The following is a 138,156-nucleotide window of genomic DNA, read 5'->3' as shown; positions in this document are numbered from 1 at the left end:
ATGGTTTATAAAAATTTAGGTAAGTCCATATAAGTTGATTTTACTATTCCAAGAACATGATCAAATTCAACACAAATGTTTTGGAGTGTGTGTGTCCCCATGCTGGAGGTTATGATAATCCTATTTTATTTTATTATTTGTTAATTGAAGTATAGTTGATTTACAATGATAATCCTATTTCTGTTTTATTTCAGAATGTCTTTTTTTTCTTAAATCTTCAGGAGTGCCTTAAGGTTAGATAAAGATTAGGCTGCAATCTGTCCTCATTAGTTGGGGTTTTGTTTTTTCTTGAAGGAGGGGCAGGGCAAGGGAGGGCTGTACAGCCAATTAAAACAACTATAACATTGTCCTTCTCTAGAGATAACCCTGATGATACTGTTTTACATACGTGTGGCACCCATTATTCTTATGATATGTGTTAAGTATGGGTGGATTATTAGGCAAGGACTCCAGTCTTCAGGACAGCAGTACAAACAGTGGGGAAAAACATTGTTTGACTATTCGTCTGGTCTTGGAACCCCTGGTTCTGTCCCTGTCTCTGTGACTTTGGGAGATCTTAGGCTCTTTCTGGGCCTGTTTCTTAGTAAAGTGGTGGGGTCGACCTAAGTGACTCAGTCTTTTTCAAGTCTAAAATTCTCTTATCCTGACTTTTACACCTAACGTCGATTAGTCTTAAATTTACATTCGCGTATAGGTGCCCTGTCTAGAAGTTACCTTCAGTTCAAATCATAAAGTCTATGACACTGTGAAAACTTGATTCAGGAGAATGTGGGGAGGTAGTGGCTCCCTGTTTTGGGGCCCTGATCAAGTTCTTTATAATGGCTTATTTTAACATTAGAAACAGATAGCTCTTTGTCACCTGGTAGAAAATACTCATACAAGCACTGCTCCCCAACCTCAAACTTCCCTTGAAGTAAAAATGATGGTCAAATGCTTATATTCATTGACTTTGCTGCTAGAATTCAGGCTAGATAAACAGTGAGAGGCCAAAAATCACTTGAGATTTTCATTTAAGTCTAATTTGTCTATTTCTGATGCTATGAAAACACCAGAGATGACCCTTTGCCAGGTAGATGTAAGCCCCCTCTGCCCTCAGATAATTGAGGCCAGACTGTTTAGGGATCTGAATATTGTTGCTACATTGTTTTTTTAACTTCCGAAGAATTCTCAGACATTCCTGACTGAGTTCTACTTCTAAAATAAACAAGCTGAATGGTGTACCCTTTACATGGAAAAATGAAATGTTAGCGACATTCATCTCTATTGGAAGAAAAATAACTTGGTCGGTGGAGTTGTAAAACTCCTGTCTTATATAGAGATAAAAAAGTGACTTTTAACACATTTCTCAATTGGTAGCATTTTCAGTAGTCTTCTGCATGTCTCTCTGTGGGTCTGTGTCTGTGTGTGCATCTGTGTGCTTGTGTTTGCGTGCCTTGTGTCTGCAGGTGTCTCTGTGCGCTCATGCTTCAAGTAGACAGTCACTGACAATTAGTAACTCCCGCATGATAACTTGTTTTAGATCTTGAAAGTTTCTTCACACTTCGTAGTTTCACCATCTGTGGTGGTGAAATCAAAATGAAGGAGATCCCAAAGGAAACTTCCATCTCTTGGCAATTTCTTCATGACTCATAACATCTGAACTGAGCTTTGGGAGCAGAGGCAGAGTAGCGGAGGGAAGGACACCGAGGCTGAACCAGAGAGGAGGGAAGGCAGGAGTTGGGATGGGTCTCACACCTGGGAACTGGGGCAGGTGGGCAAGTAGACCACCCCAGAAGGCTGCAGAGGTCAGTGTCAGGAAGATGCCGCCCATCCGTTCATGAACCCTGTACTGAGTACTTAGTTTGTTGCCAGGTGTGTGGTTGGTGAAATGAATGTGGAAGTGTCTTCCTTCAAGCATTTTAAGGACCAGTTGGTGAAACAAACATAGAAATAAACCCTGATAAAATCACAAATGCTAAGAGGAGAGCCATGTGAGCTCCAGGGGTTCAGGCTATGGGGAGATGACCTCACTAATATGCTAATGCCCCGTGTCTTTCAAGGAAAGACATGGGTTCCAGGTGGACAGCAGGCTTTCCAAGGTGTGACTGGAGGGACCATGAACCCCAGTCCCTTGTGCAGTGTGGTCCAGGGGAGGATGTGAGTTGGGGGATGGCAGAAGTGCCTTCAAGAGGTGGAGCTCTCAGTTCTTTCAACACATCATAAAGTCTTTGATGGGCATGCTGGCTTGAGTTCAAGATGGTGCTTTCTAAACCCATTTTTTCTATTCCTTAGAGAACCTTCATTTGCTTAAGGAGTGCAACCATTTCCTCAGGCATTTATCCAAAAACTCATTTTATTACTTGTCCTTAAAAATTTCTTAAAAATAACACTGGGGCAAGAGACAAATCAAATGGATAACAATATTTCTACTGTCATTTTTATCAAGATCGTTTTTGAGCTTATCAGTCAAGACTCTCTTAGTTGCAAGTGACTGAAACTCCACTCAAACTAGCAGATGCAAAAGGAATTTGTGGGCTCACATAATTGGGAAGTCTGAGGGGGTAGGGGAGGAATTACTGGATCAGAGATTCAAATATGGCCATGGAACTCTCCACCTCCCTCAGCTCTATTCACCTCTGCTTACAGTTTTGTATCCTACAGTTTAAAAAAAAAAATCTTTCTTGAGAATTCTAGTGAGGTGGAGAACGTTGGTTGGATTAGCATGTGCCAGATGGCTGGCTGGTATTTTGACCACTATAGTACAAGTGATGAAAAAACTGTAGAGAAAATTATAAAATGTAAAGTCATCTTCTTGCACCCCACTCCTCTACGTTTGTAGGACAAAAGTGTCAAACACTGGGAATAAAAAATGTCCCATGTTGGCAACGAGCAAGGGAAATTGAGGGTGATAAACTGATTCAGATAAAACGAGAACAGCAACTTACTCTGAATGCTAATATGTGCTAGGTATTTTTCCTAAACCTTTTGTGTGTAGCACATTCAAATTTTATCACAACCCCATGAGATGGGCATGACTGTTATCCCCACTTTATGGATGAGGAAACTGAGGTGCACTGGGAGTTGGGGGGGACTGCCCAGGGTCACACACTAGTGCCTGGAAGTTTGTCTTCAGACATGTGCTCTAAACTATTAAGTTAAACACAGTTGCATGGCATAATAATTAGTGATTAAAGTCTAATGAATGAAGACACGAAGATATGAAACACATGGTAAAGAAAGGAAGAGGGAAAATACCACTTCATATTTTTTTTTTCCCCCGTATTTTATTCAGTGAATCTCACCCCAGCTCCCAAGGGTCTAGTGGAGTCCATCAGGGTTGGGAAAGGATTTGCCTGCATCACGTCAAGGCTTGCCTGAAAATAGTGGATTCAGATTCAAGGCTACCCACTAAATCAACCCTTGGGAGTTTGGCTCAGGGATGGAATAAAGGGAGCATGGGAGCAAGAATGGGGTCCACTTCTGGAAAGAACAGGCAAAATTCGAGGAGACGCTGCTTGAACTCCCTTGGCAGCTCTGACCTGACTCAGGAGAAAGTCGAGTCCCTCTGTGACCCTCCACGGGCTGCCCCAGGAGCCAGGCCTCGTTGGGTGGACAGATGTGTCCACCCCTCGTGGAACCAGAGCAGATGGACAGACACTGAGCTTCAGAACTAAAACTGGCTTCAGTGAGCAGTGGGTGAGGTGGGAGTGGGGGAGGTATGTGTGAGGTTGTCTCCCTTTGCAAAATTTTTTCTGTTTTATAATTTAAAAAGTGTGGTTAAATATGCATAACATAAAATCGACTGTTTTTACATGTACAATTCAGTGGCATTAAGTACATTCCCCACGGTGTGTAACCATCACCGCTCCCTATTTCTAAAACTTTTTCATTTTCCCAAATAGAAACTCCCCATTCCCCTCTCCCCGCTGCCAGCCCCTGGTCACCTCTATTCTACTTTCAGTCTCTGTGAATTTGCCTATTTCAGGTTCCTCATATCAGTGGAATTATACGATATTTGTGCCTTTGTGTCTGGCTTCTTTCATTTAGCATAATGTGCTGAAGGCTCATCCATGTAGCCTGTGTCAGAACTTTATTTCTGTGTTAAAATTGGAAGACGGGAGAGGAGATGGCATGAGGGGGTCTGGGCTTGTCCTCTTCTGGTGGCCGGAGGAGAAAGCAGAACAGGGGTGCCGTCCTCCTGCCCTTGAAGAAGTTCCAAGTTGTCGCTTGGCTGTTCCTTGCCACGTCCCACGGCCAGTGAGTGGTGTGATTCATCACCCCTCACCCCAACCTATCCCCCAATTCCTTCTCTCTAAAATACAGGAACTAGGAGATTGGCTTGATTTCACAGTGAGAGAGTCGGGGGGGCGGTGGTGTTGAGGTAGGGAAAAGACCTTTTACTTATTCACTCTTGAATGTGAATTTGTGTCACCAGATCATTCTCCAGCACCCTCAGCAGAAGTAAGCAAATAAGAATGATGGAGTTGGAGTGGAGGGTAGGGTAAGGCTTTTGTTTTGGAGCACAGGTACGGCAGCCTTATTCAGACACCACCAAAGCCCCAGGTGTGTGGGGAGATGGAAGGAGAGAAGAGGAAGCTGGGATTGTGAGGAGGGGGCCGGAGGAGCCAGCCCTGCCCTGGTGTGTCTTCACCAACACCAGACGGGACACTGCCCTTGCCCACCCAGCAGCTGTCACTTAAAGCATCTAAGGTGGCTAGCCCCCCTGGAGTCTTGCAAGGGTGTGGGGAGAGCTGGATTTTGCAGCCTCCTTCCTCCCTCCTTTGCAGATTCTCTGGTGATAGAGACATGGAAGAAGTTTCCAAGGCTGACTCTGGGTCAAGCAGTGCAAAAGAGAAGCTCTTTGTGGAGACAGTTTCTGTTCTGCTAATCTGTCCTCACATGTTCACTTCCAGCTCTGAGCTCCCCTGGCCGTGACTCTGAAGAGCCTTCCACGTAGGTTTCCACGCTCGCTGCCACTCTCGAAGCAGGAGGGACGTCCTTCCACCTCACTGCTGTTCTCTCTTGACTTTTTCCCATTGGATGGGTTGGTGGAAAGGCAGCCAGACTTGGCTGTAGTATGCATGGGGTGGGGAGACAGGAAGGAGGTTTCTGGGTCTGTGTTGCTGACCTAATTCTACATTCTGTTTTCATTGAATGAGTTGATTATTTTTATATCACTTACTGGTAAAGTGAATGACCTGCACTCCTTTCAGTTTTTTCATGTCCAGTCTTCCAGTTCCTGACCACATTTTACATGTGCTTGAAAATTCCCTTCTTACGCTCTTTCTTGTCCTTTTAAGTCCATGGGAACAATATTGCCTGCTTATTATTGGAACAGCAGCTTTGCTGCTGGCGTTATAAAACCCTGGTCTTACACGTAAATTGTATGAGGAATAAGTTAATATTTATTGTCAAGACTTTAAAGGAGCTGTGTTCATCATGTCGCATTTTAATATTTAAGATACCAATGGAATCTTTTCACTTGAATCACCTTCCTTGAAGTGATTAAATCTGCATCACTTGATCTGGCTTCCCTTCACCAACTCTGAAAACTGGTTCCTTGTTAAACAAGTTAGTTATTTGTTCCCTAAAGTTATACTCACTGTACTTTTTGTGTTTGACTTTGCTTTTTATGTTTCAATTTCAATGAAAAACATTAAAAAAAAACACTTGAAGAATATATGTTCACTTTGTATTTTGAAACTGTGATACTCCTGTTATTTTGATTTTAGGTTGAGCATTGGAGAGACTTTCTAAGTTTAAGTTCAAACTCACCAGCATCATGGCTTTCTTATTTCTAAAACTTGCTCAGTTACGCCTCATTTCTGCTGGTATGACATAATAAAAAAGACTCTTTTGTCTTGTGTAACTTTGATTTTTGTATGTCCTCCCTGCTTTTCAGTAAACTTTGAGATTCTTTTCAGTCCTAAAAATTAAGTGGGAATAGTAATTCTATTAAGTATGGTTTTTTAAAATGTTTAATAAGCAAGATGTCATTGCTTAAAAATTAATTTAAAAAATCGGGACATTAAAAAAATTATTATGGCAGCATTAATTCCCTCCAGTTACATATATTGTGAGTGTGATCAGTTTATTTATGTGTGTGAGACCTATGTTAAAGGTAAATAAATACATTTAGTACCCCTTTAAAGAACAAGTCCCCCTCCTGCATAAAAAGGATACATTTATTTTACAAGAAGTGATAAAACATATATTTTGTAAGAAATAGAATTTCAAAATTATTTAATATCAGGTATTTTTTGCATATTAAATATGCAGTGTAGTATTTGTGTTTCCTTTTCCTGTTACAAAAGAAAATAATGACTTTAGTGGGGAAAGCAGAAAAAAAGCTTTTGGGTCTCTGTCCTTCACTCTGACTGTATTCCTTTATTGTAGATATATTAACTGAGTAGACTGCTCTAATTACATAGCTCATTTTTGTAGCAGGCTCAACTAATTCAGTTTAAAATCGGATTAAAACAAAACTTTCTTCTTCTTGTGTGTCCAAACCCATAGTTTAGACTGTTCTGAACTTTTAAAAGAATGTTTGGCCAGTTTTTTCCTCCAACCACAATTTGTTATAATTTCCTTAAAAAGCAAGAAAATTGTGCCACATTCAAAGATCCTAGCAGTTGTTTAGGGGCTGTTTCTGTTGATGGGGAGAAATTAAGTGGACCACCATGTACTATAAATAATAGCGAGAATGAGGGCTGGGAAACCAGGGATGAGTCTTAATCAACTCAGAGGAAGAGCTGGCAAAGTTGAATTCTCCATCTTTGACCTTAGCATTTCAGTGGGTCTTTGGTTTTATATGGACTTTCTCAAGTTCCTTCTTGAGTCATTTCAGCTGTAGAGTTTCTCTTCCTTTTACTACTTCGAGAATTGGGGCTTTGGAAGCAGGGACTCCCCTAGCCACAAAAACTCCACGATAGCTCAATGTCCTGCAAAGCAAACATCTTCCCACTTCCCCGTGTAACTTCTACATTTGCTTTGTGATTTGTTCAATTCTGAAAGGAGGGGCTCTGGCTTAAGCAACTGTGAGAAGGAAACTGTTAGCTCTAGTTCATAGCATAGCAGGAGGAGAACATAGCTATGTCAACTTGGAGATCTTTACTAAATAGAGAAACAAGGGATTGGTTTAAATATGTAGAGAAGTTATAAAGAGGAAATTTGGAATGATGATTAAGACCAGAACCATTGGCCTTAGATAAACCTGGTTCAAAATTTGCGTTAGCCATTGACTAGCCAGGTGACCTTGGTCTTTCTAAAGGATTTTCATCTGTAAAGACAAGAATATATAACGTTTAGAGGATATTGTAGGGCTAACATATCTATTGTGACACCTAGCACAAAGTAAGTTCTGTAAATGGGTCATTTGTTCATAAATATTGTCATGTGTGTACAGAGAAAAACAGACATTACAAATTTTTTTGCGGCTGTCTAGTTGAAATAAGAAGGATAGATATTGTTTTCAGTGTTAAAGGTACTCATGGATAAGATAATTTGACATGACATTCACTGGTACTGATACACCGGAGGGAATTTCCCTGTCTCCTGCCTGTAAACTACTGCTGTCCTTTAAGTTCAGCTCTATCACCTTCCGATCCTCCAGATGGAGATCCCTCTTTCCTCTGTTTCCTTTGTACCAGGGCCACTATTTATTGTTACCTTTATCTCAGGGTTTCTGTACTCTCCCCTTTTGGACTGTGAACGTTTTGAAACAGGGATTCTTTTATTTATATTTAATCCCACCCCCCTCCTGAAACACTGTGTAGCACAGGACCTGGTGCAGAGGTAACTATTAATTGCGTTGAAATGGATTGAATTTAATTAAATCAAATGCCTGTATAGAAAATAGGGCCACTCAAAATATTTGGGGTTCACAAGACTGCTGGCTAAGTCTGCTAAGTGTCTCATTTTTACAGCCTTGTTTTGGGTTCCAGGCCCCCGGTCTTGGTTTAGCACCAAGACTGCACACCAAACTTGATGCCACTTAGGACTGCAGTTGTCACTGCGGACAGACAACGTGATGTGATGCAGCTGTCAGCAGATGTCAGGTTTCTAGAGGCTTGACAAGTGGATTGGCTCTTCTTTGGGATAGGAATAGCCATGTAGTTCAGTCTATTGGAATTAAGAAAAGATTGCCCATGTGACAACTGGGAATAAGGGCTCAGGTACAAGCTGAGGAATTGTGCTCAGAGGTCATGGTTTTCCTGGTGAGACTGCTGGAAGGGGTTTAATACTTGTTTTTAACCTGCACATAGGGGTGTCTCTTTATTTGTAGCCTCTGTGGAGGCCCAGGTTTACTCTTGTCCTTCAGTATCCTTGTCAAGAAAATGGGAATAAGTTATTCCACTTATGGTGGCAGTCAAAAATAACACTGACAGTTATATCTTTAAATTTGAAAAACACCTATGTTTGAGCCATTTGGATGTATAACCTTTTTTATTTAATTGCCGCATCTGTTATTTAGATTGTAGTTTAAGTATAGATTCCTTTGTGATATTGTCCTTTGGTATTCTTGAGAGGCATCAATACAATTTAAATAGATGTTCTTCTACCTGCTATAATTCTTCACTCTCTATTCAGTGAGTCTACATTTCTTATCTTATTCAGGAATTGACTTAAAATGCCTTTTTTTCCCTGACCATGACCCAGCAAGTATGGGAAAGTAGGAGTGGCCTGCCATGAGGGGACACAATGAGGGGTGTGCTTTCTGTGTATAATTGTAAAACAGTAATGAAACTAATAGTTGGTCTGCTTTTTAATATCACCGTGTGAGACCAATCCTAAACAAATGTCAGTGATAAAATACTCTTCCCTGAAAAAACTCTTTCATTGGCCTAAGTTCTAAACAATTTCTATGTTTATTGTTGTTTTAATAACACATTCGTAAGCTTCGAACTTAGCACATTTGTGTTACTTACTCTTTAATACACATTGTTTCTACGTGGAAGTTAATTTTGAGAAGACCTACTTAAACACTGAACTACATACTTTAAAAAAAATAATATTATCTTGCATGGTTTCTGAGGGTCAGTATCCAGGAGTGTCTTAGGTTCATGGTTCTGGCTCAGCACCTTTCATGAGGTTGCAGTGAAGATTTTCGCTGCGCCTGCATCATTTGAATGCTTACTTGGGAGTAAGATCTGCTTCCAGCTCGGTCTTCAGTTCCTCACTGGCTGTTGGTCAGAGGTCTCAGTTCCTCACCGGTTGGGCCTCTCCAACAGGGCTGTTCATTGTGGCATCTGGCTTCTCCCTATGTGAGCCATCCATACACATTCACTTTGACAGTAAGTTCCTAAAAGTTGGTCAGAGGTCTCAGTTCCTCACCAGTTGGGCCTCTCCAACAGGGCTGTTCATTGTGGCATCTGGCTTCTCCCTATGTGAGCCATCCATACACATTCACTTTGACAGTAAGTTCCTAAAAGTTCAGAACTGTTTGAGCTCACCTCAGGTGTAGTTCAAGTCTCTGGTCCCTCTGGTGCCACATATGTCTGTGCTGAAATCATAGATTTGAAGTCAACAGTGATAACCACAATGGTGGCACAGAGGAAGAAATCTACTTCAATTCTGTCACTCTTTGTGACCATTTGGAGATTCTATTTGTGTTTAAAATTTGAAACAGTGCAAATCACAAGGGGTACAATTTTTATTTGTAAGTGTGACTTTTAACTTGCACATGACATATTTTATTGAATTTGAATAGCAATTTTAAAATTAAAATCTATTTTAAAAAATTCTTGTTTTAAAACTAAAGAAGGAACAAAAAGATACAGTATCTCATCAATATGATTTAGTAGTTTACCAAAATTGTACCTTTTTCAGACATTTCATTTTTATTGAAATTTGCTTATTCTGTTATTGTAATATTATTCATTATATATAAGGTAAATTCATGTTCATTAATCATATATAAAGATAGACTAATATGCAGTAAGTTTTTCCCTGTTTATTCTAAAAAAATATATTAAAGTCATTAAAGGGTATTTGATTCATCTTTTCCCCCCCCTTTTTTTTTTTTTTTTTTATTATTTATTTATTTTTTTTTTGGCTCTGTTGGGTCTTCGGTTCGTGCGAGGGCTTTCTCTGGTTACGGCAAGTGGGGGCCACTCTTCATCGCGGTGCGGGGACCGCTCTTCATCGCGGTGCGCGGGCCTTTCACTATCGCGGCCCCTCCCGTTGCGGGGCACAGGCTCCAGACGCGCAGGCTCAGTAGTTGTGGCTCACGGGCCCAGCTGCTCTGTGGCATGTGGGATCTTCCCAGACCAGGGCTCGAACCCGTGTCCCCTGCATTAGCAGGCAGATTCTCAACCACTGCGCCACCAGGGAAGCCCTCCCCCCCCTTTTTTTTCCCCCTTTTTTGAATGGCAATTTCTTTTCTTTTTTATTCTTTATTTTTTATTGGCATGATTACATATACATATTGAGTTCAATAAAATAAGTGTCCCTGCCTATGCCCCTCTTCTGGCCACTGTTTCCTTTTATAATTCTAACTAATAAGATAATTTTATTGTGTAGAGAAGGGTGGTATTAGATTTACTCCAGGTCGAATTTGCTAGGTATGATGTTGCTTCTGGGATAATTTTCCACATAGTTTTTCACCATCTCTGATAACTTTCCTTGTACGCCATTCTTAGTCAAAAATAGCATATCCTGCTTTTCTATCATGATATAGCCCTGAAAAAACTGTATGTAATCAGAATCTTTAGAAAACAGACATTTAAAACATATTCTTTGGAATATACAAGTCATCCATTTTCTTTTCATCAGGCTTACACCCCACTTGCCTTTTTACTCTTAAAAGAGAAGTTAGGAAACACCCATAAAGGAATATTCTGTGTTCTGAGCAGAGAAGATTAGATGCTTTTCCCACCCACCCTTCTCCTTGCCCTACTTAAGGGAGGCATAGCTTCTTGTAGCCCCGAAGCAACTTTGTTCCATCCTCGCAGGTCCTCCTTGGTCCTAAAAACTCTATTTCTACAACTCTGAAGTCACAGGCCAACTTCTTACCCACCTAGAACCAGAACAGCAAAAAGCTCCGTGCCAAAGACAGTCCATGAACTATTCAGGCCAAAGATGACATTTCTGGTTTCTGTGATATAGCCTGGGGACGTGGTAGCTGGAAACCATATCTGGGAACAGGCGTGTAATATGTGCTTGATAATATTGGCTCAATGAATGAGCTCTACAGACTCAATGTTAATCAACCAGGAATTCCTGAACATTCCTTAACTCTGCCTAAGGAATAGCATCATCAAGTTCTTTGAGTCTCTTCCTATCCACAGGCTTCTATATATTCATTTGTGAGTTTTCCCAAATGTGTTTTTAGAAGAGCTCTTTTAATAGAATGGTTTGGGTAGAACTTCTTTGTAACTTATTCTATTAGTTCAAAATATGAAAAATACATATGATGGGGTGGGGGTGGCTTGCTATCTGGATATCACTGTCATACTGTCAGAGCCCAGCCAGCCCCCCAATCCTTTCATTTTCCCTTTGTTGGGCACAGGTGAACCCTCCCTATTCTTTGACTTCTTCCCACAGAGTCTACTTTCTATTAGATGACAGTAATTGTTAATCAGAGATGCTCATCTGAGTGAATATATTAGCTACAGAGTGTGTCATTGTCTCAGATAAAACAGCCATTTCCTGAAAATGTTTAAGGAGAACGAACAATGGTCCCAGTTTCAGGCTAGAAGGGGAAAAGTCACACGGTGTCTCTGGAGAAGGAATTCTGGCTTCAGCGTTAGAAAGATCAGGGTATAAATCTTGGCTCCTTGACCTCTTAGCTTGGTGATCTTGGGCAAATGACTGACCTCTCTGATTCTCATCTCAAAAATGAGGGTGATATTTCCAATTGGCAGGGTTGTTGTTTGAATTAGGTGGGCTAACAGATGGTAGAATGCTTAGCACATGGTAAGCTGTTAATTAGCAGGTGCAATTGTGATATTTAGGGCCGTCTTAGGCTTCTCTGACGCCTCATCCTATATGTGAGCGTCTGCCTGGGTAGCTGATATAAAGCTCTGGTTTTTCTTAGCATTATTAGGAAAACTCTTTTAATAGTAAATGGTATCCAAACACTTGAATTATGAGTCTGGATGTTAGTTTTATTATTTGCTTCGTGTAGGTTGTTTTATTATTCTTAAATCATCTCCCTTTGAATTTATTGGTGTCTTTTCCAGCATATGTGATGCTGATCACTGAATAATTTGAAAGTTAAAAGGATGGTGGGGCTTCCCTGGTGGCGCAGTGGTTGAGAGTCTGCCTGCCAATGCAGGAGACACGGGTTCGAGCCCTGGTCTGGGAGGATCCCACATGCCGCGGAGCAACTAGGCCCGTGAGCCACAATTACTGAGCCTGCGCGTCTGGAGCCTGTGCTCTGCAACAAGAGAGGCCGCGATAATGAGAGGCCCGCACGCCGCGATGAAGAGTGGCCCCCACTTGCCACAACTAGAGAAAGCCCTCGCACAGAAATTAAGACCCAACACAGCCATAAATAAATAAATAAATAAATAATAAATAAAAATAAAACCCAAAAAAAGTTTAAAAAAAAAAAGATGGTGAATTCAGGTGGAGGCAAGAGCTTCTCTCCAGAAGAAGGTCGAAGTTTGCCACTTAAAGATGAGGGTTGTTTTACGTATAGTCACAATAAAGGTAAGAAAATATTTTTCGGGGTGGGTCTCTTATATATATTTACAGATACAGGGTCTTTGGACTGTCCCAAGAGAGGCACATAATTATAACTTGTATCTGTGCTAAAATGATGAGCCTCAGAATTTTCAGCTTGAAAGGGAGAAAAAGGCTGTTACTCTCCCTTACATGAAAACCCCTACTGAAATATGAAGGAGCTTTAGAAGCCTCTGATAAAAGATACTGAGAAGGCGATCTGGTCTGTTTATTTAGCTCATTAATCCAGTGGATTTAATTCCTTTGGGCTAGGGAGGAAAATGATTTTTTCCTTAAAAAAGTAATTTCCATATTACATGAAACACACTCTGGTGTCTGTTTTTATGAATGAATATGAGAGCTGGGAAAGCCATTTAATTTGCCGATGTGTCAGTTTCTTTCTCTATAAAATGAGGGAGTTGGACTGGGTGCTCAGGCCTCTTCTGTTCTCACAGGCTCTGATTTGTAATGCATATTATAAGGATTGAATGACTGTTGAACATCTGTCAGTCATTCCCTACCCTTTAAATGAAGGTTGACTGGCCCCTAGAAGATTGTATACTTTTAATAGTCCAAGGAAAGAAGTCATTTAAACTTACATAAATGAGAAAAAAAGGCAGCAAGAGAATTTTGACTCTGCACTGTTTTGTTTTTCTTTTCTTATCAACCAGCAAGTCATTGCTGCTTCTTTGAAGTTAAATAAATGCTTGTTTCCACTGAATTTTCTGGGCGGCTTGTCAGGATTGTTGGGCTTTGCTCTTTTAGAACATGTGATGTTAAAAACTTTTTCCCTCCTCTGGAAATTCTTAATATGTGCCCACTGGCAGTCATACCACATTATTTTCTGTAGATTTTGTTACAAATTTGCTTCATAACGCTTAAAAATGAAAAGCTCAAGGAAACTGGCATTAATTTAAGTGACATTTTAAGTCCATACTTTCTATTAAATTTGATTTTCTCTTCTGTTCTTTAAATTTCACTTAACTTTTACTATTTTGGTGATAACTTTGAAAGAAACATCTGTTATGTTACTCCTTCTTAGACTTCACATTTAGTTAGAATATGTATTACGTCTTACCAAGTGCTTCACTCATAAACTCATTTGCTCCTCACTTAAACCAATGTAAGTCGCATAACAAGTTTATACAGTTAAGCAACTGTTATAATTATCAACCTTTTATAGATTAGGGAACTTAGGTTAAATATCTTGCTGGTCACATTGGCATGGATATCTATAGTCTGATGTCAACCTCCATGCTTTTTCCACTTCACCAGCTCAGCTCAAATCAGCAAGACTGCTGTAACACACGTTTAAAACGTTTTCAGAAGAACCCCAGAGAATGAATTTGTAAAGGTAGACTTTACTTACTGTGACACTTCGGACTAATGGATTTTCTTTCTTTCTTAAAATATACTATGTTGGTCACTCCTCATTCTTTCCTAAAGCTGGCCCTGTAAAATAGATACATTTTTCAATTTAAAAGTTTCAAAATGTTCACCTTAGGAGGATTCCATAGGCCACACTCAATTCATTTCATTCAACAATTAAATGAGGTTCCACTCTTCCAGGGGCTGAGGAAGCAGCAGTGACTTGAAGAGGTAAAAATTCCAGCCCTCATGGAGCTGACATTCTAAGGGCCTGGGGTAGGGAGAAAGACAACAACAAGGGCTTCCCTGGTGGCGCAGTGGTTGAGAGTCTGCCTGCCAATGCAGGGGACACGGGTTCGAGCCCTGGTCTGGGAAGATCCCACATGCCGCGGAGCAACTAGGCCCGTGAGCCACAACTGCTGAGCCTGCGCGTCTGGAGCCTGTGCTCTGCAACAAGAGAGGCCGTGATAGTGAGAGGCCCGCGCACCGCGATGAAGAGTGGCCCCCACTTGCTGCAACCAGAGAAAGCCCTCGCACAGAAACGAAGACCCAACGCAGCTAAAAATAAATAAATTAATTAATCAATTAAAAAAAAAAGAGTTAACACTCAAATCAGTTGTCTATTTAAAAAAAAAAAAAGACAACAACAAATAAGTAAAAACATAGGTGTCATCGGATGGGGATATGTGATATGGAGAAAAATAAAGGGATTGCAGTTTTTAAAAAAGTGTGATTGAGGCCTTGTAGAATGATTTTGGGAGTGTTCCTCTCTCTGCTATATTTTGGAAGAGTTTGAGAAGGATAGGTGTTAGCTCTTCTCTAAATGTTTGATAGAATTTGCCTGTGAAGCCATATGGTCCTGGGCTTTTGTTTGTTGGAAGGTTTTTAATCACAGTCTCAATTTCAGTGCTTGTGATTGGTCTGTTTATATTTTCTATTTCTTCCTGGTTCAGTCTTGGAAGGTTGTGCTTTCCTAAGAATTTGTCCATTTCTTCCCGGTTGTCCATTTTATTGACATATAGTTGCTTGTAGTAATCTCTCATGATCCTTTGTATTTCTTCAGTGTCAGTTGTTACTTCTCCTTTTTCATTTCTAATTCTATTGATTTGAGTCTTCTCCCTTTTTTTCTTGATGAGTCTGGCTACTGGTTTATCAATTTTGTTTATCTTCTCAAAGAACCAGCTTTTAGTTTTATTGATCTTTGCTACTGTTTCCTTCATTTGTTTTTTTTTTTAAATGTTGAGTTTCTTTAGGCGTTTTTGTTTAAATTCCTCTACTTTTTTTTCTTTAATTAATTTATTTATTATTTATGGGTGTGTTGGGTCTTTGTTTCTGTGTGAGGGCTTTCTCTAGTTGCGGCAAGTGGGGGCCACTCTTCATCGCGGTGCGCGGGCCTCTCATTATTGCGGCCTCTCTTGTTGGGGAGCACAGGCTCCAGACACGCAGGCTCAGTAATTGTGGCTCACGGGCCTAGTTGCTCCATGGCATATGGGATCTTCCCAGACCGGGGCTGGAACCCGTGTCCCCTGCATTGGCAGGCAGATTCTCAACCACTGTGCCACCAGGGAAGCCCTTTCATTTGTTTTTCATTTATTTCTGATCTGATCTTTATGATTTCTTTCCTTCTGCTAACTTTGGGGTTTTTTTTTTCTTCTTTCTATAATTGCTTTAGGTATAAGGTTAGGTTGTTTACTTGAGATGTTTCTTGTTTCTTAAGGTAGGATTGTATTGCTATAAACTTCCCTCTTAGAAATGCTTTTGCTGCATCCCATAGGTCTTGGGTCATCGTGTTTTCATTGTCATTTGTTTCTAGGTATTTTTTGATTTCCTCTTTGATTTCTTCAGTGATCTCTTGGTTATTAAGTAGTGTATTGTTTAGCCTCCAAATGAGAAAAGAAGAAGTAAAGCTGTCACTGTTTGCAGATGACATGATACTATACATAGAGAATCCTAAAGACGCTACCAGAAAACTGCTAGAGGTAATCAATGAATTTGGTAAAGTAGCAGGATACAAAATTAATGCACAGAAATCTCTTGCATTCCTATACACTAATGATGAGAAATCTGAAAGAGAAATTAAGGAAACACTCCCATTTACCATTGCAACAAAAAGAATAAAATACCTAGGAATAAACCTACCTATGGAGACAAAAGACCTGTATGCAGAAAACTATAAGACACTGATGAAAGAAATTAAAGATGATACAAACAGATGGAGAGATATACCATGTTCTTGGATTGGAAGAATCAACATTGTGAAAATGACTATACTACCAAAAGCAATCTACAGATTCAATGCAATCCCTATCAAACTACCATTGGCATTTTTCACAGAACTAGAACAAAAAATTTCACAGTTTGTGTGGAAACAGAAGACCCCAATTAGCCAAAGCAACCTTGAGAAAGAAAAACGGAGCTGGAGGAATCAGGCTCCCTGACTTCAGACTATACTACAAAGCTACAGTAATCAAGACAGTCTGGTAGTGGCACAAAAACAGAAATATAGATCAATGGAACAGGATCGAAAGCCCAGATATAAACCCACGCACATACGGTCACCTTATCTTTAATAAAGGAGGCAAGAATATACAGTGGAGAAAAGACAGCCTCTTCAATAAGTGGTGCTGGGAAAACTGGACAGCTACACGTAAAAGAATGAAATTAGAACACTCCCTAACACCATACACATAAATAAACTCAAAATGGATTAAAGACCTAAATGATGGCCAGACACTATAAAACTCTTAGAGGAAAACATAGGCAGAACACTCTATGACATCAATCACAGCAAGATCCTTTTTGACCCACCTCCTAGAGAAATCGAAATAAAAACAAAAATCAACAAATGAGACCTAATGAAACTTAAAAGCTTTTGCACAGCAAAGGAATCCATAAACAAGACCAAAAGACAACCCTCAGAATGGGAGAAAATATTTGCAAATGAATCAACAGACAAAGGATTAATCTCCAAAATACATAAACAGCTCATGCGGCTCAATATTAAAGAAACAAACAACCCAATCCAAAAATGGGCAGAAGACCTAAATAGACATTTCTCCAAAGAAGACATACAGATTGCCAACAGACACATGAAAAGATGCTCAGTATCACTGATCATTAAAGAAATGCAAATCAAAACTACAATGAGGTATCACCTCACACTGGTCAGAATGGCCATCAGCAAAAATTCTACAAACAGTAAATGCTGGTGAGGGTATGGAAAAGAGGGAACCCTCTTGCACTGTTGGTGGGAATGTAAATTGATACAGCCACTATGGAGAACAGTATGGAGCTTTCTTAAAAAACTAAAACTAGAACTACCATACGACCCAGCAATCCCACTACTGGGCCTATACCCTGAGAAAACCATAATTCAAAAAGAGTCATGGGGGGCTTCCCTGTTGGCGCAGTGGTTGAGAATCTGCCTGCTAATGCAGGGGACATGGGTTTGCGCCCTGGTCTGGGAAGATCCCACATGTTGCGGAGCAACTAGGCTCGTGAGCCACAACTACTGAGCCTGCACGTCTGGAGCCTGTGCTCCGCAACAAGAGAGGCCATGATAGTGAGAGGCCCGCGCACCGCAATGAAGAGTGGCCCCCGCTTGCCGCAACTAGAGAAAGCCCTAGCACAGAAACGAAGACCCAACATAGCAACCAATCAATCAATAAAAAAAAAAAATCTAAAAAAAAAAAAAAACAAAAAGAGTCATGTACCACAATGTTCATTGCAGCCCTATTTACAATAGACAGGACATGGAAGCAACCTAAGTGTCCGTTGACAGATGAATGGATAAGAAATATGTGGCACATATATACAATGGAATATTACTCAGCCATAAAAAGAAATGAGGGCTTCCCTGGTGGCGCAGTGGTTGAGAATCTGCCTGCTAATGCAGGGGACACGGGTTCGAGCCCTGGTCTGGGAAGATCCCACATGCCACGGAGCAGCTGGGCCCGTGAGCCACAATTGCTGAGCCTGCGCGTCTGGAGCCTGTGCCCCGCGATGGGAGGGGCCGCGATAGAGAAAGGCCTGCGCACCGCGATGAAGAGCGGTCCCCGCACCGCGATGAAGAGTGGCCCCCGCTTGCCGCAACTGGAGAAAGCCCTCGCACGAACCGAAGACCCAACACAGCCAAAAATAAATAAATAAATAAATAAATAAATAAGAAAATCCTTAAAAAAAAAAAAAAAAAAAAAGAAATGAAATTGAGTTATTTGTAGTGAGGTGGATGGACCTAGAGTCTGTCATACAGAGTGAAGTAAGTCAGAAAGAGAAAAACAAATACTGTATGCTAACACATATATATGGAATCTAAAAAAAAAAATGGTTATGAAGAACTTAGGGGCAGGATGGGAATAAAGATGCAGACCTACTAGAGAATGGACTTGAGGACACGGGGAGGGGGAAGGGTAAGCTGGGATGAAGTGAGAGAGTGGCATGGACTTACATATACTACCAAGTGTAAAACAGAGAGCTAGTGGGAAGCAGCCACATAGCACAGGGAGATCAGTTCGGTGCTTTGTGAACACCTAGAGGGGTAGGATAAGGAGGGTGGGAGGGAGGGAGTTGCAAGAGGGAAGAGATATGGGGATATATGTATATGTATAGCTGATTCACTTTGTTATAAAGCTGAAACTAACACACCATTGTAAAGCAATTATACTCCAATAAAGATTTTTTTTAAAAAAAGTGTGATTGAGAAGATGACATTTAAGCATGGACCTGAAGGAGGCAGGTGAGGGTGGAGCCTCTGGATAAATGGGAGAGGAAGGCTCCTGGTGGGGGAAACAGCAAGTGCAAAAGCCCTGAGGTGGACACGCTCCTTCACAGTCAGCGAAACCCTTACAATTGGAGCAAAAGAACTAATACAGTGATTATGTTAGGAACTTCAGAATGTAGTAAACAGGCACCTGGTTGGGCCTTTGCATGAGTATAAGATTTTATGATGCTTTTAGTGTTAAATGGTGAAAATGTTACCTGCCCCCCAACTCTTTACATAAAGGGAAGCATCATTACTGAGTTTGTGAACTCATATAGCAATTTCAGCCTTCAAAAAATCTTTTTGGAGTATAATATTTTTCTGAATAGGGAATACATTCCTAAAGCATAAAATTCCAAGGATACATAAGGGTGTGTAAGTTAAAACTATCCCTTCTGTATCCCAGACACCCAGCTCTTCTCCTGGGAGGCAGGATTATTACCACTTTTTTCTGTGCCTAGAGACAATCTAAGCCCATAAATAACAACCACAGCAGAGATTGCGGGTACCAGCTTTGGAGCCAGACTACATGCATTTTAGTCCTGCTGTTGGTAACTCGCTACCTGTTTTTTTTGTTTGTTTGTTTGTTTTTGTTTGTTTGTTTGTTTTTTATGGCTGTGTTGGGCCTTCGTTTCTGCGCGAGGGCTTTCTCTAGTTGTGGCAAGCGGGGGCCACTCTTCATCGCGGTGCGCGGGCCTCTCACTGTCGTGGCCTCTCTTGTTGCGGAGCACAGGTTCCAGACACGCAGGCTCAGTAATTGTGGCTCACGGGCCCAGCCGCTCCGCGGCATGTGGGATCCTCCCAGACCAGGGCTCGAACCCGTGTTCCCTGCATTGGCAGGCAGATTCTCAACCACTGCGCCACCAGGGAAGCCCCTCGCTACCTGTTTTGACATGAGCCCACAGCTAGAAGTCCAGATGCCTCCGTTCCCTCATCTGTAGAATGGAGAGAACAGTCATAGGGTTGTTGTGAGAATTAAATGAGATTATATGTTTACATAACATATAAATATAGGAAATATTATATACATATAAAGAATTTAGCACAGTTTCTACCAAAGAGGAAATACTCAGTAAATGTTAGTTATCATCAGATATTCTTATAGGAAGCTTTTAAAGTAATCCCATTTTACAGATGTGGAAAATGAGTCTTAGGAAGGTCAAGAAATATCCTAGGAAACTGGGCTAGTAGGTGAAGGCACAGTGATGCTCAGTCAATTCTAATACCACGCTCCAGGGTTTCCCAGATGAGGGTCAATGAGATGGCTCTCTTATGGGTCTTCCTTTCAACCAGATAAGGTGTTAAATGCCAGATGAACGTCGATGTAGAAAGACACGTAGGTGTTTGCCTGAGAGCCTAATCAAATCCATTTCTTTAATTTTTTTGTGGTTTTAGCCAAGGATATTTCACAAATGCATAATGTTTTGGTTTTTTACTTTGAGCAACTTCCATTTTTCCAACCAATGTTTATTCAGCATGTGTTATGTTCCGTGCAGTGTATTAGGTACAGTGGGTGAAAAAACTAGACAAAGTCCCTGCCCTGTGATGGTTACAGCTAAGTGGGCGACATAGACAAGGGGATATGTAAAATACAAGGTCATTTGCTCTTGTAGCGATTTGTCCAGTTTGGGCAAAGGTTGATTTCCTTAAGCCAATAGGTGTTTCCCAAAAAACTTTTTTTTTTTTTTGGAGAATTCATCCAGTTTGCTGTTCACGGATGTACATCAAATAATTCCTATAAGCAATAGGCTTGTTTTTTATTTGTTATGCCTAGAACGTACTAAATATTCGGTGAGGTTGCTTGCTTTGAAGGTTCAGTGAGTTGCAAGCAGGTATTGCATTGTTTGCCAATGGGGAAGGCACTACCAGTGTAGCACATAAGGGAGATGATGACTTTATAATGTACAAAAGGAAAACAATAAGTATGGATTTGAAACAGAACGTATTAAACATGGGACATGGAAGTGCTGTCTGCCTTGAAACAATGTTCAATTCTAAACACTGTCAGCTATTTTTTCTTGGATGGAGGAAGTAAAAAAGTCTTGAATCATGAATTCTGGTTTGCCTGATTTATATGATCTACTCAGCCCTACATGCCCAGGAGGAATAAAACACATAGTGGAAGGTTTGAAAAACAATAAACTCTTCAACTAACCTTTTTTTCTTTTTTCTTTCTCCCTCCTCCCCCTCCTCCCCCTTCCCCCTTTTTTGGGGTAATGCTTGTTTTGCAAATTTGTTAATAAATCATGGTAGGAGCTCAATAAAAAAGGAATGAAGTATAGAATGATTTTAAATATTTACTTATTATTATTTATTGCCTTCAGTGAAAAATGATTGCATATGTTTCCTTTTGATCGCTGGCCCTTCTTTTAGGCTTGTTACACTTTGCTTCCTTTTCTATTCTCCTCACTCCTGTGGTTCTGTTGGTTTCACATACCTAACTCACCTGCTTTTCGTCTTGAATGGGAACACAACTCTCATGGAAATCTTAACATTTACTTCCCTGCTTCAGTTAAGAGTGAGGTTGACCTGTGGAACTTTGCCTACCTTTCAGTTCCAGTTAATGCCTTTGGGCCCAGAGTGGTCCACAGCCCACATGAAAAGACCAAACAGCTCATATTCTAGGATCAGAGCTATTACTCTTGAATGATTATCCTGAAATCAAGTTTTTTTTTCTTTAGCCAGCCAGCCTAGACCTCCCCTTTCCAACTGCTCTGGAACTCATCCGTGTATCTAATCCCTGCTTTCTTTTAGACCCTTTCTGGTCAGCTGTTCAGTGGAAAGTTCCAGTTCTGCTAGGGCTTCCACGTGTGCTCTGTGACCTAGCAAATAGCATCGACCTCCAGAACCCTGGAGGCCCTGTGGATTTCCTTGTGGCTCTTCTTTTTTTTTTTTTAGATTTTTTTTTTTTTGATGTGGACCATTTTTAAAGTCTTTATTGAATTTGTTACACTATTGCTTCTGTTTTATGTTTTGGTTTTTTGGCCAGGAGGCATGTGGGATCTTATATCTCCCACCAGGGATTGAACCTGCACCCCCTGCATTGGAAGGCGAAGTCCCAACCACTGGGCCACCAGGGAAGCCCCTTGTGGCTCTTCTTAGACAGCTGTGTTACTCGGGATTGGCAGGGTGTGGCGTCCCTAAACAGAGGTAGGAGAAAGGTGGCCACTCATCGCTGTTTTCCATAAAGACACAGTCTCTCTTGGCCTCTTGCCAAAGGCTTTTGAAATGCCTTGGAGTTCAGGGCATTGGGTTTGCAGCCCCTTTCTCCCTCCTGTACCACTGCTCAGGAAGAAACCGGAAGCAGGACAAAAGGTATTGCTCTTGTGTTGCCCTGCAGGAATTGGAAACATCAGTTTATCTTTCAAGGCAGCTTGTGTAATGTCATCCGCCAAAGTGGGTGGACCTCCGCCATTTGTCCCAACTTGTTAAGATTCACTGTGAGAAGCAGTACATCTGAGTGAAGGGCCGTCTCTTCCCGAGACCTCAGGAAGCCCTATCCTATCTTGGAATCAGAGATCTCCACAGCTCTATCTTGTTGAAGAATGCTTCCAGAGCCAGTCCCAGTGCCTCCCTACTCAGCCCCCTCTTGCCTCAACTTGCTAAACCCACAACTGGCTAATTCTCCAGTATCTTGCCTGCCAAGTCTACTTGGAAGTTCTCTTTGGCTGCTTTCTTTGTTTTTTTGCATAATGCTCTACAACTGTTAACTCTTCCCATCGCTGAGTAAGGCAGGAGATTGTGTCCATGACAATAGGCATTATATCTGACGTTTGGATTAGATGAAATAATAAGGCTTCTAGCCCAGTACTTGGAACATGGGGTAGGGATTCCAGAATCCCTTCTGTGTTCTTTTTCTGGCAGCAAGCGATGCATAGGCAGGCTCTTCAGCTTTTGTTTGGTGAGCCCTGTTACAGTGTGGATGTTGGGTCCCCCACGTTTGGGTTCAAATTTATCCTGTACCTGTGACTTTGGCTAACAGGCAGTTTGTTTAACCTCTCTGCCTCAGTTTCCTTATCAGTAGAGTTAGCACTAAGAAGAGTTCCTATTCCTAATGGTGTTGTGAAAATTAAATTAGTTAATATATTAGGTGCTGATAAGACCATGTACATAGTGCTAAGTGAGTGGGAGAAATAATTTGTTATATTAGTAATAGAAGTGAGGCTGTGGCAGTCACTGCCACATAAAGCAGTGGCTTTCATCACCATGTAGCATAAAGTAAGGTGAGTTCCCTTTCTCTACTTGGGAAAACCCAGGTTAGATTGGAGTTGAGTGCATGGAATAGGGGTTCCAAAACTGAGGTCAAAATGTCCGTTGGAGCAGTCTTGCTGGGGATGGGAGTTTCTGACTCAGCTGAGCAAGATAGGCACATTTCTCAAACCCTATTGTAAGAATCACCCGGGGCACTTGTGTGACATGTAGAATCTAGAGCTGTGCCCTAGACAGACCTAGTGGATTAGAATCTTCAGGGAGCATCTTGGAATCTGATGTGTAACAACCCAGGCAAATAGTACCACCTGGAAACACCAATCACCTGGGAGGCTTGAAAGAACACTGATGCCTGGGTCTCATGCACTGGACATTCTGATTTGGTTGTTTTGGGGTCTTGGTGGACAGTGTACAGGCAATGAGGACTTTTTTTTTTTTTTTAAGCTTATCACAGAAATCTAATGTGAGCCAGAGTTGAAAGCCACTGTAATAGAGAGTGAAAATCAGACTTAAGTCAGTATTTCTCAGAATCAGTTGGGGTGTGTGTTAAAAATATAGATTTAAAAGCTCCAGCCTGCTGAATCTGACTCTCTGGTACTAGGGAGTGAGCTGGGCTGAGGGTGGGGTAGGGAGAGTGAGACCCTGGAAACAGTCTTTCCCGATGATTCTTCTGCATGCTAGACTTTGAGAACTACCCACCACATGGCATTTTCCCTTAGTAGGCATGAATGGAAACAGCTGAATGAACGAAATGGAATCACAATTTCGTTTTTTGCTAAACCAATCTGTTAGAAACATGCTTCTTCATGTACTGTTTGTAAATTCATTACTTACTCTCCATTGATTGGTATAGGGTTTCTAGAGAGTTGTCTCATTTTTAATATGCTTTGACTTGACCTGGCAGAACTTTATGGGAGTTATTTTTGGGTTTTTGCACGGTCACAGGAACGTAACAGGTCAGATGATGAAACCAGGGAAAAGTGCTGTAGAGCAGTCACCTGGCTGAGCAGGTTGTAGTTCAGCGTGGGTGCCTGTGTTCCCAAGGCTATTAAACCAAAGGTCTGAAAGAGCTGGAGCAGACAAAAAGGAGAAAGTGGAAGTTTGCAAGATTAGAAGTTTTATGTAGCTGTTCTAAAGACAGAAACCCTGTCACTTCTCTCAGATGGCAACCTTGCATGTAGGCTGGAGTCCTGTGTACTTTTGCTCAGCACTGCATCCCCAGGACTTAACATGTGTGGTACTCAACCATAAATAGTTTAGAAATGAGAATCCTTCCTACTGTGGCAACAGTGTTAAGTGCAGTGTTTCGCCTTTTCCATTAAGACTGAGGGAAACAACAGTTTCTTTAGAGAGCTAATCTAGGAAATTTATATGCACTAGGTCAGTACAGAGATTGATCGGGTCCCCTTGGAGGGAATGACTCCTCAGTCTGCAAAACCAGCTCATAAACTAATTGAAAGTGTTTTATTTGCATATATAAAGAATCTGTTCCTCCCACTGGAGGTGGGAGGAGATTAAGTGTGGAAGCGTAGGTAAGAAGAATCTCTGGAACTGCATATTGGCAGTACCTACGTGAGTCCCGTCCAGAGGAAAGAGTGAACTGCCAAGGGTAATGCAACCACTGAGTGATAGTAGTGGGTTTCTCTCTATTCTGGAGATGGATACGTCAGGCATCCAAAGCCTGATGGCATTAACAGTTAAGTGGTTGACCTCTCTCGTCATCTAACTGATACTCAGCTCATCAATAAACTTGACACTTGGGTTTCTCACGTAGCTTGTTCAGACCCTTGCTATTCAAAGTGTGGTCCATAGACCAGCAGCATTGGCATCACCTGGGAGCTTGTTAGAAATGCAGACTCTCATGCCCCACCCCACCAAGCCCAGTGTGCTGGGTTTGCCTGACAGTGTGGCATTCTCTTTCTCTGTATCATGCCCGCGGATGTTTAGTTAGTATGAGTCAGCATCCATGGGATTGATTAACTTCAAGATACCAGCAAGTAGTTGCTGAGCCTGTCAGGCTGAGGGCCGACCCTGGGCAGAGATGAATTCACCAAGGCAGTGTCACTGAATGGGTGGCCAGTTGGCCCTCTTCAGGTGTCCCCCCTTTGTGTTGTGCGCTGCCTTTTAATTTCAGTACTGACGCCTGCTACATGTTGCCTTCGGTAACTGTATGGGGCTCATTTCCTTTCTGGCACGTACACTCCAGTGAACTTGCCTCCTTTTCAGCTGCGGGAACAGACTTCCTGCAGCTGCTCTGCAGCCACCTACGACTTCAGCAGTTTCTGAGGGTCTTTGCAGTGGTGAAGAAGGGAGCCTTACTTGTTGAAATTCTATAGGGCACGTTTGTCTATAGATTATTATTATCATGTTTTAAATTAACCAACATTCATACTTTATCCAGACTTCCTTAATGTCTACCTGATGCCCTTTTTCCGTCCCAGGATCTCATCTAAGTTACCATATTACATTTAATCATCATCTCTTCTTAGGCTCCTCTTGGCTAACTTTCTCAGACTTTCCTTGTTTTTGGTCACCTTGACAGTTTTGAGGAGTACCGTGAGGTATTTTTAGACTCTCCCTCAATTGGGATTTAGGATTTGTCTGATGCTTTTCTTAGTGATTAGACTGGGATTATGGGTTTTCAGGAGGAACGACCACAGAAATAAAGTGTCATTCTTAACATATCAAAGGTACCTACTATCAACATGACTTGTCGCTGTTGATGTTGGCCTTGATCACCTGACTGAGGTGGTGTTGGCAGGTTTATGCACTTTAAAGTTATTCTTTCTCCCTCTTTCCCTACAGTACACTTCAGAAGGAAGTCTCTGTGTCATTCACACTTAAGAATCGGGGAGTTACGTGCCACTTCCTTGAGGGTGGAGTATCTACATCAATTATTTGGAGTTCTGTATGAGAGATTGGTCAATTCTCCATTATTTATTTATATCAGTATGGACTCATGAATGCCTATTTTATGCTTTGTATTTATAATCCAATAGTACTTTCCTTTGTTGCTCAAATTATAGATTTTTTTCATGTCCATTAGAAATGTAGGACTGTTGCCATTGATTGGGTCTAGGCCTACCTGCAGGCAAAGGAGATAACTGCTTACCTAGAATGATTTCAGTGGGGCTTACCACCGGTCCTAAAGTTGGTGCTGTTTGAAATACTTTGTTACTCCTTGTATTAGTTTGCTAGAGCTGCCGTGACAAAGTACCACAGTCTGGGTGGCTTAAACAATAAAAATTTATTATCTCACAGTCCTGGAGGCTAGGAGTCCAGCATCAAGGTGTTGGCAAGGTTGATTTCTTTTGAGGCCTCTCTCCTTGGCTTGTCAATGGCCATGTTCTCCCTGTGCTGTTACCTGGTTTTCCCTCTGTCTGTGTCCTAATCACCTCTTCTTTTTTTTTTTTTTTTTTTTAAATTTTATTTATTTATTTATTTATTTATGGCTTGTGTTGGGTCTTCGTTTCTGTGCGAGGGCTTTCTCTAGTTGCGGCAAGTGGGGGCCACTCTTCATCGCGGTGCGCGGGCCTCTCACTATCGCGGCCTCTCTTGTTGCGGAGCACAGGCTCCAGACGTGCAGGCTCAGTAATTGTGGCTCACGGGCCCAGTCGCTCCGCGGCATGTGGGATCTTCCCAGACCGGGGCTCGAACCCGTGTCCCCTGCATTGGCAGGCAGATTCTCAACCACTGCGCCACCAGGGAAGCCCTAAGCACCTCTTCTTATAAGGACACCGGTATCATTGGAGTAGGACCTACCCTAATGACCTCATTTTAACTTAATTACCTCTTTAAAGACTCTATCTTCAAATCACATTCTGAGGTACCAGAGGTTAGGGCTTCAACATGTGAATTTTGGGAGGACACACTTAAGCTCATAACACTTCCTGAGCGAGTCTTGGATACACATTTTCACCAGGCATTAACTAGAAGGGACACTCATTAGTTACGTTTTTAGTTTATTTTATTAACACTACCATTGTTGCCATGAGACAATAGTGTATACCTCCTCTAAGACGGTCTGAGACATCAACAGTTGGGGGCAGGGGAATCGGAATTGGCTGCTTTGCAGAGGGAATGCTATGATTAGAACCCTAAACTGTGGGTACCTAAATGGGTATGAAAGGAGAGAGAGGATTTGCATGGCAAGCTGCGTAAAGGGGGTGGTGGGACACTAAAATAGGAAGTTGGTAGTAATGTACTTTCAGTGCAAGATGGCCCTGACCATTATTGGTTTAGCTGTTTGATCGCGCACAGAGTCTATAAGAATGGCCTCAGGGTCAAATATATGCAAGCAAGTTGGGTGACATATTGCAGTGGTGACTGCCTCTTCGTATGCATGCCACTCAGTGTGATGTCGAAGAATCTCTGCCTCTATTCGTAGGTTAGGGTCATGCTGAAAAAGACCTGGCTTCGTGCACACTTTGCCCAGAAGGGGTATGAATATTGTGTATTGAGTGCATATCCCTAAATTCTAAGTCTAGTCTTTGAAGCTGAGTCCACCGTGACGTTATAGACAACTGATCCTGCTACTGCATGTGGTTTGGTGTCTTTGGCATGTTCAACTGTAGCAGAAGATAATGGTGTCAAACTTTAGAACTTCATGTTTCTAAGGCCAGTAACAATTCAGCACACCATACAACAATGACGTGTTTTTTTTTTTTTTTAATAAATTTATTTATTTATTTTTGGCTGCGTTGGGTCTTTGTTGCTGCGCACGGGCTTTCTCTAGTTGCGGCGAGCGGGGACTACTCTTCGTTGTGTTGCGTGGGCTTCTCATTGCGGTGGCTTCTCTTGTTGCGGAGCACGGGCTCTAGGTGCGTGGGCTTCAGTAGTCGTGGCGTGTGGGCTCAGTAGTTGTGGCACATGGGCTCTACAGCCCAGGCTCAGTAGTTGTGGTGCACGGGCTCCAGAGTGCAGGCTCAGTGGTTGTGGTGCATGGGCTTAGTTGCTCCACGGCATGTGGGATCTTCCTGGACCAGGGCTTGAACCCATGTCTCCTGCATTGGCAGGTGAATTCTTAACAACTGTGCCACCAGGGAAGTCCCAACAATGAGATTGATTCAAGCAAAAAAGAGCAAGATGGAATTGAGAGAGCCTGAGTTATGTTGCTGATTTCTTTATCTGTGGCAGAGACTACTATAATAGTTGCCTTCCCGAATTCCATTTTCAGCTTCTCCTTTAGGCATAGAACTTTATCTCAGTTAAGGAGTGGACTTCCCAGCCTCCACTGCAGCCAAGTGTGTCCACATAATTATGGTTCAGCCAATCAGATGTAAGTGTTTGGGAAATTTCAGAAAGGCTATTGAAAAGGAGGGGCACACATTCTTTTCCTTTCTTCTTTCCTCCTTCTTATAGACCTGAATATGATGGCTGGAGTTCCAGCAGCCATTTTGGACCATGAAGGGATGTTAAAATCAGAAACCCAACACAAGATTGTAGAACAGAAAGTTAGAATGAACTCAGGCCCTGGATGACTCAAAGAGCTGCAATACATGCACTATTATGTGCAGACTTTCAAAAAATAATTTTTAATATGAAAGAGAAAAAGAAAACTTCTATCTTAAGATATTTCTTTCTTTTTTTTTTTTTTTTTTCTGTTATATGCAGCCAAACCTAATTCTTACTTAATGAACCTTGGGTACACATTGAGCTCATCTGGGGAATCTATTTAAAAATACTGTGCCTGGGCCCCACCCCAGAGGTTCTGATTTCATTGGTTTGGCAAAGGAGCCAGGCAAGTGTTCGTAAAAAGCACGCTTAGGTGATTCTAGTGTGTGACCTGAGTTGAGAACCATGGTCTAATCTTATGCACTGTCTCCTCCAAATAACTATTCTGTTTAAGAATTGTGGTTTCTGATATCACTGGGGTACTTATTCTATTTCTGTAGCTGTATTAGAGAAGGGAACAGTACTAGGGATATCCTAAATGAGAACTAATTTGAAATAATTTGTGATTTAGCTATTGAAAACAATTTTGGGGATTTGAATGATAATGTGGATATCAACATATCCTAAGAACTCAGAAAGCATCAAAATAATGACAATATTCATGAAGGCTGCACAAGATGGCTTTATTTCTGAGGAAACAGCAAAACTCTAGCCTTCCATGCTTCTTTTCCCTCCACCAAATTCAACCATACTTCTGAGGATTACAAAGAGTTTGGCAACAGGGTACTGGGAGGTAAATACGTCTTTAAAGCTAAGCTGTTAAAAAAAAAAAAAAAAAAAAAAAAGCTAAGCTGTAACTGAGCTACGCTGAGGGAGAACACGGAGAGCTTTACGTTTTTATTTTCCATTAACATAGTAATGTTGGGTATCTGAGGAGGATTGATGGCGCATAAAAACCCAATGTAATTTCTGAGGCTATCAATCATACCTATTTAACAATGCTTTCCCCCTTCTGTATGATGTTCTTTTAGTTCTGGTCCTTTTTTTCCCCCAAAGTGTTAGACTGCTAACCCCTAATTTTATTTTAGAATGCATACTGTAAAGATGGTGTTTTATCGATCAATGTCTAATATTTATGACTTTGTGTTTGTCAATAGCAGGATCAGTTTTTGTCATATGTGGGTAAGAGAAATTTCAGATATGATGTCAAAACTCCCCTTTCTCCAGTTTCTTCTGAGTTATTTGCTATAAAATTTTCAGTGGGAATTCAAGAGTGAGAAGTAAATAACCAAGGAGTATATAGTCAATTCGCGAATGATCAAGAAAGTTAACGTACTGTGTTTCATTCTTTTAAAAGCAGTTTCCATCTAAGCATCTTAGCATTTTAGAAATAATGAGTATTCATGGACACAGATGTATTATTACATTAGAAATAATCAGTATGTTAGAAATACACTAACGGACAGAAGTGCCTTCGTGGGAGCAGTGGGACTCAGGATGAGTCTTGCCCACCTGTGTGTCAGGTAACAGACATACACACCTTGGTTGCAGCTGTGGACCCTGTGGACCCTGCAGTGGTCCAAGAACCAGGTCCAGTCCTCCTCAGCCATGGTCTAGGAGCCATGGGAAACACTGGAAGACACTGTCTTAGACAATCACGCAAGGATGAGAGCCTTTGTGGAAGTCCAGGTTCCTAGAGGAGAACTTCTAGCACACTGTTGAAACAGAAACATATGCATTTGGACACAGTGGAGAGGGTAAGAGGAACGATGTGACTTTACCCGCACAAACCCTCCCGCAGGGTGGCACAACTTAGGGCCAGGAGAGAACTTCTCAGCCCACAATTTTTTTCTCTCTCTCTCTCTCTCTCTCTTTTTTTTTTGGGCTGTGCCATGCGGCTTGTGGGATCTTAGTTCCCCAGAGCAGAGATAGAACCCAGGCCCTGGCAGTGGGAGCACCGAGTCCTAACCACTGGACCGCCAGGGAAGTCCTCCACAATTTCTCTTGTAAGGGGAAAAATGAGGGCAGGTGAGTGAGCATCTGGTTTCCTCCACTGTGTTGGTGCTGCCAAAGAGGCTCGCTCTTCCATCTCCCCATCTAGAGTTCTGCACCATGAGCTGCATGACTTGGACATGGAAAGAGGCTGGCCATTTCTTTATCCTTTGCTATTGCTTTCTCTGTTATTTCTTTCTCCTCTCTTCATTAGTGTTCCTAAGGGGTTAGTTTCTAAGCTCTCTTTACCTCCAACTTGAGTTACTCAGTGGTTGTATCATTCACATTCATGGCTTCAATAATTGTAAATAAGCAGGCTGCTCCTAAATCAGTATTTTACTTCTCTCCAACCCCCTGCTACCACCAGCATCATTTCTCACCTGGACTACTGAAACATATTCTTACCTAGAAGCACCTGCATTAAATTTTGCTTCCGTTCAGTCTATTTCTACACTGCAGCCAGGGTGATATATTTTTTTTTTAATAGATTTATTTATTTATTTATTTATTTTTGGCTGTGTTGGGTCTTCGTTTCTGGGCGAGGGCTTTCTCCAGTTGTGGCGAGCGAGGGCCACCCCTCATCGCGGTGCGCGGGCCTCTCACTATCGCGGCCTCTCCCATTGCGGAGCAGAGGCTCCAGACGCGCAGGCTCAGTAGTTGTGGCTCACGGGCCCAGCCGCTCCGCGGCATGTGGGATCTTCCTGGACCGGGGCACGAACCCGTGTCCCCTGCATTGGCAGGCAGATTCTTAACCACTGCGCCACCAGGGAAGCCCCAGGGTGATATTTAAAACATAAAGATCTGCTAATGTCAAGCTGCTTAAAAAGTCTTCCCATGGTCTTCTAGTTTAGCTCTTAAGCTTGCAAATTGCTTCCCCATCGTTTGGTCTACCTCTTCATCCTAAGTTCAAAGTACTCTTCTTCAACCTCTCTGTAATCCAGCCCTATTGAATTCTGTAAATCCCTCAAATGCACCATGCTTTTCTGCCGCCTGCTCTTTGAACATGCAGTTTTCTCTACCTTGAAATTCCTCTTTTCCTATTTATTTCCTGACTCCTGTTCTTCCAGGTCTCAGCTTAAATGTCACCTCCATAGGGAGTGGGCCAGTAGTCCTCAACCCTTGGCTCCACATTAGAATCAGCTGGGGATGTTTTAAAATAGCAGTGATTCAATTTATTGATAACGGCGCTGGGATGGGCTATGAATCAGAATCACCTGGAGGGCTTTTGTTACAATCACCAGGTGACACTGCTGCTGCTGCTATGGGGACCATACTTGGAAACGATTGTTCTAGATTAAGCTAAGTTTGGGCTCCAGCTGAGTGCTTCCATAGCACCTGTGCATCTCCTAGCATAAGACTCCTCGCACTTTATTATTATCACTGAAAAATAACTAAAAAATTATTATCCTTTCTTTGTGAGGTCAGACACTCTGGCTTTCTTGTTTACCTTTGTATCCCTAGGGTCTAGCACTGTGCCTAGCACATAATAAGGATTTATTTAAAACTCGCTGAATGAATGAATGAATGAATAAAAGGCTAAGTTTGAGTAAGAAGGCTGTATCTAGATTATTTATGAGTCAGTTAAGGCAATAATAATATGGAGATAAGACTAGGGTTTGCCCTATGTATCGAACTTTACCTTGTTTCAAGTTTGTTTGGTTTTGGTTAACTACACATTCAAAATGTAATTGAGGGCAGTATACGTGCCTTGAAATGTCACTATAATTCTTGTCATCTCTACCACTACCTTCAACATCTGTAAGAAGCAACAAGTGAATATATTTTGGCTGATTGTGGTACATGACAATTCCATGAAAATCTGACGCTTACTTGTGGGATGTACATGTGTGAGCTCACATGTTTCTGTGTATGGGGGTGTATATTTTAGAAATGTCTTTGAGTAGAAGAGAATCGAAGAAGACCAGAAGTTGTGCAATGTATAGAGCTCCATTGCCAAAAAATGTAATTCTTTAGAATTGACCAAGCAGAGACTTCCTTCAGCCCTGATAAGGTTGTTGTAGATTGAATTTTGGGGGATGTTCTGAAGTGGATCAAAATTCTTTTATTGCCTGCACACTATCTTGAGTTTTTTATTTCTTGAGTGAAAAATGAGCACAAATCGTAATTTATATTTACAAAATAGTGTAATTTTATTTATCATTTATTGACTATTTACTATATGAATCATAATCCTAGAAATGAAAGACACGCTTTCTGTGCTCATTCACAGTTTAGTATGACAGACATGCAAGTAAATGCTTAAAATATAGTAGGGTAAGTGCTGTAGAAGAGTATGTATGTACAGACTACCTGGGGAATATCCAAGTACCCCTCCCAGACAAGTGAGGATCTGTTGCATTGCATAGTAAGGATATTAACCTGGGTGTGTGGGGTGCTTAATGCAGGTTATCTCTTATATGTGAGATGATAGAATATGGCTACTGTACAGCTTCAGCCAAATGCAGAGATTATTTGTCCCTAAATCCAAATTCCAAATTCCTGATAGAGAAAATCTGATTGGCTCTACTTTAGACAGACATCCATTCTGGGTCCAATCAGCTTTAGCTGAAGGAGACGGAATTACATCGTCCAAACATGGCTGCCATGGGATTTGGAGGCACCATCCTTTACTGGTAGGAGTGTCTGACTCTTGTCTTTTCTCACTCATCTAGTTTGACTACAGCTGATTCTGGCTACTCTAATTGTTACATGGAGATGTCTAAGAGTTCCCCTCCAGGTTCGACCCATGATTATAGCTCTTTGAAGAGAAAACAGGACTAGGATAGGCTTGGCTAGTATGTTGTTATGTCAGTGATCATCCCGTCTTGAGGTACACCATTGTTGTTCCCTCAATCTTATTCTTCATAGCTCAGTTGGTTCTACACAGACACACACGGACACACTCACAGACACACACTTAGACATAAGAGTATGTTTACAGTTTCTGCTCAGAAGAAACCACTTGCCTCCTTGGAACTCAGCTTTTGCTTTAAGTTGCAATGGTAACAATTCTACTGACTCTTTGCCAATATAAAGCGAATAAAACCCTCCCCCAACCTGTTGTCGTTACTGTCTTTTTTTTTCTTAACATTTTTATTGGAGTATAATTGCTTTACAACGGTGTGTTAGCTTCTGCTTTATAACAAAGTGAATCAGCTATACATATACATATATCCCCATATCTCCTCCCTCTTGCTTTACTGTCTCTTTATGATAATGTTGAGAGTCCTTTCCCCAGTGGTCACTGCTTATCAAGAAGTGAGTCCAGTTTCTCTCATTGAGCTCAGTGAGAAGAACAAATTCACCTGGGGCTCTTAGGAACCAGTGGTGGTCACCAACTCCTTTCTCATTTGAAGCAGCTTCTAAGGAAGGAGGTCAAGTCTTAGCACCCAGTTATACACGTGTATACTTTCTATATATTCTTCTGCAGCTGTAAAGAGAAACTCAAGGGGAAATATTTATTGTTACATTTTTTGTAGGTGGCCCAAACTTATGAATATTAAGTGTTCCAAAAGTTTATTTGTGGGTCAGTGGTTTAAAACTTGGAACTCATTTCACTATGGAAACAATATTACACTTGATAGTTTAGGTTCCTAGCCAAACTGTAAATGATCATTTGGTGTACAACACAGCTGAAATGGTTTCCTGGCCCTTAAAATGAGCGTCTGGACTCTTCTTTGTCAAGAGCCCTGAATTCACTAGCTTTCTTAATACTAATTCCCCTGTATTTCTCTACAGTTTGATAATCTCTGGACCTCCCTTTTTTTTTCTCACTCTAAAGAAGGTAGGGAGAAACCATGGAGGTGTGCAGATGGACAATAGGTGTGGGCTCCAAGTGCTGAAGGATGCAGGGGTACTAGATGGCACAAAAGGAAGGGCAGGGTGGAGAGTAGTGAGTTTGATGTCCTTAGTGACTCTCATAGGAAAGATAGGGAAGTCTTGTGGGGGGAAGAGTAGAAGGGGGAGAATAACTGGCTGCAACATTTGATAAATAGGTACTGTCATTAGTTAGTCAATGCCTGAGTGTAAATATTTTTTCTTGTATGCAGTTGAATCGTTCTTTGCCTTCGATCAGCCTGTAGTAAATTAATGATGAATTTTACAGTGTTCCCCATTGGTTTAGCTGAATTCCTGAACTCCCCTCCCTGGGCTGAGGCAACATGACTGGATAGAAGTCCAGCCAGATAACGGAAGGTGTGCCCTGGCCTCTAATTGCACGGCCGTGTTAGGTAATCACTGTGCGCCTTCGTGGGGCTCCTGCATATGTGGCTTTAGCAGATGATTTCATCCCCTTTTTTGACTTGGACCCAGACAACTTTACATTCTCAGCAAAACAGATGGACAAGGGTGAAACAGGATCTTGTACTAAAATAGTCTTTGAGTCATACTCTGACTGTTCACTCTTCCAGGAAACTTGCCCCTTCCTTCTTGCAGAAGGCTACTGCTGAGACGTAATGCACTCGGAGTTGCAGAACTCTCAATGTATGTTTTCTGTTTTTCTTCTTGGTCGAGATTGGGCTTTTGCTAAGATAGGAGTATTGTCTAATTTGTTTTGGTACAACACCTGGCTTTTTGCCCAAAGTAGAGGTTTAAAAATAGGAATAAACGTTTTACATCAACCTTCTATTTTTGTCCTCCTTCCAGAAAAGATCCTGATATGAGAACAAGGGGAGCTTGATTTCACCTATAAGTTTATTTTGGGAAGCAAGTGATGCTGTAGCAGAAGATCACGTGACTTGGTTATTAGGTTCTAGTCCCTGTTGTGCCAGTAACTGCCTCTTTGACCCCAGGAGGGTCAGTTCATTTTTCAGTGCTCAGTTTCCTCATCTGTAAAAGGGCAATGATACAACTTCAACTGAGAGGCGGCTGTGTGTATTCAGTGAGAGGATGTTTGTGAAAGCACTCAGATGAAGTCACATTGCTATAGAAACCTAGGTTTTGATTAGTTTTTAGAGATTAGAACTATCCTTCCTCTATAACAAAATAGTTTATATTATATTGTAACAATTAATTTGCTTGAAGGTTTATTTGTTTTAAACCTAGGGTATTTTGCTCAATGCCTTTTATTCAGTCCTTGCAGAAAAGAGGTAATAATGTTCACTCCTTTGTCATTTCATCTTCCATTTGATTTTCTTTTTATTTATTTATTTATTTATTTATTTATTTATTTATACTGTAGTATAATTGACATAGAGCATTATATTGGTTTCAGGTGTACAACATAATGAGTTTTAAAAAAATTTTTATTGGAGTATAGTTGACCATTTGATTTTCTTGAATGCAGTATAAAATAAACATAGCATAATTCAGGGCATGATGCGGATCAGTGCCTCTGCTTATTTGGGGCATTGATTGTTACCATGCTTTCTGATAAGAGACATAAGCTGACGTGATGGCAAAGGAACATCTGGAGCAATCTGTACTGTTCAACTGAAACAATCAGCATGAACGGGGCAGGCGGCCACCCAAGTTTACCACATTCTTTTGGGGATGATGTTATCTGATTTCTGCTTCCTCATTTCTAATTTTGGTAGCTGTAGGTAAGTACTGCAACATCTATGTTGTCCAAGGTAGGTCCTTGACAAGCCCCCCCTCCCCACGACCCCAATCCCAACAGAATGGTCTAGGAGCCTTGCACCCAAGTTTCTACCATTTGTCTTGATTTGTTCTCATCCTTATATAGAAAGGTGAGTGACTCTCTCCTGTTTAGCCCGTTTCTCAGTTTGCTATGTTAATATCTCACATGACTGAACGATTTATCTTTATTCACTAATGCCTATAAGAGCAGTCATAAAATACCCTTTTTTTGACATATATACACTACTGTGTATAAAATAGATAACTAGAGACTTCCCTGGTGGAACAGTGGTTAAGAATCCACCTGCCAATGCAGGGGACATGGGTTCGATTGCTGTTCTGGGAAGGTCCCACATGCTGTAGAGCAGCTAAGCCCGTGTGCCACAACTACTGAGCCTGCGCTCTAGAGCCCATGAACCACAACTACTGAGCCCGCATACCACAACTAGTGAAGCCTGCACGCCTAGAACCTCTGCTCCACAACAAGAGAAGCCACTGCAGTGAGAAGAGAAGCCTGCGCACTGCAACGAAGAGTAGCCCCCGCTCACTGAAACTGGAGAAAGCCCGTGCACAGCAACGAAGACCTAATGCAGCCAAAAATAAAATAAATTAATTAATTTAAAAAAACAGATAACTAATGACAACCTACTGTATAGCACAGGGAACTCAGTGCTCTGTAGTGACCTAAATGGGAAGGAAATCTAAAAAAGAGGGGATATATGTATACACATAGCTGACTCACTTTGCTGTACAGCAGAAACTAACACAACATTGTAAATCAACTATACTCCAATAAAAAAAAATAACCTTAGGAGGAGCTTCAAGATGGCGGAAGAGTAGGACGTGGAGATCACCTTCCTCCCCACAAATACATCAGAAATACATCTACATGTGGAACAACTCCTACAGAACACCTACTGAACGCTGGCAGAAGACCTCAGACCTCCCAAAAGGCAAGAAACTCCACACGTACCTGGGTAGGGCAAAAAAAAAAAGAAACAGAGACAAAAGAATAGGGACGGGACCTGCACCAGGGGAAGGGAGCTGTGAAGGAGGAAAGGTTTCCACACACTAGAAGCCCCTTCGCGGGCGGAGAGTGCAGGTGGCGGAGGGGGAAGCTTCGGAGCCACGGAGGAGAGTGCAGCCACAGGGGTGCGGAGGGCAAAGCGGAGAGATTTCCGCACAGAGGCTCGGCGCCGAGCAGCGCTCACCAGCCCAAGAGGCTTGTCTGCTCCCCCGCCGGGGCGGGCGGGGCTGGGAGCTGAGGCTCGGGCTTCGGTGCTAGCCGGGAGGGAGTCCGGGAAAAAGTCTGGAGCTGCCGAAGAGGCAAGAGACTTTTTCTTGCCTCTTTGTTTCCTGGTGCGCGGGGAGAGGGGATTCAGAGCGCCGCCTAAACGAGCTCCAGAGACGGGCGCGAGCCGCGGCCATCAGCGCGGACCCCAGAGACGGGCATGAGACGCTAAGGCTGCTGCTGCCGCCTCCAAAAAGCCTGTGTGCGAGCCCAGGTCACTCTCCACACCGCCCCTCCCGGGAGCCTGTGCAGCCCGCCACTGCCAGGGTCCCGTGATCCAGGGACAACTTCCCTGGGAGAACACATGGCGCCTCAGGCTGCTGCAACGTCACGCCGGCCTCTGCCGCCGCAGGCTCGCCCTGCATCCTACCCCTCCCTCCCCCCGGCCTGAGTGAGCCAGAGCCCCCGAATCAGCTGCTCCTTTAACCCCGGTCTGTCTGAGCAAAGAACAGGTGCCCTCAGGCGACCTACACGCAGAGGCGGGGCCAAATCCAAAGCTGAACCCCGGGAGCTGTGCAAACAAAGAAGAGAAAGGGAAATCTCCCCCAGCAGCCTCAGGAGCAGCGGATTAAATCTCCACAATCAACCTGATGTACCTGCATCTGTGGAATACCTGAATAGACAAGGAACCATCCCAAATTGAGGTGGACTTTGGGAACAATGATAAATATGTTTTTTTCCCTCTTTCTCTTTTTGTGAGTGTGTATGCATATGCTTCTGTGTGATTTTGTCTGTATAGCTTTGCTTTTACCATTTGTCCTAGGATTCTGTCTGTCCGTTTGTTTTTTTTTTTTTAAATATAGTTTTTAGCACTTGTTATCATTGGTGGATTTGTTTTTTGGTTTGGTGGCTCTCTTCTTTCTCTCTTTCTTTTTTTTTATTGAAAAAACTTTTTTTAATAATTATTTTTTATTTTAATAACTTTTATTTTACTTTACTTTTATTTTATTTTATCTTCTTTCTTTCTTTCTGTTTTTTCTCCCTTTTATTCTGAGGCGTGTGGATGACAGGCTCTTGGTGCTCCACCCAGGCATCAGGGCAGTGCCTCTGAGGTGGGAGAGCCAAGTTCAGGACACTGGTCCACAAGAGACCTTCCAGCTCCACATAATATCAAACGGCGAAAATCTCCCAGAGATCTCCATCTCAATGCCAAGACCCAGCTCCACTCAACGACCAGCAAGCTACAGTGCTGGACACCCTATGCCAAACAACTAGCAAGACAGAAGCACAACCCCATCCATTAGCAGGGAAGCTGCCTAAAATCATAATAAGGCCACAGACACCCCAAAACACACCACCAGATGTGGACCTGCCCACCAGAAAGACAAGATCCAACCTCATCCACCAGAATACAGTCACAAGTCCCCTCCACCAGGAAGCCTACACAACCCACTGAACCAACCTTAGCCACTGGGGACAGATACCAAAAACAATGGGAACTACGAACATGCAGCCTGTGAAAAAGAGACCCCAAACACAGTAAGTTAAGCAAAACGAGAAGACAGAGAAACACACAGCAGATGAAGGAGCAAGGCAAAAACCCACCAGACCTAACAAATGAAGAGGAAATAGGCAGTTTACCTGAAAAAGAATTCAGAATAATGATAGTAAAGATTATCCAAAATCTTGGAAATAGAATGGAGAAAATATAAGAAACGTTTAACAAGGACCTAGAAGAACTAAAGAGCAAACAAACAGTGATGAACAACACAACAAATGAAATTAAAATTCTTTAGAAGAGATCAATAGCAGAATAACTGAGGCAGAAGAATGGATAAGTGACCTGGAAGATAAAATAGTGGAAATAACTACTGCAGAGCAGAATAAAGAAAAAAGAATGAAAAGAATTGAGGACAGTCTCAGAGACTTCTGAGACATTAAATGCACCAACATTCGAATTACAGGCGTCCCAGGAGATGAAGAGAAAAAGAAAGGGACTGAGAAAATATTTGAAGAGATTATAGTTGAAAACTTCCCTAATATGGGAAAGGAAATAGCTAATCAAGTCCTGGAAGCACAGAGTCCCATAGAGGTTAAATCCAAGGAGAAACACGCCAAGACACATATTAAACTATCAAAAATTAAATACACAGAACAAATATTAAAAGCAGCAAGGGAAAAACAACAAATAACACACAAGGGAATCCCCATAAGGTTAACAGCTGATCTTTCAGCAGAAACTCTGCAAGTCAGAAGGAAGTGGCAGGACATATTTAAAGTGATGAAGGAGAAAAACCTACAACCAAGGTTATTCTATGCAGGAAGGATCTCATTCAGATTTGACAGAAAAATTAAAAACTTTACAGACAAGCAAAAGCTGAGAGAGTTCAGCACCACCAAACCAGCTTTACAACAAATGCTAAAGGAACTTCTCTAGGCAAGAAACACAAGAGAAGGAAAAGACCTACAATAACCCAAAACAATTAAGAAAGTGATAACAGGGATATACATATTGATAATTACCTTAAATGTAAATGGATGAAATGCTGCAACCAAAAGACGTAGACTGGCTGAATGGATACAAAAACAAGACCCATATATATGCTGTCTACAAGAGACCCACTTCAGACCTAGGGACACATACAGACTGAAAGTGAGGGGATGGAAAAAGATATTCCATGCAAATGGAAATGAAAAGAAAGCTGGAGTAGCAATTCTCATATCAGACAAAATAGACTTTAAAATAAAGACTATTACAAGAGACAAAGAAAGACTCTACATGATGATCAAGGGATCAATCCAAGAAGAAGATATAACAATTGTAAATATTTATGCACCCAATATAGGAGCACCTCAATACATAAGGCAAATACTAACAGCCATAAAAGGGGAAATTGACAGCAACACAATCATAGTAGGGGACTTTAACACCCCACTTTCACCAATGGACAGATCATCCAAAATGAAAATAAATAAGGAAACACAAGCTTTAAATGATACATTAAACAAGATGGACTTAATTGATATTTATAGGACATTCCATCCAAAAACAGCAGAGTACACATTCTTCCCAAGTGCTCATGGAACTTTCCCCAGGATAGATCATATCTTAGGTCACAAATCAAGCCTTGGTAAATTTAAGAAAATTGAAATCGTATCAAGTATCTTTTCCGACCACACGCTATGAGACTAGATATCAATTACCGGAAAATAATCTGTAAAAATTATAACCACATGGAGGCTAAACAATACGTTACTAAATAGCCAAGAGATCACTGAAGAAATCAAAGAGGAAATAAAAAAATACCTAGAAACAAATGACAATGAAAACACAACGACCCAAAACCTATGGGATGCAGGAAAAGCAGTTCTAAGAGGGAAGTTTATAACAATACAATCCTACCTTAAGAAACAAGAAACATCTGAAATAAACAACATAACCTTACACCTAAAGCAATTATGGAAAGAAGAACAAAAAAACCCCAGAGTTAGCAGAAGGAAAGAAATCATAAAGATCAGATCAGAAATAAATGAAAGAGAAATGAAGGAAACGATAGCAAAGATCAGTAAAACTAAAATCTGGTTCTTTGAGAAGATAAACAAAATTGATAAACCATTAACCAGACTCATCAAGAAAAAAAGGGAGAAGACTCAAATCAATAGAATTAGAAATGAAAAAGGAGAAGTAACAACTGACACTGAAGAAATACAAAGGATCATGAGAGATTACTACAAGCAACTATATGCCAATAAAATGGACAACTGGGAAGAAATGGACAAATTCTTAGAAATGCACAACCTTCCAAGACTGAACCAGGAAGAAATAGAAAATATGAGCAGACCAATCACAAGCACTGAAATTGAAACTGTGATTAAAAATCTTCCAACAAACAAAAGCCCAGGACCAGATGGCTTCACAGGCGAATTCTATCAAACATTTAGAGAAGAGCTAACACCTATCCTTCTCAAACTCTTCCCAAATATAGCAGAGGGAGAAACACTCCCAAACTCATTCTATGAGGCCACCATCACCCTGATACCAAAACCAGACAAAGATGTCACAAAGAAAGAAAACTACAGGCCAATATCACTGATGAACATAGATGCAAAAATCCTCAACAAAATACTAGCAAACAGAATCCAGGAGCACATTAAAAGGATCATACACCATGATCAAGTGGGGTTTATCCCAGGAATGCAAGGATTCTTCAATATAGGCAAATCAATCAACGTGATACACCATATTAACAAATTGAAGGAGAAAAACCATATGATCATCTCAATAGATGCAGAGAAAGCTTTTGACAAAATTCAACACCCATTTATGATAAAAACCCTCCAGAAAGTAGGCATAGAGGGAACGTACCTCAACATAATAAAGGCCATATATGGCAAACCCACAGCCAACATCATCCTCAGTGGTGAAAACCTGAAACCATTTCTACTAAGATCAGGAACAAGACAAGGTTGCCCACTCTCACCAGTATTATTCAACATAATTTTGGAAGTTTTAGTCACAGCAATCAACGAAGAAAAAGAAATAAAAGGAATCCAAATCAGAAAAGAAGAAGTAAAGCTGTCACTGTTTGCAGATGACATGATACTATACATAGAGAATCCTAAAGATGCTACCAGAAAACTACTAGAGCTAATCAATGAATTTGGTAAAGTAGCAGGGTACAAAATTAATGCACAGAAATCTCTTGCATTCCTATACACTAATGATGAAAAATCTGAAAGTGAAATTAAGAAAACACTCTCATTTACCATTGCAACAAAAAGAATAAAATATCTAGGGTTAAACCAACCTAAGGAGACAAAGACCTGTATGCAGAAAATTATAAGACACTGATGAAAGAAATTAAAGATGATACAAGCAGATGGAGAGATATACCATATTCTTGGATTGGAAGAATCAACATTGTGAAAATGACTATACTACCCAAAGCAATCTACAGATTCAATGCAATCCCTATGAAACTACCACTGCTATTTTTCACAGAACTAGAACAAAAAATTTCACAATTTGTATGGAGACACAAAAGACCCCAAATAGCCAAAGCAATCTTGAGAAAGAAAAACGGAGCTGGAGGAATCAGGCTCCCTGACTTCAGACTATACTACAAAGCTACAGTAATCAAGACAGTCTGGTAGTGGCACAAAAACAGAAATATAGATCAATGGAACAGGATCGAAAGCCCAGATATAAACCCACGCACATACGGTCACCTTATCTTTAATAAAGGAGGCAAGAATATACAGTGGAGAAAAGACAGCCTCTTCAATAAGTGGTGCTGGGAAAACTGGACAGCTACACGTAAAAGAATGAAATTAGAACACTCCCTAACACCATACACATAAATAAACTCAAAATGGATTAAAGACCTAAATGATGGCCAGACACTATAAAACTCTTAGAGGAAAACATAGGCAGAACACTCTATGACATCAATCACAGCAAGATCCTTTTTGACCCACCTCCTAGAGAAATGGAAATAAAAACAAAAATCAACAAATGAGACCTAATGAAACTTAAAAGCTTTTGCACAGCAAAGGAATCCATAAACAAGACCAAAAGACAACCCTCAGAATGGGAGAAAATATTTACAAATGAAGCAACTGACAAAGGATTAATCTCCAAAATTTACAAGCAGCTCATGCAGCTCAATATCAAAAAAAAAACCCAATCCAAAAATGGGCAGAAGACCTAAATAGACATTTCTCCAAAGAAGATATACAGATTGCCAACAAACACATGAAAGAATGCTCAACATGATTAATCATTAGAGAAGTGCAAATCAAAACTACAATGCGATATCATCTCACATCGTTCAGAAAGGCCATCATCAAAAAGTCTACAAACAATCTGCTGGAGAGGGTGTGGAGAAAAGGGAACCCTCTTGCACTGTTGGTGGAATGTAAAGTGATACAGCCACTATGGAGAACAGTATGGAGGTTCATTAAAAACTAAAAATAGACCTATCATATGACCCAGCAATCCCAGTACTGGGCTTATACCCTGAGAAAACCATAATTCAAAAAGAGTCATGTACCAAAATGTTCATTGCAGCTCTATTTACAATAGCCAGGACATGGAAGCAACCTAAGTGTCCATCGAGAGATGAATGGATAAAGAAGATGTGGCACACATATACAATGGAATATTACTCAGCCATAAAAAGAAACGAAATTGAGTTATTTGTAGTTAGGTGGATTGACCTAGAGTCTGTCATACAGAGTGAAGTAAGTCAGAAAGATCAAGACAAATACCGTATACTAACACATATATATGGAATCTAAAAAATAAATAAATAAATAACCTTTTTGTCTTTAGATAAAAGTTGAAAGTTTTAACATATCACTGATAAGCCTCTTTGGATTTAAGAAAGCCCTGGATATTAACAACATTTAGGAATAAAGTTAGGATTGACTTTCTCTGATTTTCTTTTGCTTTTATAACAGGTTGAACAAAGTTTTATAAGTGAGTCATTTTAGTTTTTTTTTTTATAATCAAATGCCTTGTCTAGCTATTTTTTTCTGCCATTAACAAAGCTTATCTGTTATCCATCTCTATACCATTACTCATGCAATTTCTTTTTCCCGGTCTCTCACACTTCTACCCATTCAACTCTTCCTGTCCTACAGGGTGGGGCTCACAAAACTGCCTTCCTGGATCCCGTGGCACTGCTCTGACTCGTATAGGTGTTGTCTTTTCCTACACCACTTGAAGTCTGATGTTTTATTTATTTTTATACTCCCAGTACTTAATAAAGAACCTGGTCGATAATAGGAGCTTAATGAATGTTTACTGAAGAAAGGAATGTGTGCTCTAATAGGGTGAGAGCATTGTACTAATGGAGGAAGACCAGAGGAGGCCATCTAACTGGATGGGGGAGGAGTTAGGTAGAGGGAGGTGGTCCCAGAAAAGATACACCATGAGTGACATTTTGGGAAATGAGGAGCTCTTCATTCGGTGAAAAAGTGGGGAAGAATGGCCTGGGCTAATGAAGGACCAGAGGAACTTCTGAGTGGGAAATTCAGAGTGCCTGAAAATAGCTTAGTATGGCTGGAATTTAGATGCAAAATGAAAAGGGCAGAAGATGAATCTAAAAGGGTAGGCAGGTTATATGTTACTTTGAATTTTGTGCCAATTAAAATTATTTAGGGTATTAGCCAGAGTTACCTCTGTAATGTGCTGGGTCAATTGGATAATACCAGATGGGATTAGGTCTCCTGAGGTCATTTGATTAGATGACTTATTATTCAATTAATTTTTTTGTAACAGTTATTTCAAAGGAAATGGATGGGCATATCGGTCCGTGTTTGAAACAAAAGCTTGCTGAAATCACAAACTGAAATCTTAGAAGTTTTAAGGGGTTCTTCTCAACTTAGAGGTAAAAATATTGGAGTCTTAATTTAATTCTAAATGGACTATATCATGAGAGAAATTTATAGCCGAATTTATGTTTTATTTATTTATTTTTATATTTATTTTTGGCTGTGTTGGGTCTTAGTGCGAGGGCTTTCTCTAGTTGCGGCAAGCGGGGGCCACTCTTCATTGCGGTGCGCGGGCCTCTCACTATCGCGGCCTCTCTTGTTGCGGAGCACAGGCTCCAGACGCGCAGGCTCAGTAGTTGTGGCTCACGGGCCTAGTTGCTCCGTGGCATGTGGGATCTTCCCAGACCAGGGCTCGAACCCGTGTCCCCTGCGTTGGCAGGCAGATTCTCAACGACTGCGCCACCAGGGAAGCCCCGAATTTATGTTTTAATGAGCCTTTCCTATATATCCATTACTAACCATTTAAAAATGCATGCACATAAATGTAGATTATTTTCTGTAATCATGACTTTTGTGTAGATTAAAAGAGATAATGTATGCAAAATGCTTAGTACCAAGTACCTTGCCTGGCACACAGTAGATGCTCAAGAATATATTTATTCCTCAAACACACCAGGCCTGGGGGAGTTTCGACTTTACCTTTATGAACTTTCAGGAAAAACTTTAAAAAAACAACTCCTTGCCTCCAAGTATATCTATGCTAAAATATCTGCTAATTCTTTTGTAAGAGTTTGGAATTTCCTTGGTGTTTTTAAACAAGATTTCCTCTCTTAAATGTGCTCATTGTCTGCATCTTAGATCACCAAGGCTGATCTGATTTGAGTACAGAGTCTTCAAAGCTTTGGTGGGACTAAATATTTTAGCAGTTACTTGCATTTAAAATAGTACTAGCCCCTTTCAACTCCAGGTTTCAGTGAATCATGCTGAAGCACTCTTGACATGCAAGACAAATGTGTTTCTCTTGGATTTGTAGATGGACAGCAGGTTTGCCTGATGCTTATTCAATGTCTACTAATGCTGTGGAAGAATTGAGATGCCAGGTTGGAAAATGAAAACTTGAACCAGGTGCTTGCTGGGCATCATTCAGGAGTATTGCATGTCTTTGGTTTGTTTTGATTAAATTCCCAGGTGAAACAATCATCTGCTGTTAAAAATAATTAATTGCCTTGTTTTCTACTTAGAGATGTAATTGTTCCAGATTTGCAAGTGAGAATTCTTTTTGCAACATGAGCCGTTGTTACTTCTGGGAGTTAGCCTTTAGGTGAGCAGGGCAGGTTACCTGGTCACATCACCTTTCAAGGAGTATTTCTTTGGAGATGTGCAATTTTCCAAACACCAATGACTAGAAATAGAATTATTAACCTACTTGGCAAAAACAAAGCAAAACTATAACAAATATAAAAAGTAGAGTATTTTTTTGGATCATATTCCCTCAACATAATCCAATTAAATTAGAAATTAATAGTAAAAATATGACCCCCTCAAAACCACTTGGAAACTAAGAAACTCTCCCAGATAAACCTTTGATAAAAGAATGAAAAAGAAAGCAATAGAAAATTGGAAATACCCAAATCTTTAGGGCATAGCATATACCCTAAACTTTACTCAAAGGAGAACTTATAAAGGAAAACTTATAAAGGAACCAATAAAGTTTTAAAAGTTGGAATTAATGGAATGGAGAAAAAAATAGATAAAACGGCTAAAGACAAAAAACTGGAAAAAGCAAAATCATACAACATTAGGAACGAGGAAACAGACACGACCATGGAAGCAGGAGAGTTGGAAAAATTATAAGAATTATACATGAAGACTATGTGCAAAACTCTGTAGAAACAAGTTTGAAAATATTGAAGAAATGGACTATTTTATAAGTAAAACATAAATGACCAATGTTGACTCATGTAGAAAATTCAAACAGATCAATTACTATAGAAGTCCCAGTTTGTGCCAGTTGTTGTGTCCCATTTGGCATTGGTTCTGGACTTTATTTTTAAGGAAGTATTATTATCTTAAAATGAACTAAAATAAGATGAGATAGTAAGCCTCCACCTTATAACATCAGGTTTTACTGTATGGTCTCCTCTAATAGCATGTGAGATGTATCTGTTGAAAAGAGTGCTTTTACTTTAGCACATGCTTAAATGTGAAAGATGGTAGTATAACCCTATTTTTACCCCCAATTCTGTCCAAGTGCAAGTTAACTTATACCTCCCTTTGAAGAACAGCATGCAAAGCACTTACTGAGAAAATGAAATGCATTCTAACACTGGTGGCTGAGAACAACTAACTCATTCCAGTCTTCATGGTGGTGGGAGAAGTTCTTGATGTTGCTAACCCTGTCAGCTACTTGGTAGACCAGTTATGCCGCGCTCCCCACTGTGACCTGTGAAAAGCAGGAAGCTGCCACGCTGACCACTGGTGAGGTCAGTGGGAAGTGTAGAAAGTCTGACTGCTCCTGGTACAGCAGTTTTGTCATTTTTGTAGGGTACAAATCGATAGCTATTTATTTTATTGTTTAAAACTTTAAAATTTATTTTGGGATAATCCCCTTTGGCAGAAAATGAGCTAAAGAAGTACAAAGTTTAATGAAAAATTAAGTACTGAATTTCTGTTTCTTAACAACGATGGTGATGAATGTATAATTCACACATCTACTGGAGCAGCATCCATATCTACTTCAAAAATTTGTAATTATTTGAAGAATACTTTGCCCAACCATTGTAAAGCAATTATACTCTAATAAAGATGTTAAAAAAAAAAAAAAAGAATACTTTGCCCAGAGACCATGATTTAACACATGCAGTCACAAAAGGTGTCATTATATTTCATTCTGTGAAGCATGACTTTTCATTTAGGTCAAATGACTCTTCTAAAACTATTCCACCCATTTTCAATGTTAAGTTTTCTTATGCATGTAGAAAAGTGAAGTAATAGCTGTTAATCTGTTGGCCCCATTAGCAAAAGAGGAATTTTCACAGATTATGCTAGATTTATATAAATATGATCAGATTCTTCAAATAGAAATTCAGTTAAACTTTTTACCTGAATGGTTTAATTATTTTCATATAATTCATGGAATCAAAGTAAAGCTTTAGAATAGTTATTCTACTGAAATTTAAATATTTAATATTATTGTGAATTCTATTGTAAATTTGTTTTAAAACTATCATCAAAAATAAAATTACTGGGCTTCCCTGGTGGCGCAGTGGTTGAGAATCTGCCTGCTAATGCAGGGGACACGGGTTCGAGCCCTGGTCTGGGAAGATCCCACATGCCACGGAGCAGCTGGGCCCGTGAGCCACAATTGCTGAGCCTGCGCGTCTGGAGCCTGTGCCCCGCAACGGGAGGGGCCGCGGTAGTGAAAGGCCCGCGCACCGCGATGAAGAGCGGTCCCCGCGCCGCGATGAAGAGTGGCCCCCACTTGCCGCAACTAGAGAAAGCCCTCGCACGAACCGAAGACCCAACACAGCCAAAAATAAATAATAAATAAATAAATAAAGTAGCTATAAAAAAAAAAATAAAATAAAATAAAATAAAATTACTTTTAAAACAGCTTTATTGAGGTAGACTTTATATACCAAAATTTCACCCATTTTAAGTTTGCAATTGGAAGACTTTTAGCAAATTTATACAGTTGTACAACCATCACTACCATCCAGCTTTAGAACACTTCTGTCACCCCAAAACTGCAAAGGGTGCTCCCTTTGCAGCCAATCCACACTTTAACATTCAGCCCCAGGCAGCCACTGAAAATGATTTATTTTTTAAAATACAAATAAGGATTTTGGTGGCACACAATGTCAGAATACATACAGTGGAATTACTAAAATAAGAAATCCACAGAGAGAAATTTGCACAAATAACTGCACATATAACTCAATATTTCTTTCAAGCAAACTGCAATAGAAATAGAAATCATTGCCAAATTTTACAAATATTTTTCTACATTCACTAAGTAGTTGAACTACAACATTTTTGTGGTGAAGCTGATGTTGAATATAAAAAAATCCTTCAGTGTACAGTATGTGTTTTCTCTTTTTTGCCGTCCACTGTCAATCAGATTCTAGAAATGTTTTGTGTCTTTGAAGAACTACTTCAAAATAGCTTTGGCCTTGGAATCAACAAATCGATTATTGGAAGAGAATAGGTTCAGGAACAGATCATTCAAAATATGGAAAACTGAATATTTTATACATGTTGCAGCCCAATTCAGTGGGAAAATCCTGTTTACCTAATAAATTGTTCTGCTTATAGGTAATTCTCTATCTGGTTAAAATATAACAGTAATCATCATATACTATTTAAAGATAATTCCTTGATGGATTAAAGACATTAAAAAACCCCAAAATCTCACAAGAATCTGGGGAGGCCCACATGTACAATCTAAACCTTGGGAGACCTCTTTAATCAAGACTGGAAACGCCAGAAGCTCTATGAGAAAAGAAAGGTATATCAGAATATATACCATCCAAAACCATTTCCTGGAAATAGTAACAAAATAAATCAATAGAAATCGGCTATGTCTGGAAAAAAGTATTTTAAAACTATATTGCAGGCAAAGTGTTAATGTCTATAATTTACAAAGAGCTCTTGTAAATAGGAAAAATATGAGCTACCCTAAAGCAAAATGAAGACTATGAATAGACAATTCACAGAGCTAAGATAAATTGTGTGTGTGTGTGTGTGTGTGTGTGTGTTTAGCAAACATCAGTGTGATGAAATGAGCACAGAGGAAACATTTAGAAGACACCATAGGCTGTTAACTTTGGTACATGATGTGAGTAGAAAGTGGGAAAAATATTATGACACTGCTCTCACAGACTACTCAGGGAGATAGACACATCAATAATTTGAGTGCTGGGTAAGTTCCATGGTTGGGGAATAAAGGGACCTGAGTTAGAGGAGGAAGGAAAGACCCATGATCTGAATAGAGACACTCTGGGCAGAAGATTATTTTCTTTATTACTGGCCTTATGAGATCATTAACTATTTGCAACTAGTAACAGTGACTTTCATGAGATAAGTATAGTTTTGGGGGTCAGGAATATATTAAAATGATTGTGGGACTCGTGGAAAGAAGGCACTTTGTAACACCGTGGAGCATGATTGCAATTATTGCTTATTTAAACTGATCTTTGTATATTTAATCTGAGTATGATTCCTCTCCAGAGGCCAATGGGAATGAGAAGGATCCACTAAAGGAACACTGATTTGTAAGAAGGCTCTCTGAGATTTCATTTTGTTCGGGATGCAGGCATTGTGGCACAGAGTCTGGGTTTTGCTGCAATTGTTAATATCTACAAAAGTCCCTGAGGTGCTCTGTGAGGGCTGGACTGTGGCATGTGCTGTGAGGGCACTATACTGAAACAACAGCCAACCCTCCGATGACCCTCTGAGGACGTTATGGAGGACTTTAGGTGGAGCGTGGTAGATATGGAAGGGAAATCGACTTTCCCAGGAGGGGATTTTGTTTTTTTTTTCTCTCGTGGGATTCAGAATAGGATGCCTGCCTTTCAAGGTATGTGCATTTCTTCAACCAGCATTCACAGAGCCCTCGCTTCCATGCCCTTAACTTTGGTTTCTTTTATCTGTTGCAGATGATAGAATTTGTTAGCTCTCTCTGGCTCCTGGTTTCACTGGGGACTTTATGATTCACTGTTTTTCAGGAAGAGGGAGGAGATGAAGGAAAGGGAGAAGGCAGGAAAAGAAGGGAATCAGCCAACTACATCATAGAGAAGACTTAACATTTTAAGGTGCCTTTCAAAATAAAGTCCCACTGGAAAACTCAACATTTATAATATTCCCATGTATGGGTAATTTGATCCTTGTAGATTGGAATCTTAATTCCAAGAATGAAGTTCCTCATGATTTAAGGCAAGAAATAGTTGGACTTTTATTTCAGCTGAGTCCTTTTATCTATAGGATATGGGTACACAGCACTGAGTCCTTCATTTTCTACAAACCAATTGGTACATTGGCTGGGCTGATGATTTATGGGAACATTGGGGAATTTTTTCATTGATTGTCTGATATGCAAGAATTTGGAGGAGATGGTAATTTTAATAGAAGGATTAATGTAAACTTTGCAAACATAAGGATTCTCAGGATGGTTTCATCTGACTTTCTAGTGGAGAATTTAAATTCAGGGCTAACACAGTCATTTTTTTCTAGAGTTAGGTGATGAACAAGAGTGCTGAATTCCATTTTCTCATCGGTCCATAACCCCAGCTTGCTAGTGGTGTTATATGTAGGATGTTAGGAGTCTTGTTGTTCAGCCCTCCACCTCGGCTCATGATGGGCTCTTGTGTGGAATGATGGCAATGGCAGTTTGAGATTATTCTGGTCAGGTTTTTCTTTTAAAAAAATTTTTTTTAATTTAATTTTTATTTTATATTGGGGTATAGTTGATTTACAATGTTGTGTTAGTTTCAGGTGTACGGCAAAGTGTTTCAGTTATACATATATCCATTCATTTTCAGATTCTTTTCCCATATAGGTTATTACAGAATATTGAGTAGAGTTCCCTGTGCTATTTCAATAGGTCCTTGTTGATTATCTGTCTTATATACAGTAGTGTGTATATGTTAATCCCAACCTCCTAATTTATCCCCTCTCCCCCACCTTTCCCTTTTGGTAACCGTAAGTTTGTTTTTGAAGTCTGTGAGTCTGTTTCTGTTTTGTAAGTAAGTTCACTTACATCATGTTTTTTAGATTCCACCACATATAAATAATATTTGTATTTCTCTGTCTGACTTACTTAGTATGATAATCTCTAGGTCCATCCATGTTGCTGCAAATGGCATTATTTCATTCTTTTTTATATTCTATTCTATATATGTACCACATCTTCTTTATCCATTCACCTAGCGATGGACATTTAGGTTGCTTCCATGTCCTGGCTATTGTAAATAGTGCTGCAGTGAACACTGGGGTGCATGTATCTTTTAGAATTATAGTTTTCTCTGGATATATGCCCAGGAGTGGGATTGCTGGATCATATGGTAGTTCTACTTTTAGTTTTTTAAGGAACCTCCATACTGTTCTCCGTAGTGGTTGTACCAATTTACATTCCCACCAACAGTGTAGAAGGGTTCCTTTTTCTCCACACCCTCTCCAGCATTTATTGTTTGTAGACTTTTTGATGATGACCATTCAGGTTTTTCTTATTGGGTGCCAGCTGGTTTTGACTTGCTCTGTGAGACGTTGAGATGCTCTTGTATGCATGAAATAAACCAAAATGATATGTTTCCAGCTTTTTGAAAACTTCTGTTATCAAGTCAGATGTAGCTGGGTGATCATTTCTGGGTCATATTTTGACTTTCCATGTAGTTTGACTGTCATGCCACCCTGAACGAATCTCTGGCATAGTTTCTTTTATATTATTTTGTGATGTTCTTAGTCTTATTTTTGTATTGTGTCTTAGTCTTAGTTCTATACTGAATACCCTCAATAAATGTTGAATGTATGTATAAGATGAGTCCCATTAGATCCAACAGAAAAATGTGAATGAAATGGTAGCTCTTTGGAAATGAGAAATGACCAAATTGTCACTGGCAGAATACCATGACCTTTGCCTTAAATCTTTTCCCATGGAGAGAGAATTGCACCTACTGCAGAAGCTGGTTTCCCAATACTTGTGTTCTTTCACCTGATTTCTTGAAACTCAACAAATCATTAAAAAAATTTTTTTAAATGTTTTATCGCAGGATATAATTAAGATGTCAAGTCTAAGATGTGTGTTACTAACATATACTAAGGTAGATGAGAAGAGTAATTTCAGTGGCATCAGAATGAATCTTGATATTTCTTTATATTAATTAATGAGAGTAATTTTCCAAAAAGAAATTCCATTGTTGATTTCCTTCTTATGTAGGACTACAGTGTATGTTATATATATATATAATCTATTACATGTTACATATTATATAATATGGCATATATTACATAAGTATCTTACATATACATATCTAGTAATCTAGTAATTATATTTCTATATTTGCTTTTTGGCTATATAAGTATGCATTAGATTCATCTTGATCTTGCTTTTACATGACTTTAGGTATGTTACAAGTTAATACAATTCCTATGGTTTGGATTATTTACCATTAATGCCAAGATTTTGTTTGCCTTTTCTTTAGGAAGGTCTGTGATTCAGATTAGGAAATTCTCTATTGTGATGAAGTCAACATGACTGCAATCTCTGGTGAACAATTTGTTATATTATGTCTATCATTGCTCAGAAAGATAAAAAAATATTTTTGTAGATTGAGGTGACTGGATTTTACTTCTCAGTCTGCGATATCAAATGTTACATCTACTTTTGTAGTCTGAGAGAAGCAGTTCCTTCTCAGGCTTATATGAGGGCTCCTCTTTTACCTACATTTTAAATAAATACTGGTGTTCCTTTGGGTTCTCTTTTCTGATCCCTTTCTTTTCTTTTTTTCTCTCCTTTTCCCTTCCTTCTAAGGTGAACAACGCTGATTGAGTTTCTTTTGTGTATCAGGCCAGGGCCATGCTGTACAGCTGAGCAGGTTGTGTACTGCTCAATTCTAGGAGGTGACATTCACTTCCCTACCTTCACAACTCATATAGTGCCATCAGACACTGTGCTAGCTACTTTACAAACGTCTCATTGAGCCTCACAACAACCTATGAGATGAATATCATCATTCCTATTTTATGCATGAACAAACTGAGTTTTGGGTATGTTAAATAACTTGTTTAAGGTTACGTAATAATTGGTGGGTGATAGAGTGTGTATGGGTCGAAAGCCCCTTTGTCCCTCTACAGCTTGCTACCTTTTGTGGGTGACCTCAGCTCTTGGTAATCTCATCCGTGGTCACCACCTAAATGGCGGTAATTCCTAAAAGACCCTCCACTCCAGATCTCTCTCTGTTGATAGCCTACTAGACAAGTCTTCTATATGTCCCAGAGACACCTCAGATTCTGCAGGATTTAATGGAATCATTTTGCTTATGCTGCTCCTCCTTTATTCTCACTCTCAATTAGTGGTACCAGCAGCCTGGGCTCTTCTTTCTCCCTCATTCCCTACATCCAATCAGGTATCAGGTCCCATTAATTCTGTTTCTGAGATCTCTCTCCATTTGTTCATTTCCTTTTCATGCCAGTTGCCACTATGTTAGTTCAAGCCCTCATTCTTTAATTCTGAATGCATCTGCTCTGTCTGAATTATGAAAAGTGTCACCTAAAGTCTGACATCTCTAGGCATTTGCAGTGGCTCTTGCCTCTGACTGATTCACCTTTTTCCACCTTGCCCACTTGGCTCCTTGAAGTATCAGCTTTAAGTCACTTTCTCAGGGAAGCCTTCCTTGATTCTTTTTACCAACCCCTTTCCTTTAGTTAAATTCTTCTCTGTGCTCCCAAAGCACATCATGTTTCAGTCTATTGTATCACATACATACGCACCATAGTATCCTGATAATTGATTTGCTTGTCTGACTCCTTCCCTGGACTGAGAGCTCTTTGAGGACAGGGGCCGTGTCCAACTTATGTCTGTCTTCCTAACATCAAGTAGCTTGTCTGGGAGGAGATCAATACATGCTTGAGAGGATGATGCACGCTGTGGGTTCGTTAGGCAGATCTGAAAGAGTTTTGATTACCATAGCTTTGTAATATAGTTTGAAACCAGGAAGTGTGATTCCTCCAGCTTTGTTCTTTGCAAGATTGCTTTGGCTATCTGGGGTCTTTTGTGGTTCCATACAAATTTTGGGATTGTTTGTCCTATTTCTGTGAAAAATGCCATTGAAATTTTGATAGGATTGCATTGAATTTGTAGATTGCTTTGGGTAGGGTGGACATCTTTACAATATTAATTCTTCCAGTCCATGTGCACGGAATGTCTTTCTACTTATTTCTGTCTTCAGTTTCTTTCATCAGTGTCTTATGGTTTCAGTATACAGATCTTTCACCTCCTTGGTTAAATTTTCTCTTACATATTTTATTCCAGATCTGGAAGAGTTGTTCACGTAATACTATAGTGTTCTACATGTTTATTTAGTCCTATTAAAATTTGCACGCACATTTTATAAACTTGAAAATAATCAGTGCTGATATTATTTAATTATACAATATATTTTTCTTCCTATCTGCCATTTGCAGCAACAGGCAGCATGATTATTGCTTAACCCATGTTTTCATTCATATTAGCAGTAGCTTCTTCCCTTATCCTGTTGACAAGAGATTATAACTTCATTGCATGGTAATTGAAAAAGTGGACTCTGTTGAACTTTGGTTTGAGGCACCAAAGTTTTGTATTGACACTAATGAATAAAGTAACCTCTTAGAACGTGCTTTGTTTATCTTTCCTGATTCCTGTCCATCCACAATGGTCACTACACCAAGAAAATATCTTGAGATTGTTTATCCCAGAACCTAAGCTACTGTTAAATTTGAAGTTAGACATCCGTGGGGTGGTTTTCATTAACAAATACCTTTTTCATCTAACACAGCTTTAGGTGTCGTTCCAGCTCTGCCCCTGTCTGGTTCAAGCCGACCACTTAAATCTCCCTGGACATAAGTTTCCTCATCTTTAAAGTTAGGTGTCTGGACTAAACTAGCTAGAAGGACTTGTCGAGCTCAAATATCCTTCAGTTCTATTATTTTGGGTCCCCACTGTATGTTCTCTTACCATCTTATCTCCCTTGTCCTCCTTCCCTTCCTCCGCCACTAGTGGACTGGTCCTCCTGCCCGTCCTACCATCATACACAGAGATACACTGTGTGCTTCGGCACTTGGCTTTGACCTCGAGGTTTTCTTCAACATGGAGAGCCGAGAAGCAGTTTGCTTGTGTCCTTTGGCACTGTGCCTACTGCTGATACTTCACTGGCATGCTCAGATTCCTTCCACAAAGGGCTGCGAGTCCCTTCCTTTTAGGAAGCACGTTCCTGACTGTGGCTGCAAAAGTAGAGTGAGGGTGCAGAGTGAGCACAGAAAGATTCCCAATCGGAAGAGCCACGTTTCTAAATGGGAATGTTCAACAGAGTTGGGGCTGTGATTGTGACCTTTGCGGGGTGTAGGGCGTGAGTAGGTATGTAATGTGTTATAAACATCACACAGACTAAGTGTCTGAGGTTTTGGAGTGAGGAAGGCGCATCCTAGTACCCCACAGTTTCTGAATTACTTTGTTACATTTTCTTTAGCTGGAGTACAACCCATTAGGTTACTGAGCAGTTCCCCACATACTTTGTCGACAAAGCACTTCCAGCAAAATCATTGTTTCATAAAAGTGTGCCTGTATTATATGAGGTAAACTGAGACTGTCCTGATTTGATTTGCCTGCGATCTGATTTTATCATTAGACGCAAAAGGACAAATCAAGTACATGGTGTTTTCGATAAGACGTGCATGGGAAGTGTTTCTACAGAAACAGTTTTCTGGCAAGGTGGGAAGGCAGGTCTGGGTTGTTAGAAGTAGAAGCAAGAGACTTAAAGAGCTGGGAAGGAGGGAGGCAGGCGTCCTGGGAGGACGCGTGCAGAGAAGCGGCAAGTTCTGAGAGCCAGTAGGTGAAGTGCCCCTGTCTGGGCAGAAGGAAGGACACTAGGGGCTGCTGCTGGCCACCCTGCTCGGCATTTCTGCAGCAGCCGTCCAAGAAGGACAAGAGAGAGGTCCTGCTAAGTGGAGCGAGTGCAGGAGGGCGGGACTGCTCGGGCGCACTGGCAGCCGGGTTCAGACAGGGTTAAGACCATCACCTGCAGTTGAAGAGCGACCCAGATGGGAAGTAGGAAGTGCCGCGCCTGAGCTTCCTGTATAAATAAACGCGCGGCTCCCGGGGCCGCTGCTGGCGTGCGGCGCCCCACGCTCTGCAACGTTCTCGGGCATCGCAGCTGTGCCCCGAGGCAGGAGGCGGTTACAGGTACTCCTCCTCCTCCGGCCCAGTAGGTCTGGGAGCCCGAGCCCCGGTGCAGTCCTGCAGAGCGCGAAGCTGTCAGCGGCAGAGCTCGGCGGCGGCAGAGGGAGAGAATGGACCAACTCCTCCTCCCCGGGGTGCGAGCAGCCCCGGCAGGCGGTGAGCGCGAGGGAGTCTGCTGAGAAGCCCGGCGGCCGGGAGGAACGTAGCTCTCCTGCCAGGTGGGTTTAGCGAGCTTTTTAAACGCTGCAGGCATTGCAAGACAGCAGTGGGGTTGGACTAAGAAAAGAAGAAAGGACGGGAGACTAACTGATACCACGGTTTTTAGCTTTATTTTCTGCCTCCAGTGCTTAAAACGTACAGAACTGAATTCGTTCTGAATGCCTGAAACACCTGTTAACCTTAAAAAATAGACACCTTTGTAAAGGTAAAAAGAAACGAGTTTAATTTCTAATAAAACAGTCTCTGCAGAATGTATTGCAAAATTCCAGATTAGATCAAACCTCGCAGTGTCTTCAGCGGAGACCAAACTTGGCATAATCTCAGATGTTTGCCTTCTGCTATTTGGAAATGCACAGCAATACGTTGACATACCTAGATATGGATAAGATGTTTTATTGTCTGTGGGATCTTGGTCGTATATTATGCTGTATATTTTGTCGTGTAACTGCTGATAGAACAGGGTGAAACTCTGATCTTATACTGCTGTTCTCAAGTTTAAGTTAAAATGAAACCGATTCCTGTATCAGCAGACTAAAGGTATCTTTAGCTTACCCCTTCCAGGGTACCTTTTGTTTTTCTTACTAGTTTCAGGGATTCTGCTGTAAGTCTACTCCTGAAGCATATACTTCTCACATTTGGATTTCTCAGAAATGATTTCCCCCTTCTGGAAAAATGTTCTCTGTCTTCACGCTTGCACTACAGCCTCGCTTTCTTATTTCTGTCTGCAGCACATATCTTTTCAAAACATTAGCTGGGGCTCACAATAGGACTAGCAGTGTTCTTCTGAATTGGCATTTCTGGAGGTTTATTTGAACGTTGCCAGGTATGAATTAAAGAACAATGTATCTAACGTTTCTGAAGCAGCCGATTGCGGGTGTCTAGTCCCAGAAGCAAAATAAATGAACTTTGAGATGACTCAGTTTTTAGGGTGTGGGTAAGAGGCAAAAGGAACCCAACCAGTCTTCAATGAGTTGCTGGCTAATTAAAAGTTTCTGGCTGCTGTAGCTTTCACTGAGATGAGCCTCTTGGTCGCCAGTCCCTTTCACGTCTCCTTCCTCTGTCCTCCCTTTTCGACCCTAGTCCTTTTCATGGGTAACAGTCCCTTCAGTATTTCTCAAGCTATCTTGAAGAGGAGAGAGAGGGAGAAAAAGAAAGACATCTATAGCAGATCCACAAAGCCACGTGGAGAGAATTGTATTAGGAAGTCCAAGGCCACATTTTCATAAAACTCCTGCCTTCCCTTTTGCACACCTGTGACTGGGATTTTATTCTTTGTGCTGCACGTAAAGTTAGGAAAGTGGGAAAGAAAATAAATTGGAACTGTCTTGATGAGTAAACAAATTCAAGGTATAGAAAATGTAAAAAGATGTCAAGTAGCCGAATTGAATTGCTTGGCTTTTTATTTAAAACAGAGAGGAAAAAAAACCCTCAACCAACCGCCACCCCCTCCCTGCCCCACCCCCAAACCAATCACCCTAGATAACTTACTCCTTCAGTACTGTGCTGGACGTGAGTTCTGAGTGTGGTCAAACACTGTCCATTTACCCAGAGTTTTACAAATATTTACAGTCATCTATGCCAAATATCTTTGTGCTGAGCCCCAAAGAACATTCTCAGCATTCAAAAGCCCCATTCTCATGAATGGTTTCAGTTCATTGGCAATTTAAAGGCATCCGGGCTTCCAAACTAGGTCAGTTTAAGACGTGTCTTTTTTTAAACATAATAATTAGTTTTTGGGTCTCCCAGATTATGATCCAGGTTTTCAGAGCCAAACCCTACAGCAGAGAGGAAAGTATGCTCTATCAGAAAGAGAAAAGCTCATTTTATTTAAATGGTAAGACCATTTAGCTTTCTGGAAACTATCTTTCTCTTGAATAATACAAATATTTTAATCTGAGAAATTTATATTTAAGTTTTCCTTTTTGAAAAGTTGTTTCAATATTTTAGATGTTTAGGAACATTTTTAAGGACCTCAGAATCATTGCTCTGTACTGTTTCTGCTGGTCCTGGCTTCTGTGTTTCCCCTGGCCTTGACTTATGATATTACTTTCCTGTTGAGTGAGGTTCTTAGTGTTTGAAATCTCTAGTTTGAGGTAGAGGTCAGGAATCCTGTTGAACCCAGATGTTGGTGGAGGAACAAAGTCCAGACAGTTTGGGGACTAAACCTACTTTGTGCAACTGATTATTTCGGAGATGGGAATTGGGCCAAGCTGAGCTTTGGGGAGCAGGTATCTGCAGCCACTGCTCTTGAGTACTTAGACTTTTTTTTAGGGATGCCTGCCTTAATTTATTGAAGTGCCTTAGCTATAACAGATTATCAATATTTTCAGCTTTTGAATTGCTGGAAACGAATCCAGATGAGAATCAGGCCCTGAATATTTCTTCTCCTCCATGTACATTAGAGAAGTTATCTACTGTGGTATTGAGTGATTAGAGGCTGAGGATATAAAGATGTATAAGATGTAGACTCTGTCCTGAAAGAATTTGAATAAGCTTGGAAGTGAAAGTGACTTTGGACTAGAATAGTAATGTTTAATTCATGTTGTTTTACCTGAGAATGAAAAATACTTTGATGTTTGTCCTTTCAATTATGTTTTTGTTTTTTGGGCTTTTTTTTTTTGATAATGTTTCCCTGATGTCACCTGAGTGTTAAGTAATTTAAAGAGGCATAAGAGCATCTAAGTTAATTTATTTAATTATTTTAATTTTAAATTTGTTTTTTCACCTTTAGGCATATGTGGGAGGTCTTGCACTAACATTTTATTTTTATTAACATTGGCATTTGCTATTTACTTGGTGGATGAATAGTCCTAAACCCAGTGTGTTATACCGTAGTAGTTATTAAAAAAAGGAAAACTGTACATTAAAGAGAGTGAAAGTGATCAATGCTTTCGCAACATGAAATGAGAAACTTCTCAAACTTCTCATCTGTGATTGGCTCCCTTCCTTGAATTGAAAACAAAACAATATAAGTGAAATACACTTCTCTTATTCATAGCTGGGGATACTTCTGATCACATGGCTTGTGGTATCTATTAAAGAACATGCTTTGAAAGCTATGTCTCAGTGGTTTCTAATTCTTCTGCAGTTATGAGTTTGAGTCTCAGACCTTAAGTCAACTGGTTCTTTGTCTTTCTTGGGAAGATAGAGCAAGACCATCTCATTTCTCTTTTTTGTTGGACTTGTGGCTGAAGCTATAAACCCACAAATTGTCCTGTGTATGATTATATGAACCTGTCTGTTGACAACCTCCTCAACCAGTTTACGCTTTATATAATTTTTTTTTTTTTTTTCCCCTACTTTATTTATTTTTATTTATTTATTTTTGGCTGTGTTGGGTCTTCGGTTCGTGCGAGGGCTTTCTCCAGTTGCGGCAAGCGGGGGCCACTCTTCATTGCGGTGCGGGGACCGCTCTTCATCGCGGTGCGCGGGCCTTTCACTATCGCGGCCCCTCCCGTTGCGGGGCACAGGCTCCAGACGCGCAGGCTCAGCAGCTGTGGCTCACGGGCCCAGCCGCTCCGCGGCATGTGGGATCTTCCCGGACCAGGGCTCGAACCCGTGTCCCCTGCATTAGCAGGCAGATTCTCAACCACTGCGCCACCAAGGAAGCCCCAGTTTACGCTTTATAAGTGGGGACTATGTTTAATCACCTTTACATCCATAGCACCTAACGTATGGAATTCAATTCTTTGGGGGTGGGGGTTGACCTTATTTTCTGCGTTTTGCATTTTTCTGTATTTGATTCCTTGAGAAACTCATTTGGCAAAGATGTACAAAAATACACACCCTGCACCTTGCTTAGTGTGGGATGGAGGAGTTCTTTTCCCAAACTGGTTTTAAATTTGTGTCTATAAAATGTCTGTATACAACTTTTAACTTTCACAGGAGAGGGTAATATTTACACATACTTTTATTCATTTGGAGAAAACATTTTGGTTTAGATATTCGTTCTTTAGCCACTGTAGTTTCTTGGTAGTGTCATGACCCAGGAAATCAGCCTGTCTCTTGCTCTATGGGGCTTTCTGAAATAACACTTCTCCTTGATCTGTTAATTACATCATTGTCTGACCTGCCTGTAAGTGGCGTTCCTTCCTGCCTCTGAGCTTTGTTGTTATGCCAGGCAGGGGGAAGGCAATTATTCAGCAGGGCTGTATGAATAATTGTGGGAGGCAAGGGACCCACTGATTAAATAAGAGGTGGGCAGGGCACAGTGGTGGTGTTGAGGAGGGACCTACAATGATGAATGTAAAATTACAATGCCCAAAATATCATTGAGCTGTTATTCTCATATTCACTCCTACCTTCTTTGATAAGTTTTTATTGTTAGGAAAGCTGGGAATGGTTTTCCGCCTCCTGGGCCTTAACTCACAGTGGTAATGAGAATACAGAAAGAAGGCAAGAAAAAAGAAATGAGCTTTTTAGAAGAAGGATAGGCGTTTTGTAAATGTTAAAACTTGACATCCCAGATGCCCTGTACTCTGTAAGGTTTAGAGTTAGCTTATCACAATATCATGTACTTTGTTGGTCATGATCTCATATATCTTTCCATATATTTCTCCTATGTACTTCGTAGGAAAAAATATAAAAATTAGATCTGATTGTTCTCATCTTAAAAAAATGGTAACTGAGGTGATGGAAGTGTTAACTAACCTTATTATGGTAATCATTTCACAAAATATATCTATATCAAATCATTACATTGTATACATTAAACTTACACAATTTTTTGTATTAATTATATCAATAAAGCTAGAAAAAATAGATCTTATTAAAATAATGGGCTTTATTCATTACATAATTTCAAATAGCAAAGAGACTGCCTAGAAAACAGTTTTTGGTAATGTTTAAGATTCCCCTCCTAAGGGAGTGTCTGTCCTTTTCACCCACAAAAAAATTAGTAGCGATATATTTGCATATCAGTTCCATTTTTAGAAGAAACCGGGTCTCCAAGTTACAGAGATATAATCTTATTGACATCCTGGAACCTGTTGAGATGAAGATGTTAAAACTAAAAGAATTTTAGACTGAATATTTTTTCATCTCTTGATTTCCCCTGAATGAAGCTGTGAAACAGTGGGGAAGAAAACCGAAGTTCCCTTTCCTATCACAGTGATAAGCAGTGTTTTGCAGCAATGCTACCACCTCACAAAGCCTGAGTAGGTGAATATTTACCTCCATTATTGCTAAGAATTAAGCATTTCTTGGGTTTGTTTTTACAGTCAGCCCTTCATATTGGTGGGTCCTGCATCGTGGTTGGTGAAACCTGTGGACGCAGAAGCCGCGGGTGTGGAGGGCCAACTGTATTAGGCCATTTTATAAAAGGAATTTGAGCATCTGAGGATTTCGGTATCTGCCAGGGGTCCTGAAACCAATCCCCCATGGATATTTAGGGACGACTGTACTAGAAAATAGTTTCTAATATATTTTATTGTTTTCAAATAATGATGAAGTATCTTATGCGTGATGCCATGCATCTACTCATTCTTTTACAAAGCAATTAAATAGACATAAAATATACTTGAGTCATTCCATGTCTGTGATTGCTAGTGAGGCTGCCTGTGTTTCCATTTGTTTTTGTTCTCTCAAGGCATGGATTAGAACTATTTTTCTGATATTACTGGTTGTGCACTGGTTCATCTTGTCCCTGAATGGCCAGATGAATAGCCAGAGAGTGGGTCAAAGATGTAATAAGGGAGTAGAACCACAACACTGGCCAGTATGGAGGTCTGCATAAGCCCTTGCCTCACTTACCACCAATGTCCATAGCCCTTGGTACTCTACCAGCCAGCTGGTCTACCTTCCATTCCAAACTGTATTAGGGTAGAACTTCAGCAAGTGGCTAATGGCTGATGATGGTCAGCACTTTATTAGGTTCAGTCGGTACCATTTGAGTCACTAATAGCTTTTGTCAAGAACATGAACCAGCAGTGAAATAAATCATTGCATTGGGTAGAAATGCCAAGGTCAACAAAATATTAATTTTTGGATTGTGTTGAGCTGGTTGCCTGACATGTCAGTCTTAGTTGATATTGGGAGGGCTTTCCTAGCAAGGCAGAGATGGGACCTTTGGATTACTGTTTCTTTCTGCTCTGCTAGAGTATCTCTGCTCTGCTTCCTGAGAATCTCTCTCCATTATACAGGCAGCACTTCAGCCCTTCCTTCCCCACCACCTACCCTTCCTGAAACGCTTCCCTTTGTTAGCTCCCTGTCACTGTGAAGCATTCATACCTTTTATGAATACTTTGCAGGGATGACTCAGTGTCTTGCATGGGCATGTAAACATTTTGAGAACATTCATGTGTCTCCTCTTCTGTTTTGTCCCTTGTTCTTGAGTAACTCTTAGACTTTCATATCATGGCCTGGAATTAAGACCCCTCACCACAGATCAACTGGATTTTTACATAAATTAATATTTCTATTACATAAGTAACATCCAGCTGTTTCATTGTATTAACTTTCTTTTTCTCTTAGTCCCTTTAATTGTGCTTTACCAATTTATCTAAATCTTAAAGTTTTTACAGATGGTGTAAAAATTCCTAAATAACTAGACAAGTATCCTAGTAAAACATTATCCTCTCCAATCACATTATCTTTGTGCAGTGGAATAACAGCTATGATTTTGGGTAGTGAAACGGATATAAACTACATTAGTTAAAAATACTTTGAATGTTGGCTCTCTCACCCACTGCGTTTTTGGAGCAGATTGTTTTTTCAGGCCACCAGCAGAATATGAAAATTCCTTATACATCCTGAGCTTTCCAGCACCGTTTCTGAAGTATTCCTTTCTTTGGCAATTCTAATGAAAACACAAGAGGGAAAAAGTGTCCTGTTCTTTCCTATCAGAAGGTGGTTGCTTCTCATATAATGAATACTTTGTAGGGTAAGAGACACTCAGAGGGTAGGCAAAACTGCTGATTCCCCTTTCCTGGTAATTTAGTGTAAGATCAGATGTTTTAGAGTGGCTTTCCTTCCTTGCATGCCCCAGCCAATCTGTCCTCTTATGTGGTTACTTATAGTTAAGCAAGTGAGACTTCTATAATCTGGGTGAAGCCTGCCATCACCACTCCACCCTCAACCCTGCCACCAACTTTAGAACATTTGAACTTGAGGTCAGCTTGTCACGTTTTTCTTCTTTCCAACATGGCTCTTACATTCTCTACCGAAATTCTTTTCTCATTGGGTTCTTGACATCCAAAAAGAGGCTCAGTCGCACTTGTAATAACTGTAAAAGTAATTATAATTGTTACCATTTTAAATCAAGCAGGAGGATGGAATATTCAAGTCACTTTCTTATTTTAGGTAAAATGTGAAGTATGAGGCAAAACAAGTTGAGCAAGCCAGTAAGAATGAGTTACTGGCTTTCTGGAAGGAAGACTTTTCTGGAAACCTGGAGGGGAGTGTGTGTATTGTCAGTGTACCTACGAGGATGTTGGTTCCGTGAGCAGGTCAGGAGGAACTGCGAGTGTGTGGTTGGTCTTCTGGCCACCCCTCTGTGCTTCATGCCATTTAGTTTAGTAGTTTGGGCGGGGGGATAGTTCTGCCAGTGGTGGTTTCATGTTGTAGAGAGGAGTGAAATTTTTTTTTTTAATTTATTATTTATTTATTTATGGCTGTGTTGGGTCTCTGTTGCTGCACGCGAGCTTTCTCTAGTTGCGGCGAGCGGGGGCTGCTCTTCGTTGTGGTGTGCGGGCTTCTCATTGCGGTGGCTTCTCTTGTTGCAGAGCACAGGCTCTAGGCACGCGGGCTTTAGTAGTTGTGGCTTGTGGGCTCTAGAGTGCGGGCTCAGTAGTTGTAGCTCATGGGCTTAGTTGCCCCGTGGCATGTGGGATCTTCCTGCACCAGGGCTTGAACCCATGTCCCCTGCATTGGCAGGCGGATTCTTAACCACTGCACCACCAGGGAAGCCCGAGACCAGTGAATCTTAATAAGACATAAATGAAGAAACACTAGGACACCTTGGAGCCATTCACAAACATCTCAAGTGTGGGGGAGATTCATTTAGAGGACTTCGGGATTCCCCTGACTATTGCTTGAAGAGCTCAATTTCTAATGAATCAATGGTGAACAGATTTCTTGTTTGATACTCTTTTTCTATGAAGTGCTACTGTGTGTCATTTATTTCTAAAACATTCATTACTGATTTTGCCCAGAGTGAAAACCAAAGGGCTGGTTTTCGAACTGTGCGTGGTGAAGCCTTCAGCTTCCATGATGGTGCCTGGGAGGCTGCTGAAGGAAAGGTCAAGGGTACCTGGACAGGGTCTCCCAGTGTTGTTTCAACTGGCGCTAGTCTACCTTATCTCTTTTATCCAGTGGCAGGGTGCTTAAGATTTTGTTTTTATACAATTCCACTGCTTTAAAAATATTCAAAAGCCATCACTTTGGGGAACTTGGGTTCTGGTAGACAGAAAGATAAATCACTTCTTTTTGAAGAATTATTTTGGATTGTTCACCTCTCAAAGAGATGAAATATGTGACTTCTTTCCTCTGTCTCAGTCACAAGTTCTGCCTTGATTGGAATGCTTGGAATTTTTTTTTAAACAAAATTGGTCTCTGCTTTGTAAAAAGTTTTTATGTTATAAGAATATATTTATATATATAATATATATAGTTTACATTTATATGTATAAATTTTAAGCCACTTTATTGAGGTATGATTGACAGACCAAGAAGTGTACATATTTAATGTATAGAATTTGACGAGTTGAGAAGTAAGTATACACCTATGGAATAGCATGGTGCCTGTGGTTAACAATACTGTATTGTATACTTAAAAATTTGCCAAGGGTAGATCTTTTTTTTTTTTTTTTTTTTTATTTATTTTAGTTATTTTTGGCTGTGTTGGGTCTTCGTTGTGCGCGGGCTTTCACTAGTTGGCGTCAAGTGGGGGCTGCTCTTTGTCCCGGTGTGCAGGCTTCTCACTAAGGTGGCTTCTCTTGTTGCGGAGCATGGGCTCTAGGCCTGCGGGCTTCAGTAGTTGCGGCTTGTGGGCTCTAGAGCGCAGGCTCAGTAGTTGTGGCGCACGGGCCCTTAGTTGCTCCGAGGCATGTGGGATCTTCCTGGACCAGGGTTCGAACCCGTGTCCCCTGCATTGGCAGGTGGATTCTTAACCGCTGCACCACTGGGGAAGTCCCGCCAAGGGTAGATCTTATGTTAAGTGCTCTTAATCACGCACACACAAAACAATGATAAATAAAGGGGGCAGGAGGAAACTTTTGGAGGTGATAGATATTTTTATATTTTTACAACTTTGATTTCATAGCCTATAGGCATGTAACTCACAAACTGAGTAAAACCTTATGTATATGGCAAGGGACAAGATTACGTTTCAGATGGCCTTGATTCACACAACTTCTCGCCCTGCCTTCAAAAGAAGACTATTTCAAAGAGATAACCTTTTAAGTATCCCATTATGTCTTTGTTTTTCAAGTACATCGGCCTGTTAAATGTCCCCTTCTAAAAAATAGATTGAGACTGTGAGAAAAAAATGACTTCCTTGAAGAACACCTTGCTCTCTTGCCTAGGCTGGGACAACAGGATTTATCTATTCTCGACAGCTTCCTCCAAATGGGCTGTTAGTGTAATTGACATTTGTGGTGTGGGATGTTTCTGGCCTCTGTCATTTCCCATCTTCCCTACACAGGAAGCATTTACTGGCTACATTTCTTCTTGTGTGACTCGGGATTTCTCTTTTTGAGGGGGAAAATAACTCAGAATATATTGTATGAGCAGTGTTGGGAAAATAGAGATGAAAAGACAGGTGAAAAGACGTTTTCGATAAGGTGATGTGTGTTATCAACGGGGGAGTCTTGGAGAAGAAAACAGGCGATAGTTGTGTTAAGTATAAACTGGGAACAGGGGAGAAGTAAAATCATTCACTTTTACCCCTAATTGACCCTAAAGGGATTTTTTTTTCTTTAAACTTTAAAATCCTGGATTTGATGTGCAGGTTGATTTGAATTTAATTTGCTCTTGGATGATAGATCATCAATAGTTAATTGAATAAGAACACTGTATCTTGAACCATATGGTCTTTTCCTGAGAAATATCTATCATATTGGAAGCCAGTCATTGGTTAGCTTCCTATTTAATTTATTTTTGATCAAGTCTTTTACTACTACTTAAGGAGTAGGTGATAAACCGTAAACACTTCAGGTCACTGGAGTTAGAAACTGTTGACTCTTTCTGATGTGACACTAAGAAAGTTAGTGCAGTTAGATCTCATAGATTTTTTTCTTTCTAATCTAATCTGTTTTTTTCTCCCGTGTTTTAGTACTTTTGTACTAATATATGGAGACTTAAGTCACTGTGGGGCTGTATAACCAATTCTGAATATGTAAAATAATTTCTTTTGCCCAAAAATTGGGAGGAAGAGAGTCTGGTTCTTCTGGGGGGAGAGGATACAATTATTTCTATGGCCAAATTTATTAGAATTGGCCATACTCTGTTAAAATAGTAAGAACTTAAGGATTTTGCTTTTATTTAATCAGAACATGAAATTTCTTGATGTGATATAAACTATGGATATGTAGGGAAATTATTTTCACAATTATCTTACCTCTTTTAAAGATATTCTGAATAAAAACAATCTAGTGGAAGGGCTTCGGTTATAATTTTTATTTTTCGGTGTAGAAATATCCTTTCCTATAGTCATGCTATGTGTAGAGACAAATTTTATTCTTCAGTGATCTTATGATAACCGTAGTCATGGAATTCACCTCTCTCTCTTTCTCTCTTTCCCTCCCTCTTCCTATATCTCTCTCTCCCTGCTATATCCCTCCACATAGTATCCATTTGTGAGGCAGTTCTTGTGTAATGGACCAGGCACTGGACTTGGCCTCAGAAGATGGAGGTTTGAGTTTAGCTGTGCCATGTATAAGCTCTGAGAACTTTGGCAGATTACTTAACTTCTCAGGACCTCAATTCATCTATAAAATGAAGGAAATAATCATTGTGGTTACAAAACATTAAATGAAATAATGCATGTGAAGGAACACAATTAAAACTGACACCTTATTGAAATTTTTTTAAATTAATTAATTTATTTTTAATTGTGTTGGGTCTTCGTTGCTGTGTGCAGGCTTTCTCTAGTTGTGGCGAGCGGGGGCTACTCTTCATTGCAGTGTGCGGGCTTCTCATTGAGGTGGCTTCTCTTGTTGTGGAGCACAGACACTAGGCGTGCGGTCTTCAGTAGCTGTGGCGTGTGGGCTCAGTAGCTGTGGCACACGGGTCAGTAGTTGTGGCTTGTGGGCTCCAGAGCACAGACTCAGTAGTAGTGGCACACGGGCTTAGTTGCTCTGCGGCACGTGGGATCTTCCCAGACCAGGGCTCAAACCCGTGTCCCCTGCATTGGCAGGTGGATTCTTAATCACTGAGCCACGAGAGAAGCCCTGAAATTTTTTTTATTGGAGTAAAATATACATAACAAAATTTATCATTTCAACCATTTTAACTGTAATTCAGTGGTATTAAGTACATTCACAATGTTGTCCAACCATCACACTATCCATTTCTAGAACTTTTTCATCGTGCCAGAAACTGTATTTATTAAGTGATAACTCTCCATTTGCCCTTCCTCCAGCTCTTGGTAATCACCTTTCTACTTTCTGTCTTTGTGAATTTGACTGTTCTACGTACCTCATATAAATGGAATCATACAATATTTGCCCTTTTGTGTCTGGCTTATTTCACTTAGCATAATGTCTTCAAGGTTCATCCGTGTTGTAGCATGTGTCAGAATTTCATTCCTTCTTAAAGCTGAATAGTATTCCATTGTACATTTATATCACATTTTGTTTATCCATTCATCCGTTGATGGACATTTGGATTGTTCCCACCTTTTGACTGTTGTGAATGATGCTACTATGAACATTGGTATGCAAGTATCTGTTTGAGTCCCTGCTTTGAATTCTTTTGGGTGTACACCCAGAAGTGAAATTTCTGGATCATATGGTAATTCTATGTTTAACTTTTTGAGTGACATTCTCTTTTTAAGTATTTTTTGAATCTGTTGAATTGGTCATAGCAATGCGATTCCTAAATGGTGTGTTTGTTCATAGTAGTCTTTTAATTTCCATAGTTGACTTGATATGAGTCAGGACAATGAGGTCACCTTACATTTCAGGACTCTAGGAATAGGTTGCCAAGGTGATAAGCTCTCTAATCCATGGTTCCAGAAATGCATTTGCTGTACACTTAGATCATTGAGGGTGAGGATTTGCCCTGCTGGTGCCCAGATGTGTTGGTTAAACAATAGCTGTATCAATGGATATAATATTTTCTGCTTTGGGCCTTTCTGTAGGGATTGAGGAGACTGAAGAACGCTGAAGACAGGCTGATGGGCTCAGTTGGTAGGCTCCACTATCTCACCATGACCGCTGCCGAAAATCCCACACCTGGAGACCTAGCTCTGGCCCCCCTCGTCACTTGCAAACTCTGCCTGTGTGAACAGTCTCTGGACAAGATGACCACGCTCCAGGAATGCCGGTGCATCTTTTGCACAGCTGTAAGTTTACCCTGATGCTTTCATCATGAGAAAATACAAAGGGAAGAATTGTAAAAATACAGGATATACTTCTGTGACTTACCGAGACGCCAAAGTTTGCTACAATATGATTCTGCTTGGGAGAGCAATTCCACATTTGGATATGATTCCAAATACTATCTTGAATAGTAAACCCGATATTTACTGGGGTTTAGGCAAAGTGTAATACGTATATGAAGTTTAATTATTGGTTGAATAAGCAGCATCTTTCTGTTCTTAAAGCTCTAGCTAAGGAACAAAATAGACATTTTAAACATGCCTTAGTTAACTACCATCTGTAAGAAGTTCATCAAGTGTTTTGAATGATGGAGAAATCAGGTAGCAATTTGTTGAATTTTCCTTCATGTACTTGCTCATCTCCTACAAAGCACATGGTATAAAACTGTTTTACTTTGTCGAATTTCCTTTTTAAATTTTTTTTCCTATTTTCACAATATGCCGAATGCTGCTTATTCCTCATAACAAATATAACCCTATAGATCTTCAGATGTGGGCTTGTCTCTTTTAGTTTGGCACTTGGTATCAAGGCCTGTGACCTTGATTGCATGTATCCCTGAACGTTGGTTGGTTAAAGAATAAAGATAGGAAATGGACTCATGGATTCATGGGGACTCCTAGAAGCGTGAACCAGGTGGTCTTGTTCAAATTTTCATTTATTAAAGCATTTTTTGAGCTCCTACTCTGTGCTAGGCACTTGATGTTGGGAATATAAAGATAAGTAAAATACTCCCCACAGAAAAGATGGACACATTGCAGGAACTATACAAGAGTTTGGTGAAATCAGGATGGCTAGACCTAACATACCACAGGAGTGCCTCACCCACTTTAGGAGTGGGAGGGGCATTCCTGGTGGCAGTGCTCTCTGACCTGAGGCCTTAAACAAGAGATTGTAAACTGATGCCTGTGGGCCACATCGGGCCTCAACACATTTTTGTTTGCATCCCCAGTTGAGAAATTTCAAATAACAAATTGGTAAATTTTTCATGAAAAAATGAAAAAGTAGTAAGATATAGCTACTCTGGGCCTGTATTCATAGGCCCAGAAATAAATGATCTTTCCTCTATTTATGGTACCTACCTCTCTCCTGTGTGTTTGAATTAGCTACACTTTTAAATTAAGGATGGATTAAGAGTCAGCTAGGAAGAGTGCTGGGCATTTCAGCATGGTAGAGGGGAGGGCCTTATGCCTAAATTACAGTAGTCACTGTTTATCTTTGCTTTGGTAGGCCTTGTATGGGCAGACTGTTAATATTTATTATACAATAAGTATAATAATCACCAGCCAAATGTGGGTTTAATACCCCTGACTTGTGAAGGAAATTGACCAGTTTAGATACAGTGATCAGTGCTTAAATCAACGGGAGTAAGGAGAAAGAAATCATTTAGGAAATACTGGAATAATTTATAAAAAGACATTTTACTAAGCATACTTTTTTAAAAAAAACAGTTAAGGTGAAATAAATTTTACTCCATCTCTTTTTTTCTTAGTTAATTTAACTAACATGACACATTTTCTAGCTAGTTTATATCAATTTTCTTAAATTCTTTTGGATTGAGGATTAGGGTAGAGAGAAGGGTGGGAATAATTTTTAGGTAAAAAGGAAAGTGACTAAAATCCTTTCCTTATGTTTTCAACTGTAGGATCCAAAGATGGCAAAGAATAGTGTCATTTATCCCTTTATTCAGCAGATATCTAGTGAACAGCATTTGTTTGTCCCAGGAATTGTTCTAGGCACTGCGATTTATCAGTTAAAGAAACAAAACCCAGCATAGATCCTTGCTCTTAGGAACTTATATGCTATCAAAGGAGTTACATAATAAATAATTAGCATACTAAATAGGTAAGTTACATACTAGTGGGTAATAGGGGCTTAGAAAAAAAGCAGAGCAGGAGGTTAGGAGTGTGGGGACCAGGATGTTACACTGATAGTTGGGTGGACAGAAGGAGGCTTCAGTAAGTGATGTTTATGCTGGTTCTTCCTCATCTTGTCAGCGTGTGTTACTTGGCAGGAAGTGAGGAAATGGCCTTGTCATCACGGGGCAGCTTCAGTTTCCTTTGGTCTTACTTTGTTTCTGAGTGCTGTGCTTCAAAACTGTTTTCTTTGACTTTCTCACATCGCTTTTGGACCTTTGCTAATCCTTGAAACAAATGAGTCAGAAGCAACATTTGGTTAAAGCCAGAGTGGAAATTTTTGTCTGAGGGTTAATGATGTTTCAAAGCAGGATATGGAATTCACTTTTTGCAATGAGATCTCAAAGAGCAGAATTCAAATTTGTGCATCAACGTTGGATAAAGAATACACAAGCATGCAAAGTCTGTGTTTCATAGTCACAGATTGCTGCCACTGCCATATTACTGTTTCCATAGATCTTAGTTTCCAGTTAAAGACAGCACAACTGCTTCTTAGTTCTCCTTCAACAGTGTGGGGGTAGGAGTTAATACAATTAGATTATTCTTTTTTTTTTTTTAATTTCCTCTTTTTTTTTTAACATCTTTATTGGGGTATAATTGCTTTACAATGGTGTGTTAGTTTCTGCTTTATAACAAAGTAACTCAGTTATACATATACATATGTTCCCATATCTCTTCCCTCTTGCATCTCCCTCCCTCCCACCCTCCCTATCTCACCCCTCTAGGTGGTCACAAAGCACAGAGCTGATCTCCCTGTGCTATGTGGTTGCTTCCCACTAGCTATCTATTTGACATTTGGTAGTGTATATATGTCCATGCCACTCTCTCACTTTGTCACAGCTTACCCTTCCCCCTCCCCATATCCTCAAGTCCATTCTCTAGTAGGTCTGCAATTAGATTATTCTGTCATTTAGATTCATACTTCCTCATTGTTGGGGAGTACTCAAAAGCAGAAAGACAAATGGCTTGGTATTTTTGGTATCCCTCCAACTTGGGAACTTTTCATTGCTGTAAACATTAACCTTCCCTGGCTTCCCAATACCCCATTTTCTATGATCTGCCAAAATAGTAAGCTGTATGTGTTTGATTACATTAGTGTCTATAAATTTGCAGTTGATACCAGACTCACCTGAAATACTATTCTAACGTTTCTGTTAGAGCTCTTATTTCTTCTTTTTTTTTTTTTTAAAGGAATTCCTTTATTTTTTAAATTTATTTTTATTCATTTTTATTTTCTTTTGGCTGTGTTGGGTCTTCGTTTCTGTGCGAGGGCTTTCTCTAGTTGCGCGGTAAGTGGGGGCTACTCTCCATCGCAGTGTGCAGGCCTCTCACTATTGCGGCCTGTCTTGTTGCGGAGCACAGGCTCCAGATGCGCAGGCTCAGTAGCTGTGGCACACGGGCTTAGTTGCTCCGCGGCATGTGGGATCTTCCCAGACCAGGGCTCGAACCCATGTCCCCTGCATTGGCAGGCAGATTCTCAACCACTGCACCACCAGGGAAGGCCCTTATTTCTTCTTTTTAAAAACCAGTTTAAAAATGTATCTGAGGGTTACTGATGTTAAAAACCAGTTAAAAATACCAGTTAAAAATGTGTCTGATCCCACCAGATTTTGATTTGCATTCGAATTAAAGATATTAAATGTGTTTTGTGTTTTCAAGGCTGAAAAGAAACCTGTGACATTTTTTAATAGGCTATATACTACTAATTCCCAATTTTAAGTATGATTGGATGACATCTTCCAATTATTGGCTGGGAAAGCCTTCTTGTGCATGCCATATATTTAAAATGGTTTTGCTAAGATAGCTCCCTCTTTCCCCTCCCATGAGGAGAATGTCCAAATGTAATGGTTCTCCTGCTAGAGATGGTGCTATACTTGTATATTTTCATCAGTTCAATAAAGCTCTTTATACATTCTGTCCTTGTCCTGTTTTCCCTAAGAAACAGTGTGATCAGTGTGCTTGGAGAGTACAGGATGGACAGTGTCTGACTGGACCACTGGCTGTTGGCCAGCTCAGACCTGGCACTTAAGCAGGTGTTCCCTAACCCAAGGGTGTTCCATGACCCTCCAGCTCTGTTTCCAAGTCAAATTAGCTTGGAAACGTGTATGTTTTCTAGTCCTCTCTTGGAGGCATGTAAAGCATAATTGCATTTTAGAGACTCTGTGAAATCTTGTGGTTAGAAAGAAAGCAAAGGGACCCTGTTGACCTTCTCCTGATGAAGCATTTCCGTTTGACCAATGCCACCTTTTTTCTTGAGTGGAATACCTATTAATTTCCCCACAACCAGTGCATGGAAGAATGCCGCTTTGACTTACCCCATGGATGTAATTCTTGATTTAAATGACATCCAGAGAAAGGAAGGGGACAGATGCTGCTTCAAATAATCCATCGATGTATCTAGTTTCTTGTTAAAAGAAGCTTTACCGGGCTTCCCTGGTGGCGCAGTGGTTGAGAATCTGCCTGCCAATGCAGGGTACACGGGTTCGAGCCCTGGTTTGGCAAGATCCCACATGCCGCGGAGCAACTGGGCCCGTGAGCCACAATTACTGAGCCTGCGCGTCTGGAGCCTGTGCTCCGCAACAAGAGAGGCCGCGATAGTGAGAGGCCTGCGCACTGCGATGAAGAGTGGCCCCCGCTTGCCGCGCAACTAGAGAAAGCCCTCGCACAGAAACGAAGACCCAACACAGCCATAAATAATAATAAAAAAAAAAAAAAGAAGAAGAAGCTTTACCATGTTCTATTTGAGAAGATGGTTTCTGTTAGACTGTTTGCTCAGATTTAACATAGAGAAGAAAGTATAGTATGAAGCAAAGGAAGCTAAATATACGGACAAAAATGGGTGGAGCTCTCACTAGCATGACTTAAGTCATGAATCATTAGGTGCATCATTAGGTATCAAAGAAGTTGATATTGTGGGGTTACAGAGAGAGGTGTTGTAAAATTACTTGTTGTACTTGAAAGTTAAATATCTCAGGGACATTAGTCTACTAATTAATAATATGGAAAAAGTCTCTCTCTCTCTCCCCACCCTCCTCCATGGATTTAAATAATGCAAATATGAAAATTCAAATTCCCCCTTTCTAGCTTTTGCAACACACTCTTTAAGATAATACCACACAATTATAATTCAAGGGAAAGAAAAAAAATTCACAAAAATCCATTATCAAAGGAGGGAAAATTTGTGGGTTTCTCCCTTGTGAGCGATATTTGCCTCTCTGATTTATTTTGGAAGCTATTTCTGTCAGCCACGAATTAAAGAATAATGAAAACACAGTTGTTGCTTGTTTTCATAACCTAGATAATTTCACCTAAAAAGAGTTAGTATGTTGGCATGGCCTATTTACCATTCAGATTAAAGACAGGATGTGCTGAGCAAAAAGAAAATAAAGTCCAGCCATATTCTTGCCTTTTTTCCATTACGTTTTGTTGGCTCTAAGTAGTTAGAGCTCCTTTTACTATTCATTTCTCTGAGCCAAATGGATTTTCCAGTGTTTGAAAAAGTGAGAGGAAATATAAAGCTTTTTAGACCAAGCCCTTCTTTTCCTTGGGGCCTGTTGGGTGACCTTTAAGCAAGGCCCACATATAGCCTGGGAGACATTTACAGTGTGGGAAGATTTTCAGTGTGTGTGCGTGCATACGTCGTGTATGTTTCTGAGTACATCCAAACATACATGCGCACCCACACGGATTGGTAACTTTCAAATGAAGCAAAGAACCTGCAGTGGTTCTTTCCTGGATTCTAACTGATATCTACATAAGGAGGAAGGAATGTCATTTTTCTATTCCCACCTCCATTCTTCCCTTCCAGTGTCGCACTCATAGTGGTTAAAAGTGCAGATGCAGAGCTAGGAAGACCCAGGCTCGTTTTCAGGCTTTGCTGTTTACTGGTGTATAACTTTAGGCAAGTTCTTTGGCTTCTGTGAAACTTAGTTTCTCACCTGTAGGATGAAGGGGGGTTAGTGGATAGTAGTATCTATCTTAGAGTGTTGTAGGAAGCATCAAATGAGAATCCCCGTACAGCAACTAGCACAGTCCCAAACCCCTAGTAAGTTAACATTATTATTCCCTCTTTCCTAAGTTCTGTCAGTATGCTGGGCTGTTCTGTTTTTCAAAAATGTTTTAGAGGAAGGAAGTCCTATAAAGACGTGACTTGCTTCCTCATTAGCCTTTTATAAAAATGTGGTTATACAATCCAAAAATGGGCAGAAGACCTACATAGACATTTCTCCAAAGAAGATATACAGATTGCCAACAAACACATGAAAGGATGCTCAACATCACTAATCATTAGAGAAATGCACATCAAAACTACAGTGAGGTATCACCTCACACCGGTCAGAATGGCCATCATCAAAAAATCTACAAACAATACATGCTGGAGAGGGTGTGGAGAAAAGGGAACCCTCTTGCACTGCTGGTGGGAATGTAAATTGATACAGCCACTATGGAGAACAGTATAGAGGTTCCTTAAAAAACTAAAAATAGAACTACCGTACGACCCAGCAATCCCACTACTGGGCATATACCCTGAGAAAACCATAATTCAAAAAGAGTCATGGACCACAATGTTCATTGCAGCTCTATTTACAATAGCCAGGACATGGAAGCAACCTAAGTGTCCATCGACGGATGAATGGATAAAGAAGATGTGGCACATATATACAGTGGAATATTACTCAGCCATAAAAAGAAATGAAACTGAGTTATTTGTAGTGAGGTGGAAAGACTTAGAGACTGTCATACAGAGCGAAGTAAGTCAGAAAGAGAAAAACAAATACCGTATGCTAACACATATTTATGGAATCTAAAAAAAAAAAAATGGTTCTGAAGAACCTAGGGGCAGGACGGGAATAAATATGCAGACGTAGAGAATGGAATTGACATGGGGAGGGGGAAGGGTAAGCTGGGACAAAGTGAGAGAGTGGCATGGACATATACACTACCAAATGTAAAATAGATAGCTAGTGGGAAGCAGCCGCATAGCACAGGGAGATCAGCTTGGTGCTTTGTGACCACCTAGAGGGGTGGGATAGGGAGGGTGGGACAGAGACACAAGAGGGAGGAGATATGGGGATATATGTATACATATCGCTGATTCACTTTGTAATACAGCAGAAACTAACACAACATTGTAAAGCGATTATACTCCAATAAAGATGTTAAAAAAAAAAAAAAGGTGGTTATATAGGTGATTTCAACTCACTAGTATTCTGAGACACCCACAGATTAGCAGTTAGGGTTGAGAAAGAGAAATTTCTCTGTTGGATTTGTCCAAAGAGTGGCTAATGGCTGCGTGTTTCAACTGAAGACCTAGCAGTAGGACTTACAGGAAAAACCAAAAACCAACACAACTTGGAAAGTCAATAGATGAGCACATTTCTGGTGGATGTAAAAGATTCAGATGGAAGTGTCTCAAGCTAACGTTTAAGAACTGCTGACCCCCAATAAGAATATAGTAATATAATTACTTACTGGCTTGATATGTTTAATCTAGTATCATTTTAAGTATCTTTTACTGAGAACTCTGTTGAACTGCAGGAAATAATGAGGCATCTTACTCCAGCAATGTTATGGAAAATTTTTCCGTCCCCTCTTCTGGTCATGTGACCTGCCAGCCTTTCCTGAAGTTTTAAAATCTCCAGCTCCCTGGATTCCCATGTCTTCTAGTAGTACTAAATAGACAGAAGTAAATTCTGCCAGTTCAGAGCCCTCTCTTGCTCTGTTGGTTTCTGGTACTAAAATATACTGGCTTGCAAGGTTGGTTTTATGCTTTCCCTTAACTTTATCTTGGATGATCAATGGTGAGTTGGTAAATTTATCTTTGTCTTTGTTTATTTGTAAATGACCTCAATATTCTTGCTGCTTATGCTTGATTGGAGTTTTAATGATAAAACTATGATGACTTGTATATTTGGCAGTCAAGCCACTGGTTTAAAAACACAAATTTTGATACTCTCTTTTTCCACTGACAACTGAGTGGCTGCAGGTCAGATAGCATCTGAGAAATAAGAGCAAACTGTAGTAGCGTGGGAAATGGATTAGAGATGACTTAAGGAGGAGCTGGCTTCCTGGACCTATGATCTCATCCATTGCCTAATGCTTACCACTTACTTATTCAAGGAAAGTGGTAAAATGTGGCCAAAGGAAAGAGCAGCAGAGAGAACCATGCTCTTAAGGCCCTAATGATGGTGTCATGGCATCATAGTCCTAGAATTGGAAGGGACCTTAGATCTAATGCCCCTGCCTTCCTAGTGAAAGAAGTTCCTTTCCTGGATGCCAGAATGGCTTGACATTTAAGAGAATAGATTTCAAATCTGGTTGTCTGGGCTTCATTTATTCAGCAAAGATTTATTGTGCCATGCACAGTTCTGATGGTGAAGATACAGTCATAAATAATCAGATCAAGGTCTGGTTTTCAAATCGGTCACAGGTTAGTGCAAGACACAGACACTAACAAGTAAATACAGAAGTCAGATGATGATATGAGCTCTGAAGAAAAACAAAGCAGGCGGAAGGGGATAGGGAAAGCTAAAGGAGAGCGGGTTTCTATTTTGCTTTAGATGGTCAGGGAAGTCTCACTGACAAGGTGTTATAGTTAGCCCTCTGTATCTGCGGATGCAGAACTGAGGAATGTGGAAGGCCGACTGTACTATGCTGTATTATATAAGGGACTCGAGCATCAGTGGATTTTGTTATCTGGCGGGGGTGCTGGAACCAACCAACCCACCCACCCCATGGATACAGAGGGTTGACTGTATTTAAGCAGAGACCTGAAGAACATGGGGGACAAGCTGTATAGATGCCTGGGAGAAGAGAGTTTTAGGTAGAGGGAAGCAAAGGTCCTAAGCTGGAAGTGTGCTTGATATGTTCAGATACAGCAAGGAGGCCAGTGTGCGTGTGCATGCATGTGTATGTGCGTGTGTGTGTGTGTGTGTGTGTGTGTGTGTGTGTGTGTGTGTGTAGGGAGATCAGACATGAGGTCAGAGAGATAGTGGTGTTTGTGGGTAGGACCTTGCAGGCTATGGTAAGAATTTCGACATTAGGTTGATGTGAGAACAGAAACCTTTGGAGGGTTTTAACCCACAGTGTAACATGATGTAATTTTTTTTTCCCCTTTTTATTTTATTTTTTTATGGTTTTGTTTTGGATCTAATGTTGTTTTAAATGGATCACTGTATTAATAAGTATTCTCCAGAGAAACAGAACCAATAAAAATATGTATGTATGTGTGTATACACATGCTCTTACATATATGTATATATAGGCATATGTATGTATGAGTATATATGTAAGAGCATATATATACATACATATATATACACACATACATATCTTTTATTGGTTCTGTTTATTATTAGGATTCTGTTTTCTCTTAGATTTATTATAAGGAATCGGCTCATGCAGTTATGGCGGTGAAGTCTCGTGACCCGCTGTCTGTAAGCTAGAGACTCATCAGAACCAGCGGTGCGGTTCCACTCTGAGTCTGAAGGCCTGAGAATGAGGAGAGCCAGTGACGTAAGTTCCAGTCTGAGGGCAGGAGAAGACCAATGTTCCAGCTCATACAGTCAACCAGAGAGAGTGAATTCTCCCTTCCTCCACCTTTTTGTTCTATTCAGGCCCTCAACTGATTAGATGAGGCCCATACATGGTGGGTTGGGGGGCAGGTGGATCTGCTCTACTCAGTCTATCAACTTGGATGCTAATCTCATCTGGAAACACCCTCACAGACACACCTAGAAATAATGTTTAACAAAATACCCAGGTATCCCATGGCCTAGTCAAGTTAACACATAAAATTAACCATCACAATCACCCTGCCAGCTGTGTAGAGGATGTACTACAGGGGCAGGGGTGAAAGCATGGAGACTAGTTAGAAGGTAAATATGATAATCCAGGCCAGAAATGATAGTGGCTTGGACCAGCAGGTGGTAGCCATTTATGTCTTTGGATAGTCTGAGTCTTCATTTTCTTTTATATAATTTAGGGATAATAATAAATCATTCTTTAAGGTTAGAGAGAAGCTCTAGATAAAGCATGTAGTACAGTGCCTGGAATACAGCTAGCATGTGTAGCTCTACTGGTTTTGGTGTGATCATCTAGATTTTGCTTGAAAACATCCAGGATTGGGACATAACATAACACTAGCTATTCAGTTATTGGAAATTCTAATTCTAAATTATCTTTTTCTTCTGCATTGATTTGAAACCTGTTTCTATATAAATTCTGCTTATTAGTATGAGTTCTATTCTCTAGAATAAAATTGGTTGAAATCAAATTTTTATTCTACTCACTAGCCCTATATTATTTGAATGAAGGTTATCTTTCTGTTAGAGGGCAAGGACAAGGTTACTCATTAAAAATTCACCCACAGGGCTCTGTCCAATGTGGGAATGTTAATAAATTTGTTCCCCCTTCCCCTGGTTCGGTTGACACAATTCTTTTGGAACAAGCTTCATTTGCACAACATTCTTGACTTTGATCATTGGTTGAACAAGTACTTCAGGCTTTTCTACTTTCTTTTAGAAAAGCATATGGTATCAGGGTAGCAGGGTGGTTCTAGAAAATGGACCAAGATTTAATTTCTTTTTCACAAAGAAGGTTATAAACAGATAGTATGTTGGTAATCTGCACTTATATGTCTTTTTTTTTTAAAGCATACCTTGCCAGTGCTTAATTCTTTGAACCACATAGCAGAATGTGATAGGCTGGCCAAACATGCAAATCATGACCAGAGAGTGGGCAAAAGTGGGTGTCCAATGAGAGAACTTTCCCTTCCATCCACTGAGTCACCAAAGTTTATTCTTTTGAAGTATCACCTTTATTCCAATTTCCTCTAAGTCTATTCCCATCTAAGTCCTGATTCTACTCTTCCATTTGGTACTACTGTGTACCAGCCACTGTGCTAATTGTCTGCATAAGGTATAATCAGTCCAGCTCTCATGTGGGAAGCAGATCCACTGATAGAGGAAGTACAGTGTGCTGTTGGGTTCATACGGGAACCCACTTAAACGAGACTTGAGGAGGTCAGGGAAGGTCTCCTGAGGGGATAAGGCCAAAAGATGAATAGGAGATTGATTGACAGACGTGCTACAGGGAGGAGGGGCAGCCACGTGTGAGGCACGGAACCAAGGAGGAGAGGTCTACTGAGGAACCCCACTGAAAGACATCCCTGGAACATGTTGTTGGAAGTATGGGTGTTCTTGGGCAGGAGGCTGGAAAGGCAAGCAGGGTCTTGTATGCCATGTTAAAGAGCATTATGGAGGCCCTGGAAGGCTTTGTTTGGGTGTGGGGTGGGGAGGATGGCTTTGGCATAGGGTTGAGAATGGTCTGAAAGTGCACAAAACTGGAGTAGGATGAAGGAGGGGGTGGTGGGTAGAGCTCAGAGAACACCCTGGTCAACATATGCTATATTTATCATGGTAGACTGTACTTTTGAGGTATGGAGTATTTAAATTATTTTCATGTCCCCAATTTCTCCTCCTTCCTATCCATTTGGATACTACTGTCAGATTTCTTAAAATGTTGCTGTCATAATGCCACTGCCATTATTAGGGATTCATGTGATCCTATTTGAATCATATTCCTTAGTGCTAACATTCAAGTTCCTCTAGGAACCGTTGCACAGTGTTTACCCAAATCACCTTCTGCTACTTCTTGTGTGTGAGGTATCTCATACCTCCAGGTCTTTACTTCTTCCTAGAATCGTCCTCTTTTCTTTCTTTTTTATTCCCCCTGCTCGATTTCTAATGATGTCTCATTGCTTGGTCAGGGCATACCTCTGCTCATTATTCAACAAATACTTATTTTGACAAGCAGAACACTAGATTGGGGAGGATTTGTTGATGAAAAGCTCAGACATGGTTCTTACCCTGGTAACATTTGAGTTATGTTACCTGAGTGTAAAATGATCATCTTCTCTCTGAAAGCATTTAGCATTTAAAATCTGATTTAAAAGATTTCATACAAATATCTGTATTGTCTTGTACTCTAGCTGTTTGGCATAGATCAATTTTATTTTTCCACCTAGACTTGAAGTTCACTGAGGGCAGAAAGCCAGGAAGGTAGTTAGGTATCATTAATGATCATTGTTGTTGTCATAATAATAGCAGCAAGCACTTATCCAACTTAGTGCAAGGCATCATTCTAAGTACTTTAACTTATTTCATCCATATCATGACCCAAATCAGTCATTAAAAAGTATCTCTATTTTTGAAGATCATGAAGTAGATATACCGTAGTTGCCTGTTTACTAGTATAACAGTTTTTTGGATTTGTGTGCTCATGTTTTGAGGCCCAATCAGCCATCCCAAGCAAATCATTCACCTAATTGCCAGTTTCCAAAAGTACTGGGACGGGCAGGGGCAACTATGCCAGGACCAGATGGCTACTCCAGTTAACTTCAAGTACTTCTTCAAAGTTTGCAGTAATTTCAGTGTGACATGTGGAAGATTTTTGTTCCTCTTTTATCTCTTTGTAGAAATAGGAAGGCAACAGGCAAATGAAGGCCCCCCAACAGACGAGTGAGAAGAAAAAGCTACTTGGCTGAATTCTCTCTTCCCTTCAATTGTCAACTCAGAATGGCTTTCAGTCTTAGACCTCAGCTAAATGCAAAGGTTTTGGTGACCAGTTTCATATATGCTGATGGGGGTAGAGAATTTAATTAGAAATATAGTGAAATCTCAGTTACTTATTGTCTTCTATTCCATTTTTCCTTGTTCTCTTCTTTTTAAATTAAAAATTAATTTTTAATCTTAAATGTGACATGTGCTGGTTTTAAAACAAAGTTAAAAACCTTTCAAAGTATTGATTATATGAACAGTTCACCTGTACGCCCTTCTAGACTCTTTTTCTGTGTTAATATATAGAAACACATGGATGGATACATATTCATACACATCACATAATAGAGAAATGGGATCTGTAACTTGAGTTTTACAAATTGAACCTAGTGTTTTGTGGACATGTTTCTATATAATAATATACAGACCTACCTTCCTTTTTAAGTGCTGCATAATGTTCTATGGTATGGCCGTATCAAAATTTATTGAACTAGGTCCCTCCTAATGATGGGCCAGTTTTTGCTATTATAAATAAACATTTTTGTACTTACATAAATATGAAAATATATCTGAGATAAATTTCTAGAAGTGGAATTGCCTAATTAAAAGGTGTGTACATTTTAAATCATCACGTGTTGCCACGTTGCCTTTCCAAACTGTTGTGTCAGTTTACATTCCCACCAATGGTGTAGAAAAAAACCCCTTCTTTGACACTCTGGGTATTCTTCAAATTTTCACCTTGTCTAATCTGATATGTGAAAAGAACATACTATCTCATTGTTTAATCCATGCTTCCTCTTTTAAAGGAGGAAGTTAATTGCAGCAAAACAAACTCATTTCATGAATCTATCCTTAAAAAATATGTGGCTCATCCAGTGCCAGTACAGTTTCAGCTGATTTTATACCTTGGTATTCACAGTGCTGTCAAATTAGAAAAATGGGCCCTGTCTGGAAAAGTATACACATAGGAGACATGAATGAATGAAAAAATAACGCTCATAGCGGTGGGCCTAAGGTGGTGGGAGATGCGTTATCACACACACACAAAAACTCTATGTTCAGCGACAAGATGTTACTAAGTAGGAAAAGAAACTTAAAAATTTAGACAAGTGGCAGCCGAAAAGGTTATGAGTTAACTAGAAAATTCAATTAACTCTAAAACACCATTTTCTGAACATTTAAGTTAATCAAAGTTTGGTTAGGATATGGATTTCAGATATGCATGGAACCTCTTGGAATCAGGCTGGACACAGTCAGTGCCCCGTTTCTATGGAAGTAAATAGCTCTGTGTTAACCGAAAGCCTCAGTGTTTTTGAATCATTTCCCACCCCCAGTAAGGGGGTCCTTTTGGTTTGCCTCTTTTGGAAAGTGGTTGTGAGTTATTAGCCAAGTGAATGTAGGGTTTTAATTCAATCTTTTTGACCCTCTCTTTATTTACCTTAAAAAAAAGAAATCAAGGAAGGACAAGCAAGAGCATTTGAGTACCTACTATGTAATATTTATATTGTAAGAGAATTATTTTTCCCCCATTTACTCTTACCCTGCAGTTTTACAGATCAAGAAACCAATGCAGAGTTAAGTTGCTTGCCCAAGATCCATACTCTTAATTCCTGAATCATAGGGTAGTTTGGAAGAAATAAGAACAATCTCTGTGGAAATACATAATGTACTGCCTAGCACGTCGTACTGTGTGCTCCCTAAATTTCATTTGTTAGCATGAACAATGGATGAGGCCCATATTAGGTTTTTGTAATCCTAAAAGTTTCTAAAGCTGGACAATGGCCTTTCTAATGCAAAATTGACAACTGGTTTTTATGTACATAAAAGGTGGGTCAGTACAAAGAAGATGTAAGTAGCAAATGATTTTTAAAAATCCAAGGAATTCCGGAGACCAGAGAGTATATGTATAATCTGAATACACTGGTGGCCATAGCCCCAGGTTGAAGGGATTGAGGGGTGTGCTATGAACTTTCAACTGTGTGACCTCAGGCAAGTTATTTGAGGAAAACAAGGGCTGAGAGATTAAGAGGTCTGTTTTACACACCTGGAAGCTTCCAGTACACTTAGTGTATATTTAGATGTTGAAACTGAAGTCAGGGTTCAAGCCCAGCCTTCCTAATTCAAAGATGAGTGTTCTTTCACCCCCTCATGCATCATGCTTGTGGAGTTACTGGCGTTCCCTAGAGGACGTCAGTCTTCTAATTGTTTCCAAGTGCTTCCTGTGTGCTGAGGGTAATTAATGAATGAGGGACTCGAAAGCAAAGAGATCTTTACTGCAACTGGAAAAAAATATTTTATAGCTGTAAAAATTTCCTGGGTATGGTCTGAAATGCAGATCATTTTAATATGGAATGGTGTCTAGTTTTTGAATAATTCTGTGGTTTACGGGGTCAATACCTTCAAAAGGAACAAAAGTAGTGTTTTCAAGTTATAAAGATTCCAGTATTTTCTCCTGCTTTCGTTCTAATGACACAGGAATCATGGTGAGGTAGGGGGGAAGTAAGCAAAGGCTGCGTCTCCATTAGACCTTGGTTTAAATCTCAATTCCTATGTTTACCAGTCATGGGAACTTAGGGTAAGTTACCAAACTGCTTTGTGTGAGGTGGGAATAATTCCGTCTCAGAGTTGCTATGACTGTTAAACGAGATAATTTTAAGAAGCGTACCATAGCTATCATAGGAGCTCGACAAATGTTCTTATTCCCATCACCTCCTCCTTTCTCCTGCCTCTCATGTAATGAGTATTTTAGTTCTAGGCCAGTGGTCCTCAAACCAGCAGCATCAGGAGCAGCTGTGAACCTGTTAGAATTATAACTTCTTGAGCCCCACCCTAGACTTACTGAATTAGAAACTCTGGGGATGGGGTCCTGTGATCTGTGTTTCAGTTCCTCCTCCAGGGGTTTCCGATGCACTGGTCCAGAGTATTTGCAGAGCACTCTGTGAGTGAAGTACATATGAGTTGCTCACTATCATGTGCTTTGAAGAACCTGGGGGCAGGACAGGAATAAAGACGCAGACATAGAGAATGGACTTGAGGACACGGGGAGGGGGAAGGGTAAGCTGGGACGAAGTGAGAGAGTGGCATGGACATATATACACTACCAAATGTAAAATAGATAGCTAGTGGGAAGCAGCCGCATAGCACAGGGAGATCAGCTCCGTGCTTTGTGACCACCTAGAGGGGTGGGATAGGGAGGGTGGGACGGAGACACAAGAGGGAGGAGATATGGGGATATATGTATATGTATAGCTGATTCACTTTGTTATAAAGCAGAAACTAACACACCATTGTAAAGCAGTTATACTCCAGTAAAGATGTTTAAAAAAAAATCCTTTAAAAAAAAAACAAAAAAAAAAGAAATTTTTAAAAAAAACAAATTTATTTATTTATTTATTTTTGGCTGTGTTGGGTTGTGGCACACAGGCTTAGTTGCTCCGTGGCATGTGGGATCTTCCTGGCCCAGGGCTCGAACTCTTGTCCCCTGCATTGGCAGGTGGATTCTTAAACACTGCACCACCAGGGAAGCCCAAGACAAAAGAATTTTAACAATGAATATCTATATTCCCACCACCTCTTAGATTCTAACATTAACTTTTTACTGTTCTTGCTTCGTCACACATCTGTTGTCCATCCCTTTAATTTATCCTTCTGTGCTTTGTATTGTGTAGTTTTGTTTTGTTTTGTTTTGTTTTGCTTTTTGGCCACACTGTGCAGCATGAGGGATCTTAGTTCCCTGACCAGGGATCGAACCCGTGCCCCCCGCAGTGGAAGCGCAGAGTCCTAACCACTGGACCGCCAGGGAATTTCCTATATGGTATAGTTTTAATACTCACTGTGAATTCTCTTGTAGAATGTAAGTACTGCATTCTCCAGTTGTTTGCTTAGATTGGTTGAATGGTTGTATTTTATGCAGATAACTTGCTTAGTCTTACGTCATGGCTAAAAGAGTTTCTTGACCCTTTATTATTTTGGGAGTTGTTCCTTTCTGTGTTGCTGAGACCTTGTGTGCATTCTGAGAGAGTCAGAAGGGCTGCTTGAGAGTTCAAATAGGGACTCTTTAGGGACACAGGAGGAGGAGGAGGAAAGTGATAAATGAGTTCAGTGGAATCTACTGATGTTTAATCTGGGATGTGCTTATTCTCACTGCCTGTCCTGGGCCTGTTGGCTGGGACACTGGGGCCAGCTGAGGGCTGGCAGTTCTGAGGTCTAATGTTTCTTTGGAGGAAATGGAAGGATGTAAACTTGGCAAGCCTTCTTCTTGTTTTTTTTTTCTCCTGGAACCATTGGTTGCTTTTCTGGGTGTACTGTGTCGTTAAGATAGCACGGAGGGATCTGGCACAGAGGGATCCCTTCGGAACTAGTATCAGAATTGGGGCCTGCCTCTGTTAAGAAAGGCAGCACAGGTGAGACAAAAGGGAAAACCTCAGAATGGTCAACTGAAGAGTTATTGAATTACTCATGTTGGAAGCAGGTCTTTGCTCTCCTAGTGCCTGCTCCCTGCTCTGATTGAAATGTTCTTCCAGGTTAGCAGATTTAATTGGCTTCGTTGTGAGGACTGACAGGACTGCAGCATTTCCAGTGGGTTTATCTTCAGAGCTATTACTTTCTCCAAGTTTCTTAACTTAAATGTTTCATGATCACTTGAGATCAGGATAGAAGCTTTTGATCATTCTTGCTTGGTGGGAACTGGAGGTACTTTTAACTGGGGCCCAGATTTAATCTACCATATTGAATGACTGTTCTCAAACTTACGGGGTAGATCTGAGTACCCTTTTCCAGAAAAAGTAACAACACTATTTTAGGAACTATACAAACAACTTCTGGAACTAGTTGATGCACGTATTCCCTATGAAGATGAATTTTCCAAAATGATATAAAGGCAGTGATGATGGACATATTTTCCTTCATTAGACCTGAGGGCATGGATGGTATTGAACCTAGTGGTTCTGACTTGGTTGCATGTTGGAATCACTTTGAGAGCTTAAAAATACTGATGCCAGTTCAACAAGGTTTCAGAATATAAAATACAAAAACCAATTGTATTTCTATGCACTAGCAAAGAATAATATGATAATGGCATTAAGACAACAATTCTATTTATAATAATATCAAAAGGAATAAAATACTTGGGAATAAATTTAAAAAAAGAAGTACAAAGGGGCTTCCCTGGTGGCGCAGTGGTTGAGAATCTGCCTGCTAATGCAGGGGACACGGGTTCGAGCCCTGGTCTGGGAAGATCCCACATGCCACGGAGCAGCTGGGCCCGTGAGCCACAATTGCTGAGCCTGCGCGTCTGGAGCCTGTGCCCCGCGACGGGAGGGGCCGCGATAGAGAAAGGCCCGCGCACCGCGATGAAGAGCGGTCCCCGCACCGCGATGAGGAGTGGCCCCCGCTTGCCGCAACTGGAGAAAGCCCTCGCACGAACCGAAGACCCAACACAGCCAAAAATAAATAAATAAATAAATAAATAATAATAAAAAAAAAAAAAAAAAAAAAAAAAAAAAAAAAAAAAAGAAGTACAAAGCTTATACTCTGAAAACTACAAAACATTGTTGAAAGAAATTCAAGAAGACTAAATACCCCATTTCATGGATTAGAAGACTTACTATTATTAAAAATGACAGTATTCCCCAAAACGGATCTACAGATTCAACACAATTCCTATCAAAATCCCAACCATCTTCTTTGCAGACATTGACGAGCTGATCTTAAATTCATATGGAAATTTGATGGACCTAGAATAGCCAAAACAATTTTGAAAAAGAAGCACAAAGTTGGAGAACTCACTTCCTACTTTCAAACTTACTACAGTGCTATAGTAATCAAAACTGTGCGATACCATCAAAAGGATAGACAGATAGATGAATAGAATAGAATTGAGAGTTCAGAAGTAAATTCTCATGTTGTCACTTGATTTTTATCAAGGGTGCCAAGGCAATTCAAAGGGGACAGAATAGTTTTTCAACAAATGGTGCTTAGACAACTGGATATCCATTTGCAAAAGAATGAAGTTGGACTGCTTCCTCACACCATCGACAAACGTTAACTCAAAAATGGATTATAGACCTAACTATAAGAGCTAAAGCCAAAAAAATCTTAGAAGAAAATATAGGAAATAGAAAAAATTTAATGACCTTGGGTTAGGCAAAGCGTGAACAAAAGGAAAAAAATTAGACTCTATCAAAACTAAATACCTTTACACTTCAGTGGATGCCATCAAGAAAGTAAAAAGATAACCTACAGAATGGGAGAAAGTATTTGCAAATCATGTCTGATAAGGGGCATATGTAGAATAAATAAAGAATTCTTAAAACTCAATAATAAAAACACAATTAAAAATGGGCAAAGGATCTGAATAGACATTTCGCCAAAGAAGGTATACAGATTATCAATAAGCACATGAAAAAGTGCTCAAAATCATTCATTAGCCATCAGAGAAATGCAAATCAAAACCACAGTGAGATACCACTTTACACACATTAGGATAGCTAGAATAAAAAAGACAGTAACAAGTTCTGGTGAGGATTTGAAGAAAATTGGAACCCTCATTCTGCTGGTGGGAATGTAAAATGACACAGTTGCTTTGGAAAATAGCCTAGCAGTTCTTCAAAAGACAAACACAGAGTTATCGTATACCACATCCACTCCTAAGTATATACCTAAAAGAAATGAAAACATGTATATACTATTGAAAGAAGCCAGTCACAAAGGACCACATATTGTATGATTCAGTTTATGTGAAATATCCAGAATAGGCAAATCCATAGGGACAGAAAGTAGACTGGTGGTTGCCTAAACCTGGGGTGGGAGGATTTGGGGGGAAATGGGGAGTGACTACTGGTTGGCATGGGGTTTCTTTTGGGATTATGAAATGTTCTAAAATCGATGTGTGATAGTTGTACAACTCTGCGATTATGTTAAAAGCCATTGAATAAAAGCAATAAAACATATATACATGTATAAAATACATATATGTATATATATGTATAATATACACATGTACATATATCAGTACATATACATGCATATATAACATACTGATGCCTGGTCCTTCCCTCTGATATTTCTGAGTTGATCGGTCTGTGGTGTGGCCTGGGCGTTGGACTTTTGGAAAGCTCCCCAGGTGATTCTATAAAGCACCCAATGTAGAGAGTCTTTGTTACTAGACCTTGTTCCTCAAGAGTGTATTCTGTGTGCCAGCAGCATCAGTAAGACATGGGAGCTTATGAGGAGGGCAGAATCTCAGACCCCACCCCAGATCTACTGAATCAGAATCTGCATTTTTAATAGGATCCTTGAGTGATTCGAATGGACATTAACGTTTAAGAAACATTTTCAGTAACGTATTTGAATAGTAAGGCTGGTGAGTGTTATCTTTGAAATTCACTACCTTCCTGTTGAAACACCCTTCTTCCTTCTGCCCAGGGCTTCTCCTTAAGGCTACTCTTTGGGGTTCCTGTACCCTGTTCCAGTGTGTGTGTATGTGGGGGCCTTCCCCACGCACTACCAACCAATTCTCGGATACCAGCAGAGTCTGGAGATGGTGTTAGATTCCGAAGGTTAAGGGTTCAGTTGTGCAAGACTCTCCCGACCCCGACAGCACACACACCTGCCCAATTCAGACACCAGTCATAAGCCCAGGTTGTTACTTGGGCTTCTGACCACTGGCTCAGTTATAGATTCCTACGACTCCCTCCATAGACTTCGGACGCCAGTCTCAAGCCCAGGTTGTTAACTGTTCTGCTGACTGATTGGCTGTAAATCAGAGGTTCCCACGATCTCCTCCTTGAATTTGATTAATTTGCTAGAGAAGCTCATAGAACTCAGAGAAACATTTTACTTACTAGATTACTGGCTTATTATAAAAGAGTATATATATAAAAGAGTATAACTCAGGAAGAGCCAGATGGAAGAGATACATAGGGCAAAGTATGGGAAAGGGCATGGAGCTTCCAAGCCCTACCCAGCTCACCACTCTCCCCAAATCTCCACGTATTTACCAACCAGGAAGCTTTCTGAACCCCATCATTTTGGGTTTTTATGGAGGCTTCATTACATAGGCACAACTGATTAAATCATTGACCATTGGTGATCAATTAAACTTCCAGCCCTTTTCCCCTTCTTGGAAGTTGAGGGTTGAGAGTTGAAAGTTCTAATCCTTTAATCATAGCATTGGTTCCCCTGGCAACCAGCCCCCCATCCTTAGGTGACCTGGGGGCATTCCAAAAGTCATTTCATTAATCTCCAAAATCTACAAACAGCTCATGAAGCTCAATATCAAAAAAACAAACAACCCAATCAAAAAATGGGCGGAAGACCTAAATAGACATTTCTCCCAAGAAGACGTATAGATGGCCAAGAAACACATGAAAAGATGCACATCACTAATTATTAGAGAAATGCAAATGAAAACTACAATGAGGTATCACCTCACACTGGTCAGAATGGCCATCATCAAAAAAATCTACAAACAATAAATGCTGGAGAAGGTGTGGAGAAAAGGGAACCTTCATGAATTATTGGTGGGGATATAAATGGATACAGCCACTATGGAAAACAGTATGGAGGTTCCTTAAAAAACTAAAAATAGAACTACCATATGACCTGACAATCCCACTACTGGGCATATTTCCAGAGAAAACCATAATTCAAAAAGACATATGCACCCCAGTGTTCATTGTAGCACTATTTACAATAGCCAGGACATGGAAGTAAGCTAAATGTCCATCAACAGAGGAATGGATAAAGAAGATGTGGTACATATATACAATGGAATATTACTCAGCCATAAAAGGGAATGAAACTGGGTCATTTGTAGAGACATGGATGGACCTAGAGACTGTCATACAGAGTGAAGTAAATCAGAAAGAGAAAAACAAATATCATATATTAACACATATCGGTTAATATCTGAAAAAATTTGTATAGTTGATCTTATTTACAAAGGAGAAATAGAGACACAGACTTAGAGAACAAACGTGTGGATACCAGACTTCCCTGAGATAGTGGCGCAGTGGTTAAGAATCCGCCTGCCAATGCAGGGGACACGGGTTTGAGCCCTGGTCCGGGAAGATCCCACATGCTGCGGAACAACTAAGCCCGTGTGCCACAACTACTGAGCCTCTGCTCTAGAGCCCGCGAGCCACAACTACTGAGCCCGTGTGCTGCAACTACTGAAACCCGTGTGCCTAGAGCCCGTGCTCCACAACAAGAGAAGCCACTGCAATGAGAAGCCTGTGCACCACAACAAAGAGTAGCCCCCGCTCGCCGCAACTAGAGAAAGCCCGCACGCAGCAACAAAGACCCAACACAGCCAAAAATCAATGAATAAAATAAATAAATAAATAAATAATAAAAATAAATTTCTATTAAAATAAACAAACAAACAAAAAAAAACGTATGGATACCAAGGGGGAAGGTGGGGTGAATGAATTGAGAGATTGGGATTGACATATATACACTGTTGATACTATGTATAAAATAGGTAACTAACGAGAACCTACAGTATAGCACAGGGAACTCTACACAGTGCTCTCTGGTGACCTAAATGAGAAGGAAATCCAAAAAAGAGGGGATATATGTATACGTATAGCTGATTGACTTTGCTGTACATTATAAACTAACACAATATTGTAAAGAAACTATACTCCAATAAAAAAAAAGTAAAAAAAAAAAAGTCATTTCATTAACATAACAAAAGACACAATTCTCTTACCACTTAGGAAATTCCAAGGGTTTTAGAAGCTATGTGCTAGAAAAAGGATGAAGACCAAGTACGTTTTTCTTAATATAAATCACAATATCACAGCTGCCCTTCCCAATGGGGGTCTCGTAGTTTCCAGTGTTTCTTGTCTATAAAAACATATTTGTCTTATATCCTTTTCTTTGGGGTTCTGTGCTCTGCAGAGCCCTGAATGAAGTGAGAGTGAGCCATCTGGGGGAAGAGCATCCCAGGGAGAGGAAATGCAAATATCAAGAAAGGCCTTAGGACAGGAACAAGTTGGGCATGTTGGAGAAATAGAAGGCTTGTGTTCCCAGAATAAGGGAGGAATGCGGTAGGAATGAGGTCGGGGCAGTAGCTTGGAGTTGGAACGTGTAGGACCTTGTGAGGCATGGTAGCGAGTTTGAGAGGCAATCTAAGTGAGGTGCACATTCATTGGAGGGTTTGGGGCAGGAAAATAATATATGATTTTTATTTTAAAAATGTATAAAGAGCACTCTGGCTGCCCTATAGAGTAGAAGCCAAGAGACCCCTGAGAAAGCTCTTGCAGGGGTCTTTGAAAGAATGATGGTGACTTGAATTGCAGTGGGTGTGGTAGGAGGTGGTTAGATTTGGGACCTGTTTTGGTTGTGGAGTTTGAGGAAGAGAGGAATCAGGGATGTTTTTGTTTTGGTTCCGCAAGTAGGTAATTGGTTCCAGTTACTGAGATAGGAAGCCTGGGGATGTGGGGAAACATGTGTGTTGATATAATGGGGCAAGTGGATTCCAAAGCTCTGCTAAGTCAAGTTTGAGGCTGTGATAAGACAACCAGGTGAAGATGTGTAGTAGGCATTTATCGGATATAGGGGTAAGAGAGAAAGAGGTGTCATAGGTGATTCCTAGGTTTCTGGGTTGTACAACAGCGTGGATGGAAATGCCATTCCTAGAGATAGAAGACACAGGACAAGGATTGGATTTGGGGGAGGGGATCATGAATTCAGCTTTGCATTTGAGTGTGAGGTCCCTATGAGCCATTCAGGGCCCAGTATGCTAAGTACCCAGTTTGATGTGCAGCTTTGGAGCACATGTGGAGAGACCTGGCCTGAAAGGGTAAATTTAGGATTCATTGATTTATTGGTTGAGATTCGACCAGGAGAATGGAAATCACTCCTGGTCTTTCAAAACAGGAAGTTTCATTCAGGTGATTGGTTATAAAGGTGATGGAGGACTGAGAAGCCAAATAGGGCAGTGAAGCACCTAGATATTAGCAACAACAGGAAGCAGCACTCCCCTGGAAGCTAGGGGACAAGAGGAAGAAAAGGTATTACTAGAATAGGAGTTAGGGTATCTGGTGAGAGCTAGAGCCATTGTGGGAGCTAGAGCCATGGAGAAGGGTCCTGTCCAGGAGGAGCAGGGGATGCAGCCACTGTCGGAGGTCAGTACAGAAAGCAAAGGGGTGGAGGTGGAAATGCCCAGGCTCCTTCCCTCCTCCCACCCTCTGGTTTTTCAGTAATTCCTCCCATTGGCCAAGTCTCCCTGGTACCTGGGAAATACATTCTCTGCATTATGGAGCAGAGCAGGAAGTGGGGAATGGACCTGAGAACAAATAGGCCGTGGACCAAATAAATAACTAGTTATATCTAGTTAATGAGGTGACCAAAAAGAAAGTGTGAAAAGAAAAGAGTTTTGATCCCATCCTGAAATTCCAGCATTTAAAAATTGAGTAGAGGAAGTAAAAGGGATTGAGGAGGAATGGCCAGAGAGGAAGAATGAAACTCAGAGAAGTGTGGAATTCTGAAGGCAAGGGAGGAGAAAATTCCAAGAAAGTAGGGGTGGTTCATTGGGTCTTAGACCGCCGAGAGGTCAGGAAGAAAGAAAATGTGTATGGATGTAGTGACATGGAGGTGGCTGCTGGCTTTAGCACCCACTTCAGTGAAACTGTAGGGGAGGAATGGGGATGGGGCTGGTGAAGGAGGTGAGGGCAGACAGCTCTTTCACACACTTGACTGAAGAGAGGAATGAAGAAGGCAGTGTACAGCCAGCAAGAGGAGTAAGGGAGGGCTATTTTTCTTTGCTGCTTTATTATTGTTTTTCTTTAAGTAGGATATTTTTAGGCATGTTTAACTGCTGGAGAAGAACCTAGTACATGGGGAAATATTCAAGACATAGGAAAGAAAATAGATGATCAATAGGGTAAATTTCCTGAAAGTCAGCAGGGAATGGGAACTAGAAAACAGTGGAGTTGGCCCTGGAAGGTGGTATCGGCTCATATGTGTCAAAGGAGAAGAGAAGAGAGGAATGCTGCAGGTGGGGTGGGTTTATGTTTCAGTGATTGGGGCAGAAGGAGTTTTTGCCGCAAAGCTGGTAGGTGGTAGATTCATGCTTCCAGCTCCCACAGATGTCTGCGTGTCTACCATGTACCAGTTCCTGTGATGGGTGTTTCCAGAGGATATGAAGAGGAGTAAGACAGGATCCAGACCTTGAAGGGTGCCTGGGCTACTGGAGAGACATGCAAGTTCACAGTTTCCTGCAATGTAGGATGATAATCGCTGCATGATTTCCATGTACAACATGCTTCAATTGTTAACATCTAGTGTTACCTAAGGTGTTGATGGGAATATTGGCAAGTAGGGAGGAAAATCCGAGCCTTCTGGAGAATTGGAGGAGAGGAGGCGGTTGTATAGTTTATAAAATTCTCTTTGGAGGGCTTGATATTCTAATACATCCTCAAGGGAAAATGCCATACTACCAGCCCCACTGCCGTTGAGAATCACACTGTTCTCCTCCTTTTGATGGATTTGTAAGGATTCCTTTTGAAGGGGAAAATAATTTGAACCCCGATATTGAGATAGGCTAAAATAAAAATAATTTTAAACTCACTTAAACTGATAAAACATAATACAAGGGATAAGCACATTAAACTTCTATCTCAAACAACAAGAACATCAGAATAAATGCATAAGCTGAATATTAACTAAAATTATAGACCAATAAAATTTAAGTTAACATTAATGTGATGGGCGATGTTTAGTTTCCACTAAACGACTTTTAACAGTTAAGCTCTCAGTTTGGTGTGTTCCAGTGAACAAGTGGTAATTCAGTGATCTTGCCACTTTTCTGTGTTGAAATCACTAAAAATCTTGATTTGTACAGCTTTCACTTGGCCCAGATACTTCCATTGTTTTTTCATCAGCCTGTGACAATGAAAGCATTCCTGCTTGGCAAAACAGGCCTGCCCCACCAGCACAAGTGTGAGCGTTGACATTGAGTGGAAATGGGTGTTCTCTGCTTTTATTAATACCATTAAATAAACATAAAATGGGGGGGAAAACCTAGCCATGGAGAACTTGGGAGCTCCCAAGAATGCACCTTTGCACCCAGTTTGAAAAGTACTGTGCTAGCTGGTTATCAAGGTGCTGTGAGAGCAGACAGTCTGGGCATTGCATCAGACTGGGGTCCAAGGCAAGGAAGACTTTCTCGAATAAGAGAAGCTTAAGGATGAGAAATGTAAAACTAAGGTCTCTTTTTAACATTAGTTATGGTTTATTGTTTGATTTGGGGCTTCTTTGTAGTCATCTGGTACCAGGTTTTCCTATCAGTCCTCTGATGTCCTGTGTAGTTGGCAAAGGGGTATGAAGGTGATCCCCGTCACTAGCAATATCGTATTTGTGAAAAGTCAAGATTTCTGAAAGGGGTTTTGTGAGAAAAAAGTTTTAGGATCATGCTATACCAGGAAACAACTTACTGCTTAGCTATGGGTTGTTGATTTATTTGAATTTTTTTGAACCCATTATATGTTTCCAAGCCAGGATACTTTGGGTGTGTTAAAAGGCTTTTTGAATTGGAAGAGATACCATCTTGAGTTGTACTAATAATTTAGCTCAACGGCATCCAACAAAGAAGGCATTATTCTTGGATCATGTACACACATCATAGTCTGAACTGGAGTAAACAGAATATTGGCTTCAATAAGAGATGTTATTTAGAACACACTTGAGACATTGTGATGTAATTGTGTACCAAGGCCGAGAAGTGTTAGTCTGCATTTTATTAAATATCCATTTTAGTGTACAGCATTGTACTAGGAATGATAAAAAGCAAAACAGACAGTTACTCAAGGCCTGTCTAGATTTTGGCCTCAAGTACTTCCCCCTCATCACCTTCTTTCCCACCCATGGCTGAGCTAGGGATGAGAAACCCTAGGTCAATAGGTCCACCAACTCAGCTTCAAGCCATGTGGGCTGCCAGTTTTTATTTGACCTCAGAACCCCAGCACCGGCACCTAGAAGTGTCCACAATCCTGGGACTCAATTTAAACTTTCAGTTAATGGCACTCATTACCTCTCTTCTCCCAACAATGCCTATTGTCCTTTTACCTCCCCTCCCCACCCTCTTGGGGTCACGTCTCTTTTGGGGCTTTCATTTCTGCGTGCCTGCCTGAAGTTCAGAGACTTCTATTTCATCCTCTTCTTCTCTAAATTTGCATGCCTCTTTCACTTTTCAGAGTATTTTCATGTATTTATCCTCATGGAGGACTCTCCATTTCCCTGAGAGTAGGCTAGGCAGGTGGTATTGTCCCATCTTATAATTGTGAGTGCTGCAGCGAGAGAGGTTAATGACTTGCCCAAGATGCAGAGGAGACTTTTAGAGCTTGTACTTCAATCTTGATCATTAGAATCCAGTTCCATCAACTGTTCATTGTGATGCTTTTTTTTTCTTAGAAAAAACCTTTAAGAAAGCTATAATCTAGTAACAGAGAATGAGCAATTGTGTAGTAAATATATTGGTGTGTGTGTGTGTGTGTGTGTGTGTGTAATTCTTGTGGTGGATACATAGGAGCTTTGTCTGAATGTTGTAGCCCTTTTTGCCTTGTCCACCTAATAGATGAGAATACCTAATGAAGAATGCCCTTTGGTCAACTGGAAGATAACATCCCTGAAAGGGGCCTAGAAGAAACCCCTTTCTGGGAAGACTCCACTGTACATAATTCATAGGCTCTCAGGGTTGGAAGAGACACGTCATCTGGTTCACCAGGTGTTTGATGGTTAAATCCTTGGTTAGATCCCATCTGAATCCTTGAGGGCTGTGGAATGATTTTGAGGAACAATCATTATTATACATGACCCTTAATGACCTAAAGATGTTTCTATGTTCTATCAAACTAAATGGAATATTGGCGATTTAAAAGAAAAAATTGTTTCATTATTTTTTGGGTCATCGGGGCAGGAATAAAGACGCAGGAAGGGAAAGCTGGGATGAAGTGAGAGAGCAGCACTGACATATACACTACCAAATGTAAAATGGATGGCTAGTGGGAAGCTGCTGCATAGCACAGGGAGATCAGCTCGGTGCTTTGTGATGACCTAGAGGGGTGGGATAGGGAGGGTGGGAGGGAGGGGTTATGGGGATATATGTATACATATAGCTGATTCTCTTTGTTGTACAGCAGAAATTAACACAACATTGTAAACCATTTATACTCCAATAAAGATGTGAAAAAAAAAGTTTTCTGAAAAGTTCAATTTTTGAAACATTCCCCTTAGAATTTGTTAGCTGTTATGAAAACTGCATAGTTAGACATTTGTTTAATGCTGTTGTTTAATGGAATGTGATTTTTTTTTAATGTGACTAAATGACGGTAGTTTTCTTTTTTCTCTTTCTGTGTTTCTCTTTCTTTATTTACAAGCTAGATGCCATTTCTCCCAGAATTGTTAACCATTGTACGTAGGTTTAGTTTGTGTAATGTGCACAGGGGTTCGTGTGAATGCTTATGGTTCTTTTGTGCTTTAGCCAGAGGTACTAAAGAAGAGAGGGAGGGTTTGAGATTAAATTTTTGTGAAAGCTAATAGAAGACATATAATGAACCTAAGTTACTTGAAAATTCAGTAAGAGGCGGTAACATGGGCTGGTTGTTTTCCCTCTTTGCCTTTGAATAGAAATGCACGCCCGTAGTGAGGGAGTGTCAAGTGCCTGTGCTGTAGCATCACTTAGCAACGTGCACTTACAAATCTCTATTTTGAACCAGTGTTTTTAAGAATTTAAAAAAAAAAAAAAAGGTCATATACTTAGACCCTGTAGTCAGTGTATGCACCTCTAACTTCTCTCCTAAAAGCACAGGTCAGATAATATTGTGGTCAGGAGAGTCTTTGTGGGAAGCTTCAAAATTCACTGGGTTTATGTATCCTGGTTGCAGTGTATCTAAGAGCATTACATTAGCAAATAGGACATACATTATAAACTCTTGGGAAAGCTTAGATTTCAGCTTTACAAATTTGCAGTATAAGTTGAGATGAATTTTTTTGCCTATAAAGACTCACATAGTCTCTTTAGTTCCTATTTAACTCTAAGCCTTTTCTATAGATGCAAATAAATAGTTCTACAGAGAGGCTTGAATAGAGGTGTGTGTGATGTTCTCTTATAAATATCTGCTCTGTTTATGGAGCTTCTCTACCACAAGTGGTTTAACGGGTTTCCTGAAGGGAGTGGAGAAAGAATAATCTTAGAAGGCTAAAGGATTAACATTTCTCCACAAAGTTTTTGGAAGTCTGAGACCAGGTGAAATGCAGTAGAAATATGACTAAATATTCTGCATTTTGCACACTTCCGAAGGGCTTCCATGTACAAAATTTTAGCTTTGTGTTTGTGCGTATGAGTGTTTTAAACCCTGTGAAGTAGCCGTAACAGGTATTATTGTCCCCATTTTAAAAATTAAGGGAGGCAAGTCGGGGTCATGGTTTAAGTAATGTTCCCATTGTCACCTGATAGGGTGGCACTGAGGCTAGAGCCCAGATATTGGGATTTGACGCTCATTATACTGTTCACTTTGTTCTTCTCAGATATCTTCCCTTTGAGCCTAGAGACCATACATTTTCACTCTTTCTGCATCAGTTTCAAGTGGCAGCTGGGAGAGATCAAGGCAGGAACGCTGGAATCTGTGTGGCAGTTGGAAGGCCGAGAGGTCCTCAGGGGCAGAGCTGGCTGGACAAGTCTTCACATCATTTACTCATTTATTTGTCCCTTAGTGTGACACTATTTTTCTTGAGCCACTTTTGCAGTTCCTCTCGAGTTTTGCCTGTACACTGAAGTTCTTCCCCACATTTCCTTGCTACTGCTTTCTTATCATTCTTCCTCGTACTGGAGACCTTGTCTGGTGTAGTAACTCCTAGAGCAAGTGATTGTTCACTCTTCTCTTGAGCAAAAAAGTGAAAGTTAAAATATATCTATACGTGGTCAATTGTAGGGGCAGAGTGACTTAAGAGGGCTCTGTTCTCAGATATTGTTTATTCTCCAATTCACACTAAATCATCTTTTATTCCCCAATTCACACTAAATCATCTTTCATTCCCCAATTCACACTAAATCATCTTTCATTCCCCAATTCACACTAAATCATCCTTCATTCCCCAATTCACACTAAATCATCCTTCATTCGCCAATTCACACTAAATCATCCTTCATTCCCCAATTCACACTAAATCATCCTTCATTCCCCAATTCACACTAAATCATCCTTCATTCCCCAATTTACACTAAATCATCCTTTATTCCACAATTCACACTAAATCATCTTTTATTCCCCAATTCACACTAAATCATCTTTTATTCCCCAATTCATACTAAATCTTAAGCATTTTCCCATGTCTTTAAACATCATTTGAAAATATTTTTCTTGATTCTTCAGCATTCTATTGCATGAATTTAGTATAATTTATTGACGCATTTTTCTATTTTGGATATTTAGGTTATTTTCTAGTTTTTTCTGTGATAAAAAACTGACTCCTTGGAAAAGGGAATTTTTAAGTACTTACAGAGTTAAAAATATGGTTTAAATGGTTTGCCTTAGTCATTAACTCATTAGTACATTGTAACAGTAACTTCAATCAGATAAATACATGATTGTTTTTCTGAAATAATACAATTGTGATAGTTTTATTTTCAGACAGGGAAAATGCATAAAGATGGTCAATGAAAGGAAAAGATTTCACAATTATGTCATTAGGATTTATTTACTAGTTAAGCTTTTATAAAAGGTGTGACAGCAGTATTTTTAATGTAGCAGGTTGATACATAAATGTATAGAGTTGTAAAAATTGGAACCAAATTATGGCTAATCATTACTTTGTAAGAGTCATTAATTTATTGACGCTTATGTATTTTGGGGGGTGTCCTCCTCAAACATTTGAGCTTGACTTTTTTTCATCATGCATATAGAAAAGAGCTCACCAATTATAAGCAAATTAGTAGAAATTGAGGAGCCAGGTTTTGAATTTCTTAAGAGTTTGATCTCCCGGAACTATGCCTTTTAATTCCCAGTGGGCCTGTGGGGATGGGTTGGAAGGAAGAAGGGAGGGGTCAGAGGTCTTCATAATGCTCTCAGTTCCTTTTCAATCTGACTCACTTCTCCACCCAGTGCCCAAGATCCACATGCAACAGGCAATGAGTAGACCAAGTTTGTCTACGGTGTTCTACTTCTTCTCTCTGGATTTCTTATCTCCTATCTAATTTTTTCTCTCCCCGGGTTCTCCTCAAGCTTCCTCATCATAGCATCTACCAAGGCCTATAGTTCTGGGAAGGTCTCATTCTCCCAAATTGTCTTTGACACTTCTTCTTCCAGGTGTATTTGCTATTGAGAGTATTCATAGGTGAGCCAGTGCCTTAATCTTATTTTGATACTGATGGGCAAGCTCAGCATGAGGGTCACAGAGTTCTACTTCCCAGCAAATTTTGAGGGAGAGGACCACTGGGTAAAAATGGAACCGGGAAGTCATGTAACTTAAAAAAAAAAAAAGTACAAAGAAGGCTTTTGCCATTAGTGCAAAAGAACATTTCTCCTTTTCCCAATCTATGGTGGATAAAATGTGTGAGCATACAGGCATTGACTTGTTGCCTTGGATAAACTCAGTATTCTTAGGATGAAGTCATACATAATTAATTACCTGTCTCTGCATTCTTTCCAGAGTGATGGCTCTTAGTATTCACACTCATGATAACTTATGTTTCCTGAGTACAAGAGCCCCAGGTCTGCCAATTAAGGAAGAAGAGGCAGTGGCGGTTATATAACCTTGGTGCTTCTGTAATGTGGTGGGTAATTATCTGTCTTTTTTCTTCTTAACTCCTAGTGTCTGAAACAGTACATGCAGCTGGCAATCCGAGAAGGATGTGGGTCTCCCATCACTTGCCCAGACATGGTGTGCCTAAACCACGGGACCCTACAGGAAGCTGAGGTATGGATGACTGCACTGATTTTTCCCTCTTTCCTGTTGACATGATTTCCTAGGATCTTGACTCTTTATGTACTTCTCTGCCAGGGAGTCTAGAAACAAAATACAGAGGTTAACTTTTTAAAGGAGTACTTTATTGCTACATACCTTGGATTCTTTATAGAAACTGTTAAAGCTGTTATTTACTTTGGTTCTATTTCTAAATGCCCTCTGAGTGTTGAAGAAGCTCTAGAATAGGCTAAGGTGCTAGAAATTTACCAAATGTTAGGTTTGGAGGCTGAATAGTCAGTAGCCTTATCTGAATAGTCAGATAAACAGGTGACAGATTAGCCACAGTTATAGATAATATAAATTATTGTGATTCTGCAAAGGTAGCCTGAGTTGAACCATTTCCAAAGAGCAGAGAAAGGCCTTTCATTCAATATTTATCAGGCATAGAAATGTCTTTTTTGAGTGAGTTCTTCTCCCACTGTATTAAGACTGTGATGTATCTCTTTCCTTTGTTTTTTCAATCCCTGATTAGTAGTTTGCCCTTAAATCTGCTTTTAACCTTCAGGCCCTGCTCACTTTAAATCTTGTCTGTGTTCATGTAGTTGCTTTCTTAGCCAGTATACCATCTAATCCTTCCAACAAACTTATAAAACTGAAGCCCAGAGTGTCTAAGTAATTTTGCCCAAGAGTGCATATCTAAAAAGCAGAAGAGCTAGAATTCCAATCCAGTTCTTTCTGACAAATTACATGGCTTTAAGAGTAGAACTAGGTAGATAAATAGAATGCATGATAAAGGACTTGACAGTTGAAAGCCCAATAGAGTGCATATATGTGTGTAGATATATAGGTGTGTGGATATGTATGTATGTGTGTATGTGCCTGTGTGTATATGAATATGTGTATGTAAACATGATACATACACACACATATGCTTTGTATACAAATATATATGCTTTACATATATATCCTTTGCTTTGTAAGCAAAGCAGCTAGAAAGATGTTATAGACCATTTTTAACCAATCTGCATCTGGGCACCCTGTGTTTAGCTTATGAAATATCGGGTAAGTGGTACAATTGAGCTTGAAGTGTTTTGGGGGGAAGAATAAAAGGAATACATAATGGTTTAGAAGTTGTTCATTTTAGGAAAATCATGAAATAAATTGAATTTTTAAAATAAAAAGGCAATATTGAATATGTACATCCTGTGGTGAGAAATGTTTACTTTTGTGTGAGTAATGGGTAGAGGAAATTAAAATGGGGAAAAATTAGGTTATCTACCAAGAATACTATTGATCTGTGCAACTTGGAAGTGGTTTTTAAAATGAGACCTAGATTTGCAGGAGCATCTTTCTATACATAAGCCTTCCAGGGAGTATGCTTCCTTTTTTTACTGAGTGTACAATGTGCCAGGCCCTGTTCCGGGCCAGGACAGAGAGGTGAATACGACAGTCCCAGTGCTGTCCTCCTGGAGCTTCTGATCTAGCAGGGAGACATTGAACTGATAAAGAGCCAGATAATTATAAGAGCAAAAAGTATGAGATGGAACAGCCAGCAGGAGCTGTGTCTGCTATGGAATCTTATTTAATTCATGTATGCAAAATCTATTAAACATAAATGAAGTGACGTTTCTAAACAAGCCTTTGAAATTAATCCCAGTCTCTCTTCTAGATAAGCCTACAGGTGTCTATTTACATCTAACTAAAATTAAAATTAGAGATTCATTCCTTTGTTTGCACTGATCACATTTTAAGTACTCAGTAGCTACATGTGGCCAGTGGCTAGCAGGTTAGACAGCACAGAACAGAACATTTCCATCTTTGCAGAAAGCTCATTACATAGTGGCGTTCTAGACTTTGAATGAATGGTAGCCATTAGCCATTGACACTTTGGATATCAAATGTTAGGGCTAATGTTGTACAAATGAATGAAGACAGGCCATGGTTTGTCTGAGAGATCTCTAGAACAGAGTCTAACTTTTCTGGTTTTCTTTTTTTTTTTTTTTTTTAAACATCTTGATTGAAGTATAATTGCCTTACAATAGTGTGTTAGCTTCTGCTTTATAACAAAGTGAATCAGTTATACATATACAATATGTTCCCATTTCTCTTCCCTCTTGCATCTCCCTCCCTCCCACCCTGGTTTTCTTAGTATAGACATTCCCTGGTCATCTTCCCCCATAGTTCTCTTCTTCTTAATCCTTTCTTTTCCCTCTGTTCACATGCTCATTCACACTTCCCTAGTGCTGATTCCATTTACCCAGCTTTACTCTAAAAACAATTTTACTTTTAGGCTGCATTAAAAGCAAATAAACCCATAATGGCTCTTAAAAATGACAAAAGGATATTTGAAAAACAGAACGAAAACATACTCCAAACTAAACTATGGTACTTCTTACATTCTCCAAAGTCTGTTTCCCATTAGGTAAGTAAGAGACACTCCAGGACATTAAAGGACCATTTCTGTACTCATAGGTCTGGCTAAGAGCCTGACTGAAGATGGGCGTGAATTACAGTAATCAAATGTTCTTAATTAACTTGCCCTATTTTTTTTTTCAGAGTAAAAAAATGTGGTGGTGGTGATTGTCTCTCATTTTTGAACTGAGAAATGAGTAGGTTATAATGGAGCTATTGGTGGCTTTGACAGCCACCAATGGGGCTTATCCACATTGTGCTTGACTGGATTCTGTCTCTATGACTGCTTCTTCCGTCATTTAAAAAAGTGTTTATTTTTATAGGTAACACATAAATATACTTTGCTTGTTAAGAATAATTCTGGTTAAGGCTGAGGTTCCCTTTGTGCTGCAGCTATTTATAGTACAATATATGGTTCTTCACCGTTCATTGTCTTACAAAATGCATGTAAGTATAAAATTTTTCATCTTCAGAGGACACCAGGAATTTAAGCTCTTTCCTCTGAATGCTTTCTTATGTAGGTCTAGCTCACAAAGTTGACTGTGCTTCATATGTGTGTCTCCTGCAAGCTGTAATGCTTCCAAATTGGCTCAGTTGTGGCTCTGCCCCTTCACTTCTATTTATCAGGGGTAGCTTCATCAGCTTCATTCAACCCAAATACTGTTTACGTAAGAAACAGCAGAAAAGGCAGCTTCCCTTCAATGTCATGGAAGCCGGCGGGAGTCACTGACTGGAGGACTTGTGTCCTAGAGGCGCAATTACTGGGACCCGGGGAAAAGGAAAACCTTTCTTGCGTCATCTGGTACTTTCAGCTGTTGCTCAGCAGCGTTTCGAATGCACTTGATCCAGGAATCTTGTCCAACATGGAATTATGAAAGGCAGGACACAGATGGTTGGTTCTGATAGCATTTCTTCAGGCAAGGCCTTTGCTTGAAGTTAGTAGCCCTGTTAAAAAGGTGATGACTCATTTAAGCAGTTTCCTTACTGTGTTAGGGAAGTAACATACCACCACAGGGAGAACCTGACCCATTTGTCTGGGCCATGTCAAATTTGAGTGGCGAGGGACTTGCCTGGTGGCGCAGTGGTTAAGAATCCGCCTGCCAGTGCAGGGGACACGGGTTCAATCCCTGGCCCGGCAAGATCCCACATGCCGCGGAGCACCTAAGCCTGTGTGCCACAACTACTGAGCCTGCGCTCTAGAGCCCACGAGCTACAACTACTGAGCCCACGCACCGCAACTACTGAAGCCCGCGCACCCTAGAGCCCGTGCGCTGCGACGAAGAGTAGCTCCCACTCGCTGCAACTAGAGAAAACCCGCACGCAGCAACGAAAACCCAACGCAGCCAAAAATAAATTTTAAAAATACATATTTAAAAAAAAAATTTTAAGTGGAGCACATACCTACCATTACACGGCCTGAGAAGTTGAACTTCTACCCGTTGCCAGCTGGCAGTGGATGGCAGGGAACAGCTTCTCACCCACCAATCCTCCTTCCAAGTCCTGGGGCACTGACACGACCTGCCTTTACTGCTGGTGCCACGGCGCGCACCCAGAGGATGACTGGGTGCAGCTGTTCTTGTCAAGAACGGCTCCAGAATTGCTATAGGAAGGGACTTAGGGTGGGGCACTGTGGAAGGACTGGGATGGGGGGATGGAGGAGTGGAGTGCCAAGAAATTTGAAGTTATATTTGCAAAATAAACACAGTTTTTACTCATATCACGTGTTTGTTTAGGGTGGCTTACGTAAAGCCTGCCGGAATTATAAGAGATCCAGTTGTTCCCCCCAAATCACCCTTTAGCACTGTCTCCACTTGCCATCTTTTCACTTAACTCCTTTTTCTCCCCATTATCTGAGTATGAAGCTGGGGCAGAGGAAAAATGAGGATGCCCAGGCAAGTGGCCATATCGATGTTCCTGTAGTTTAAGGACCTGAATGGGAAGGGACTGAACACGTCTATAAACAACCTTTGGCTGTGATCCCTGTTGGCTGGAGAAGAATAAAACTTTGGGGTGGCACAGGGTAAAGGAATCTGCCATGCTGGAGTTAATAGACGTTTTTGAGATTCCAAGCTGAATTTTGTCTTAGAACATATTTAAAACATATTTAGGGCTTCCCTGGTGGCGCAGTGGTTGAGAGTCTGCCTGCCAATGCAGGGCACACGGGTTCGAACCCTGGTCTGGGAGGATCCCACATGCCGCGGAGCAACTGGGCCCGTGAGCCACAACTACTGAGCCTACGCGTCTGGAGCCTGTGCTCCGCAACAAGAGAGGCCGCGATAGTGAGAGGCCCGCGCACCGCGATGAAGAGTGGCCCCCGCTCGCCGCAACTAGAGAAAGCCCTCGCACAGAAACGAAGACCCAACACAGCCATAAATAAATAAATAAATAAACCCAAAGTTTTTGGGAAAAAAAAAAAAAAACATATTTAAAACGTTGTTTGAGGGCCTGCACGCAGCAGCGAGGACCCAATGCAGCCAAAAATAAATTAATTAATTAATTAAAAAAATAAAGGTATGGCTATATAAATTTTTTTAAAACTGCATATAAGTGGAGAGTAATGTTTCTAAACTTGTCCTTTAAGTGAAGGCAAATATAAGAAGACTCAGCAGCGGTGGGGTGAATGTGTCACGTGGATGTGCACGTGGGCATATCCCTTTTACTCATTGATGGGCTGAGGGAGAGAGGCGGGGGATGATGTGGGAAGATGTACTGAGGCCTCTGCAGAACAGGTGGAAAAAGAAGAGCAAAAGCAGCCCTTTCTGAAAGATTCCTGGCCCTGGAATTCCAGGTCTCCTCCATCTTTTGCTTCCCCAATGAGCCCTACCTTCTGGCTCTCAGACAATGATGCCCTCTTGTTTTTTCAGCTAGAATTTGATAGCTAGTGTGAGCTTGGTTTATTACAGTCAGATGAATGGGTGGATGGGCCAGTTCTTATTTTCTGGGTTGTGATAGGAAACAGTCTTAGTTTCTGTGTTAGTGTGATAGGGCACTTATCCATAAGGCCAGTACTATTTCTCTTACCAGTATTTTTGCAAGTTGCAGCCCTTCAAAAATTGCCAAAACCTTGACGTGCTGTAATGATCAATTTCTGTGGTCAGCTTCATCTCCAGATCTACTGATCTTTTGTATTCTATGTTCAGCCTGTTCCTTTAATTTTTAAGAGCAACCATAGCAGAAGTATGACTTAAAGGATCAAACCTAAGTAAAGTCCAGCCTATTTTTTCCGTCTTCTGTCCTGGCTTTCCAGCCCTTGATGGGTAGTACGTACATGAAAGCCAATCCCTAGCTTTTGTGTTTTAACCATTTTATTTTTCTAACTAAAAGACAGCATATATTGTATTTATCAATATAATGAGAACACACTGTACTCTTAGCATTAATGCTTCTCTGGCAAGCAGGCTTCCCTGTCTGCTCTTTCTTTTCCTTTGGTTTTTGTAGGGTTAGTGTCAATGTAGGTGGTGAAGTCTGCTCAAATATTATGGTCATAGTTAGTAATGGTCCACAAGGGTGTGCCTTTTTGTTTCTTCTCATTTGTGGATTTTAGCTATATCCAATTAACTGTTATATATAATAGTTCCAGCACCCCACATATACATATATTCTGAATTCCCTGCCTATGCTCTGCTATAGGTGGAGGGGGGTGAAAAAGTGAAGACTTTCATCAGAGTAGGAACTGGGTATTGAATAAATACCCCCAGGTTCATTTTTAACAACAACAACAAAAAAGACAGTGATTGCAGGTAATTAGTAGCCTTTTGTTGTTATTATTCTGATATTATTGTTTTTGTTCTATTAAAATGAAACTGAATTTGCCTTCTCTTTGAATGAAAAATTATTTTCTTTTTGGAAAGTTTCAATAGTGATGAGGAGAAAACGTGGTCTTTGGATAGGAGGAGAGGAAAATTTTTGTTTAACAGGTAGATTAGTACAAATTTCAAAGGAGAAATAACGAAAAATCACTTTAAATCAAGTTCAGGATTTTTTAGTAGTTGATTTGAGGGGGGGTGTTCTCTCAATAGTTGAGAAAATACTTAGAAATTTTTGTTCCTGTTGTTTGAATATGAGTCTGGTTAGTAATGGATTAGAACTCACTGAATAAAATAAGTCTTGTTAGTCTATATCGACCTAAATAAATAAATGAATAAACAAATACATGAGGGATAAGGGACAACTCTTACTTATAATAGAATTCTAATTAATAAATGCGGAAATGAATGATGGAAATAGAAAATCATTATTAAGCAAATAACACAGTGATAATTATTATAGGCAAGAATTATTGATAGATACAAAATTTAGTGGGAAAACGTATGATGAAAAACAGTGTATTTGCAGAATCTCAAAATATCTCACTACAAGATACTTGCTGGTTACAAAGGGTAGAGAAATCTGGCAGATATCACCTTAATCAAGTTAAAAAGTTAACATGGACAGTAATGAGACAGGTTGTCCTCATGTATCTCCTGATGACGCAACATCACTTCTGTGATATTCTTGCTAAAAATGCACAACCTCAACCTAATCATGAGAAGGCATCAGACAAACTCACATTGGAGAACATTGTACAAAATAAGTGGCCTGGACTCTTCAAACATGTCAAGGTCATAAAAGCCAAAAACAGACTGAGGAACTTCCATAGACTGGAGAAGGCTAAGGAGACGTGGCAACTAAATGCAAGGTGGTATCCTGAATTGGATCTTGGACTGAAAAAAAAAAAAAAAGACATTAGTGGGACAATTTGTGAAGTTTGAATATGGCCTACAGATTAATTATTTTGTATCAATGTAAATTTTATTATTTTAATAATTAACTATGGTTATGTAAGGTGTTCCCATTAGAAGAAGTTGGGGGAATGGCATTTAGGAACTTTATACAGTTTTTTGCAACTTTTTGTAAGTCTAAAATTATTTCAAAATAAAAAGGTTTAAAAGGAATGTCTTGGTGTGGTTTTGAATGATTTGGAATTTGTTTGTTGGCAGGAAGAGGATAATTGAATACATAAGACACCTCATTATATATAATCTCTTTTATTATTCTCTAGGATTTTCAGTTTTGCAATCAATCTTAGTGTCCTTTTGATTTGTTTCTTTTTTCTAAGCAGTAGCCCCTTAACCTGTGGCCTGATTGAACCTTCAGTAATCATCCTAACACATTTATTTCAATTTTATAATTGTAAAGACCTTGAGCAATAGTGACTTAGCTCTAAATAGCAACTGAACCAGGAGTTTAATACTCTGGATCAGCTTTTTTTTTTTAATTTTTTTAAACTGGGTTCAGCTTTCTCTCATCTAAAGTCAAAGTATGTAAAAATATTTCAGAAAATTACCTCTTATGTATGAAATCTAAAAAATGATAAGATCAAGGATTAGATCTTTTTCTAAACTTATGTGTACATATTCCCTCCTGAGTAACTTAAGTTTCTTGAAGGCAACTTTGGTATCTCCTTCCTCTTTTGTATCCCAAGCTTCCAGCCAATGCTTTGCCCGTAATAGACTCTCAATGAGTATATGGAAAAGAAGTCCAGGAGGTAGGGGCTGGAGAATAGACTGGTGTGTTTTGTGTTAACTTTATTCCAAAAGGATCAAACAGAGTGAGAAGTGATGGAACTAACTTTTTGTGATCACACATTTCAATAGAAAAATTGCTATACCATATTAAGACCTAATTCCATACAAACCTTTGAGCTATAAAATAATAAATAGGAGATACAAGGTAGAGTAAGAGACAAAAAAGTTAGAGACCTCTGACTTCCCTGTTGGCAGTAATGTGTCCTCAGATGAAATTTATCTTTCTAATTTAAAATTAACTTTCATCACTATCATTGTTGACTTTTTACTGTATTCATTTCTGTCATTTTTCTCATTAGAATTTCATCTGTGTCTAAAATATCTCCTGTTTGCTTTGTCTTCCATCAGCTCTGTTGGACTTAGCTGTTATATAAATTGCTTGTCATTGAAAAAAATCATAGTTTTTAGGGATTGCCTTTCAGGGGTTTGAAGAGGTCTTCATCAGTCCAGAAACTATTTTAGGTGGTGGCAGTTAGAGTACAAGACTGTCCCATAGAATCAAAGACCTCAAGTAGCTTCTTTTGGGGGGGTGGCGTGTTGTTAAAAATAGATTTCTAGAATATCACTGAGGTCTCTCGGGCCCAGGTGACATCATTCCCCAAGTACTTTTGGCCCAAAAGTTAATGTAATATTAGATTATTTGTCCTCCACCTGCAGTGAATCAGTGACTAAGTCAAGAATTATACTCTGATTCTTAATGCCTCCGATCTCTTCATGAGCCTGTACCTTCTGTCTCCAACTCTGCATTTTATTGAGATAACTTTGTCTTTCAGGAAAGATGTCCAGATAGTATTATAACAGATGAAACAAAACTGGCTTTCAGTATGAGAAAAGCCTAACCATACTTTTAAAAAAATTATGGTAAAATGCGCATCATGTAAAATTAACCATCATTTTTTTTTCCAGTGATTGCTAAGGAGCTTTTATTTAAGGTGCCAGATGAAAATGCAACATTTTCCCCCCAACTGGAAAAAATGTTATAATTAAATTTACGTTTTAGGAGATTTTACTTGGCACACAGAAGACTGAACTTGCCTGTTTTGTGGTTCTTCATGCATTTTAGCTAACTTAGTTTAATTCATTTGCAAAATAAACAAGTTGAATTTTTTTGTGAGGAGGAGAATTAGGTTTTCATTCCCTTTTAAAATATATTTGTTAAATACCATTTTAGATGCCTCATTTTTAAGGGTTTTCTCAAAGCAGACTTCCTTCCATTAGTTGCAAGAACTTTCATCTAGATATATTTTATGCCAAAAATATGTCATGTTTTACAGCTGGAATTGCCAAGGCTAAGACTGTGTCCTTTATCAGCTTGCTGAATGTCTGAAAACCTAATCTAAGGTCCTTTGATTTTCTCAGTTATAGGTCTTTTAAGCAATGTCAATATATTTATATGTTGACGTCAGTGGAATATTATTTTTAGAATGCCAGTTTAAGAGCAGTTAGCTTTTCCTGCATCTGCCTTTGAAATGCAATTTAAAAATTATTAATTTGAAATGTCATTTAGTTAGATGTGAATCAGTGTTTTTTCCTAGTGGCATCTGAAATGGAAGTGGGAGTCTAGCCACAAGAACTATGTCAGGCATTTCTTTTCTACCAGGGCATGGATGGCAATGAATGATCACCAAAGGCCCCGTGAGGTGATTTTGGTCAGAAGAAATGATTTTTCTGTTGCTTAGAAAGTACTCTTTCCCAGGTGATTAATGAAGTTCTCATTATTCCTGAGATAGTATCTACCTGATCTTAGTCTTAGCTTTTCTTAACTTAGTCTTAGTTCTTAGATTAGAACTATAATCTTTTTTTGTTGTTAGTCACCCCAGCCACTCCCTACACTTGAATCTTCAGGCTTTGTTTAAAGAATGATGCCCAGTAGAACTATAATCTTTTAAAAATGTCTTAGAAGAGGAGCATCATTTGTATATGTGCACAGATAATTTGGGAAATCCAAAAATTTGGTTGTCTGGTCTTGTTAGATGCTGATAAAAGAACAGGAGGTGGTCACTGAGTTCTGTAACTGATGCCTTGAGCAGCGAATCCTAGCCATGGCAGAGGACTGGGGATGATTTGGGAATTGCTGCTTCTGTTACTGCATGAACAGTATAAGGAAAAAGAAGTTTGTGGGCAGCTGGTATAGAGAGGATACAGTAAGCCAAACAAGAAAAAGGGATCATAAAAAGACTGGTAACTCAGGGCTCTGTGATGACTGAAATCTCATCTTTTAAATGTCTCTGGTTTCAGATTGCCTGTTTGGTATCTGTGGATCAGTTTCAGCTTTATCAGCGGTTAAAATCTGAACGAGGTATGTACACACTCTTCTTTTTATCCTGATGGTGAATGTGATTTTACATGTGTCCTCTTTACACTAACCTGTGTGGAAGATTAAGGCAGCTGTGAGCTGTCAGAAAAGCCACCAGGGTACTCAGAAAAAGACAAACGGTAATTGCAACATAAAATTTCAACTTTCTCAGCCACAGCCAGGAAAAAAAAAAAAAAGCAGACTGGCAGGAAACAGAACTTTCCTTATGTTGGTTGTTTTGTATTTTTAATTGGGCTCACGTGAGAGAAGTTCTGCAAAAGTTGGGTAGTTTCACAATAACAGTACGACAAAGAAAGTGACCCTCAAGATGGGTTTTACCACCAATTTCCCTGCTCTTGAAGATCACTTCAAAACATTCATCCACCCAAACATTTTCACTGCTTACTGTAGTAGTCACCGTTTGTTCTTGTTCAATCATAGTGACGGCTGAGTAATCATTCTAATGCTATTTCCAATGTATTGGACTAATTTTCTTTCTGACTTTAGACTCGGGGTAATTTATATAGCTTTTCTATTTGTACTGCCTTTTTATCTGTAGGAATTATTTTTTGGTGTACTTTTCCATATCTGAGAAGTAGAAGAAAATTGTTTCCCCTGGAACTCATAGGCCTCGTTGAGTATATACAATAAACTCTAATCTAGCATGAATGTACAGTTTCCTGATTGCTAGCTTTTTAATCTGGATTAATAAAGTCTAGAGGTAAGAGGGTAGGGGAAGAAATGAACTTTTTTTTTTAATGTGCCAGTAAATTTGGTAAACAATTTATCTTATTTAGTTTTTGCAATTACCCTGACAGATCATTCTTACATGAAAAAAGAAAGAAGAGCATGTGGTGCATAAAGGGGGTAAGAATAGGAATATTTGCAGGAGAATCACAGGATGGCATTCACTACCTTTGACCAAAGTTTGGTTCAGTCTCATAGGCTTATTTTTTTTCAGCAAGCCAAAAGCAGATTCATCTCTCATGGGTATATCATTTAACTAAATTTATAAGACTGATATATGGAATTTATTTAAAAATTCTTGGACTACATTACTTGAATTACATTTTTGCCCTATAGGAAGATGCAAAAAGGATGTTGTCGAACATAGAATCAGAACCAGAAGAGTCAAAGGAATTTTAGGTTTAATGGATGAAGACATAGCCTGATACACCATCTACACTGTCCTGTATAGATTCTGAGCTAACTAGAGGAATTAATGATGGGGTAGTTTATACTGTGTATCCATCCACATCGGCTGATTAGGTTGAGCATCATAACATCAGATGCTGATGAAGGATATCAAACATCTGCCCTGCCATTTTCCCACTTTATCATCCCTATATCCTCCATTATAAAAATAAATTACTGCTGGAACATAGGCATTAACCCCGTGGATGGGTGTGGCTGGTAGCAGTGCCATGTTTTGAGGGATCTTACCTGGAGAAAGTCAAAGGAGTTAGGCTGGATTTTCAGACTTCTTAAATAGTGAGACCTGTCAATCTCACCAGTCCCACTCAGTAACCAGGGCTCAGCCCATTTATAGGGTTCCCTTGCCCCAGATGCATCTCTCCTCCAGACCATCGACCTCCTCCCCACCCACCCATTGCCCCATCTTGTCAGTAGCAGGCCTTATTCCTCATTGTTTACAAACGTTTTGTTAAATAAGATATCTTTTGCAATTAATTAGATAGATTCTAATAGTACCAGGAATTAAAACTTTCTGTGAGTTGGTTCTCACTGATGAATATAAATTTTTAGTATATTCTAAAATTAGTGGCTAAGAGCCTGTGTGGGAATGCAGGCTCCACCCCTTACTAGCTGTGTGACCTTAATTTCTGTACCTCAATTTTTCACCTGTAAAATGTGGATATTAATAGTCCCTATACCACGGGGTTCAGATGAGGATTAAATGAATTAATACATGTAAAACACTTCCTTGAGTACTTCCTGTGTCTCAGTGTTCAAAATATTAAGTTGTTGGTAATAAAAATGCTAATAAAGTATATTCAATGTTCTGCTTCTATTCCCTTTTTTGTAAGATGAGATAATCATAACATTCTCTAGGAGATATCCTCATATTGAAATAGATGTTATGATTGTCTTATTGTCAATGGAATTAGAACACTTGAAATTAATTGGCCACATCCATTTTTTTTGGTATTGTACATTCTGTGAGTTTGGAAAAATTTATGATGATATGTATCTACCAATACAGTATCATACAGAGTAGTTTCACTGCCCTGAAAATCCTCTGTGCTCTGCCTGTTTGTCCCTTCCTCCCCTTTAACCCCTGGCAACCACTGATCTTTTTACTGTCTTCATAATTTTGCCCTTTCCAGAATGTTATATAATTGCAATCAAACAGTATGTAGCCTTCTCAGATTGGCTTCTTTGGCTTAGTAATATGCAGGTTAAGTGCCATATCCATCTTTACAATAGGAATAGCCTTGTCATATGCAAGATGCACATGGAAGATTATTGGCCAGGACTCTTACTCTCCCCCGGATAGTGCTTGGATAGATGCTACCACACTTTGCCTTGTGACTTGGACTTTTCGAGGTTCTTGTTTTCAACCCTACTTCTGACTGGCTTATTTCTTCATTAGATGTGATAATATATTCAGTCTGGTTACAAGTTAAGCAGGTTTTGGAGTCAGTCTTTTTTATAGGTGGTCTTCCATATCTCTGATGCATTATAGATCAAATAGTTTTACTCATACATGGAATTTATTTTTTCCTCGCAAGTTCTAGGCAGATGCCCCATACAGATCCCATGAATTGACAACTGATTTTATTATTCATATTTTAGAGATGAAGAAACTGAAAATTGGAGAGATTGAGACTTGCCTAGGGCCACATAGGTGTGTCCAAGCTTCCTCATCTATAAAATTTTTTGAATTCTATAATTTTTTATTTTTTATTGTAAAATAAATACAACATAAAATTTACCACTTCACCATCTTAGGTGTACAATTCAATGGCATTAAGAACATTCACAATGTTGTGCAGCCATCACCACCATCCACTTGCTAAACTTTTATCACCCCAAGCAGAAACCCTGTAACAATTAAACAATAATTTTCCATTCCCCTCTTCTCCCAGTCCCTGATAACCTCTAATCTACTTTCTGTTCTGTGAATTTGCACAGTCTAGACATTTCATATAAGTGGAATCATACAGTATTTTCCTTTTGTGTCTGGCTTATTTCACTTAGTATAATGTTTTGAAGGTTCATCCACGTTGTAGCATGTATCAGAACTTCTTTTTATGGCTAAATAATATTCCATTGTGTACATATACCACATTTTGTTTATCCATTCATCTGTTGATGGACACTTGGCTTGTTTCCACCTTTTGGCTATTGCGAATAATGTTACAATGAACATCGGGGTACAATCCCTGCTTTCAATTCTTTTGGGTATGTAGCTAGCAGTGGAATTACTGGGTCATACGGCAATTCTATGTTTAGTTTTTGAGGAACTGCCAAACTGTAAAACTCTGTAATTTAATTAGACATTTATACTATTGTAAAGGATGGAAGTATTTTTTAATTTATTTTTTATTTAAAAAAATTTTTTTGGCTGCATTGGGTCTTTGTTGCTGCACGTGGGCTTTCTCTAGTTGCGGCGATTGGCGGCTACTCTTTGTTGTGGTGTGCAGGCTTCTCATTGTGGTGGCTTCTCTTGTTGCAGAGCACGGGCTCTAGGCGCGCAGGCTTCAGTAGTTGCAGCACGCGGGCTCTAGGCACGGCACGTGGGCCCTAGAGCGCATAGGCATCAGTAGTTGCGGCGCGTGGGCTCAGTTGCTGTGGCTCACGGGCTCTAGAGTGCAGGCTCAGTAGTTGTGGCACATGGGCTTAGTTGCCCTGTGGCATGTGGGATCTTCCTGGACCAGGGCTCGAACCCGTGTCCCCTGCATTGGCAGGCGGATTCTTAACCACTGCACCACCAGGGTAGTCCCGTATGGGAATATTTTAAATTTGGAAGTTTGTTAAATCTGATGACGATTTGGTTCAACTTCCTCATTTTATAAAAAAGGAAACTGAGACCCAGAGACGTTTTGATCTTAGGTGATTTTGGAAGGCAATTTGTACTCATGTAATTCTTCCTCAGCATCCATTATAAATAATTATTATTAGAAAATAGACATTCCAAGTAAGAATAAGTTTAATAACATTCCAAGTAAGAATAATTCTTAATTCCAAGTAAGAATTAAGTAAATGCAGTTTACTTGATAGGGATAATCTTTATCTAAATTGTATACTCCGTTTTACATAATAGACTTCATATTCACCTCTAACTCAACACTTACCAGCTAGGTGACTTTGAGGTCTATGTCATGAAAATATTTTATGTGGAACTCTTTAAGAGGGGATCTTGAGATGTATTAAATACTAATATTATGAATGGGTTAAATGACTAACTGGTGGAAACTAAAACTCATTGGCTGGACTCAGATAGAATTGGAGAGATTGTTTTTACTCTGAAAAAAATGTAGAATCAGATTAGTGGCAGCTCTATATCTTAGTAAGAAACATTATCATTAGTTTTGTCCAATTCTTATTGCCTACCAAGTTCTTTTTTAGTTTTTAGTTTGTCATCCAGTGTTTTAGTTTTCTTCTACATTATGTTACATATATGATTAGCTTGTCTTCTGTGTCTTTGTTTTCATCTGCATCTTTGTGGGGAAAATCTTTTGAACAGAAATGGCCCCAAATCACCATTCTGTTTACACAAAGCAGAGAAGTGTCACTTGGCATTGATTGGTTATTCTGTGAATCCACTTTTCATCCATCTGCGATTTTTCCATTGGCTACTGCTGTGTTTGTGGGTTTTCTGTGTCTGTCTTCCAATATTAACAAAGAAAAGGGAATACTGAGTTTGGCATGTGTTAGTGATTATTGCTTTACTTTCTTCTGGTTCTCAAAGCACATGTCTGATTATTAAGGCTAGAATTTTGTTTGTCTCTTGTTTCCAGAACCTACTTTTTCAAAGTAGTTTTTTGGAAAGCTGGGTTAAGATTATGCATCTCTAGTCCTTAAGAGTTTTTTCTAATTTTCGTGATCCTTTTTACTTACTGTAACTGCAAGTTGCTTCAGTTCCTTGGTAGGTGAATGTGTCTGTTCTCGGATATTTGTATAATTACCAAGTGGTTAGAGACTCTTACAAATGGTTTAAGTGCCATTATTGTTCTTCTTCATAAAAAAAGTGAATACAATAGGAATTTATTTTCCTGTTATCATCCGTTAATCCTACTGTATTCACTCATGTATTCAATATGTACTTATTTATGTACTGAGTATCTGTGTGTGCCAGGTGCAATTCCAGATGTGGCTTCAAGCTATGGTTCCATTTTTCTTTGAAAGCTCTTTTGTTCTCAGCATTTTTCACAAAAGCCTCCTTTCTTTTTTTTTTTTTAATTAATTAATTAATTTATTTTTGGCTGTGTTGGGTCTTCGCTGCTGTGCACGGGCAAGGGGGGCTACTCTTCACTGTGGTGCATGGGCTTCTCACTGCAGTGGCTTCTCTTGTTGTGGAGCACGAGCTCTAGGTGCGCGGGCCCAGTAGTTGTGGCGCACGGGCTTAGTTGTTCCGTGGCATGTGGGATCTTCCTGGACCAGGGATCGAACCCATGTCCCCTGCATTGGCAGGCAGATTCTTAACCACTGCGCCACCAGGGAAGTCCCTACAAAAGCCTCCTTTCATTTTGAGCCTTAACATTTATGAGATGGCTCTTCAAATTTCATCTTGCTCTTGCATTTGCCCTTGGTGAAATGCTCCCACTCCATCATTTCTATCTAATTATTAAGGTCTTATCTCACCAGAGCTCCCTGTGTAGCTATTTGGTTTCTTTTAGTGTTTTTACTTTTTAAGACTGGGTGATACTAAATGACTTTATCATCAGTTCAGTTTTATTTTTTAACACCTTCCATCTCTCATTAGTCACCTTCCTTTTCATAGTTTCTGATCACAAGCTCATTCTTATCATCTGTGTGTGTGTGTTTTCTTTTTAAGCCTGATTTTCTGGTGTTTTGTGGTAAATGTATGACTAAGTCTAGGGTTTCCTTCCCAAGCTATTCTGTGCTTTCAGATGGTAACACTTTCTCCTTGGCTTCACGCTTCTTCAACTTTACCATCCCGTTCTTTTTTGTTGATCAGTTTTAAACCTAACACAGCACCCTCTAGATGTTACAGCTCTCCTCTGAAAAACTGAAGTGTCTGCAAGAAAAGACATTTATTAGCAGGTTGGGTGAGATTTCTAAAGGGACCTGAATAAGAGGCACAGTGTTCATAAGTGTTTTCCTCTTCCTCTCTGCAAGTCCATTTCCTCATCTATAAAATGGGGATAGTAATGGAATCATGGTCCCAGAGCTGCTGTAGAGAATAAATGAGTTAATATTGTGTATGTCACAGTGTGCATTCAATAAATTATTACTGCCATTATTGTTATTCTTCTTGTTGTTATTCATCACTACCACCCCCAAATCTTGTCCCCAGTTTTCTAAACTAAACTAAGAAAGAATCTTCCAGAATCCAGATCATGTCTTGGAGTGAGTGCACAACAATATCACTCTGTTTTCTTTTCATCTTAATTCAAATCTTTTTCAGTGTGTTTCCTTCCTTATTGTCCTAGATTCTAGAGAGTTGTATAGAAACTTGATAATCAAGGCAAATTCCTTACCCCACCTATCATATCAGTTTCCTTCATACAGTATATTCTTACTCAAAGCATCAATCCACCTTCTCTGAACACCTCCAAGGAGATTGTGACTTGCTGAGATGGAGCATTCAAAGTTGCTGCTTCAAAGGGAAAAGATTCCCATGGTGATGGGGGGATTAAAATCTATTTAATAACATGATTATGTTTTTACATAAATAATGGTATTCTAGGAGTAAGAAGGCCTGATCCCGTCACGTACTCACTAACCATGTGTCATGCAGACTCCTAACTTCTGTTGGTCTCAGTATAACAGTGTTAGACGAGATAACCTCAAAAGTTGTTTCCGGGCTTCCCTGGTGGCGCAGTGGTTGAGAATCTGCCTGCCAATGCAGGGGACACGGGTTCGAGCCCTGGTCTGGGAAGATCCCACATGCCGCAGAGCAACTAGGCCCGTGAGCCACAACTACTGAGCCTGCGCGTCTGGAGCCTGTGCTCCACAACAAGAGAGGCCGCAATAGTGAGAGGCCCGCGCACCGCGATGAAGAGTGGCCCCCGCTTGCCGCAACTAGAGAAAGCCCTCGCACAGAAACGAAGACCCAACACAGCCATAAATACATAAGTAAATAAATAAATAAAATTTAAAAAAAAAAGTTGTTTCCAAGTTTGAAATGCTGTGGTTCTCATCAACTATCTTGAGAGCAACCCCTCTGCTGATGGCCACCTCTGTTTGGGTATATTTACTGTAGCAGATGTTAATTCCAATCAGTTTAGTTTAATTGCATTTTAACTATCTGCAGAAGACCTTTGTTCTTTGAGATAGTAGAAAGCAAATTAATTTTGGCATAATTAAAAATGCAGTGGGTCGTAAAAGTTAAAACAGTTTGATTTAACTCAGCTGATAATTAAATTAGCTTGAGTGCATGGCATTTCCCACAATAATAAACATGCCTTCAATGTCTTTTTTGGTATAGCCTCACAATGGTAGAAGATGGCAGAAAAACAACTTGTGTTAGCTGAGAAAATATCTAGCCGAATAAAAAGTAAGCTTCACATATCTAGTTCCAGGTGGGAAAACCAAGGGTCTGGAGTTTAGTTTTTGAAAGCTGAAAACAGTTATTGGGGTCAGATGTGGTCTGTAGGTTTCATGACAATTTTATTTTCTTGGAATGTGTCTATGTCGTAATAATTGTCAGAGTATAGAAGTAGAAAATAGTTTTAAATAGCATTTCCTGCCTTATGTAATTTACATGAAGAAGCAGAATCTGAAGATCAAATAGTCATGGGGCTTTACTTCAGTAATCAATTCTAATTTTCATAAGTAGATTCCAGTTCAAGTCTGTGACTTCATCTATCTCTGATGTAAGTATGTTACAATTAATCACTTCTCAATCATGTCCATATTAAAGTGTTGAGGGTACTGTTCTCTTTTTCTAGGTTTCTGAGCTTTGCCCCATCTCAAAGCTGCAGAAAGCTTTCATCACTGCTTATACAGAAGAAATTATTTGAATATGCATCAGTTCATTTTTTTTTTTTCATCTTTGGAATAGAAATTGGAAGGAGGAAGAAACTGAACCTTAAATGTTTTGGATAATGTGCGTTTTGTTTATCTACATAATAACTGTGTTTCCTGAGCCCAAAGCCAGGAGGTAGAATTGAATTCACAGTAATAGTAATAAAAAGTGTTTTAGAAAGTCCTCCATTCACCCCAGGGGCTCTCCTGTGCTTCAAACTCCTCTCAGATAATTGGTGTGGAGGAGAAGACAGCTCTTGCTCATGTGATAGCGATTTGTCTACCACCTGGTGTCCATTAATCTGTTCCTTTTTGGCTTGGCTTCTGGGAAGTCCTGTTAGCTGCCGAGGCTGCCAGTTTCTGATGGCTCTTCAGCTTTTTTCACCTGTTTACCACTCTGGCTTCTAGGCCCCGCTTGTGGTATACTCTGTTACCTGAGGTATATGAAGCAAAATGGTGCTCTTAATGGCACAATGGAATGTTAATAATTTTAAAAAAGCAAGACAACTCTTTTAGCTTCTTTGGACTTTTACTTGTAGCTGCTTTTCTGGGAGCCAGGCTGAAGGATAATGTGAAGGACAGATGCCATATTGTATTCAGATCCCTTTTCAGTGTAACCCTGGCCAGACTTGTATGTCTAAATCCCTGTTCTGTTGTGAGGAGCTCTTCTCCAAGAGACTCCAAGATGCCCTATACAAATATCTCTCTGAAGAGTTGTGTCTGTTCTCTGAAAATGTCTAGACGCAGGGCTGAACAATATAGAACCTTGCCATAGATGCTTTTGTTATCTTTTATTACCATAGGGAATTAATCTACAGATACTATTTCTTACACTTCTGTTATGTTGCTTTACTCATTTATTCAATGAATGCTATGTTCTAGGTACGTGTCTAGGTCAGTAGTTGTCAACTGGATGACTACATCCAACTGCATCTCTACCAGGAAATCTTGACAGTTTCACCTTCAAACTATGCTCCGCATTTTTAGTACTTCCACTTCTAACATATATCATCTTGGATTAGATGTATCATCTTGGATTATATAACTACAATAGCGTCTTACTAGATCTCTGTGCTGCCACTTTGTTCTGCTACCACATATTTTTCCTACAGTAGCCAGAATAATCTTCTGAAAGTGGAAGTCATATCATAGCACTCCCCTGATCAAAATGGCCTTCTCCTCCAATGGCTTCTTATCACGTTTAGGCCTTATCATCATAATCTGCGATCAGACCCTTGATGACTATCCCCAGATTATTTCCTGTGACTCTCCCCTCTGCTTACTTAGCTCCTTGTAAGACTGGACTGCCTTATTACATGTGTAAATCCCTTCTTTTGCATTATTTGGATAAAAGTTGGAAATCTTTCAGGCCAAAAACCATGTGTAGGTTGGCTGCTTATTCACGGTTCTCACTTATAGACTTAAATGTGATTTTTTAAAATGCACAGCTATAAAAAACCCTCAAAAACAGAAGTGATGTTTGCTCGGTATCATCTGGTTCTTACAAATGTAACAGTCCCAAAGGCTTATCTTTCCCAATTCTAACCAAATTAATACTGTAGTCACCCAGTTGAAAGAGTAGAAAGTGTGCATTTGAGCTGAGTGGTCTCTGTCATGAATCAAAAATAGAGAAGGCAGAGAGAAAAACAAATTAAGTATTTTTCGTGTCTTCAGGCCCAGAGACACCAATGTACCTTTTCTTTTCATTCAGAAATGTCCATCATGAATTTCTGCAGTGTGTGGCTATTTGACTATAAGGGAGAAATCTCTGCGGTCCTGTCTGTACATCCAGTAAGAGAAATTGAGTCACTACTCCTTTGAATACTCATTCCCTAACTCCTTGCTAACTTACTTCTCTCCTTACTTTAACATAGAAATATAAGCTGAGAGGACTTTAATGAATCTGGCTAGATTGCCCCCACCCCATCCCCTACCCTCCTACCCACCAGAATAGTCATTTACTCTGCCTTTAATGGTTTATCAAGAAGGCGATAATAACACACCTTTTTTGGCAAGTATCTTTTACATAAGCAGAGCAGTATTTAAAAGTTGTAGGACAAGCTCAAGTACCTGTGTAAAAAAAAAAAAATCTGTGCCCCAAAACAAACGTTCCATAAACAAAAGATATTGTATTGCTACTGTGGGTACCTCCTGTATGGAGAGACATTTCTCCAGGCTTTAATCATGTGATTCTAACTAGCAGGGCTTTCTTTTTATTGAAATTATTTAAAAGGGAGGCTGATGGGAGAAGGGGGCCCTGTGTGAGAGAAGTCATTGGTTTAAATTAGTAGATATCTGGTCTTCGTTTTCTCCCCAAGCCCCCTGCATTTATAAAGGGAAATTTTTTGATCTGCTGGGATGGAGGGGAATATACTGAATGCATCCCATCTGATGGTGCTGATTGGCCTAGTGAGGGGGCTTGGAAGCCTGCTAGGGAGACCCAGAAACACCTCCTTGTGACGTGCTGTGTTTCTAAGTGGAACCTAAGCCTGTCCTCTAGGGTAGCTCTCCCTGGAGTTGAAGATCCCAGACAGATATGCAAGAAGCAGTTAATGAATAGTAAACTAGAATATATAACCAAATACTAAGTACTCTTTAGAAGGAGATGTAGACATTTGTGAATGTGACTTTCGGGATAAATAAATACCTGTCTGTATATAGGATGTTCAGGAAGTGGGAAAAGTTGATCAGCAAATCTGGTTGAAAGAACCATCCCTTCTATTATAGTTTTGACTTCTTTTTGTGCTGTGTGAGTTCTGTCCTTCACGTTCCCACACGGTGCTCCATACTTGTCTGTGCTGGAGTTGGTTTTATATATTTATGTGTTCATTCTCAGTTTGGCTTGCTTTCAGTAATGCATTGTAAACAGATTTTAGGAGGGTGGGGAAGGCTTTGATTTATAGTGCTTACCAATTTCTGTGGTGTAAATACTTCCACTGTGGCTGATTTCCAGCAGCCATTGTGATGTCGCTGAACATGGAGCTGGAAAGAGATGCAGTGGGTTCTTGTGAACTGGCAAGAACCCACTTCTGGAGGTGACTGCCAGTATCCTTGCTCAGTGTTTCCTTTAAGTGCAGAATCTTTATTCTAATATCTGGAAGGAGACTCTTCTTTCACTTTTACACCTTGTAAACTCTGGCTGCCTACAGAATTGCTATTCCAGGGATTTCTTTTTTTTTAAATCTCTGTCTATGTGATGCTTTAGCTCTTTCTAACTTAATCTCGTTGTGTTTCATCTCAGTATGTGTCACCTGCTTTGTATTGTGATTAGGAGGGACTAGTTTTACCTTCTGATTTTAGAGCTGATTAAAAGGGGAAACTTTAATTGTGGATACTTGGACAAAAAACCATAAAAAACATTCTGTATATAAGAATGTTTCTGTATTTTAAAAACTTTCTTAACTTCCATCCCCTAAGATCTGTTCACAGATATTTGTTAATAGTTTTATTTTTGTTATCTTCTGAGATGTTTTGTCAGTTATTACATAGCTTATTATTATTACTTTTTACATTGTATTTAAACATCTCTTTCCCTTTTCATACTGAGATTTCTCAGGAGCAAAGCCTCTATACACAGGGTGTCCAGTAAGTAGTTGAAATTGATCATTTATTGAATGAACAATGAATAATAGACATTTGTCTAATTTTCAGTCTTATCACAAGAGGTCAGACCTGAGGAAGAAATTTGGAATAGTCCAAATTAAAATGAGAGTTGAGGCTTAGTCATGGCGTGAGCTCTATAAATAAGTAAAATCTAGGACTAAGTCTTAGATACCATCCGTCGTTGGAGCAGAGGAAGCAGTATTGATGATAAAGGGGAAAGGAAGATTGTGGGAAGAAAACAGAGAGGCCAGTGCCTTAGATAGAATTACAAGAAGAGTATCAGATAAAAGATGGATTGAGAAACATTTGTTGGATGTGACTAGAGGTATGTCAGTTGTACCTTTCAGAGAGCAGTTTATTTAATGTGTTGGGAGTAAAAACTTTGTTTTAAAGACTTAAGGAGGATATGAGGGGATAGGAATAGGAATCAGAGAATGTGGATCACTCACCCAAGGATTAAGATGAGATAGGAAGTGAATGAATGTTAGGTATAGAGAGGAAGTAGGATTCTAGAAGGGGTAATTATTATTCATTTTAATGTTAGAAACATTTTTCATCATTGCCCTTATAAGTGACACTTCATAAAAGAGGTTTAGTTTTGGAAGTGCTATATGTAAAAGTCCATGTTTTGCCAAGTCGACATCTTTTCAGATGTAGAGAGCCCTGATTGAGGTGGATGGAGATCTGTGGTCTAATATAGATCATCACATACTTTCAACACCAGGACTGATATTAGTGTGATTTTAGTGTGCACATCTATTGATGAGAGTCCCAGAAGAGAATTTTGGTGCAAGGCAATTCAAGATGGTATTATTACTGTATGTATTATAAATCAGTTATTTGCAGAGCAGTCTGTCTATGCTTTTGAAAAACCCAGGAATTACTACATTTAATCAATAGGTAACATCCCATCACTGTGTCAGGTATATTGGAGCACACAAATAGAATAAGAAATAGCTCTTGCCTACAGTCTGAAGAGAGAAAGGCCATCTTTACGAAAGGAATAGAGAACAGCAGTGAACAAGATGCATGTTCTGTGACTCCAAAAATTAAGACAAGCACGTGAAAGTAGGTCCTTTAGGAATGGATAGGCTACGACTTGGTAGAGAAGAGAGGGGGTTTTTAGGGAGAAGGAAAAGCACAGAATGAGAACTGTATATTTGGAAAAGAAGGTGAAACAAAGGGGAAATTTGAATATATTTCAGTGTTATAAAAAGTAAATCATTTTCCAGGGGACAGCTTAGTTCCAAAATTATTTTATTAGTCTGTTGTTCATATGCCAGATTGCAAGTAGCCTTTCAGTCAGCTTTGAACAGCTGTGTTCAAAGGCAGAAAGACCAAAGGACGATTCCTCCCCCTGTATCAGGGAGGAGATCTTGTCCCAGCAGGCCCTTGGTGGACCTCCCCTGACCTCCCGTTGGCAGGACTCGTGTCACATACCCAAGTCTTAGCTGCAGGGAAGGTGGAGAAAGCAAGTCTCTGGAATATTCCACCTCTACAGAGATAGATAAGAGTTCTCAGCAAGGAGGGTTGACAGGGGTAAGGATAGATATTGAGTAGAGAACACTAGAATTGGCTGGAGTAGCCAATTTCATTTCTGAATAGAGTCACATCCACCTCCTAGTAACTCCACTTTTGGTGTTTGTTAAGCTCTATAGGTTATTCCTACAGAACAAGACTTCTAATGAAAGAAATGAGTAGAAGCCTGTAATGTCTCGCTTCTGCCTCTCCTTCCACACTCCTTTTCATTGTCACTTATGTACTGTCATAGTGGGGAAAACTACAGACGATCTCTGTTTTCTGTGTCTCCGACTCTTCCCTAGCATTTGCATTGGACTGTGTGTCATAGCTGCACTGCATACTAAGGCCCTTTTGTTAATAGGAGTTCATCAGAATCTTTCATTGCTCCCCTATTTATTGTTTCTGTTTCTATTGTGCCACCCAGATACCTGAAATAATAAGGGGGTAGAAACAAGTCAGAACATCCACCAAATAATTTTAATTGATTAGAGATATGAAGACAGGTTGCATACTTGAATCTTTTTAAGGTGATCAGTAGGGATGCTATAAATTTTATAATATCTCTTAATTTTCCTTTCCTTTCCCTCCTTTATCATCAAACTTTTAAAAGACCTGTGATTTAGAATGGTAAGTAGATATTTAAGGTGGGAATCCTTAGTGCTAAGTTACATGCCAGACTTCATTTCTTTGGGCTTAGTATTGGCAAAGCAGTTTAAAGAGTTTGGAGAAAACATAAATGGTGTGGAAATCAAAGGTCAAGATCTTGGAGCATACGTGTGTCAGTGTTCCCTTAACTTTTTAATCATCCTGTCCCAAAATTTTGGGTATCTTAGAGGGATTCACCTCTCGGAGTCTGAGGACCTGTGAATCATAAGCTTCCCTTTTCTGATTATATTTGGCCCATCATTCTCTAATTCCTGCCCCCCAGAATTATTAGATAAGAAAATATGTTTAAGGATGCTCTTTTTGAATGAAAACCTATAATAAGCATAGGTCCAATTGTTGCATTTTCTAGATGAAACATTATTGGAGACAGTGTTTCCTGGAAGATTTCAGACTTTTTTCCCCCCCGATACTGAATTTGTAAAATTATTACCTTTAAAATTAAGCTCATACTTAATACTTTCATTTTGTTTTTGCACCACTCTTTGGGTTTTTTTTTTTGCTTTCGGCATGGAAATTTCCAAGAATCGCAAGCCTTAAGAGATTTGAAACTAGAATCTCATCAGTTCAAAATTTGCAAAATACGTTGGTTCAGAGAAAAAAGGGCTACTCTACCTCTTAAATAACATCATTTTCCACATGATATTTTCCACTAAAGCTTATGTTATATGGCAAGAATATGGAGTCTGTTATTGACTAGAAAATGGAAAACTGAGCAAGATTTGTAAACACTCGCATAGAAAGACAGCTGCACACCTCCCAAACCATATCTTCTTTTCTGCATGCCACGTGGATCTAGCCAGTGTGGTGTATGATGATCATTTTATTGCCTGTGAAGGTCCCTACCTTTTGTTTTTAGAGCATGTGGGTCTTTTACAAATCGTCCCTCACTAGCACATTGGCAGGGCAACAGAATATCCAAATTGACAGCTAATCTGACTTCTTGGCTGAGCCACACCAGACACTGTTTGGTCCTAAAACTATTTGATTCTTCTTCTTTAATTTCTCTCTAAACAACAGAAGAAACCTCACTACCTATTTCTCAGTGCCTGAAAGGACAAAATCTTTTGTGGACATTTTCTCTTTTGTTTTGGTTGGTTTTTCATGTCCAATTTTTTTCCAGGATGGTATCCAAAATAATTGTAGAAGGGACTTGAGCTTTTTGCCTGTTTCGAATGCTGAAAGGTGAGAAATATTCCAAAACAGTTGTGCATTTTGATTAGTAAGAAGCCTCCTTATCTGTTCATAAGGGCAGTGGTGGCCTATTCCATGAGTACGTACTTTGGGAAGTGTGTCAGGGCTGGGTGACCTTGTAGGTCTGGATCCACTGTGAAGACCAATAGTAGAAATCATCGCCATTGGTTGTACTAAGCTTCCGTAAGTGTCGGCCTATAAAAGAGAATAAATGTAGGAGAGAAAGCAAAGCCTCAAGCTTGAATGAAAGATAGATAGACCACCACATTTTCTTTCTTTACGCTTTAGAAGTTCACCTGGACCCCTACAGAACGTGGTGTCCTGTCGCACACTGTCAGACAGTATGCCCCATCGCATCAAGTGAGCCAGGACAGCCCGTGCTCGTGGAGTGCCCTTCTTGCCACCTGAAGTTCTGCTCGTGCTGCAAGGATGCTTGGCATGCAGAGGTCTCCTGCAGAGACAGTCAGCCTAGCGTCCTGCCAACAGAGCACGGGTAAGAAAGGAAACTTCGTCTTGGGATTATTCACTAGTGTTCTTAGAGATATGTTGCTTGGAGAAGCAGTTATATTGTGATGAAATTTCAAGGTAAGTTATTTCCCTGCAGAGCTTTCCTGAGAAGTGTCTCAGAATTGGTAAGTTATTAACAAAGAATAACCAAATAAGCATGTCTAAAGGGATTTTAGTTATTTACTGCCAGAGAATCTTCCAGATACGGCTGAAGTTAGAGTCTATATGAGTTTTGATTTCTTTTTAGGTAGGAGGCATGTGGTCCCTTGGTTCTCCATAGGAAGTCATGACTTTTGTCCACAGCCATTTGCTTAGGTACCGTGACCACCTACAATTGATACACCTCATTCTTCCTGCTTGCGAAGAGGTGCAGAAATGATTTTCTTCCCTGACTCAACTGCCAGCTTGTGAGGTGTGCCAATCATATCAAAAGGAACACAGAAGTAGAAACAACAACCGTTCAGTGTAGTACGCTGCTAAAATTCGTGTGTACTAGAGAAAGAGAGCTTATCTTTCAGTACGTTGTGCTCTGAAAAAACAGTGCTGAGGTTGAGGTTTTGTTATGATGAGAAGCAATGCACTCTATCCCTTCTAGGACGGAGGGTTTTTATGGCAGCAGCAGGGCCCAGAGTGAGAGACCATTGTGTTTGATCCCTTGCTTTGCTTGAGGCTGTGGCTGTTTTGCATCAGCAAGATCAGAAATACCAGTGTTACCGTCCAGTTGGCTTGATCACCCAGCACCCTCGGAGTGTGGAGGGCCATTCTCCAGGAGCAGAAACGCTACCTGGCTGTGATGCTGTGCTTGAACTGCAGACCAAACACATCAAGAGGAGAAAAAGAGCTAACACACGTGGCAGGCATGTGCCCGCTTAGCCAGTACCTGCTACATTTTCACTGCCACGCAGCAAGGTCCCCGGGGAATCACAGGACAATGTAAAGATCCTAGAGGAGAGATGGATTGAGTTCTGACATTGTCACTTGGTATCTGTGACTTCATGCAAGTCATTCAGCCTCTATGAGTCTATTTCTCTATTTGAAAAAAAAAAAAAAAAAAAAGGAGGTATGAAAATGGTGGCCGTCCCCCTGCTGTGTAGGGTGATTATGAGCACCAAATCCAGTCATAGGTTTGAGCACACTTTGTGAAACTGACGTTTCCATGTGCTCGGTGGTGGTTTTGATGAACAGTAGCTAAAATGCCACCCAGTACTCTGGCTCACCCAGGCCTCCCTCCACCTCAGTTTGTTCTACTGATTTTCTATGCCCCTTGAGCCTGTGAGCCTTGCTGGCCTATTCATCTATTTGGAGCAGGTCTTTTCAATGATATTGGGCATTTATTTGAAAGAATTGATGATTGACTCCCTTCAATCCCCTCCGTTTGTTTATTTGCACAGATCGTTAGATAGATGATCTCTACCCCTCCCCCCCCCCACCCCCGTCCGATCCTGAGCTGTTTTTTCCGCTGTGTGGCAGACTTCTTGTACTTTTTATTCAGACAGGGTGTGCTCAGAGAATGAAAGACTAATTTGGCAAAACAATGAATTCAATCAGCTGTGGAAAATACAATTATGTAATTCAGTCAAAGCCAAAGATAAATAAATTAAGGTTCTTCTTTGTTTTGAGTTATCTGAACAACAAATAAGCGGCATCTCTCCTACTGTTACCCGCACCCTTCCCCTGGGATGGGGAATCAAGCACTGATAGAAAAGAGTTCACTCCCTACCCAATAGGAGCCCTGGGAATTCAGTTGATGACCATAAAGTTGAGTCTAGAAGAGCATATTTAGCTAATTAATTAATTATATTCAGCCCACTTTTCCCATAGCTCTGGTTAGTGCACACCTTGCGGTCCTTGCTTTTTAAAAAATCAGGCAGCATCCTCCATCCCTCCCCTATAATTTCTCATTCATTTTGTTTCTAGGACCCTCTTCATGACGGAGGCAGAAGCCCCCATTAAGCAATGCCCAGTGTGCCGGGTTTATATTGAACGCAACGAAGGCTGTGCTCAGATGATGTGTAAGAACTGCAAGCACACGTTTTGCTGGTACTGCCTCCAGAACTTGGACGTAAGTTCCACCTGGAAGAGTCTCCCCGTGTGGTCCTTCTCCATCCTGTATCTGTGCGACAGCCAGCATCTGATGGGCTTTCCTTTTAAAATATTGAGCCTGTTCTTGTTCGCCAAAGAAATTTATTTTTCTTAATGAGACATCCTGAGCCTGCTACTTGAGATACCTCTCTTTGATTACCTTAGGTGTGTCACCTTAACTTTAAAGGCAAGCTTTTGTTTTAGGGACATTTCCTGCTTTGGGGGCATTGTCTCATTTTATTATGTAAAGGACTATTAGCCTAGTAGTTTTATATTGCTTTTGTAACCAGCTATCACAAACTTGTGGCTTAAAGCAACCCAAATTTATTATCATTAGTTCTGTCCATTGGAAGTCTGATATGGATCTCACTGGATGAAAATCAAGGTGTCCTCAGGACTACATTCTTTCTGGTGGCTCTAGGAGAGGATCCATTTCTTTGCCTATTTTAGCTTCTAGAGGCTGCCTGCATTCCTTGGCTTTTGGCTCCTTTTTCCACCTTCAAAGGCAGCATCATCACATCTCGCTGACCCTTCTTCCATGGTCTTAACTTCCAGAGTGATTCCCTCCAACAAGCTGGGAAAACTTCTCTGCCTTTAAGGATCCATGTGATTAGGTTGGGCCCATCTGGATAATGCAGGATAATCTCCCCCATCTCAGGGTCGTTAATCACACTTGCAAAACCCCTTCTGCCATGTAAGGTAACATATTCACAAGTTATGGGGCATAGGCCATTGGCATCTTTAGAGGAGCAGTTATTCTGCCTACCACGATTAGATTGTTTTTTTTCTTGTTGAATTTAAGGAAAAAAGCCATTCAAATCAATGTTATCTCTTAATTACTATCTCATTCATTGGCGTGACAGCGGAATCGTTACTGCTTTCTCAGAGTTCCCTTCCCACATAAAGGGGTCTCATCTAATTCTTTTCCCTCGCCATTCATGAAGTGTGTCTTCTCAAATTCAGGTGCAGCTCCATTCAGTCCAGTGCTGAGGCTAATGGTAACCTCACAGTTAAAAGGTGATGTGAAGGATTGGTGAGAGTTTTTTCAATTCTAGTGTTTTACAGTTTGGGGTGGCATAAGTTGTTTATAGATATTTCCTATTTTGGCAATTTGGACCTATAAGATATGTTCATATCAGTGTAAGCCCTCAGTCGTGGTTGGATGGGTGGCCGTTCTTTTCTCAACTTTTCATTTTAATTGCTTAGTTTGCTTTAATTTCATGGGCCATTTGTGTAGTGCTTTAGTATTATACACACTCAGTGAGTGAGTGCAGTTAACATGGCATGCGTGCTGGCCACCACATGCCTGATTTTTAACTGAGAATTAGATAAGTTGTTTAGGCTGACATCTATGAGTAAGAATCTTAATCAGCTTGATGTCAGGATTTCGGGAAGAGGTATGCACTGGGGAGGAGAAAGTTGACATTTCAGACTCTAGAAGCCTAGCAGGTCAGGTTGAAAGACATGTTTTCATTCTTTAAAAAAAATCCTATTTATGATAACCCCTTGAATTACAATTATGTTTGATATTTGAGACCTCTCCTAATTCCGAATGAATGATACTCTGGATGAGGGTATGACTCATGATTGTACACCCCTCATGCTTTATAAATGAAAGAAATCTTTTTTGATTTCCTTCAGGTTTAACCAAAACAGTAATTGGATTCATATCCACTAGGAGGCTGAACCCATGAGGTTCTCTTTAGGAGGCAAGAGAGTAAGGGAATAAACATGTGTGCCAGATCACTCCTTCCTTTGGCTGAAATATGTTTTGGGTATGTTGTTGCAAAGAACACAGTGTTCTGTCACTTGTGCTGTGCTGGTACACGAGTAAAATGCTACAGATGTGAAATTGCTAGATACACAGCATCTTCTTCTGGTCATTGTGTTTTGAGGTTTCATTTTTCTCAGTTGTAGCCAGGGGGCATTGGCTTGTGGATAATGATGTTTTCCTGTAGACAAGTGTCCCACGTCAGATGGTGGTGTTGATCTTTGTTTATAGGAAACTTTTAGAGCACATGGGTCTAGGAGAAGGGCGATTATCCAAAAGCCAAGCCTCAGACAGACACCAAAAAGAGTCATTTTGAGTTTTGCTGTGGGGAGTTTGGTTTGTTTCTGCCTTGATTCTCATCTCTGCTGTTTCAGAGGATGAGATGGTCTTCATCCTCTGCTTTGGGAACCTCAGAGACTTGTCCCCTTCATTTATATCTTCTCTCTCCTGTGACTTCAACTTCCATTCTCTGCTCTCTAACCTACCCATACATTCAACTGTATCCCATTTAAAAATGAGTAACACTTTTCTCAAGCCTACATCTTTCCCTTACTGCCATTCTATTTCTCTCCTTCCTTTAGAAGCCAAGACTCAAAAAAGCATAGTCGCCTCTAGCCCTTGACACTGCAGTCATTGCAGTGACTCAGATTGCCGCCTAGACACACCCTGACTGTATTCTTCCAAGACTGCGAGAGATTCCTTTTGGGTAAAATCCAATGGATACTTCATTCCTCATCTTACCTGGATTCTCCGCTGCCTTTGACATCTCAATCACCTCTGTTCCAGTGATACCATCTCTTCTGATTTCCCTTCTTTGTTTCTGGCCACTGCTCAGTTTCCTTTCCAGGTTTTTCCTTGGCCCTCTCTTAAATGTTTGTGTTCAATAACCTCTTCACTTCTCAGTCTACGCCCTCTGGGTAATCTCATCTACTTCTGTGGTTTCTTCAACCCAAGGACATTGCTTCCCAAGTCTTTTTCCCCAAATCCAGATCTATGTAATCAGCTGTCTTTTGAACAGTACTGCTTAAATGTCTCAAGTATCTCTCAAGTTCAACACGTCCAAACTGTGGTCATCATCTTCCCAACAAAATACATCTCTATGTTGTCACTTCCCTCAGTAAAGTCTTCTACCCAGTGCTTTTCCCTCATCTGTGATTTCTTCTCCCTGTTTCCCCGTCTAGTTAGTTACCTTCTTAATTCTTCATGGCTGTATTTACCTCTTCTCCATCTCAGCCACTGGCATTTTATCTCAGCTGGTTGACTACGAAGCCTTTTAGCTGCCTCATTCGTGGTCCTCTCATTCCATACTGCACCTCTGCTAGAGCTACCTTTCAAAGATAATTGGTCTGGTCGTTCATCTTGTTTAGAATCAATGGAGTCTCAAGGACTATCATCTGTTTTCACTCGATGATTTGTAAAATTACTAAGATACTGTCTAAGGACTGTCAGCTTGGAGTTCCTACAGGCCGTCGTTAATATCACCAGAAAGAGCCTTTGCTTCCAGTGAGGTGATCTGATGGGGTTAGTATCCGTTTCTTAACTCAAAAGTGCATGTTTACCGAAACCTTTCTTTGCTTTTCAGAATGACATTTTCCTCAGACATTATGACAAAGGGCCGTGTCGGAATAAGCTCGGCCACTCGAGAGCCTCAGTGATGTGGAACCGAACACAGGTACCCTGACCTTAAAAGGAGCGTGAGAGAAGCCAGACTTAGGAGGGGTTAAAAAGCCCACCTACTCATCCTCCCCACTCCATTCCCTACTTACCCAGCCCAGCCTGAGAGGTTCTGGGGAACTTCTGGTGCCTGAAGTTAATTCATGAGCACAGTCTCCTAGAGGAGAGGTGGAGGGGCAGGGCGACAGAGCAGCCAAGTAATTAACAGTGACCAGCAGAACGAAGACGAATGCTCGTTCTTCCTGAAAAAACGGAGAGAATGACCTTCCCAAAGCCCTTTGAGGCATATTTGCTATGAAAGGCAGGGCTCTAAAATCCCATGAGCCGGACTTCCCTGGTGGCACACATTGTCCGCCTGCCAATGCAGGGGACACGGGTTCGAACCCTGGTCCAGGAAGATCCCACATGCCGCGGAGCAACTAAGCCCGTGTGCCACAACTACTGAGCCTGTGCTCTAGAGCCTGCGAGCCACAACTACTGAAGCCCGCGCGCCTAAAGCCCGTGCTCTGCAACAAGGGAAGCCACCGCAGTGAGCCCGCGCACTGCAAAGAAGAGTAGCCCCCGCTTGACACAACTAGAGAAAGCCCGCGTGCAACAACGAAGACCAAATGCAGCCAAAAATAAATAAAATAAATAAATTTATTAAAATAAAATAAAATCCCATGAGCCCCTGCTGGGGCTTAGATCCCTCTGTACATATCGTTGTGTGTTTACGTGGCAGGTTCAAAGGGAGTCCTGGTTTATTTTTAATAGTGTTTTATTTATTTATTTATTTATTTATTTATTTATTTATTTATTTATTTATTTAAGGTCGTGTTCCTTTTGAGGGAGTCAGTGTTCATAGCCTAGTAACCATTATTAACATCCCTCTAAGACTGTTGAAGAAACAGGTAGAGAGGGAGCCAACGCCAACAATTCATGATCCCACTGGGCTTGCGCCAGAGCCTGAGTTAGCATTTGCTTTGTCCTTCTCACCTTCACTTTAGTCCTTGGTATCTCCCTGATTTATATCCAGTTCAGACCATTGCTGGGCACTGGCTAGAAGGCCCCATAATTGTAACTGCTTTATGTGCCTGAGATGGTGTCTTAGTTCGAGCTGCTATAACAAAATACCCTAGACTGGGCGGCTCAAACCACAAATTTATTTCTCACGGTTCTGAAGACTGGAAGTCTGAGATCAGGGTGCCAGTGTGGTTGGGTTCTGGTGAGGACCCTCTTCATGGTTTACAGATGGCCATCTTCTCACTGTGTCCTCACATGGCAGAGAATGGAGAGAGAAGAAGTAAGCTCTCTGCTGTCTCTTTTTATAAGGGCACTAATCCCATCATGAGGACACCACCCTCATGTCCTAATTACCTACCAAAGGCCCCCATTTCCAAACATCATCATATAGGGGATTAGGGTTTCAACCTATGAATTTGCAGGGGAGGGGGGGGTACACAAACAGTCCACAGCTGATGGTAGAGCGTACACATAGGAAGATTGAACTGCTGAAATAGTCTTTTCTTCTACATTTCCAGGTGGTCGGGATTCTTGTGGGGTTGGGCATCATTGCCTTGGTGACTTCACCCTTGCTGCTCCTGGCTTCCCCATGTATAATCTGTTGCGTCTGCAAGTCCTGTCGGGGCAAGAAGAAAAAGCATGACCCATCCACAACCTAAAGATCTCCGTTCGTATCCATGTGCCACAGATGTCTGGGTTACACGAGACAGCACAGTGATAAAGCCCCACTTAGTGAACTCGCCTCCCCTTCCTTGCCAAACTTTGGAAGTGCCTCTGTGTCCAGACTTTGAACTTGCCTGCCCACCTTTGGCATCCAAAAAGGCCAAGCGCTGGTGCGTGTGTTCCTGTGTGAAGAGAACCGAGTTCAGCAGTCCAGGCCATGTCTGTGGAGCGTGTTGGGAAGCTTTGGGATTGATGGGGAGGAATAACACATCATCATGCTATCGTCTGAAGGATCTCCACTGGACCGTTCAACTTCCAGCCACATTCAAGGAGCCTGAATGAACACTTGGTGTAATAAATGTGATGCCAGTTATGACAACACACATGCTGAGAAGCCAGAGTCTGTTGTGTTGATGTGACCATCATGAGAAGCATGAGGAAAACCTCCTGTAGGAGGGGAAGAATCAGGCTGTTTAAGGGGAAATTCTTGTAAGAATTGTAATTCTTGTAAGAATTATAAGAGAGCTGCTTATCCTAGGAGCTGGTATGGTGGTTCTGCCTCTGCCGGTTACAGGGTGTGCTGATTCTCCAGGAAATTGGTGGAAACACAATAGGTTTCTCCTGTGTGGTCTCAGTGTCAAGCAGGAGAAACTGCTATGCAGAGGGAGTTGTCCCTTCCCAGGAAAAGGGCTGCAGCAGGTAAAACAATCTGGTCTAATTTAGTATCTCTCGCCTGGATGATAAACTTTTCTTACAGCTGGTAGCTGTGGTCTACAGGATTGTTTTATATGAAGTATGGGTAAAGTGGCAGAGATTCAAAATCATCATCATAGGTATCAGGGACCTTTCTTGAGCTCTCTGTTCATGCACCCAACAGATTTAGAATTGGACCTGCAAGTACACACCGAGAGTGAATATTAAAGTCCATAGGTATATCTAGAATCTGTATAACTTGCTGCCTACCTAGAGTTTCTATTCATTGGGCATGAATGGGTTTACCCAGTAGTACACACAAAATAAATGTTTACTTAAAAACTATTCTTCTGGGACTAATATGGTTTATTATAAATCAACCTAAATATTTTTTGCATATTATATATGTAAATTTTGGTTACAAGTTCATAAGTTACCCGAAGGTTTTGACTCATAAACGTAACTCTTTTAAAATAGTACAATGTGAAAAAAAATAAAAAAATAAAATAAAATAGTACAATGTGCCATCCCAGTTTGTAAAAACACTGATTGATAATCAAGTTGTTTATGTATTTTCAAACACAATTCAGAGCAGCTCTCTTCCCAGCAGCAAAGTTTTGCTCTTTCAGCATCTGTTAGGGCAATCAGAGTACTTTTTGTATGTACAGGGCACTGATAAAACAACAAAAAATATCTGAGAAACAAAATGTAAATGCTTTATATATCTTAAATAGTTTGGGTTTGTATCACCTCATTGTGGCTTATTTTTCCCATTATACTATTAGTCAGATTTTGAATAAATGAATTTTGAAAAGACAGTAACTTTTACTATAGTTGCCATTAGCAAAGTAACCTGGTGCTTCGTGAGAACCATATTAAATGTTAGTGGACTGCTCTCCTTGAAGCTAGGGGTACCACATCAGGACCTATCAGGACCTATTTTCTGAGGTAACTGGGTAACTAGACTATTAAATTGCTGCTATCCTGGACCTGTTATTAAAGAACGATGCTTTGCTTATGTAATGGATTGTATTCTAAGTGGGCATGTGTATATTTAAGAAACTTTAATTCACATGTACATATTGATATCTGATATATGTATAGTACATCTATTGGTTGTGTACATTTTAATTTACTGTTTGTATAGAACATAGATGAGAACTCTGGGAAAACTTTTGAATGGCCACCAACCCCAAAATATTTTAAATTATTCATTAGGAATTTCTCAATATTAAGTGTCTTTATTTTCCTTTGAAACTCTAAACACTTCAGGAAAAAAAAATCAATCTCTTCTTCTAGCACTGTATTTCATATTAGTACAAATATAAATGGATATATATTTGAGTAATTTGCTTTTTCTTACACTGCCTTATTATAGTGCAGGGCATTTATAACTGCTCAGGGGATCACAGGAACTCAACTGAAATTGAATTTTTGTACCAAGAATGTCAGTCATGGCAATGTACTCCCCCATATTAATACAGTCTTCAAGCTGGGTTCCACAAAGAATCTTTAAACAGGGGCTGATTTCAAGTAACCTAAAATTCTATGTTATCTGAGGCAGAGCTCCTGAATTTGGAGTAAAAGTGGAAGAAAGCATCTATGCTATTTCCTTGACAAATTGAAGGACTATGTCTTCTCACAGAGATACTATAAAAGAATTAGCTTACTTTTTTGTGGGGAGTGGGAAGTGTTTGTCAAATAGATTTAAAATAACTGGATTTAGAGGGACTTCCCTGGTGGTCCAGTGGTTAAGACTACGTGTTTCCACTGCAGGGGACACGGGTTTGATCCCTGGTCAGGGAACTAAGATCCCGCAAGCCATGCAGTACAGCCAAAAAATATATATAACATAAAATAATTTAAAAAAAGAACTGAAGTAGAGAATAGCTGAAAATAACTGGATTTAAGTTTGTAAATGTTGAAAAGTGCCTGAAAACTGGTGACTTCTTCCTTAAAGCGCTCAACGATTTGGCCTGTGTGAGATTGTCGGAATCAACAGGAGCTGGTTGGTTGGTTAAAACCCACATATATCTCCAGTGCATCAAAGGGTGAGATGCAAGCCAGTCTAGAGATTGTGTTTATAATGGGGAAAGCTGGCAACTTTGATAACAGAGACTGATGTTTTCATTTTGTATAACTGGCCAGAGAAAGGGTTTACCCTTGTCGCCTTCCTCTCTTTGTCAGCTCTGTCCTTCCCTAGTGATTCTCTGTCCGTCCTAGGAAGAAATATGGGTCTATGTAATTATCTTTGGATGTTGTGGCAGAAGATCGTTTTGTTTGAAGTAGTGTAGTCCATTTGAAATAGAAATTAAATCCGTCACCACATTGTAATCTGGATGGGATAACTCACCATCCAGAAAAGCTATTGGATGTAATTCCATAACGTTTAGCTGTTGCCCCTTCTAGGGACTTTTTCCATTGTTATTAGGCAGGGAGGTGAAGAGGAAAACCACATGGAAACAAGTTTTAGAATCTTAGGCATCCTATTTGTTCATGCCATGGATGTTTGCTCCCGACTTGAAATCTCTAGTTTGAAAGAGGCCTTTGAAAAACCAACAATTCACAGTGTGGATTTTCTTGTCGCTGGCATCACAAAAATCTCACCTATTCAGGTTTGAAAATCTACATGTTTATTTGAATGTAAATCACCATTTCTTAGAACCCCAATTGTCTCTTAAAAATTATACAGAATCTAGATATGTATTACTTTAGCCTTCCCTACGCAGTGCTTCTAAAAGACTTTCTGTTCATGAATGGATGCCTTTATGTGTATAGAATTTGTGTATATGTGTAGCTTTAAAGATAGTTTCAGAATGCCTTCGATGAATGACATTTTATAAAGCTGTTACGGTTGATATCTATAGGCTGTTACATCTCATGTTGATTCATGATCCAGAAAGTTTTGTTATGTATTTAAGAAATTGCTGTAGTATTATATTTTTCCAAGTATTTGAGAGGAAAGTAGCTGTTTTCGTCTCTCTGGCCCCAATAAATGTGGAGCAGGAAATCAAGTGTGTTATTTTTGTTATGCTGCATGTTTTTAGACACGTTCAATTTTATCATCCAGGAGCCAACCAAGTCATTATTAAATCTTAGGTTTGGAACTGACAAAAACGTAACCTAATCTGCGATACCATATATGGAAGTAACTCTTGCTACCTTGTTTCTTAGAAGAAATAGGAGCAAGTGTGATGCCTTCACTTGTTGCAGACTTTCTGTTGTGTGTGTGATACTTCACACTGCCAATGCACAGGCATTGATCATTATCCAGAAAAATAACCAATAGTTTAGGTCTTTGGTCATCCTAGTAAAAAATGCTGCCAGGCATCAGAGCTATCAGTTCTGTAAAATACGTGTTGGGCTCCGTGCGCTCTAAGGTCAGTTTTAACCTCCCAAAAGTGTGTTAGAGGAATGTGTTTCCTTGTTATGATTTTTAAAGAAAGAATTTACAGGTAGAGGGTTAACTTCAGGTCATTTCCATTTGATTAGTATTCAAGGCAGGACTCACCTGAAGTTGAGTGCCAGAAGTTGGTTAACAACTAGGACTTGTGTCTCTGCAAAACTGGAAACTCACATTCCTATACTGGTGTTGATGCCTTTTTGCTGAATGTTATTTGCTTCTAATATGATACCTGAGCACAAAGGTTTACAATTGACTTATAATTCAAATTTCATTTTCTAAGCATTCAGTTTGGAGGAAATCAATAAGATCATTTAAAAACATTTTTGGGTTATCATTTCTTAATTTGCTCAATCGTCTCCTAGAATGTCAACATTATTTCATTTTTAAAGTGTGCTTATTATTT

General features: G+C 40.1%; 1 protein-coding gene across 1 annotated transcript; it reads left to right on the top strand.

Annotated features, from left to right (window-relative positions):
- Positions 1-56,165: 56,165 nt before the first annotated feature.
- On the top strand, positions 56,166-137,357 carry RNF144B (ring finger protein 144B). The gene is made up of 8 exons (XM_057555613.1): positions 56,166-56,600; positions 68,900-69,103; positions 100,432-100,536; positions 110,742-110,802; positions 126,244-126,448; positions 128,380-128,524; positions 131,898-131,987; positions 133,510-137,357. The coding sequence occupies exons 2-8, from the start codon at positions 68,936-68,938 to the stop codon at positions 133,648-133,650; spliced, it is 915 nt and encodes a 304-aa protein (XP_057411596.1). The 5' UTR covers positions 56,166-56,600; positions 68,900-68,935; the 3' UTR covers positions 133,651-137,357.
- The last annotated feature ends 799 nt before the right edge of the window (positions 137,358-138,156 follow it).

This window comes from Balaenoptera acutorostrata, chromosome 10, assembly GCF_949987535.1.
Source record: "Balaenoptera acutorostrata chromosome 10, mBalAcu1.1, whole genome shotgun sequence".
Lineage (NCBI taxonomy): Eukaryota > Metazoa > Chordata > Mammalia > Artiodactyla > Balaenopteridae > Balaenoptera > Balaenoptera acutorostrata.
The sequence above is the reverse complement of the archived record's forward strand: the minus strand, read 5'-3'. Positions and strand labels throughout refer to the sequence as shown.

Coding starts and splice junctions, on each gene's coding strand:
- RNF144B (XM_057555613.1), top strand. CDS start 68,936: ATGGGCTCAGTTGGTAGGCTCCACTATCTCACCATGACCGCTGCCGAA. Junction 69,104..100,431: donor GGTGCATCTTTTGCACAGCT/GTAAGTTTACCC, acceptor CTTAACTCCTAG/TGTCTGAAACAGTACATGCA. Junction 131,988..133,509: donor TGATGTGGAACCGAACACAG/GTACCCTGACCT, acceptor CTACATTTCCAG/GTGGTCGGGATTCTTGTGGG.